General features: G+C 38.0%; 3 protein-coding genes across 6 annotated transcripts; 1 reads left to right on the top strand and 2 right to left on the bottom strand.

Annotated features, from left to right (window-relative positions):
• The first annotated feature begins 20142 nt into the window (after positions 1–20142).
• On the top strand, positions 20143–43785 carry ptk2bb (protein tyrosine kinase 2 beta, b). The gene is made up of 31 exons (XM_058755641.1): positions 20143–20280; positions 25007–25239; positions 25800–25978; positions 26076–26163; positions 26253–26332; positions 26570–26632; positions 27751–27805; positions 28906–29046; positions 29150–29224; positions 29333–29434; positions 29532–29664; positions 29965–30004; positions 30194–30222; positions 30336–30383; positions 30501–30595; positions 30798–30879; positions 31858–31958; positions 32522–32637; positions 34865–34965; positions 35159–35248; positions 37399–37603; positions 37845–37953; positions 38051–38110; positions 38982–39104; positions 39325–39474; positions 39577–39612; positions 39758–39782; positions 39914–39960; positions 40053–40187; positions 41116–41196; positions 41361–43785. Exons 2-31 carry the CDS (start codon positions 25048–25050, stop codon positions 41595–41597), a joined length of 3018 nt encoding a protein of 1005 aa, XP_058611624.1. The 5' UTR covers positions 20143–20280; positions 25007–25047; the 3' UTR covers positions 41598–43785.
• A 197-nt stretch (positions 43786–43982) lies between these two features.
• On the bottom strand, positions 43983–55896 carry chrna2b (cholinergic receptor, nicotinic, alpha 2b (neuronal)). 4 transcript variants are annotated; one of them, XM_058755642.1, is made up of 6 exons: positions 55289–55896; positions 49501–49652; positions 48631–48675; positions 48317–48426; positions 45777–46920; positions 43983–44892 (listed from the first exon to the last, which is right to left on the bottom strand). In XM_058755642.1, the coding sequence occupies exons 1-6, from the start codon at positions 55359–55361 to the stop codon at positions 44767–44769; spliced, it is 1650 nt and encodes a 549-aa protein (XP_058611625.1). In that variant the 5' UTR covers positions 55362–55896; the 3' UTR covers positions 43983–44766. The 4 variants fall into 4 exon arrangements, with proteins under 4 accessions (XP_058611625.1, XP_058611626.1, XP_058611629.1 ...); XM_058755643.1 differs by having other exon boundaries at positions 55298–55896; XM_058755646.1 differs by lacking the exon at positions 55289–55896 and adding an exon at positions 51525–51560 and having other exon boundaries at positions 43985–44892.
• A 1510-nt stretch (positions 55897–57406) lies between these two features.
• si:ch211-142k18.1 (uncharacterized) lies at positions 57407–58860 on the bottom strand. Its single transcript, XM_058755647.1, has 2 exons — positions 58349–58860; positions 57407–57554 (listed from the first exon to the last, which is right to left on the bottom strand). Exons 1-2 carry the CDS (start codon positions 58858–58860, stop codon positions 57407–57409), a joined length of 660 nt encoding a protein of 219 aa, XP_058611630.1.
• Between the last annotated feature and the right edge of the window lie 63036 nt (positions 58861–121896).

Genomic DNA, 121896 nt, shown 5'->3' with positions numbered 1-121896 from the left:
GAAAAGCATTTTGTTTTGTGTCTTTAGGTTTGGTGCTTTAAATGACAGTGTGAATGTGAACCAGGACTAAATGTATCATTTAATTTTTTATTCCGGACAAGAACCAAGAGAACTGAATGACAAGTGTAAACAAATCCTTAGGCTTCCTCGTATATCCAGGTTTTACAAGAAAGCGGGAACCCTGTTTTTTTTTTTTTGTTTTTTTAAGTTGTTGTGGAGGTGAATTAAAATAAGAAATATCTTTAGTTGTTTAAATTTATTTAGATGCTTGTTTTGTATTATTTCAAATAATTTTAAGTCATCCTAAAGGCAAGTTTGCTGAGGCCCCCTAGTGGGCCCCGTCCCTCTGCTTGAGAATCACTGCTATAAATTATTATGCAGTCAGTAAAGACTACTCACTGTAAAAGCACAATGATTGTTCTGTATTCATTTTTTCCCCAAAGCATTTCTAAAACACATACTCTCATGAGCTCTTGTTCCAATTAAACAAATTTAAAAACTCTTTAGTAATTAGGTGCCTTTGGACCTCGAACAGGAAACGCTTGGTTGGTTTTAAAAGCCATTACATTGCTCATAGACAGCTGAGAAGCCAGCTCTTTGAGAGTATACCATCTGCTCATGTGAATCAAAATAACCTTCTCTGTACTTCTGAGCCATTAATGGCTTTTACTGTGTTGTGTAATTGTTCACGACGTGGAACGTAAAAAAAATCTAATTCAAATATATTTCTGAGCTCTTTAGTGCTGTTATACCTATATTCAGTTGACTGGCAGCTCTAAAAATGCCTGGGGCTCTAGGACAAGAAATTTAGCTAAATGTTTAAAATTTCATGGCAGTTTTATTGGTGTGTGGCACTTTTTGTTTCTGCTGAAATGGCCACTTGGTGAGGAGGATTGGAAAAAGAGATTTAGATTTGAGTACCCCAGATTCCCCATCACAGAAAGTGGAGCTGTCAGGAGTCATCACTTTATGAGACTCTATGTGTGTACGTAAATGTGTGTGCATGCATGCATGAATACAAGTGTGTGTATGTGCCTGCAGTATGGGAAAAGGGCTGTTTTTTGTGCAAGGGTTTTTAAATGTTACAGACTTGGCCCCCAGAGGGTTTCCGTGATGCTCCCAGTATCACTGATGTTGTAATACTCGGAAAACAGAGTTTTCTCCTAAACCCATAAGGTTAGCTGAACAGACCTATGTTTTGTTTATTCTGTTTTCTTTTTTTCAGGTTTATGACTTGCTTTCAGACACACTGATGACACACTTTCAGACAACACTAGATGTCACAATACTAGATGTGGGTCAATGTTTGTCTAGTTAGATTGACCCTGTTGGTAGATGTCATAACTGCAGCACTTCTCCACTGACGTTCAAATAATTTTATCAAATAAATAAAAGGCAACAAATATGTGACCCTGGACCACAAAACCAGTCTTAAGTCGCTGGGGTATATTTGTAGCAATAGCCCAGTGTATTGAAATTACACTGTAAAATTATAGATTTTTCTTTTATGCCAAAAATCATTAGTACAGATCATATTCCATGAAGATATTTTGTAAATTTACTACTGTAAATATATCAAAACGTCGTTTTCGATTAGTAATATGCATTGCTAAGAATTCATTTGGACAACTTTAAAGGCGATTTTCTCAATATTTAGATTTTTTTTTTTTGCACCTTCAGATTCCAGATTTTCAAATAGTTGTATCTCGGCCAAATATGGTCCTATCCTAACAAACCACAACAATGGAAAGCTTATTCAGCTTTCAAATGATGTATAAATCTCAATTTCGGAAAAACTGACACTTAAGACTGGTTTTGTGGTCCAGGGTCACATATATTCTTCAAATATTTCCTAAAAGAATGGATGAGTGTCAGACTGTACTGGTATGTGCATGTGTGTGCTGGGATGCTCCTGGTACTAAGAGCTCTATGTGTGGTCTGATTGATGAGGCTTGACTGTGTGGTTCCTCTCTATTTACCTGCTTCAGTAAACAGAGTTCCATCTTTATGGAGCCACTCACCCAGATACAGAAAGGGCTTGCGTGTTCAGCTCCATTAAACGGACTCATCCCTTGAGTCATGTTTATCTGGCCCAGCACAGGAGGGGCACGTGAGTAAACCTCAGTTGGAATGAATGTGCTTGACTTGGAACATATCTGACACCCTCTGGATAAGTCAGCAACTACTGTATGTCACATTACTTCAGTTATAAGATTGGTTCCATTTGGATTTCTGTTTCATTCATTTTGATTCTGATTCATTTGTGTATATTTAGACATAAGGTCTGTTTGCTTACATATAAATGCTGCAAGATGTACAGTGTATTTCTGACTAATTCAAATGGGTCTTTTTCAACTATAAACAGTGATTTGTTTTTGGAATCAGTCCACACTGGTCAAGTATTTATATAATGTGCTTCAGGACTGTTTTATGTTTAAAACTTTTATGCAAATGCACATACAGTAATAATGTTTCTGGTTGATTCACTAAAAATAACCAGCTCTTAAGAGTCATTTCATTGGTAAATCTGAATATTGCGAATCTTGCGATGCAGTTTGTTTTGCGACTATTCCACAAGGGCAACATCAGATTCAAGCTCCTTTAGTTACATTTGTTGAAGGGAATAGTTGACCCAAAAATAAAAATTGTCATTAATTACTCACCCTCATATCCTTCCAAATCCGTAAGACAAATTATGACATTTTTGATGAAATCTTAGAGCTTTCTGACCCTGCATAGACAGCAATGTAACTGAAACATTTTAAGACCCAGAAATGTAGTAAGGACATCGTTAAAATAGTCCATGCAACATCAGTGGTTCAATGTTATAAAGCTACAAGAATATTTTTTGTGCGCAACACAAACAAAATGAACAACTTTATTCAAAGATTTCTTCTCTTCCAGGTTAGTCTCCTCTGCCATTCATGAGAGCGCCATGATGCATGCATCTATTTTAACAATGGACTATTTTAATGATGTCTCTACTATGTTTCTGTGCCATAAAACATTTCAGTTGCGTTGCTGTCTATGCAGATTCAGAAAGCACTCAGATTTAATCAAAAATACCTTAACTGGTGTTCTGAAGATGAACTAAGGTCTTACGGGTTTGGAACCACATGAGGGTAAATAATTAATGACAGAATTCTCATTTTTGGGTGAACTATCTAGTGTTGTCAAATGATTAATCGGGATTAATCACATCCAAAATCAAAGTTTTTGTTTACATAAAATATATGTGTGTACTGTGTATATTTATTATGTATATATAAACACACACACATGCATGTATATATTTTAGAAAAATATTTTGTTTATATATTTAATATATTTATATATAATATAAATTATATAAATATAAACGTAAATACGTGTAAATATTTTCAAAATATATGCTGTAGGTGTGTATTTATATATACATAATAAATATACACAGTACACACACTGTGTATATGAAAACAAAAATTAATCGAGATTAATCATTTGACAGCACTAGAACTGTCCCTTCAAATCTAATGATATCACCTGTCAAATATGTACTCTGTGAGAAAGGTGTATTAAAACAAGCCAAACTATTGTATTTTTACATATTTGTATGGCTGTGTAGAGATATTGAGGCAATGATACAAGATTTAAAGTGGCTACAACATTTATACGAGATGTTTCAAGACATGTTGAATCAACTTGCAAATATATTTATGCAAATATATTTACAGGAATAATGTTTGGTTTTGATTCAATAAAAATATGCCATTTCATTCATAAATCTGAATATCGCAGTGCAAGCTTTGTTGAGGGCAACATCAAAATCAAGCTCCTTAAAGTAATGCAAAATTAATGCTGCATTCACGCCATATCATAATTACTGTAATTTTGACATGACAACACATGACATTCTACTTGGAGCTGTTCGCACCCTTGGACTTGGACCAGGAACTATTGCACTATCAAGTATAGTGCCTAATGAATCTGAGGTGGTCAGGTATTACAATTCGTTGCTCTCGGAAAGCTCCCAGTTCACAAGTTGTAATTACAAGTTCTTCGAGGACGTGAGCGTTTTTTACAAGTTGATATCTCGTAATAACGGTAATAAGAATATGGCGTGAACGCACCTTGGTTAGATTTGTTAAATCTGATGATATCACCTGTCAAACGTGCTTTGTGACAAAGGTGTTTTAAATCGGCCAAACTATGGGCAATGAGGGAGCTCCATGATTAATGCAGATTGAATGCCACTGAACAATTAACTCGTCTCCTCCAACATGATGAAATTTTGATATGCCCAGCTAGCATTAATGATGAACCACAATCCACTGTACCGCATTTTAAAGATCAACACATTTACACTCAACCCATTTTCTGATGACAATGTGTGAGTCACTTAAGAGGCATTTGATGAATTATGAACATCAGCCAGGCACAATATGTTTCTGGGATAGTGCTGAATAGCATGATGAATCCTCTAGAAACAATGGTGACATCTTGAAGGTAAACAGAATGAAGACGGATGGCTCATTACCTGCTGTTCCTTTGGATTTTCATTCCTCTCCAGTCATTATTTTGTTTGAAGTTGCTTACTACGTTGCTAAGTTTTGAAGTGGCAGCTATTTGTTAAATTTTTGGTTGCGCTCAATTCAGCTTTTCAAATTAAATGAACTCTCTGCATTTTCTACATTTTTTATTCATTTGTATGGCTCTGCAGAGATATTCAAGCAATGAAACAATACTTTACAAGAGCTGAAGTGGCCACATTTATAAGAGATGTTTTAGGACTGTTGTTTACAGTAATAATATTTTTCTCATGCTTTTCTCAGAAATAAAAATAATACTACGTCAACATGTTATACATTTCCCTTCAGTTTAGAATATCTAGTCAAGTCAAGACACTATTATTTGTATAGAGCTTTTAACAATGCAAATTATGCTTGATATAAAGCTGGGTGGCTTTACTGTATTTAGACGGGGTATCTATATATCTGAATGTATCTGTATACAAACTATGTTAACTCACAACTAATGACACACTAACCTACAGGATCCAGAGGTTTTGTGCATGTGAAAGCAAAATAAGGATAGAGCTTCTAACCTCATACTATAGTTATACTATCCCATAGATTTACTGTACTTTAACAGTTTATTGGAGTCGGCTTTATTGGAGTTGTTACTTCAAACAGACTGCTATAACATATTAAAAGGTCTCAATCTTTCAGTAACTTTATTATTTTTTGCTTTATGAAATCAGGCATGCTGACTGGTTGCCCTGGCAACAGGGCACCTGGTGCCAACCAATAGTGCTGCATTTCTATAACTAACTTTCTATAACCTCAGTTTCCCAAGGGAATAAGCAAGGGACCTCGGGCTCAGAACATTTGTTGCAGCTATTTTAAGACTATTTGTGGGGAAGAGCTTGATCAATGAAAAGAAAGGAAAAGAAAAGAAAAAAGCAGTAGTCAGTTGCGGCTTTTATCACTTTTAAATCAAGAAATTGCATCAGTTAGCCCATTCCAATTTCCTTAGGTGTCAAGACTTCATAGGGAACATGCAAAGACAGCATGAAAAAGTGGGTAAATTCGCATTAACACACAGGCTGACAGTATTGCATGAGTAAGTGCTGAGGAAAGTACATTAAAATGAAATATTGAATGGCCTTTGCCAATGTTTGTGCAGGGAGAAATGTTTGTGTGGTCATAATGTTGATTTACATGACAACTTGTGAAATCTTGCAAAGCTTGCAGCAAAAAGCATGAGACCCGGGTAAAATGTAGGTGCGTGTTTGCATATGTGTGTTGACAACACAGTCTCATCCCAACTCGTCACATACTGAAGCTTGGTCAGGACCGTTTTGGCATCGCTTTTTGACACTCGAGGTAGCCCTTTAGTGTCACTTTTCGACGTGAAGGGTCCTCCATTGTTTTAAATAGGAAACCCTTAGCGTCAATATGCCGACGCGATACTGGGAACTTTATCATCATAATTAAATGATATATTGGGTAATAACATTGCCATTATTGCATATATAGGGGTGTGATTTTTCAATCACCCTAACCCTAACAGTCAAAAAAGTTTCATTTATATTACATTATTTACACATTTATGAGCACATAAACCAACCCCTGCCCCTAAACCTACCATCTGTCAATAAAACACAAGATATAGCAGGCAGATACAACTACCGTCATAATTTATTTAAAAAGTATTAATATTCCAAGTCTTCCGAAGCAAAACGATTGATGGTCAGTTTTTGCAATAAATACCTGTGACTGCACTTATATTTGCCTGTGTGTGTTTTATATTGTTCAGAGGTGGGTAGGTTTAGGGTAGGGGTGGGTTTAGGTGCTCCAGTGAAAGTAAAAATGTATATAAAATTATTTCTATTTTTTACAAATGCATGCAAACCATTAAATTAAGACAAACAACTGAAAACAATGGAGGACCCTTAACGTCGAAAAGTGACACTAAAGGGGTACCTTCAGCGTCAAAAAGCGACGCCAAAATGGTCCTGACCAAGCTTCAATATGTGACGAGTTGGGAGTGAGACTGGGTTGGTGTTGAACCAAGAAGAATCGGAGGTGTTGCAAATAAACAATATTCACTGCCAAATTGGAAGGAACATATTTCCAGTGTCTTGTCTGTCATATAAACTAACTAATTGCCTAACTGACTAATTCTTCCCTTTAACGAAAAACAAATTAACTGTGTGAGCAGTCTCTAGTTTTACCAAACAACCTATCCAGCGGAAATGGACATTGTTTTTGTTCTCAGCATAACTTGCAGAGGTTCATGCTTTTTAGCCACTTGATATTATTTCCTTTCAGTGACTAATGATTCTGTGTTCTTACTGTTTGCAATAAATAAAATATGGGGGGGGGGGTCACGAATCTGGTCTGCACTTCCGTTCATTCACCACCAGAGGTCACTCGCTCACCACATTGACTTTCACACCACACATCACAATGGACTCCAACTCCCATCACCCATTACTGATCACAGCTGTCACCAATCACTCACTGCACTAATCACACGCACACCCGATCCTACGCACACACTGATCACACACTCTATTTAAACCCTGGACTTTCCTTCCGTTGGGGCCGAGTATTGTATTCTTTATCGCTGCCCTACACAGCCCGTTAGTTTCCCTAGTCTTTCCTTTCCTTGCCTTGCCTTGCCTTGCCTTGCCTTGCCTAGCCTCGCCTTTGTCGGATTGTGTTTTCCCCTGCCTGGACTATCGCTCACGTTTTTGGATTACCTCTCCTGTCTCGCCGCTTTGGATACTGTTTACCGATCGTCGACCCACGCTTGTCTCTGTTTACTATTTGTCTTGCCCATGTTATACCTGTTTGCCACTGTTTGACCCTGCCTGTTGTAACCACGTCTCTTGTCAATAAAAGTCTGCAGATGGATCCGCACGTCTCACGTCTCGTCAGCCCCGTAACAGGGGGTGTACAATTTTGAGCTACATTGTAGTAATTTTTATTTATTTATTTATTTATTTTTCAGAGTCTAAATATTAGTAATGATCACTCACAGTAGCATTTGCTCATTACTCACCAAAGTCCACAATGATAAAGCTTTTTTTTTCTTGCAGATACAGTGATACTGGACAGTAGAAGATCAATATTGTTTCCTCAATTTTTAAAGATGTCTATTCACCTTAAACATTAATGTTGTTTAATTGCAATGGGGGAGTCTGGAAACAGTTGTGTGCGAAAGTAATCATTCTGTTTTGAGTGCTTTCCATTCATTTACCCCTGAGAGCGCAAACAGTAGGCTGGGAAAGGTCAGGGACCATCGCTGAGATCTACGCTAGACCCCGACTGTGTTTTGAATGAATGGAACAGTGGATAAAAGAAAGACAGAGAGAGCAGAATGACAAAGTACTGTAAGTTTTAATGACTTGAGAGAATGAGCAGGGCTCAGTTTGGCTTAGCTTTTGGGTTTGCTCCAAATACTGTCCTGCTGACTTAAGGGCTCCCCTCTGCTCTTGTATCTGCAGTGAAAGAAGAGCTGAAGAAGAAAAAAAACAAGGATAATGTTAAAAGAGACTCCAGTGAGATAAATAACAGACAGATGAAGACCAGAGGTAAATCAGCTTTATCGAAATAAAGTGTAACCAAACAAACTACGCTGCTTTCTTTTGATCAGTGTGGTGAATTCGCTTAATTCATAATACCAATTCATGGGAATGCTAAGAAAAATATTTGTGTCACGATAAGCACACAAGGGAAGTGAGGAGACAAGAGGTAAACTTCAAAATAACAGTCTTTAATTAAATCCAAAAAGGGTAACACAAGGCAGGGAACACAAAACAGGACATCGACGTTAATACCAGCCATGGCGGAGCTGGTTGCTCTGGAGGCCATGGCGGGCGGTCTTCATGGCCATGGCCTCATCCTTCGCCCCGGCCTCTACGACCGGATCCTCTTAGCCCCCCCCAAAAAATAACTTGGGGAGAAATTAGGGCAAAACTCAGGAACAAGAGCCCTCCGCGGGATAAACTCAGGAACAAGAGCCCTCCGCGGGATAAACTCAGGAACAGGAGCCCTCCGCGGGCTAAACTCAGGAACAGGGGCCCTCTCGGGGGCTATCCACAGGAACAGGAGCCCTCCGTGGGCTAGTCTTGGAAGCTGAGGCCCTCTCTGGGCATGACATGAGATCCACAGCCCTCCTTAGGCTGAACGTGGTGACAGGGTTAACTCAGGAACCGCTTCCATGGAAGCAACAGGAGAAGCAGCTTGGGAATGGCCTCCGCGAACATGACTAGAGAAGCCGGCTGGCCCAGACAAGCCTCCATGGACAAGACAAGACCGACAAGACTGATTAAAAATGTTCCTATGGACACGATAAGACTTTAAAATATGGCTTCAGGGGACATGACTTAACTCTGGTCAGGGGCTGGAGCCGACACTGCAGCGAACTTTGGAGCTGAAGTGAGCAACAGCCGGCAGGCTTGACGTCGGAGCGGCCAGCGGGTTTGAGTGAGCCGCGGCCGGTGGAATGGAAAGGGCCGCGACCGGCAGGCTTGACTTCATAGTGGTGAACCTTGCATTTTTCTACTCCCTTTTAAACAGTGTTCTTGTATTCCAGTCATTCTTGAGACTTGGTGACGGGGCCCTCTCAGGGTTAACTCAGGAACCGCTTCAACAAAAAACGACCCTATAGGTCGTTTGTGCAAGCCCTTATTACGACCTATATTTACGTTTTAAAGTTAAGCGCCCTCTAGCACGCGTAAAAATAATGACAGTCTTGTGTTGCGTCTGTCGTCATGAAATGACGTATGACTGTCATTACCAATCAAAATGCCTGTTTATTTAAATGCAATGTGTGGACTTTTTACACCGATCTCACAGTATTCGTACATATTTTACTAGGTGGCTAATTCGTACGAATGACCACACCTAACCCTACCCCTAACAGGAATCATGCAAAATCTTAAAATATTTTAGTGCACATTTTATGAGCGCGTGCGTTCTCTGGGATCGAACCCATGATCGCATAATTACATATCGTCATATAACGCAATGCTCTACCAACCGAGCTACACGAAACCCGAACTGTAGAGCAGATAAAAGGGTACAAAACATTAATATGAAAATGTCCTGTTGCCGATAGGGGCGCAATTGTACTATACGCTCTGATGGGTCGTATTTCAGGGATTTGGACAAACGACCTATATGGGCGTATTGGTTGGAGGACAGGTTGGACTTAACTCTGGTCAAGTAAAAACTCAAAACTAAAAGACCCCCTTGCCACAGTCCTCTGCAGCGTACATCATTGTCAGAAAGGGTCTGATAAGTTTTATAGTTTTAAAATAATTTAAATCCTAATGTTAATATTTCCTGTCACAACCATATATGTCAGCACCATCTTCCAATTTCTGAGGAAATTATTTGAAATATTTAGATAATTTTATTCTCCTGAAGCAGGTTACATTAGCATCTAGCATCAACAGAAAAAAACAAAATGGCTACTACATGAACTCCATTTGTTTTATGAAAGAAATGCCAAATTTGTCAACACCGTCAGATGTCACCAACGTCAGATTTTGTGTTCCAATGATACATCAAAATACTTAAATGTGACCCTTGAATAAAAGCTTTATAAAAACACTAACATACTCACTGTTTGTTGGGTTTGTTTTAATTGATTGATTCAATGTATTTCATTGTTAAAAAGACTACAAATTCAGGTTTTCGTCACCACTGTCAGATGTGTCGGCTCGATCACCTCCATCAGAGGAATATTTTGATAATATTTAATTATGTTATTTTATATGTGTTGTGGAATTGTTGGTCACATGTGAAAGTGCAATCTGTCTGCTAACAAGATAATGTGTTTTGAAATGTTAAAAACATCTTGAATGCTGTTAAATTTAAAGTTGAAATTATATTACACAGTCCAAGGTAAAAAGCACATTTTGTTAAAAAAAGAGAAAATGTGGGAGGTTGTATTAAAGCATAGCTCAGTAGCTTAGTACATATATGATACATAAATGTAGATTAATTTGTCTGAGTACAAGGTTTTATTTTTTCAATTTTACACCCTGTTTTTTCCCACTTCTCAAGAATGACTGATTAAGCACAGTCCACTGCAGCACACGTGCCGATACAGGGACAGCTGTATCGATACTCCTCAAATCTCTGTGACGATACATCATCGTATCGATGAACCGAACACTAATATTTAGTGCCAAGATACACAATCTGAGTTGTGATCCTTTCCCATTACTAAAATGTGAGAAGCCTCAATTAAAAAAATACTTTACATAAATTTACTTTTAAGCCCTCTCAAACATTTTGACTTCCTTAGAGACCTCTTAATTAAAAACTCCTTTTAAATAATACAGAAAAGAAAGAAAGTGGCACAATGGGGCTAGAAACTAAAAAAAAGTCGATGTCTGAAACTTGTCCAAGCTTGATGTAATTACCTTGCGTAATTGCCGTGGTGTTGTCATGGTGGTATTGAATGTCAAGGCAACAAGGAATGAAAGAGATGAACAGGCGTGCTGTCATCATTATCAAGCAATTCAAATTCATCATTCATTATCGTCTTAAGATATAAATGAACAGCTGTCATTTCAGAGGTTTGACATCCTTAAACAAAGACATGATACACAGACATTTGAAAGTGACAAAAAATCTCTAAGTGTAAAAGCTGTGAGACTGTGATGGTACTTCAATAGGGATGTATGGTGTATCTTATGCAAAATGGCACTTTGTTTCAGTAACAAAAGTGAGACTTTGAAGAAGTTTTCAATGATTGCTCTTATTTCTGAAGAATGCTAGTGTGATTTGAAGACATGAAACTAGAGACCCTTTGCAAAGACATGCCCCCTTAGTTACTGTTGCAATGTCCAACAAGCCATGCCGCTCTCATGCCACTCATGTTCTCACATAGTGAAAAATCAACTTGATCTCATGACAATTCAAACATATTTTATGAGGTGGCTAATTCATATGACAAAATTCATGCAATTTTTGCTAAATCATACACATTGCACAATTCGTAGGAATTTGTGCGATTGACACCTAACCCTGCCCCTAAACCCACCCTTCACTGGGGCCTAGACAAATCATACAAAATCGTACCAGTGAGGTCATTCAAATTCATACGAATTAGCCACCTCATAAAATATGTAACGTTATGAATTGGTCATGAGATAGCATTAGAAAAATACATCACGGAGCAAAGAGTAAACTGACAACACACCGACAGACAACACAGAGCTGGTTACTTTAGATATGAAACAAAGTCTCAGCTTTCAAATTGAGTCTTTTTGTAAGAATTTCAAACCATTTTGTGGCTCTTGAATATGTCGTGACAGATAGCGCCTCAGTTCAAGTGGCACATGAACCGGTCGTCTTTATGTATTTACTTAAAGCATGAAATAAACATCAGAACATATTTTATTTCAACCGCGGAAAGATGTCAATACACACAATTTTCAAGTTTAAGTCCACCAAATTTAATCTACTCTACGTCTGTTTTGTTTCTTCGTCAGACAAAATGGCGGATTTGGCATTATGATTGGTCAGATTGTCTTTCAATCAAGCTCTTTGCGAAGGGTCAATATTAACAAGCAGCAGCCCTGTGTTTTGATTTCAATTACAATGTTCTTAAAGACTAAAAATACACACTGTAAATCTGTGAAAAAGCTACGGTAAAAACCTGTTAAATGGGTAACCCTAATATATACGGTGAAAAACCGTAATAGACATTTCAGACAATTTTACGGTGAAATACCGCTTTTGGAAGTGAAAAGAAATGTAAAATTTACAGGGAAAAAACGTAAATTGACGTTCCCAGAATTCCCTGCATTGCATTTCAAATTTTGTTTGAATTTGATGTTTTTTCTTTGAAATTACTAGGTTTCTTCTTAGTTTTTTCTTATCAGTTATGTTTATTAGGGTTGTATGTTACATCTAATGAATGTTTATTGCATATTTCAGTTTAATGAGTCTCACCATGATGGTGTTTAGTGCTTGTGTGAATGACACTGTGCACCTTCTATCTATGTTATTATTTAAAAGCTGCTTGTGATGGGCTTTGGTTCATCATGTGACTCTCATCACCACCTGCATTTGACGGTTATCAGTGTATTTCAAAGGTACAAAACAGATTTCAGTACTTCAATAGGTTGGTATATTAACATTATATCAGTTAATGAAATTACGGTATTTAACTGTAAATTTAAGTTAAAACCGTAAAAACCTAAAATGTTGTTATCGTATATTTTACGGTAGAATTCCGACAACCACAGCTGCTGTTTTTTTACCGTAAATTTTACAGAATTTTTTTAGACAACATTATATTGCTTAAACAGTGAAGTAATTGCTTTGTGAAGTTGTTCAAGAACTGTGCTAATGATCAGGTAGGCTATAGTATAAAATTACTACATACCAATATTTAAATTGTATATAACATCCCGTTGGAATAATCTCAATTAAATGTACAAATCTGTCAACATTTATGAACAACAACACAGAAACAGATTGTTAGCTTGTGCTTGACAAGAAACATTCTCAGTGAAAAAAGTCACATGCTCCCACAGTATAAGGAGTGAAATTCACAGAAGTACACTTTAGTGAGAAGTGCGCCTCCAGACATACACACACTTGGGCCCTTGTGTTTTGGAGGGAGGGGCATTCTAAGCTGATACACATCAGTGCGTTTCAGGTCCCCTGTGTATGTGTGTGTGTCTCAAGGCATGACTGTGACGGGAGTCACTGAGTCTCTCAGCCATTCCCTCTGCAGTCTTTGAGTCCCCTGTCCCAGAAGTCCTACTGTCTAATCCGTCCAGACAGCCACCAGGACATTGAGAAATAAACCCGTTTTATATCTAGAAATTGGCTTGGAAACTTTATCCAGATGTTTGTTTAGCCTTTGTCTTTGTGAAACTGGCTCAGGGCAGTGCAGTTTTTTGCAAGCCTTGCTCCAAATTCAAGTAAGGGCCTGTCTCTTTCTTTCAGTTATGCCTGGTTTCTGAATACTTTCTGCATATAAAATACTTTCAACTGAAGTTTTTACCTTCGCCCTCTGTCTATCTCTGCCTGTCAATCTCTCTCTGTCATTTTCTTTCTCCCACTAGCTGTTGTGCCAAGTGCAGTTGTGTCTCTGTGCAGTGAAGCGATGTCTCTAGAATTACTTTAAATGTGCAAAACAGCAACATACATAAACTGCAATGATCAACAGGGAAAAGGGACTTCAACCTGTACCTCATTTCTGCTAACACTAATGTGGCTTGATGTGCTAAATCAACTATGCTATTTTAGTGTGAACTGTCTGTCCATAGGCATCATTAATAATGGCGACCTGTCAACACCTCTTTTTACCATGACTGGTTTTGCCCCCCACACTTATGGCAAATAGGAAAACTGTTGAGCAGGGTTTTTCTGTTTTGTTTGTGGTTGGTGTAATGAATGGTGAACGTGCTGGAATTCCAGAAACACAGAACCACTCATACTGAAAGAAAAAGAGTTGCTACATGCTTGTTTATAAATGCATTTATCCACTGACCTACAAAATTCCAGGACTAATATTTAAATGTTTTTGCTCACCAAGACCAAGTATTTATTTGATCAAAAATACAGTAAAATGAGTAATATTATAAAATATTATTACAATTAAAAATAAATGTTTCCTCTTTGAATAATATATTTAAATGAAATTTATTTGTGTGATGGCAAAGCTACATTTTCATTAGTCTTTCCATTCATTCCAGTCTTCAGTGTCAAATGATTCTTCAGAAATCATTCCAATCATTCCATTATTATATTCAATGTTGAAAACATTTGTACTGCATAATATCTTTGTGAAAACTGTGATACACAATTATTACACAAGGTATGGGGTAAGTATTTACTTAGTATATATAACTTGTTTTTTTGTTTGCATATCAAGTCAAAATATTATGGTTTACCTTTTAGATTTTCTTCTGGAAATTCTACTGACCTGACCTTGGGTTCGGTACATCACATGGAGTATTTATTTATCAAAACAGTAAAAATATGATCTAATTAATATGAATAATTATTAATATTAACTGTCCTCCTCTAAATTAGGGAGGTTTATACACAACAACACAGATGGCAGATGTGGTTATGCAGCTCTCATTATTCCACTGATGCTTGACTTTTAAGTGCACATGTGTATGTGTGTTTGCTCACAAGCTCAATGTTACTGTAATAAAGTCTAATTTATTTATGAAATAGAAGACCCAGCACAGCCCACTTTGCCCTCATGGTACAGTGGGAAGCAGCAGTAATAGCCGGCCTGCACTCTGATAAGCAGTAAAGCAGTAATTGGGGTGTCATGAGCCACAGGTGTGATGTCCTCCCACATGTTTCTCTGAGCAATGTAGGAAGAGCTACCTGACTCTAATTAAAATGAGCCGCATCAGGAAGAGCTCACTACTTTGGTTGTGAATCAGTACATTTACTTTTACACATACAGTATCTAATGTTCTGTCATGTGTTCATGTCTTTGTACAACATTTTATGTTCTTGATCCCAAAACGGGTAATTATAATGAACTAAAACTAAAACCATTAAAAAAGCTTTCATTATTCGAAATAAAATAAACCTTAACTGAAAAAAACAAAACTTTTTAATTTCACCTATAGTTCCTAATGCAACATTTTTCATTTTGTAGTTTAGTTCAGTTCATATAGTTTAACTTGATATAAAATAAGACTGAAACTGTATAATAAAAACTTTATAAACATATATATATAATTATGACACACAATGAAATTGCTATGCTATTTTACTAAAAACACTATTATACTAACAATAAAAACTGTCTCAAAATACTATAATAAAAACTACAACATTATCTAAATAGTACTAAAATAACACCAATCCTAATCATAGACATTAAGCTGTGAAAACAAATGGCGGGATTTTACAATATTTAACAGTAATATGTAATGATAAAATGAATTTAGGAGTTTACAGTGAAATCAATTCAGGCTAGGTATTTATAATATAATATAATATAATATAATATAATATAATATAATATAATATAATATAATATAATATAATATAATATAATATAATATAATATAATATAATATATAATATAATATAATATAATATAATATAATATAATATAATATAATATAATATAATATGTTGGTATTTGTGGTTTACGGGAACTCTCCATAGGCGTAATGGTTTTTATACTGTACAAACTGTATATGCTATTGCCCTACACCAACCCTACACCTAACCCTACCCCTTACAGCAAACTTTGTGCATTTTTAGATTTTCAAAAAAAAAGAAAACACCATTTAGTATGTTTTTTAGAATCAGAATCAGAATGAGCTTTCATTGCCAGGTATGTTTACACATACCTGTTTTTTGTTTTTGACAGACGCTTCCACAGTGCAACAGAATGACAGCGACAGAACAAAAACCACAGATAATAAAAAGAAGAATTAAAAAATAGAACAAGTAAATAAGGAATAAAAATATACAAATTGACAATTGTATGTACATTTAACACTTTATTTTAAGGTGTCATAATACAGAGTAATTACCTAATTAAGTACTTAGTAGTAGCCGTTGTACTTACATGAAATAAAATGTACTTACCATGTAACTAAGTTATGGAACAGCCTGTAATTACAGTTTGCAATTATGTAGATGTAATAGGCAGCTACTGTTACTCTGTATTATGGACACCTTAAAATAAAGTGTTACCTACAGGGATATAACAATAGACAGTTGTATGCACAGGTATATTATGTGCAAATTGAAATGTATGTGTGTTAGATAAATAACTGTATAAGTGTATAAATAGTGTGTGTTCCACAATTATTGTCAGGCGTTCATGAGATGGATTGCCTGATGGAAGAAACTGTTCCTGTGCTGGTCGTTCTGGTGCTCAGAGCTCTGTAGCGTCGACCAGACGGCATCAGTTCAAAGAGGGAGTGTGCTGGATGTGAGGGGTCCAGAGTGATTTTGCCAGCCCTTTTGCTCACTCTGGATAAGTACAGTTGTTGAAGACTGGGGAGGGTTGTACCAATGTTTCGCTCAGCAGTCCGGACTACCCTCTGTAGTCTTCTGAGGTCAGATTCGGTAGCTGAGCTGAACCAGACAGTTATTGAAGTGCAGAGGACGGATTCAATGATGGCGGAGTAGAACTGTTTCAGCAGCTCCTGTGGCAGGTTGAACTTCCTCAGCTAGCGAAGGAAGTACAACCTCTGCTGGGCCTTTTTAACAATGGAGTCTATGTGAGTGTCCCACTTCAAGTCCTGAGAAATTGTGGTACCCAGGAACCTGAATGACTCCACTGCAGTCCCAGTGCTGTTCATGATGGTGAGTGGGGGGAGAGCAGGGGGCTTTCTCCTGAAGTCCACGATCATCTCCATCTGTTTTGAGCGTGTTCAGCTCAAGGTTGTTAAGACTGCACCAGACAGCCAGCTCCTTAACCCCCTGTCTGTAAGCAGACTCGTCACCGTCCTGAATGAGACCGATTTGTCGTCTGCAAACTTCAGGAGCTTGACAGAGGGGTCTTTAGATGTGGAGTCGTTGGTGTAGCGGGAGAAGAGCAGTGGGGAGAGGACACAACCCTGGGGGGCACCAGTGCTGATCATACGGGTGCTGGATGTGTATTTTCCCAGCCTCACTAGCTGCTGCCTGTCTGTCAGGAAGCTGTTGATCCACTGACAGATGGAAGTGGGCACGAGAGCTGAGTTAATTTGGGCAGGAGGAGGTTTGGAATGATAGTGTTAAAGGCCAAGCTGAAGTCCACAAACAAGATCCTCACATAAGTCCCTGGTCTGTCTAGATGTTGCAGAACATAATGCAGTCCCATGTTGACTGCATCGTCCACAGACCTGTTTGCTCTGTAGGCAAACTGAAGAGGATCCAGTAAGGGTCCAGTAATGTTCTTCAGGTGGGCCAGCACCAGTTTTTCAAAAGACTTCATGACCACAGACGTTAGAGTCACAGGCCTGTAGTCATTTAGACCTGTAATTTTGGATTTCTTTGGGATGGGGATGATGGTGGAGCGTTTGAAGCATGAAGGGACTTCGCACAGCTCCAGTGATCTGTTGAAGATCTGTGTGAAGATGGGGGCCAGCTGGTCAGCACAGGGTTTCAGACAGACTGGTGTAACACAATCTGGGCCTGGTGCTTTTTTCCTTTTCTGCTTCCGGAAGACCTGGAGCATGTCTTCACTGATCTGAATTGCAGGTGTGGGGGAGAGGGGGTTGCTGGAGGTGTTAATGGTTGTGTGGAGAGGTGTTCAGGGCGGGTGTAGGGTGTTTTTTCAAACCTGCAGTAGAACTCATTCAGATCGTCCGCCAGTTGTTGATTCCTTTTGTTTAAGCCTTTTGAATTACAGGGACATAGGCAGAGTCCTCATAAAGCACCTTCAAATTGTAATACCTCTGTCATACCCTTGTCATTAAATAAATTTGTGTCCCCATAAACCACAAATACCAACCAAGTTTTTGTGAAAAGTGGGGACATCCCATAGGTGTAATGGTTTTTATACTGTACAAACTGTATGTGCTATTGCCCTACACCAACCCTACACCTAACCCTACCCCTTACAGGAAACTTTGTGCTATTTTAGATTTTCAATACACTCCATTCTGTGTGATTTATAAGCGTTTTGAAAAGTGGGGACATGGGGTAATGTCCTGAAAAGACACACACACAAAATCAATTGAAAAACTAACACAACACAATGCATGATGCAATGCATAATTCAAAACACCTATGAAAATCTATGCAGAAAATTATTTAATATTAACACAATACATTGGGCCCTACTTATTATTTTTTCTCAAAGTGTGTTCACTATGAAGTTGCTTGTAGTAAACTGTAGAACTATAAAAATATTCTAAATGTATATACTGAAAATCCATGTCATAATTTTTTTTACAGTGTATCACCTTGAGAAAGAGAGTGTTTGCATAGTTAAATGACTGCTTGACCCGTTTCTGCCAGTGTGGTGACAGAATGACAGCAAAAAGAGCAATAGGTGTGACCATCAATATAATGAGCATTTAAATGTGTCCCATTAAAGGTTAACAGTTGGAATTCGTCTTGGTTGAGTTATCTCAGAACAGAACAGGCACTACCTCTGATGCAGGAACAGTTCTAATTTCATATTCATTATATAGTCGGACACAAATCAAATATCCAAGAATGAAACTGACAGATGATAGCCTACTTTTAAAATTTTATGACAAAAATATTGTTCATGTAGAATATAGAACCCTAACTGAAGCAGTAACCTCTGTAATATGTGTCTGCTCTTGATGTGCGTGTCTGCATTGTGATTCTTCTGCACATTAAACAGTCTGATTATTAACGACTGATCAGTGTGACTTCCATCTGCCCACAGCACTGGAGTCCCTCACGCATGCTTCATTCATCCTGAAGGGGTCAAGCTGTCAAAAATAAGTTTAAGGTCCATGCAATGTCTGTGACCAGGAAATCAACCATATTGTCATTTTCTAGACACTGCACAAAGAATTACATTCAGCTGCTTTTTCATCACAGGGGATGTTTTTCCAGTGTTGTTGTGAATATACTGCCATCTACTGAGGCAGACAGTTTAAGGTTCAGTGACTAATTCAAATTTGTTGCAGCGCTTTTGTGGTGTTCTTCACAGACATTAGACAGTAATAAACAAACATATAACCCAAAATAGTTACGGTGCTTTAACCCAATTGGCTGAGCAGCATTCCAACAAGAATGCTGATATAGAGCTGGGCCATGGCAGTGCAGTTTTAGTATTATAAACTATTTATTCATATTTTGAATTAGCTTTCTTTTTTGATTTTTGTTTATTTTATTTATTTTTTTATTTATTTTTTTACTAATTTTGTTTAGTGCTTTTGTAATTTTTATAATTTTTATAAGAGCTATAGCTTTATTTTATTTTTATTTTAATTTTAGTACTTCAACTTAATTATTTCACTTACCTGCCAAGGCAACATTTTCAATTTTTAGAATTTCTGTTTTTTTAAATGTAATTTTTCCAACATAATATTTTATAACTCATTTCAAATAGCAAAAGTAATTTTGAATAGTTTTAGTTTAAACAACACTGTAACAACGGCAGCATTTAAGGGAATATAGATTAATCTGAATGTAACTGTTGTGGGAGGGGAAAAAAAACAATGTTAATTTAACATCAATCAAAGCTAATAATGTTATACAGGCTAAAGTTCATTGTACCTCATTGTCCCTCACTTATTCAAATGTGTTACGTAAAATTGCAATGCACATCACTAATGATGATTTGATTAGGTAACAATTAATGTAAACATCATAAAGTAACATTTCATGACAGATCTAATTAGCCTACTGACTTTTTGTGTTACCTTACAATTAAAGGGCAAAGTCTAAAATAGTTGTTCCTATAGGTGGCCACTAGATGTCAGTCGTGTCTAAAAAACAACGAAAAAATGACAAAGGTGAGTTTTGTTGGAAACGTTTAAAATTGAGGAAAATGAGGTTGACTTTATTATTATTATTATTCCTACCATTTGAGCATTTCCCATGAAATATCTGTTAAAACATATGACTTTTGCAAACTAGACGGAGTTTCTAATCAAATGTGTGTATATGACAGCGTGTTATTATTAGTGATGACCGTTTGCTCTCACCTATAACTGCAGTGCAAGAATAGGAAGTGCACTCAAGCGAAGGGAGTGGTTTCAGCAGCAGTCTCTCTGTCTACCTGTGTCTGAGAGCTGGACTTTGACTGGGAAACTTTAAGGAAATATGAAAAAAACGTAGAGCACAACTTCGCAAGGTTAGTGAGCAATTTAAATGAATACAGGGTTGATGGCGGTGGCCGAGACATCGCACTAACTTATTTTACATGAATAGTCACACCACATTGTTAATAATTCACTCATTAAAATCACAATTTTTTTAATGTATTCAAGAATGATCCAAATGTGTCGTAATCTATGGATATAATATTATTTAAAAGACGTAATTTTATATTAAAGCTCTTTTACCTGCGTTTATATAGGCTATGTAGGCTACATGTGTGTGTTTTGGAGGGCAAGTCTGCGCAGGTACAGTTATGTGCACGCGCATTCCAGTGTCTCCATAGAGCTTGTGGAGAGTCTGTCCACGAAACCTGCTATCGAGGATTTCATAGTGAGGTCTGCCTTTATTTCGTCTTTAGAAGGAGTTTAAGGTTGTCAGCTTCTTAACTAAGTATTTCACCATTTGATTAACGATAACTGCAAGGCAATACAGGACCTCCGTATTCGGCATGTTTTGGGTGAGGAGGATTATGTTCCAGGAAACAACATGCAATTATATAATTAAAAGCTAAGCATTATATAGGTGCATATGTACTTTATTCTCTTAGAGATGATAGTGGGGAAAATCAACAACAACATCAACTTATATAAAACAATATGAACAACAGAACACAAGAGTATCTATCCATACTTATTTATTTATTTGCTTCCTACTCTCAGTCAGGGAACATATGTTTAAAACAACAACAACAACATAGAATTAGGCCTATATATAATTTAATTACTTATGTTAGACACATAAAACTAACTATTAAAAATCTGTTGCAGCTTTGTTGTTTTAGAATCTAACATTGAAATACCCCCCCCCCCCCCCCATTAAATATAAATCTGTTTTCATATGTAGGGCTCCTCCCTTGTGCTGGTCCTGTATTCTCTTTGTGCTCTGTAGCTCGGAGCTGGTGTTAGCTTGCAAAATCTATAGCCTCTAGAGGTCAAATCCCACATACTTGTTATCTTTTCTAGATTAACTATTTCAGAACAAGTCAATTCATTCTGGTTGCTACACTGATGGTTATTTTTTTAAACTAACCAAACTTTAAAAACAATGTCAGCTTTACTCAAGTGTGACACCGGAACTTTAGCCTTGTGTAATCAAATGATTAGGCACTTAAAAAGAAGACTTAAAACCGAAACCAAATAAAACTGAGACATTTATTCTTGGCATTCATGACACATTTTAAAACAGTAACAATAAGGGATTATAATTAATCTCACATTATTTAACACAAAGGTTTTGTCATATGCAGGCATTGCACAAGACTGTTTCAGTAATTTAAAAAAGACATGTAGCCTTACTTCTAGGAATTCATTGCCTCAGGCAAACAACACAGCAAGACAAGCCCTAAAAGGGAATACATACACAGAAACACGCATAAACTATATAAATAGTTATATAGTATACATTCATAAACTAGAATCTTGCTGTGCCTTTAGATTTTATGTCAGACACCATCTAAACAGTATGACACCACACTGCAAATCCATACTGTATCAGCTCTGCATTCCAGTAAATACAATCACATGGGTGTGAGAGACATAATTATTTGAGCACAGAAACACAGCCACTGTGAGCAAACACAGTGTAAACTTTGGTCTAAATGGATGCATTGAAGTAGGTGAATGGTATGTGAAGGCTTTTTAATTTGGTAAGGTTTTAGGTTGTCTAATAGCTATGCAAATTATATGGGTACCATAACATATATTAGAGTTTAGAGTTTTTAAATGTGTTGTATCTATTGATATTGTATATATAATTGTTCATGCTGATTTCTGTGCCATCATCTAACCCTCACTTAAAGTTAATCTTTAAAAACACTAATAATTGTTAAATGTAATCTTTAACAAATCTCAAAATGAATGTCTATTTTCATGCTGTAAATTATAATGTTGTGATGCATAAATGCAGTTTTCTCTTTTAAAATGACTGCTTTTTGTTTTATTTTTAATTTATTTAGACAAAATAGTAGAAGTGTATAAAAGTATTATATACATTGCCATCAGGGCCGGATTATCCATAGACGGATTGGGCGAGTGCCCTGGGGCACCAGCCAATAGGGGGGCACCAAGTGATTACGATAATGACAAGACCTTTAAAATATTTTTTCATGTTTTGTATATATTATTTTGCTGGAAGAGATACAGATGCATAGAAAATGAACAGTTAATGATACAATATACAGAGAGAATATCAAATATATGCACGCATATAAAGAATTGCGATTGGGTCAGGTCCCAGTGTATTTGCCCCCTCCCCCCAGTCAGAGTCGAGCATATTTATTCACAAATGGATAGGCAGCATCGACTTGGCGGTTGTGCGAAACGTAAATTTTTTAAAAAAAGAAGAGAAAATATCATGACACATTGCCAGGGCTATACAGGGCGACTGAAAAGTAGCTACTGTGTGCGACTATCAAAACATATTTAGGAGCACCTGTGCGACTAACCCGATCAGCCAACCCATTCTCACTCCCAAGGCGTCAAAACTGAAGCATGGTCAAACGCCTTTCGCGTCACTATGAAGACGCCAAAAGTGCCCCTAGGCGTCATTATATGACAAAATAGGAACTCCATTGCTTTCAATTGCTTGCTTTATGCGTCAGGTCAAGACGCTTATGGAAAATGACAATACGTTCTCCGCCGTTGTTTTCAGTTGTTTGTCTTAGTTTAATGGTTTGCATGCATTTGTAAAAAATATAAATAATTTTATATACATTTATACTTTTATTGGAGCACCTTACCCACCCCTACCCTAAACCTACCCACTTCTGAACAACATAAAACACGTAACAGTTAACAGGCAAATGTAAGTTAAGTCACCGGTGTTTATTGCAAAAACTGCCCATAAACAAGCAGTATAAAAGCATTACAAACAAGTCGTGCTGCATTCCAGGTCTTCTGAAGCCATACGAAGTCTTTATGAGAAGAAGAGAGCAAAACATAAGGTTTTAATCGCTGAAAATGATCCCGCTCCGTTAACGCTCACATCTCATTCAAAAGATACTCAAGTCCCGTAGCATGACGCAATTGGTCACGAGACACAGAAGAGCCAATAGCCTGTCAGAACAGCAAAACGCAATCGGTCACGAGACACACAAGAGCCAATAGCATTTCACAACCAAGGCTTCTTCTGGCGGCATTTTTGAATTCGCGCACAGACTGCATACGGGATGAGCTTAACGCGCCTACTCCTCTCACAAATCAAATGTTTTGCCTCGAAGACTTGGAATATTAATATTTTTGAATAAATTATGACAGTAGTTGTATCTGCCTGTTATATCTTGTGTTTTATTGACAAATTTAGGGGCAGGGGTTGGGTTATGTGCTCATAATGTGTAAATAATGTAATATAAATAAAACTGTTGTGGCTGTTTACATTGAAAAATCACACCCCAACATATATGCAATAATGGCAATGTTATTACACAATATATAATTTAATTATGACGATAAAATTCCCAGTATGGCGTCGGCATATTGACGCTAAGGGTTTCCTATTTAAAGCAACGGAGGACCCTGCAAGTCGAAAAATGACGCTAAGGGTACCTTGAGCGTCAAAAGCGACGCCAAGTGGTCCTGACCAAGCTTCAATATGTGACGAGTTGGGTGTGAGAATGGGTTGGATCAGCATAGGCTATTTGTGTTTGCGCTGAGAGGAGCTTCAAAGATTTCTACTTGCGTGTTTGTGCAGCGTTGAGTAATGTATCGCAGACATATGTTGATTCCTTGAATGCAATGTTAATCAGAATCCACTCACTGCTCAAAATACTTTTGTTCATTGCTGAGTTATGCACGCTCACAAATGCTCTCGTTATAACAAACAAAGTGTAGATGGTGTAAATAAGAGATTCGTTGTGCAGTGTAGAGAGCTTCATTGATTATAATGGAGTTTTGTGAGATTGCTGAAGTGAGTAACAGCTTTTAAAGATTATTAAAGGTGTTTGTAAATGTGATATTAAATTAATACAACAGCTCAATAAACAATAAGTTATATAAAGTGATGTACATTGTATGACTTTTAACAATATTGCCTGATTTTGCTCTATTTAGTCAAGGAACATAGTTTCAAACAGTCACAGCCGAGCGCTGCGCATCTCCATTCAAACATAGCGGTGTTTCATTTATGAATGAACCTGCGTTTTTAAATGAGTCTAGTGAGTCAGTGATTCAATTACCCACTCATAAAGTGAGTCACTTGCTTCGTTCCTGAATGAATCAGCTGTTCAAACGAATCAGTGATTTACCGCCACCTGTTGGCAGTTTTATTTTTATGTTTAAAGTGTCCTTTCAGTTATTTAAATAATTTCAATCAAACAATAGTTCTATATTCAAAATGTTATATTTAAAACATTAATCTCACAACATTGTTATGAATTTAAAACATCCATGCCACCTCTGAGCCTCTCTAAATGTCTGTAAATTTACCTACATGCCACTTTTGTGTTCTTCTGTGCCACCTTTGTAGTGGAAACTAATTTTGTTAAATGATTTCTTTTGATTAGTAACTTATTCTTCTTATTCTACCTGTTCTTATGGAATTTTTTTTTTATTAAAAAACGGGGGCCACTTCAAATGTGGTCACCCTAGGGCACTACACTGTGTTAATCCGGGCCTGATTGCCATTAATGCAAAATGCACGTGCCAGACATGGTTCAGTTAACTATAAACCCTGTTCTTGTGTTTCCAAACTGGCCTTATTACCAGATGAGATGATTGTGTAATGGTGTGTGGATATCTTTGAGGACATGGCGAGTGATGCAAGCACCCTTTCCTGGAAGGTACCCACCCAGGACTGGGATGGGGGCATCAAAAGCCCTGACCTGGGTCCTGTTGGAGATGGCAGTCCTGTGAAGATCATCAAAGTGTGCTTCAGCAGCAGCAGCAACCTCAGCAAAAACTTCAAACTGGTCAAATGTGACAGCTCATGGCAGATCAAGGTATACATACACTACTGCTCAAAAGTTTTATTTAATGTTTTTGAAAGAAGTGTCTTATTTCACCTAGGCTGCATTTATTTATCAAAAATGCAGTGAAAAAAAGTCATAATGTGAAATATTATTACAACCTAAAGTAACTCTTTTCTATTTTAATATATTTTAAAATGTAATTTATTCCTGTAATGGCAAAGCTGAATTTTCAGCAGTCATTACTCCAGTCTTAAGTGTCACATGGTCTTTCAGAAATCATTCTAATATGCATTTGGTGCTCAATAAACTTTTTGTTTTATTATTATCAATGTTTAACACAGATATGATGCTTAATATTTTTGTGGAGTTCAAAAGAACAACATTTATGTGAATCATTTGTAATATTATAAATGTCTTTGCTGTCATTTTAAATGCGCCCTTGCTGAATAAAAGTGAAAAATCTCACTGCCCCCAAATGTTTGAATGGTAATCTGTATGACTAGAAAAACTGAATTATGGTACTTCTAGTAATATCATGCCAAATGTTGGAATACCATGTCTGAACACTTGGTGTTTTGCTTATCCATCAGACTATCATCCAGTCTATTCTGATCAGTGGGCGTTTGGGCCCAAATGTGCAAAACCCAGGATGCTTTGGGCTGAGGCTCAAACATCTCAAATCTGAAGAGCTCCACTGGCTTCATCCAAACCTGACTGTAGGAGAGGTTGAGCAACGCTACGAGAGCCATCACGCCGAGGCGGAGTGGAGGTGAGGGAGAATGACGGTGGTCATTCTTGACTCATATCACCAATATACTGGCCATTATTTGAACTTTTCATAAATGTGCGTATGTGTTTTATTTCAGATATGATCTTAGGATTCGCTACATTCCCACTGATTTCGTGAAGAGGTTAAAAGAGGACAGGACGTTCCTTTTGTATTTCTATCAACAGGTCAGCAAACTTCTCCAGATTTGCTTCCTGTCTGTGGTTGTATGTGGTTATGTTTTGTTAGTAAGTTCATGTAAATACTGTTCCGGCAGGTGCGTTGTGACTACATGCAGCATCATGCTAGCAAAGTTAGCGACGGCATGGCACTTCAGCTGGGCTGTTTGGAGATCAGGTAACAAAAAGCATAGTTTGCTTTTATTGATATTGTCTGATTATCCAGTGTAACTGCAGGACTTCATGACCAGCAACTGAGTACATATTTCCAATTCCAGAGTTTTCCCAGAACTAAAATGAGCAATTTTCAGTTATTCAATAATTCAATTCACATTACTCTAGGTACAAAATATTATTCAATCGTGAGGTAATTTCAGAGCATTGCATCACATGTATGGTTTGTTCTGTCTTTCAGGAGGTTTTATAAAGACATGAATGCCAAAGGTCTAGAGAAAAAGACCAACTTTGACTTGCTAGAGTAAGTTTGTATTTTTCATTTGTACTTAAAGCTGCAGTCCGTAACTTTGTTTTGGCTAAAAATGATCCGAAATCAATATTTGAGCAAGTACATAACCAGCCAGTGTTCAAAACTATCGCCTTACTTTAGCCCGATTCACAACGGTAAGCTTATAATAATGTTTTCTAATTTGAGTGGTACAGGTAGGTTTTTGCAGGAAATTCGAGCATGGCATTGCATCATTACGTCACGTCTGTAAACATAAAGAAGTTGTCACGGCTAGTAGGCTATCGCATATGAGGATCCTGCAGGTGGCGGATCATTTATAGCCATCGTTTATAACCATCATTTTGATGGTGGATTGTAATCCAGAAAGTATTATGTGTTTATGAAACACATGTGAATGAAATTAAATTATATTCCAGTTTTAAATGTGCTTCTGATTACAAATAGCCTGGGATTACACAAGATTTGTATTTTAAAGAAAACCAGTTCAAAGGGAGCAAAGTTTGCTTTTTGGGTTAAAAGAATTTATTAATATGAAATTCAAATGGTATGACAATTAGATATTAGACTGTACAGAAATTGAAATCTACACACTAATACACACTATACTCGTAGTCACGCAATGCTGATGTTGTTTACATTAATAACTTGAGAATAAAGTGTAACAATAATAATACTTTGCACGGTTTGATATGATATGAGCTAACCGATCTTTAGATTAAATCACTATTGGTAGCGCGATTCATGGTAATGCTTTTTTCCTCAGTTGGTCAGAACAAACGTGGCAGACTTGTTACTTACTTGTTCAGACGGCAATATACGGTGAAAATTCTGATTTGGGTCATATATTCCAAGACATAGGCTAGAATCTGTGATTACGAAGAACAGTAAATATCCACACCAGTGCGGTGACTGACAGCTACACATTCACCTCAAACCATTAGATTCATCCGCGCTGAAGCTGTGCTAGAGCACATCCCACGCAAGCAAGATAATTCCGCACACAGCTGCAGTTCAAGGTTTTCAAACAGAGATGGCGACAAAGAGGCAAAACGTATGGACTGCAGCTTTAATTAATTTTAAAAAGGTGATTTTTTTTTTTATGTTCGCTAATATGGTGCTTTTTTATTTAGAAAAGATGTTGGTCTGGACCTGTTCTTTCCTAAGGGACTTATCGACAGTATGAAGGTTAGATTTGTTTTCCACTTTCCTATGGTGCCATTATTTTGTTAAAGGAGAAGTTAACTTCCAGAATGAAAATTGCCTGATAATTTACTCACCGCCATGTGATTCAAGATGTTAATGTCTTTCTTTCTTCAGTCGAAAAAGAAATTAATTTCAATGGTGAATTGACACTTCAGTGGTGGCCAATGGGTTGAAGGTCTGAATTGCAGTTCAAAGGGCTCTCTACACCATCCCAGCCGAGAAATAAGGGTCTTATCTATCAAAGCAATCGGTCATTTTCTAAAGAAATACAATCTTATATACTTTTTAACCACAAATGCTCGTTACATGCGTGACGTAAGCGGAAGTACCAGCCCAGTGTTTACAAAGCGAACATGCAAATAAAACCTATTATGGTGAAACAAATGTCGGACTATTTTGAAGCTGGAGGAACCCAAGTACACAGATGAAGAACTAACCGTGTATGATGTTTCCAACGTGATTACGTAATGCATGAAGATGTGGACACGCATCGCATAGCTAGTGCAAGACTATAAAGTCTATAAATTGTAATTTTTAAAAGAAAATGACAGATCATTTTGCTAGATAAGACCCTTATTCCTCAGCTGGGATCGTGTAGAGAAATTTGAAGCTGTATTGAAACTGCAATTTGGACCTTCAACCTGTTGGCCTATATTGAAGTCCATTATAGTCCATTATAGTCCTGGAATGTTTTCTCAAAAACTTTTTTCCATGAACATCTTGGATTACATTCGGGTGAGTAAATTATCAGGAAATTTTTATTCTGGAAATGAAATTCTCCTTTAACAGGCCATTTCAAGAGTTAAAATTTAAAATTAAAAAAGTTGTAAGTTGTTTGTGTTCAATGTTTTTTTTTTTTTTCAAGACATTTAAATTCAGCATAAATTCAGATTTGTATGAATATGTAATCTTTTTTAAATGAATGGAGAAAATGCAGAGAAGTAAGGGATAATATGCAGCTAGCCAGTCAAAATAAACCCTAAAATAAATAAATCAAATTGAAAAAATAAACAAGTGGCAGCTTATGAGAGCTTAGCACACTGAAATTCTACATCTAAACTGTAAAACTTTGGTTTTAACAGCCCAAGCAACTCAGAAAGCTCATCCAGCAAACGTTTCAGCAGTATGCATTACTAAAGGAGGACGAGTGTATGATCAAGTTCTTCGAGACCTATGGGGAATTCTCCAACTTTGACGAGGAAATATTTCCTTGTGAGCTAGTGGTAAGTTCTCCAACTTAGGTGTTAAAAAATGTTGGGGTTTATTCAAAGTGGAAGATTAAATGTGCTAAATTGAATTTACTAAAGTCCCTCTTAATCTACACAGCAAGGTTGGAGTTTAGCAGTGGATTTAGTCATTGGTCTCAAAGGCATTCGGCAACGTACCAAAGCAGACTCCACCGTGAGCAACTTCATACTTAATTTCCAATCAAGTATTTGTTCCTTATTTTCATGCTAGTTGTCATTGTCCAAATGTTGTTTCAAGTTCATGCTCGTTTACTCTCCCCAGGCTGTTTGCCTTGCTGAATTTAAACAGATCCGAAATATCAAGTATAACACACAGAGTGATGGCAGAACATTGTTACTTATCGATATTGAGGGTGCCAAACAGGTGAGAATGTTCTCACTTCAGTATTAGGTTGTTAAACTTCATATGCACAATGCCACTCTTGTGGTAAACTAGACATGACCTTTTTTTCAATTTCTAGCCTCTTAACATCAGTGTGGCATCTCTAGCCATTGCGGAGAACATGGCTGATCTGATCGATGGCTACTGTCGGTTGCTTAACCACACAGACTCGTCTTTGATAGATGGTCCAAATAAACGTAAATCTCCTAAAGGTAAACCCCAATTAATGTATGTCTGTGAATGTCAATAGTCATTTTACAAAGAGTCATTTAAAAGAGTTAAAGCTTGTGTGAACTACTTCCAGAGGATTGATCATTATTTATTTTCTAAATTCTTATCATCTGGAAAAAAGCTGAGATAAATGACTAGACGTTTTCTGAAATGCTGAGAGTTTTTGGCAGCACTCTTCTGAACGTTGTGCGTTTGGAATCTTGTCTTTTGTGATTAATGTGGGTTTGGGGATTGCCATATTTCTCTGTATTGCAAACTGAGATTTATCTTCGCTGTCTTAGGTGTGCAGTTGCGCAACTCTCTTCCTGAAATTCCCTCCGGGTGAGTACATCAACATTCCTCTATCTCTGTTTTCTTCTCCTCAGGACTACAACACAGAATAATTGTTAATTGCTATAAATCTAAAGTGATCTCTCATGGAATAATTCACAAAGTGAAATGGAGTTGTACGTACATTTTAAATACTTTATTTCGCTCTCCTTATTGCTATTCACTCTTTCCTGCTGTTAGGAACAAAACAGAAAGCTTCAGATACAGCAGTGAGTATCAGACACTCCTTTAGTTACAATCCAATTCAGATACTCAGCTTGATATTTGCTGTATTATGCTAACAAGTTCAGGACAATGTAATAACATCAAATCTATCTTTCAGACTCTGATATATACTGTGAAATCCCAGATGAAAAGCCACCACCACCTGGTATGTATGGGAATTGTTTTTTTATTTTTTTATGTGTTCAGGGTCAGTATCACTGTAAAATCGTGCACTTTCTCATTATTGTTTGTACTGATGTGCTCTTCATGTGTTTTGCAATAGCAAAGGTTGGACTGTCTAGGAAAGATATTATCCTGAAACGTATGCTGGGTGAAGGCTTCTTTGGCGAGGTTCATGAAGGAGTTTACCAGAAAAAGGCAAGCAGTACTAGACACTGCAGTCATGTGATGATGCAATGAAAACAGTTTTTTGTTGAAAACTGGATTTTCCTTTTACAGTACATATAGCACAATGGTGTTAGATGTCTTACAATAACATTAGCAAATCTCATCATTAGTGACTTAGCTAATATGATTAGTTTCATTTTTTTAATAGAATATTTTTAATTGTCTTGGTTAGAATGGGGAGAAGATTAATGTTGCGGTGAAGACCTGTAAGGAATGTGCACCTGATGTCAGAGAGAAGTTCGTGGGTGAAGCTGGTACGTAAATGAAAACTCAATAGATGTTTCTTCAACTATGGCCACTTTTGTAACTGTGGACTTTTAGATTATAAATTATCACAACATATTAAATTTGTGTATATACAGCGAGTGTGTATACTCATCAATCACCAAAGAATTCTGTCATCGTTTTCTGAAGTGTCAGTTTTTTTTTGTTTTTTCTAGCATATCTCAAATGATGTATTGGGTTTAATAACATTCTGTGGTGGAAATAACATTTGAAATATTTTGGACATCTTTGACTTGCTAAGGCTAAAATTATAGCTGTAATTTTGTGTATTTTACATAAACACAATAAATATGATTGCATAATTTGACTAAATTACAGCTTGATTAGAAATTATGCGCAAGAAAATCAAGATTCCCACTGTATTATATTATATGATATATCAGGAAGCCTAAATTTAAAAGTTTGATTGTTACTTGAAAAAGTGAATGAATAAAATCTGAAAACACCATGGTCATTTTTATAAAGAATATACTTTTTTTTTTTTGTGCAGCTAAAATATTTTATTGTGTAGAAATTGTGAGAAAAAATATTTTAATTTTTTTTATCCTTATCAAATAAATTACACTCACAAATAATAAACTGTTAAATAGAAATGGGATTAAATATAGTTGTGGACAGTTGGTCAAAAAGGTTGCGAACCACTGCTGTTTTCTCTTTTGAAAAACTGACAAAATTGTTAAATTGTTGGCTGTGGTAGAAATGACACAGTAGCAAAAAGTCATAAAAAATGATGCAACAATATACTAATAAATAGTTTTCACATAATACATTTTGAAGTTTTATGTAATACATCAGTTAATTTTTTTATGACGAGTTTTCATATTTTAAGAAAATCTGGGTCCCAGATTTTGAAACAATCTATATTAGACATTTGAAATGTAGCAAAAATAAACAATAAAATATAAAAATATAATAATGAGTAACTGTGTTCTTTTATCTGAATTCAGTTATCATGAAGAACCTGGACCATCCACACATAGTGCGACTAATAGGAGTGATTGAGGAAGACCCAGTATGGATCGTCATGGAGCTGTGTCAGCACGGGGAGGTAAACAACAGCCCAGATGCTGGATGTTATCACTCTTATTTGTATTATGTCAAAACACGTCTTTTGGAAAATTGCAGGACCAATAATGTTGTCACTATGAGTGATTATTTTGGGGAGGGTGGTAATATATTATATGAGATAGAGGGTTTACGTAACTTTTAAATTAAATCAATAAAATTCCCTTTCAATCCATAGTGTAATTCCATTTGCCAGAACTGCTGTGATTGATTGAGCAAACTCAATCAAGTGAATGCCATAGATATGGCTCTATTAACATTTACAGGCTCTGTAAAACCATCATAAACTGTTTATAAACTCACAGGAAGTTCAGTATTGAATGAATCAACAACACTGCGTCTTGTCAAGTACTGAATGACTGGCTTGAGCAGTCAACTAGTGGTGAACTCAAACATGTGCATGATTTAATAAACCAACTCAGGGCAGCGCAAAGCCTAACTGTATTGCCTGTATGTGTAATGCTTCACTTTAATAAAGTGTTTTTTTTGTTTGTTTTTTTGTTTTTTGCTCTGCTAATACTGACAATACTTGTTTTGTGTTCACAGCTGGGGAAGTACTTGACAAAAAGTCAGCAGAGTTTGACCAACGTAACTCTGGTACTCTTCAGCCTACAGATCTGCAAAGCGCTTGTTTACCTACAAGGAATGAACATGGTCCACAGGTGCAACATACACTTCAATATTTTTCATTCTTTATTATCCATGTGGTATATATACTATCAAAATTTTGGGGTCGGTTAATTTTTTTATGTTTTTGAATTTTTTTATTTTTTTATTTTTTTATGTACACCAAGGCTGCGTTTATTTAACCCTCATAAGGATCCCATTTCCTGTTTACTCTAAAGGTCTTTGGGGTCATATTGACCCCAAAGACCTTTAGTGTAATTGTAAAAAAAAGATACATTTTTAATGATACAAATAATATATCATTTTTTTTGTTTACTTCTCATCTATACATTAATGCTGTGTTTTGGGAGATATGAAGTACTTTTGTACCTGTTTACCACAAAAATCCTCAACTACACCATTAGCTTGCATGTGAAATATTAAATTATTATGAATAAATCTCTTAAATGATGATCTAAATTGAATTTAAATCGTTTCTGGATATTGATCTAGGTGTTAGGTATACAATTCTGCCATCTGGTGGTTAGAGAAAAACTTGTAGAAATCACAGTTTTTGAAAGAATAGTGTAATGACCATATATATCCAGCAGAGGCCCATAGAGAGCCATTCGTTTTTCTGAAAGTGGTCAACTGCTCCTCTCACAACTTTTTTGATATATATTTTGTAAGTATATATTGAAACATTATAAAATACATTAAAAACAGTATTTTTGCCAAAGTTTAGAATTAGTTTTTGTGGTTTGATGTATTTTGAAGAGCCCGTTTTTGCAATAATGCCACATAAATTTGCAGAAATGTGTCACAAGTTGTCACTAAAACGTGATTGCAGGTACATATTTATTTCAATCTAAAAAGTAAAATAAAAAAAATTTTTTTTTACATAAATGTAAATAAAACCAAAAAACCCCCCAAAAAAAACCCAAACTAAACTAAAAAACAACAACTCCAATAAGCAGATATGAATGGTGGGTATGTGTGTAAGAGAGAGTGTGTGTGTTCGTGTGTGTGTGTGTGTGTGTGTGTGCGTGTGTGTACGTATGTGAGTGAGTATGCTCGTTCCACATTGCATTTGTGCTCTAGTATCAGGCTTTAATTTTTTTGTATAGACATTTTCAGATTTATGCAGAATTTATTGATTTTATTTGCCAAATTCTATAAAAAATGCTCTTTGTTGCAGTCACACGTGTGTGTTTTTGTGTGTGTGTGTGCGCGTGTGCGTGTGAGTGAGCATGTCTTTTCTACATTGCATTTGTGATCTAGTACCAGGCCTTCATTTCTGTGTGAAAATTTTCAGACTTATGCTGGATTTATTATTATTTTTTGACAAATTAAAAAAATATATATAGGTTTTTTCGCATTTCCCATTCATTTTCAATTGGGGTCATATTGACCCCAAAGACCTTATTAGTAAAAAAAATTACATACCTTCAGAACAACTGAATCAAGCCCTTTTTTTTATGTGAATACAGATAAAAAATGTTGAAAAGTAACAAAATCTTATTCCACTAAGATGAAGGGAAACATATTTTTTAACTAAAGAAAAGTTGATTGGGGTCATACTGACCCCAAAGACCTTATAAGGGTTAATTGTGAAATTTTACTAGAATTTAAATAACTGTTTTCTATTGTAATATATTTTAAAATGTAATTATGGCAAAGCTGAATAATCAGCATCATTACTCCAGTCTTCAGTATCACATGATCCTTCAGAAATCATTCTAATATGCTAATTTGCTGCTCTTGAAACATTTCTTATTATTATCAATGTTGAAAACAGTTTGTGGAATCATTGATACATTTTTTCAGGATTCTTTGAATAGAAAGTTCAAGAGAATGGCATTAAATTGAAATTTCGTAACATTAAAAATTTCTTTACTGTAACTTTTGATCAATTGAATAAATGTATTCATTTGTTTAAAAATAAAATCTTACTGACCCCAAATGTTTTAATGGTTAGTGTGTGTATCGTAACGTTTTTACATTTTTAACACAGAGCATTCTTGGAAATCAACCAAATTGTTTACAGTACATGCATACAGTGGGCGGAAATTTTATTTAAAAATTAAAGATACATTTTTATGATTTTTTTTTTTCAATTATATTTTTTTCAAAAATGAACCACCTTTTCACTCACATTGTTATGCTGATAATATAAATTTAATATTGACAAAGCTACAAAACAGAATCATTTTCACTAGTGATCTAATGGATTTAAAATTTCACTATTGTCACTTGTGTGTGTTGGTGTGATCTGCTTGACAGAGACATAGCTGTACGAAATGTGCTTGTTGCCACACCTGAGTCGGTGAAGCTGGGTGACTTTGGCCTTTCCAGATATATAGAGGATGAAGAATATTACAAAGGTTACCTCAGCTGTTTTACACACTCATAAAAGTTATGATTTGTTTAATCATTTTGTGATTCATCATTACATTCTCTGTTGCAACTATAATCATCTTAACTCCTCTGTCACGTTATAAAATTTTCTTTGTTGGGTTTTTTATATTCCGTTTAACAAGCATAGCAATTTCTCATTACCTTGCATTATGTCTGCAGCATCTGTTACTCGTTTACCGATCAAATGGATGGCTCCTGAATCTATTAACTTCAGACGCTTCACCGTGGCCAGTGATGTGTGGATGTTCGGTGAGTGAATAGAAGAAAATCGACAGATTTCGACATGTCCATTGTACCAAAAAAATGACACTGTAACATTAATTTAGAAAGACACACGCTTGTTTGATTAATTATTATTGCAAAAATTTTGAGCATTTATATTTTATATATATTTTAAGTCTGAAATGGTGTTCAGAAACCAGTATTTCTAAAATTGCCTTCGTGCCTCTATATTAGTCATCGTAAAATTCTCACAGGGTATATAATTCATTTTTATGAATTCAATTTCCAGTTTTGGCATGCTTAACCGTCCTGTGCTTACAAACATTATTCAGCACTCCAGGGCCACCATTAAACTTAATTTATACAAATTGTCATACAATAACTGACTTTCATTTCTGTCACAACTTTTTACAATTTGCCAATTCATTTTAATCTAATTTCTTGGTGCAAGAATTATGCTGATATAAAACACAACTGTAAAAGTTTCTGTACTGCAATTTATATTTGTTTTCAATTAATATTATTCTTAATACTAGGGTTGAGACATCAACAGATTTTAGTTCTGAAGCCCCTCACTAAAAGACTGCTTAAATAACACATGACTAGACAGACAGAGAGCCCTCTGTTTCTGGAGCTCAGCTGCCATCTTCTGTGAGTCTTGAGCTTTCACTCAGTTTCTCTGATTGATGGCTTCACATTAGGGATGTAACAATTACCGGTTTGACGATAAATCATGATAAAATTCCCCACGGTTAGTATTACCGCTTCATATTTTAATTATCATTATAACCGTATTCGAATACCGTGATTTGAGGATACTGAGGATAAATAAATACTGTCCAGCATAAAGCACAGTTTTAAGTAACAGCCTCACGTGCGCACAGCACGCAGAGTAGTTTAGTTTTGTGTGAAAACATGACGGAAAGCTGGGAGGTTTTGCTAAGGGAATTATACAAATGAATATATGAATGAATGAATTATATGAATGTACCTCTGAAGGTTCTGGCTGTCTTCAGAAAAGATTTGATGGCATTTTGTTTTCATCTTCGCTCCATGTAATACCCAATAAAGTAGTGTTCTTAATCGCAATGCTGGTTTATCCACGGTGATTACGGGAAACAGCTGTAATTCTGCTGTTCAGTAAGCGCCCCCTGATGTCAGAGAGCGGATTTACAGAGACTTACATTTACATTCAGCCTGTGTGCAGCAGTTTATGTCTGTCCAAAAAACGGACCCAATTTGCATGCCCTGCTGTAAATTTTGACCGATTGATGAAAAACAAGCTTAGTTGGATTCTACACATTTAAACAATTCGAATAAGTTAGCTAGAATTATTTATGGAGCAGATAAAATACATATAATCATTTATTAATCAGTTATTAATTTTGATAACCCTTTTCTTTATTTAAAGGCTGAAATGTGAGGTTTACCTTTTTATGAAACTTTTTCAAAGCTTTATTTGAACATTTCGAAAATACTATTAAACTGTTGTCAGTGTTGCCATTTAAAATCTGAACATCATTGGTAATCTTATTGTTTTAGTGATTATGCAAACAAAGTAATTTTATTTGTTTTGTTGATTGTAAATATAAAACTTGGTGAAACGATTTGTGCCAGTACTTTTTGAACATTTCCAGCACATTTTAACAATACCGTGATAATACTGATAATCGTGATAATTTTGGTCACTATAATCATGAAAAGAAATCTTCATACCGTTACATGCATAAGAGTGCTGCCCCTCCAGATGCACCATCATCAGTACTGAAGCAAGGAGAAAGTCATGGACAGATGATCCCAACACTTTTTTCAGAAAAGAGCAACTAAAGTATAATTCACCCTCATGTCATTCCAAACCTGTATGACTTTCTTTCTTCTGTGGAAAATAAAAGATATTTTGAAGAATGGTACAGACCAAAAACATAGAGTGGGAAACTCTTTGACCTTTTGTGTTCCACAGAAGAAAGAAATGCAAACAGGTTTGAAATGACCTGAAGGTGAGTACATGATGACAATTTGCATTTTTGGTTGAACTATCCTTTTAACATTTACTTATCTGTATATGATCATATGATATTCCTAAACACCAGAGGTATAAAATGCACAAAAGTCTGTCAAACCTTCCATGTAATTTCCCCCTCACTTCCATTTTATCCTCTCTTGTTGCTCCCATATAGCTGTGTGCGTGTGGGAGATTATGAGCCGAGGTAAACAGCCGTTCCACTGGCTGGACAACCGTGATGTGATTAACCAGCTGGAACAGGGCAACAGGCTGCCCAAACCTGAGCAGTGCCCTCCTGCCCTGTACTCTCTCATGACCTGCTGCTGGAGCTACGACCCCCGCGAGAGACCCACCTTCACCGAACTAGCCTGCAACATTAGGTTTCTCCCTTCATGGCCTGTGATAATGTAGCCCTGTATCTTGTGCATTTGGAAAAAAAGCCTAATATTACCTACTGTAATTTGATGATCCTGAGTTAAAAATCACACAGTGGTGTAATCAATGTTTTTAACATGCAATCTTTTTTTTTCTTCTAAAATATTCATGAGCTGACTGCAGTGACTGAAATTTTATTTCTTTGGTCAAAAAGATACATTTTAACCAACACGCTCTTTTTAACAGTGATGTCCACCAAATGGAGAAGGAGTTAGAGGTGGAGAGAGAGAGAGACAAAGCCCGTAACACCCGGATCCTGGAGCCCAAGCTTAACATTAATGAACCTCCACCAAAAGTAGCTGTCAGCTTTCATACGCTGTTTGTTTGCTCTTACACTCAGTTACAACAGCACATTCGGCCTAACAGTCAATGTATTTTGTTTACACCTCCAGCCTTCCAGAGTCAATACTAGCCGTTTCGGAAATACCCTTGGTGTCGGCCTACATCTTCAGGTAGTGTGTTCATTTTGTTTAAATATTAAGACACTAAGCACTAAATTGTTCTTGTAAATATAGAATCCTTGAATACTGGTATTTAATTGTATATTCACTTATAAATATGTTTTCTAAATAGAATTTAATAAATAATATACATAATAATTAATGAAAGTCATTATATTTTACATATACTGTATGTTGTAGGGCTGGGCGATATGAGCAAAAATTTGCGGTATTTGCGGTATACTGTATATATCTTGGTATTTTGGATTAAACAAATACAGTGAATGTAAGCATGTAGTTATATATTATGTGCAAAAAAGGGGTAAAATCCCATTACATTCTATCATTGCAATCTAAAAAGAAAATAATGCTTTTAAAGCAGAAGTTAAATTTACTAAACTAAAAATGAAAATAATAAAAAGCACAGACAAACAGAGTAAAAAGGCTATTTTGATTACCCCATTACACTTTACAGTTAGTCTGTGAAGTTTAGCGGAGCAGGGCCATCCTTTGGGTGGTGCAACTGGTGCAACCCCGCGCTCTGAGGGGGCATATCCCCCCGGAACGCGATCGCGAAACTATAAACTATAGGCTACTATACTGTATCTTACGAGTTTTTTTGAACCCTTCATATAAAGCTTGTCACATGTTTAGAACAAATTGTATTATGCACTTTCTCCGCAGCAGTTCAGTCTGTGTCCTCCCTAGATATTTTTTTCAGATGTGCTCGTATCAAACTACTGTACAGTGTATCGCTATTAACGGTATTGCTTCATACCGTATCGCTTATAAAAAATATATCGAGATGTCGTACAAACTCGATATACCGTCCAGCCTTAATATGTTATAGTAATTTGATATGTTCTGCTTTTATTTTCACCAGCTTAATGAGGCTTTATGTGCCAGTTCACCAGACCTGGCCAGCCCGTGTGATTACCAGTCACCTGTGGACTCAACTAACATCCTCACCATAACCACATCCCCACCCCGTCGCCGCAGTCTTGGGGTAAAATTAGGCCTATTATCAAATTTTCTGCTTTCACTATTAATTTATTATTTTTATGTATTTTCATTATTTAATATTTTTATTATTTATTTGATTTTAGTTTTAATTTTATTTTAAAATGATAAAATAATTGGCTTTCACAGGAGGTTTTTTAAATTGTTTTAAGAATTAATAATATTTAATTAGAAGCTATCTAAGTTTCTGTGTGTGCATGGGGTAGGAGGGTGAGTTCACTTTCGGGCCGACCAGTAAGGAAGATGCTCAGCGGCTGTGGCAGGCAGAGAAGGAGCGCATGCAAGATACTTTGAAGATGCAGAAAGAACAGATGGAGGAGGACACAAAATGGTTAAAGAAGGAGGAGAAGCTTCTGGTAAGACGGAAAGACTGTTTACCAATCTCTTATGTATGATAATATAGCTTTGCCATTAATATTAGTTATAATACACATTTTACGTTTGCTGTTCTTTCTCAGGACCCAATGGTTCATGAAGACACAAGTATTCCTGAGGTTTGTATTTTTATTACATACATTTCATCAGTAACATTTTCATTTCAGATATCTAATGTATTTTTAAAAAAATTGTAAAAAAAAAAAAGTAATGGTCAGATACAACCCCAATAATGTTTTATTTTTTTAATTTATTTATTATCAGACACCTGAACCACCACTTAGTTATGGTAAGTCTTCTGTATTCTACAGGTGATAATTTTAACAAATTTTAAAGAATTAATTGCATTTTAACATTTGTTAAATTCTTGTGCCATATTATGTTTCCTGCTTTACTGACTGTATCCTGTATCACTTAAAGCTGAACTCCGTCAACCTCCTTCAAAACCACCCAGAACTGTAGTGCAGGTAAGGACTCATTTTACACTATGCAGGTTGTACATGTTAAATATTTGACTCTACAATGATAGGAAGCATAATTCAGTTTCATGTGTCTTTAGCCTACACCTACAGCCGAGCTGGACCGCTCAGAAGACAGTGTGTACCAGTGTGTCATGGACGTAGTGAAAGTGGTAGTGCAGCTGAAAAATGACATCAATACACTGCTGTCTACTGATTACATTTCTCCAGTCAAGGTGACAAAAACAAAAGCCTTTATTTAAATCTGATTCTGTTTATGAGCAATATTTCCATTAATAGCTTCACATACTGTCATTTTAAAGGGGTCATCGGATGCTAAATTCACTTTTACATGTTGTTTGAACATAAATGTGTGTTGGCAGTGTGTGTACACATCTGCCCTATAATGATAAAAATCCAACCAGTGGTTTTTATTTAATCCCTAAAAATAATATCCCCTTTTTCAAATCAGGCCATTCTCAGCTTCTTGTCTGTGTGATATCACACAGACGAAGGCCGCTCCCACGATAGTTGATTGACAAGGCCGTCTTACCTTAGACTCGCCCTAAGTGAGCAGTAACAGTCTGACCACCATTGTTTCGATGCTGGAGCAGGAATGTAGACAAGAATGTCTCCATAGCAATTGAGGTGTTTTGTTGTTGGATGTAATAATGAACATAGCAGTCGTCATTTACTCCCGACATCTGAGCCGCTGAAGACACTGGATTACTTTTGTTTGTGAAGGTAATGTGGTAATCTACCTAAATGCGTTTATGTTCACGTGAATCATTCGTGATCCAGCTTAATTTACAGCAGAAGTGAGTATAAGGTTTTTTTTTATGAATCTTTGCAATCGCTATTCCTAATAACGTGCTAGTTAGCAAGTTTCGCAGCTAAAGTAAACAGTCTCTCGGAGCATGGCTCGTCACCCCACAGAAGAGAGGGGCGGGGTGAGCAGAGCTCATTATCATTTAAAGCAACATGCAAAAAACGGGTTGATTTCTGCAGAGCTGATTTTGAAAAGGTAAAAAGGGTGTTGTTTTACACTACCATTGAGAAATTTTACCCAAAGTATGTTATAGACTTTTCATTAAGACCCTAAAGAATCATATCAACTTGTGGAAAATGGGCATCTGATGACCCCTTTAACGTTTTTGTCTACAGACTGTCGGACTCTCGTTAAGAAATCTGATCAACAGTGTGGATGATATACTACCAACTCTGCATGTTTCCTGTAGAACAGAGGTAGTATTTGCCTTGTTTGAAACTGTTTCATGTAATGTCTGTAAGTTTTTGTACAACTTGAAATACTTGGTTCAAATCAGTGCAGTGAAATGTGGGGCTAAAAGTGAGATTAATCTTCTCCATTCCAGCTGAGATTTTAATAAGAGTATAAATGTTTCTCTCAGATCGAAGGCACACAGAAGTTGTTGAATAAGGACTTGGCTGAGCTCATCAGTAAGATGCGTCTGGCCCAGCAGAACGCCATCACCTCTCTGAAGGAAGAGTGCAAGAAACAAATGCTGGCAGCGGCCCACAATTTGGCCATGGATGCCAAGAACCTGTTAGATGCTGTAGACCAGGCCAGAGTGCGCTCAAACCTGGCCAAACCCAGACCTGAGGATCCAAATTCACCAACAGACTAGAAGAGCAGCTTGGGACATGCTGACTCACAGCTTGAGTACAGGACAGACTGATTCATTTGTATAAGATTGCAATGCAGTAACAGGGCAAAACCAACACCAGTGTGGGACATGAAACAGCCAATAGAAATTCAGGCAGCTGATGTACTGCTGTCATATCATGTTAAGTGCTTCTTGTAAACATTTATGATTTAGAAAACCAAGCAAGACAGAGGGGTATTCTAGAAAGCAGGGTTAACTTACTGTCACATATACCCAGAACTGGTTGATTAACCCAAAGAAATATGTTCCAAAAATGCATCTGCTATCTTTAAATATATTTAATCAGCATTTTCTTATTACTGTGAACAAAAATTTGTATATGTAAGATTGATTGAACAAAAACTTAATTGTGCTTGCAGTTTTCTTTTAGCCATTTTCTTTCAGTGTTTGGTGTATGTGTGGCATTTTTATAATAAAAATAAATTATAAAAATGTGCTGTAGAAAAAGAAAACACATTTTGAATGCATATTCACAATGTGTGGGATGGGAATAAATTTGAGTAAAATAAAATAAATGTTGCTTTATGTTATAATAGTGCTTTAAAACGTTTGTCACTGGAGCCTCATCAATAGTGAACTTAAGTGCTGAATACCTCTGAAATAATAAACTTACATTATATAATTATATAATAAGCTCCACAGAGAATGTTCAGAGAATTTGTTGTTATAGCTACTTACATAACCTGAAAGTTACCTCGTTTTGGAACTGAAAGTTGAGATTATTCACGTATCCATGAACTATACTTAACCTACTTTCTTATTATTTAACATTCATTTCTAAGGTATTGGAATAAATTGTGCTGGATCAACTTCAACATTTTCTGACAAGTAATTGTATTTATGAGGTTTTTCAATCTGGTTTTAAGTCTGTTCACAGCACTGAGTCTGCCCTCCTGAGAGTGTTAAACAATATCTCTCCACTGATTCTGGAGACTGTGGTTCTTATTCTTTTAGATTTATCAGCTGCTTTTGATACCGTAGACCACTCCACACTATTATCCAGACTAGAGTCCTGGGTGGGTCTAAAAGCTACCGTGCTAAATTGGTTTCAGTCATACCTGTCGGACAGAAAGTTTTTAGTGAAGCTGGGTAATTTTACCTCTTCCCCTGCACCTTTATGCTGTGGTTCTGCAAGGCTCTATTTTCTCTCTACCTGCTACCTCTGAGCTCTATTTTACAAAAACATGGTGTGTCTTTTCATTTCTGTGCAGATGATACTCAAATCTATCTACCAATCAAAAGAAACAATTCTGCAGCAATTACCTCTCTTCTGCAATGCTTAGGCGAGGTTAAATCATGGCTCACCCCAAAATTTCCTCTTCCTAAATGAAGACAAGACCGAAGTAATTGTTTTTGGTCCTAATGAGAATTCTCAGTATATACGCCCCGATTTGGACAGTTAATCTGTTTTTAGAGCATCACAGGTGTGAAACCTAGGTGTTCTTGTCGACCAGCATTTAAAATTCGATAAACATCTCTCTTCCGTTATCAGTTCCAGTTTCTATCAACTTTGTCTGCTGTCTGAAATCAGAGACTTTCTCACTCCCAAAACTCTAGAAATGGCTGTTCATGCATTTGTTACATCTCGGCTAGATTACTGCAATTCCTTATATTGCGGTATATCTAAATCTCAAATTGCGTGCCTTCAACTAGTCCAAAACGCTGCAGCCAGACTTCTTCTGAAGTGCCGCACATCACTCCTATTCTCAGATCTCTACATTGGTTGCCGGTTCATCAGAGAATAGACTTCAAAATTCTACTCTTTGTTTATAAATCTTTACATAACCTATCTCCTGTCTACCTCTCTGAACTCCTTCATTGATACACTCCATCTAAGATCTTGCGACCAGGCTTTGTTGGTAGTTCCACATGTTAGACTTTTGCATTTGCGGTGGCCGGGCCACGACTTTGGAATACCCTGCCTTTAGAGATTAGAATGGCAACCTTCTCTGTCTGTTTTTAAGTCCCTGCTAAAAACCTATTTGTTTTCCTTAGTGTATTGATTACTGTTATACTGTAACTTTAAAACGGGTTGTTCTTTTTTTTAATCTGGTTTGCTTTCCGTGTATGTTTTTATAATTTTCTCTTCTGTAAAGCACTTTGGTCAGCCTAGTGGCTGTTGTAAATGTGCTATACAAATAAAATGAATTTGGAACTTGAACTTCTGGAAGACTCCCCAAGCATACTTGTTTGCTTTGATTCTAGATTTTTTTTCGAGAAAAGTCTTGTACAAATGTTAATAACATAGCTTGCTGAATCCTCTACACCACCCAACATTCATCTGGACATCTTGTCTTATTAAATATGTGTTTATATTGTAGACCAAAACAATGTAAGAGATTCACATAATGCACAAATATGCTTTTTATGCTTGCAAACAACATTAAAAGGTGTTGTTACTTGTAAACGTGACTTCCAAATACACAACAGAACAGGTGAGACATAAGATAACGGATATAAGTCTTTATGCGTCTGTATTAAAGGTATTTTTTTTTTGGTTTTGGTGACTTCCACTGTATGAAAAAAAAACATTTCTGAAAATATCTTGTTCAGGTTTTGCAGAAGACAGACATGCATACCATTCTGTAAAAACATGAATATGTACTGTAAATGACAGAAATTAAATTTTTGGTAAAACATCTCTTTAAATTATATCAGGAGGTTGGTACCAAGACAGACTCAACACACACACATAACCACAAACCACTTTGTCTCATCTCTTTAGTGTGCACTCTTTGATATGAAGAGTAACAAGACATGAGAAATAACAACCTCAGTGCTTTTATTTATGTAATCAGTTAAATTTGTGTAGTTCCTTCCAGTTGGCACTTTAAATTTTTACAGTAATATTTAAGGTTATACATTCAAATACAAGCGTTTTCATAGACAAGCTTCTTTAATTTGTGGCTTTCCTCTCAATATCTGACCTAAGTAAATGTCAGGTATTTGATGCCACAATCCTGATGTCAAACATGCATCTGGGAAATCTCAGCACGCAATCTCATGCGTGATGCTCCCTGCTAGAAGGGGCGTTGTGTCCCCATGCTGGTTCTTCCTGTGGAAGCCTATACATTAGAAGTCCTTATTGTCCTTATTGTTAGTGAGTATAATATACTCACTAATGTGTTTTCTAGATCATGCCTGCGAGCCAGGGCGGGAGAAAGAGTCCGATTGTGCCCAGCAAACAAACTATGATGAACATCCATAGGAAGATTCTGTCTATTACCATAGCAACATACTTCCAGTCCTCTTTTACCTGTGTGAAGAGATAAGAGAATCAAGTGGATTATTATAGCAGTAACACAACATGTAACTAGAAAAGTAAAGTTTATAACAAAACTATCCCTTTAAGTCATATCAGAAGGGTGGTACCAAGACAGACTCAAATATATACCCACAAACCACTTTATCTTTATCTCTTTAGTGTGCACTTTTTATTATGGTTTTGTGTAGTCAGTTACAGAAAGTTACCGTGTCTCTTATCCAGTTGGCACTTTTAATTTTCGCAATAATATTTATAGTTATACATTCAAATACAAGTGTTTTCATAGACAAACTTCTTTTGTTTGTGGCTCTCTTCTTAGATTTTAATAAAAGTTTGTCATAAACTTTGACATTGACTTGACAAATCATTGCTCGAAAGTTGAAAATTGATCTGAACAGGCTGTAGTTCTGTGCCGAATTTGAGCTTAAAAGCCATAGGTTACAATTATTTTATAAATAAATAGTAAATCAAAAAATAAATATTAAATATAAAAATATTTACATTAAAATGTTATATAATATTGTTTAAAAGTTTGGAGTCAATATGTTTTTCTTTTTTAAAGTAATTAACACTTATTTAGCAAATTCGCATTAAATTGATTAAAAATGTCAGTAAAGACGTTTGGAATATTACAAAGGATTTCTATTTCAAATAACTTATATTCATCAAAGATTCCTGAAAAATGTTTCACATCTGTTTCCAGCTTTGATAATAAATATGTTTCTTGAGCATTTAGATGAGCATATTAGAATGATTTCTGAAGGATCATGTGACACTGGAGACTGGAGTAATGACTAAACTTCTGAACAGTAGTGTAAATACAGTACTTTTTTAAAAATGTATTTTTCATGTTAGAGAATTTGAAAGAAACTTACACTAAAGTCAGCATCTTCTGCTCTCAGGTGGTCTGCTATGTAGTGAACCCCCTCCAGAGCTTGCAGGACACTGGGGGACAGAGGGAACCCTGGGTTGTCTGGCATCATGTTGTCAGGCCGCTTTGTGACATTAACTCTTCCACCAAGCTGCCTGGAAGCCAGGCCCAACTCCAGTCTAGAGGAGGGGGCAAATTTCTGTAGAGGAGGTGGAGTCGAGGCGAGAGGGCAGGGCGACGGGGTTTGGAGTGAAAGCGAGATCGCCGAGGACAGCGTTCCCAGTTCTAAGTCCTTATAACAGAAGCGTCTGCGGGACTCGTCCTCCCCTCTGAACCAGCTGGTAGATGTACTGAGGGTTGCGTTCGCTGGTCCAAGCACCCGTGACGTCATTCCTTGGCCCTGCCGCTGCAGGAGGAGGAGTTTCTGCCTGCGACGGCTGTCCGGTGCAGGTCTACGCATAAACAACCACCGTGGGATCAAATCCAAGAAGACTGAGTGAACCCAGCGGGGCATCTTATGAGTGCTGGGCGAGCGGTGGTGGACGTTAAGCACGAAGACGGTGATGACGATGGACAAGGTGACGAAGATCATAGTGAAGAGGAGGTATTCGCCAATGAGTGGGATCACGAGCGAGGTGGAGGGGATGATTTCTGTGATGAGCAGCAGGAAGACGGTGAGCGAGAGGAGGACCGAGATACACAGCGTGATCTTCTCACCACAATCGGACGGGAGGTAAAAGACCAGAACGGTCAGACAGGAGATGAGCAGGCAGGGGATGATGAGGTTTATGGTGTAGAAGAGCGGCAGACGGCGGATGATGAAGAAGTAGGTGATGTCTGGGTAGATCTCATGGCAGCAGTCGTACTTCTTGGTGTTGTAGGTGCCAACAGCATTGATGATGGCCCACTCGCCGCTCTCCCAGTAATCTTTCAAGTCGACCGTGTTCTCGATGCGCTCCAGGTCGATCTTGGCTTTGTCGTAAGTCCACGAGCCGAATTTCATCTTGCAGTTCTGCTGGTCAAAGGGGAAGAAGGTGACATCGATGCTGCATGAGCTCTTGTAGATGGCAGGTGGAACCCAGCGCACTTTACCTGTGTGGAAGAGGTGGGCTTTGGTCATGTGGGTCACCGCAAACTCCCCGTCTGCACTGAAGTGGACAACAACATTCATTTGATCAGATGCAATTTTACTACTGGAAAAGCAGTGAAATGGTTTCATGCATCATACAATTCAGCAAAATTAATTTTCACACATTTTAAAATTTGCTTCAAAGCAATTAAAACTTGCATGTTTGCTGTTACAATGACTTGTTTTATTACTATTTTCATGTATTTTATATTATATATTTTAATATTACATTAAATGAGCACATTTTGAATATACACAAAACATAAAAAAAATGTATTAATAAAGCCTTAGAGTGGGCAGTATGACCAAAATCATTTTATTTCACGCTAACAAAATATATCACAAACAATTTAGTTATTTTTGCTTTAAATAAGGTCATGATATCAAAATATTTGATACCATTGAAATTTCAAAATTCTTTTCACCAGTGTCAATATCACAAATAAAGCACCAGGAATATTAGACTGCTGTCACTTTAAGAGCTGCCTGGATCCAATATACTGTTACACGTATTTTCTTTCTCAGCTGTTTGCTTTCACTTAAGAGTTCAGGAGGATACTTGCAAAGATGGCATTTGACACATACAAGTGTTTTTAAACCACAATACTTCAAAACGTGCGCAAACTATACATTTTCATGTCCACGTAGCACAAGCAACGCCACGTGAAGGTGTAACTGCGATAGAGGTGATAGTCCAAAATCTATACCGGTTGACAACTTTCTACCAGTTAATTGTGTCTACAGGTATATCGCCCACACCCTACTTATAAAAAAAATAAAACCAATCACATAAACAAACAATTATTATTATTATGTTCCAAACCATTTTACACATGCACACAGTTTGGTTGTAGGACTTTGGTTAGTGGGTTATTTTAGTTATATGACATAAATAAATAATTGGATTAATGAAGTATTAAAAAAATAAAATAAATAAACTAACTAACAAATAAATAAATACATGAGTGGTAGATAAGATCGATAAGTGGTTAATTATTTATAAGCTGTTATCATTATTAAATGATGCCTTTTACATGGAGTTTCTTGACTATTTTAAGTCTTTCAGACAGGACAGATTTGTTTTAATAATGATTCAGTAGTTAAACAGTGCATGAACTGCCTATGGAGAGTTTGAATCTAGGCTGGTGTAGCGCCACATTCAAACAGTGGGTGGCAGTCTAAAGAAGTGTATGAGTTCATTTCAGTTCATTTCAGTGCAACTCCAATGGCATGGTATTGCATACAGTACACCTTATAGATCATGTCACTGCTTGTGCGCTTCTGAGAACCAACTCGGCTTTGAAAACAGTCTACACAGCATTACACGGTTAACATATACGCTCTGGCTTGATTTCTTTGCATTTAACTTGTGGGGATTTATGAGTGTTGTTTAGCTCAGATAAATTGTTACTTACTTGTTGTACAAAACTATATCCGGGACCCAGATTAGTTCTGACGGAACCCTGATAGAAGTCACATTGTCGTAGTCTGAAGGCTTCCAGCGTAGTTTATAGTCATTCCACTCCTGAGTGAGAGGCCACAAATGTTCAGGAAATTAATAACTAAATCACTACAAAAAGTCTGCCACCATTATACTTATCTGCCAATTTTATTTTGATTATTATTATTGAATCATTTTACTATTTAGCCAACTTTGCTCTAATTTACAGTGCCAGATCATTACAATTCTCTTCTCCATTCCACATATTAGCTTTCCTGCTGCACACACCTGCTTTAGCCAGACATTTGTTGTCATCATCTGATTCTTCTCGTCCTGTGGAGGAGAAAAAGAAAGAAGGACAGTGGGTATTAGATGAGTCAGGATGCTGGGCTTGCTCCAGCAGAAAGCTTTTGGTTCAGAAAGGTCACAAAGACCTTATCATTTTAATCTTCTGATGGACTTGCAGCCTTCAATGTCCATGTACCCTAATTCATCAAGATTCTAAGGTTTTAGGGCCCTTAATCTGGCAATATACAGTAGGATGTTGGCATTACTGCCTTATGAAATGAATATTTCAGCACATCTGTAAATAAAACTTTAAAAATAATTACTGGCATTTGTTATTTATTTTTATTGTAAGTATGCTAAGCTTTAGATAACCTTGGGCCAAAACAGACTGTTGCTCTGGATGCCTGTGAAGTTTAGGCTCAATCTGGTTCATTTTTTTTTTTTTTTTTTTTTAAGGTTTGAAATTAATAGCAGTCTGAATGTGTGTAACCTAACAGGAGAAAGGGACATTTGTTTTTGAAGTTTCTTGCAATTATCTCCACTGCAATCTGACAAAGTATTAGTTTTATAACAGCAAGAGAATAATAAACTGTAATATGTTTACTACCATTTAAAAGTTTGTGGTCAGCAAGATTTTAAAATAAATTATTAAAGGATGTTTCCACTAAAAATATTAAGCAGCACAACTGTTTTCAACATTGATAATAATAATATAAATGTTTCTTGAGCAGCAAATCAGCATATTAGGATGATTTCTGAAGGATCATGTGACACTGAAGACTGGAGTATGCTGAAAATTTTGCTTTGCCATCACAGGAATAAATTACATTTTAAAATATATTCAAATCGAAAATAGTTAATTTAACTTACCACATCAATCAGCTGGGCAATAGATAAACCGAACTTGACAATGACAACATCGGAGGTGTTTGGTACAGGCCTTGACCACTTGTTGTAGCCATCAAAGAGCTTTTTGAAGAGTTCATCTTCAGCGTGTGAATGAGTCTTCTCGCAACAAGAGACTGCAAGTGGAAAAGAAGACATTAAATTTGAACAGCTAATACTTGTAGCCTACTAGATTTGATAAAATGTTTCAAAAGAAAATGTAATATATATAATAAGATATCTTATTACAAACCTAGTAAGATTTTTAATGATCTTATGCTACTACTGTTTGGTGAACACAGCCTATTTTATATGCTTAGACTTAGCATATACAGAAAGAATTTTACATCCTGTATATACAGTCTATTTCGACTTCTATAAAGCTCTTTTCACATTAAAACATATGACAATGAGAAAGTGGAGGCATTTTGAATTACTGTCCTGTCCACAACTTGGCATATAAATGGCAGTCACAAAGCAAATTACATTATCTTACAGTGAACTTGGTTCATACTGAAGTGCCAAACATTCAGATTGCTAGAGAAGCTATGAGCGGTTTTGCACGCTCAGCTTATTTGGAAAGTTTTCTTATAGATTTGAGTGTAGCATGACAGATTATTACGCAAGTGTGTGAATTTACAGAGCTAGAGTTTAAATACATAAATGAACTAACGGGAAAGAGAGCCTATTAATTTATCTAGGGCTCACTGACCGCACTATTTGCATGTTAAATAACTAAAACATATAGTATTAAAGCGCTTCATCAGGGGATTAACTCCCATTCATTTTTTTTAATCATATATAATTACACGCATCATCACTTCTCATCTGTCGACTGTAATGGATTTGCTCAAAAATGTTTCCAGGCAAATTATTCTACACGGTTAAACTTCAGCAATATCACGTGAGAAGAGTGCTGTGTTGCCAAAAACGGAGTGTCTATTTACACTTAGCAAATAGCCGCCTTCCAAAAAATCAGCTGTGTAGGCCTACAGTATCTACAGTATCTGCCGACTGACAACTGCCTCAGTAATCACAGCCGAAAAACAGCATAATTTGTGAGTGTGATATTGCTTATACACAACAGTTTAAGAAGTTAATTTTGATTAACTCATGTTTTAAGCAACAATTTTGCCTGTTAAGTTGTCTGTTATTGATCTGACAGCGAAAATGCTTACAAAAAAAAAAAAAAAAAGAACTGTTGCGCCTGCGCGTCTCAGAGCAAGCACGTGTTTTCTAGCATGATTGAATCAGTAGGTGTGTTCGACTTCATGCGGCGCCGCACAGACCTATCGGCGAGAGTAGCCGCTTGCAGTCGGGGGCGGAATTGAAAGCGGAGACTTGAAGTCGGACTCTTTCTGCTCGGGGTAGTGATGCTCTCGCGGTGTTTGGATACTCTTATCACAGATGAAGTGAATAACATGCAATATTTGTCAAATGCACAGATGTTTCAGAAATGTTTTCATGAGCAACAGAAACACTTTTTATATACTGCTTAATACAGGGCCATCTGTTCAAGAATAAAGTTCAACATAAACGTGTACTATTTAAATACCAATAAGCCTTTATCAGTGTTTTTTTATTATTATTATTAAATGTGACTCATTATAACATTGTGACTATACAGTAAAAAAAGCTTTTACTGTTCTAAAAACAGATTTGTGGGCAGTATTTTTTTATTATTATTATGCAAATATTATACAAAGGTTTGTACAAGCATACAACTCACAAGAAGTACAAAAACAAATAAACATTCATAAGAATATTTAAAGTGAAACTATTCATGCCAGGGGTAAAATAACAACAATTTAAAGTAACAAAAAGCTTCATAGGTCTTTCTTGCTTTTTTGTTCTTAATTTTATCTAATGTAGTAGTACCATTTGTTTAATCTCTTTTATAAAATGTTCAAAGTTTGGCTTAGCTTCCATTTTTTTCACACGATTGTGATATTTTCCTAGTAAAATAATATTTGTGAGCTGTACTGAAATTGAAGATGTTAGAAACACACGTCATTGTTGTCATGTGGTGAATTTGGCCAATCGTGAAACAGCTGTGTGGTCATCAGCGCTCCCGCAGTAGCTCTGGAGAAACTGCGCCGGCTGAGGGTCGCCGTGATTTTGCCAAGTAAGACATGTTCCTGGATCAACATCTTTTGTTGATCCTGGATCAACATTATTGTCCAAAAATATAGACTTAACCCAATCTCTACCCCTAAACCTAACCCTACCCATAATTTATTCCTAAAATCAGTGAGAAATGATAGCTGATTAACAAGGGTGTCGAAGCACCTAACCCTGATCATAAGCCTAAAACTTACATTTCCTGAAAAGTTATCCCTCAATTCTGATTGGTTGATTGGAATGACGTTCCAGGATCAACAAAGATGTTGATCCAGGAACATGTTGTACTTGGTGAAATCACGCTCACCCCGGCTGAGTCAGCTCTGAGTCAGTCTCGAAACGCTCTCGCGGTACTTTGATGCCACACGTGACAGTGACGTGGCGTCGGCGCCGGTTCAAGTCGGACAAATTTTCTAACCGGCATGCACTTCTTCAAGTCAGCCGCCGATCGGTTTTCATGGCGCCGCATGAAGTCGAACACACCTAGTGTGTTTGAACGAATCAGTTGTAAATGAGTCGCTGAATTTGAAATATCACACTTACTAAAAACATAGGCATATTACTCTTACTCTTATATCCCATAAAAAAAAATATATAGCTCACACAGAAAATATTTTTTGTATTCCATGCCTTGCTTTTCAATTGTTTTTCTAAACATGCGCTCTTGTAGGATACATGACACTGTGGTGCTCAAAGCTACATTACTTATCTTTTTATACAAAATAACAAAATGATGTTAATGTGAGAGTGCAAAAGGAGAGTAGCTATACCTGGGTAATGTGAAGCTGAAAGGGATATTTTATGTGTTATTTATATGCAGAAACGGGGGTATTTTATGTGTTATTTATATGCAGAAACTGACTGTGCATATGATACGCACGTGTTTGACGTGCATATAATACGCAGTTTTTGCGTGCATATGATACGCGCTTGGTTGGCGTCCATATAATACGCATTTTTGGCGTACATATAATACGTACCTACCCCACACCCCTAAACCTACCAATTGCGTTTCATATGCACGCCAAAGCCCATTTTTGCGTATAAATAGGTCGCCAAATTGAAACAGAAAATCGTGCCATTGAAAAGCACATTCATGAGGTCGGGTTAGAGCATATTTTCTTTTGGCATACTGTTTTTCGTATATATTGAATGGAAGTAGGCATATTCAGAATCAGTGAGTACTAGTATGTCCGAAATCACGTGACAGTGACCACGTGGTGAATATAGTACGTTTGATTTTTATTAATACTACTTATAATGTTCTCTATTTAAATGTTCATTTGGACCTACCTGTATATACTGAGGGAAAAATGCTCTCAAGAACATTGCTTCAAAACACCTGATATGTGTGAAGCCAACAATTTTTAATGATACGTGGGCCAGTGTGGCTAACTGAATGATGACTGATTCTCTTCTTATTCCAAGAGGAGATGTCCTGTAATCTCTGCACCTTTGGTTGACACCTATGCAGGACAGAGGCTAGACACCATTAAGCTGACCCACTCAGGTCTCATCTCTGAGCTGAAGGGGCATTAACACAGAACCCTGAGGACAGTGTTTGCACATAGTATGTGTCAGGCCTGCTATTTGAGTGCTGTAGCGTGGCTGGAGTTGCTCTCTGAGAGCAGTCATTTGCTGTGTGGAGAACTGAGCTCCCTTGGGTCATGCTGGCACAATGAGTCACACTCTGGGCAAGTGACAACATGTCATTAACAAGTCAGATTTAGGGTCTGTACCACAGGGCATTAGCACAGTGGGACATGATATGAAACCCAAGCACAGCACCGACTACAGTCAGCGGAGGAAAATATTTTCTCACCTCTGGCACATTTCTTGCTTTTTAAGCATGTTATGGACAGGCCATTCAGTTCAAAGTTATTATTACTCTGAGGCTAGGAATTTGGTATTTTTAGAAGGACAAGAAAACCTCTATAGTAGTGATGATGTAATATATAGTAATTTATACCTTAAAAAAAAGAAAAAGAAAAAGTGTTCATTAACCAACAGGCAATATGGTTTAATTAGAGAAAATTCTTCACAATAGATTTGTGTTATTATTAATAATATTTTATTTTATTAAGTAAACTTTTCACTTGAATAAAATGTTTAACAAAACATCAAATTAAAAAATAATTTAGATGAAAAAAACAAAAACAAATTTTTAACTGGTGCAATGTGGAGTTTTCTTAAAGAGCTAGTATATTATTATTAATATTATTATCATTAATCTTTTATTTTAAATAAATAACTGAATGGATTTATGGATATATTTATTTATTGTTTTCACTAAAACAAGGTGAGCAGTGTTGTCTTGGTATTTTCATCTTTGTCAAAAAATAAACAAAATGATGGAAGGTTGATAAACCTTTTACACTGCAAAAATGTTTTAAGGTGACTGTGTAATTGGTTTCATTGGTAATTAAATTTAAAGCGCAGCGAACTTATAGATATAATTATTTCACCACAAATTTACTTTAAAACATTATTTTATATAATAAAAGTTTTATTCTAAAACTTTTTGTTTACATGTATAACAAAGTTGTATGCTATATTTTAATTCATATTAATTACAGTGATTTTTCTCAAGTAGCAATAACTGTAGTATAGGCTACTACAGAAACTGTGGTTTCCGTGATCATTTTTGTATATAATGTAAAAGAACATCAGAATTCTAGGCTCGTTCTCGGTTCCAGTTTGGAACGGTGAAGTCTGCGTCAGTTCTGCAGCCGCTCAAACAGCGATAACAGCGCATCTGTTCTCCAGTCTGAGAGGAGCAGAGCAGGTGGACGGATTTCACGATACAGACTTTTAGGCTGATTCAAAGCATCAGACCTGAAATTGCATGGCGACCTTCGTCTTGTATCTCCGTTCAACTCTGGAAACTTTCCAGAGCTCGGGATGTTCTTAAGCAATTCCGATGCAAATAGCGGCGGTAAAGTGCATCCAGCTGCAAGCTGGTCAGATGCCCGCAGTGATATTCATTCATCAGGAGTCCAGCGGCTGCTGACAGCGAGCGGACACATAAATGAAGAGACGCTCGTGGAGAGTGCGAGCGTAAACGCAGAGTGATGAGCAAGCCCAATAAATCTGCCTTGATTTAAGCGCCAGCTTGGCCGTGGAGAGGACATTTCATTTTACTGGCAATCGTGCGTGCCATTCTAATGCCTATATACACATCTCTGACTGTGGATGAAAGCATCTGCATCTTAAACCAGCTCGTGGTGGATGGCTGGTTTAAGATAAACTGGTCTCCCATTGTGGCCAGCTAAAAACCAGATTAAGCTGGATGTTTTGAGATATTTAAGCAGATGCAGTTTAACTGACAATGAATCAAATTGATCAAATTAATCAATGCACGTTGGAAAACAATCAAATATAAACCCTGTCTTATTTTTAAGGCTCCTTTCTAGAAAAGATTCTGGTTTAGGGTGGCCAGAGCTGATTCAAGTTGACAGACCAACTTAGACCAGCATCAAAGCTGCTATTATAACCAGAATAAGGTGGTCAGTGTGGTTTTTGGAAATGAGCAGTCAAAACCAGTTTATACAATTAATAGTCAGTTTGGACTAAACCAGCTCCCATGTTCCATGGTTTCTTTTCTTAAGCAATATTTGTGAGAAAATGTGAAAAAATCAGAAGTGAAACTTACTTGACTCACATAGGATAGTGCAGAGAAGAGAAATCCTCAGGAAGAACCGCTGATTCGGAAAGCGCTCCATCATACAGCCAATTACTTGCGATACATTTCTATATTTTCATCAGCATTCCACGCGACAGTTTCTTTATAATTCAGTGGCTTCTGTGTTTTCTGTTGTGGTGTCATACTCTGCATCTTCTGCTGGTTGTATTTAGGGTTAGATGTTCTCGTCAAGTTTTTTTTAATTTTTTTTTTTTTATAAATCACATGTATTCTAGCCTAAGTGTTGGCAAAAATCAGTTTTTCGTTTCGAATTAAGTAACATAAATCCAGTGTTTATCCATATTTATCCAACCCTGAAGTTTCTTTCTCTCTACGTGAAAAAGAACGATGGGCTTAAGTTTTGCGCACCTGTTCAGCGGAAGATCAGATTCAGTGCTGCAAAAGTATTATTAATCTCCATAAGCATCCAAAAACAAGGATTTTTAGAAGCAGATATTTCCCAGAGTAACTCCATTTGTGTCACACAGTGTATAGATGCACTCATGACCTGGCTCCTGCTGTTTCCAGGGTTTACTCCAGACTGAGCATCTCTCTCTCAGTCCGCCTACCCACTTTCATGTCAGACAGAAAGGGAGGGAGGGAGGGAACACATCACAAGTTCACGAGCTTGACCACATTCCAAATTGCCCGATGTCTGTTTTCAACAAATCTGAATGAATTTGCTTTTTCAAATAAAAACAACATAATTAACTCACGCTTAATAGATACGTTCGCCAAAGTCGTATGGAGACAATCCTTGTCAAATCAGATTGAATTGTTATTGCAGTTAATCTCCGCTAGAGGTCAGGGTAGCTGAATAAATGCTGAAGGAGAGCGAGAGCTCAGTCAGAAGGTGAAACTGAAATGCAGGTTTTTACTGTGGATAAGTTTAGAGACAGAGACATCTATTATTAATCATTCTTATGCTGATTAAACACACAAGACCGTAGAAGAAGGCAGTAATTATGTCGCATTGCTATTTTTACATAGATGTTACCAATACATGCACCATAAAAATAAAAATTCATTATAAATTAAAAAATTATTTGCATTTCAGGGTTCCCACCTTTTGACCGATGCAGTCGTTTGTGGGGCTTTTATTTTTAATCAATTTAAAGAGTTCACACTCTCAATGAGCAATTTCTAGCAGAGAAATGATTTGAAAAAATACCTTCTCTAATTGTAGCTACTTATTTACGTTTTGTGAATATCATATTCAGCAACACCACATAAAGAGTGATTATAACCCACCATCAACAGTATATAAATACAGAATACTCAATATAGTATTTAGTTGATGTCACTAAAATTCATTATTTCACACAAGCTGTATCTATGAGCATAATAACTGCCAGCATACACACAGAAATACACTTACAAGTGACCACAACTGACTAGAGTAATACACTTATATTTTAATAGTATACTTACAGTATATTTAATCATACTCGAGTAATTACAACATATTTTAAAATAACATTCTTCATTCTCAAAGATTTCGGATTCTTTCTTCTGATTCTTTTAGATTCTGGCTCCAAGCTGCCAAGTCACGTTTTTTTTATTTATTTCTCAGTGACATCACTGCCATGTTTTTTTTCTTTTTTCTTTTCCATCTTGCTCTCTCTCTCCAACGTATAAGAGTTCATGCTTGCTGATTTCCAGACCCTCATACAGTCTTTTCACCATCTGCTCCCTAGCGCCAAGACAGCCAGACCATAGCTGCAGGGTTGTCTGTTCTTGGAAAGAGAGTATTCTTTTAAGATGTCACCTCACTGCCAACATCATTTTTAAAATTTCCTTGTACACAAAGCCATTATGTTTTCATTATGGCTCACAAATGAACACATCGAACAAGAGAGAAAAATATTGTTTGTGTTTCAGTCTATTCTCTGACAATAGTGCTTTTCAAAAACATAGTAGGCAAGGGAGATAAAATATTAAAAAATGCAGTCAAATGGTCCACATATGGACTGTTTAAGGTGACAACATTGCTTTGCTGTTATTAAAACATTGTGGATAAATATAGATGTGTGACATGCCATATAACACTTTTATCTGTTTTTCCAGGTTGGACGGCTTCCCACTGAATCATTTAGTTTTGCGCGGCCGTCTCATGTTCTTCCTCAGCTGTTCGATCATCTCCACATGCAGGGTTCGTGAGGAGCTCTCCAGTCGAGTGGCGATGTCCGTCGCGGTACGCAGCATTTCTTCAAACGCAAGGGACTCCTCTTTTATTCTTAGATAAAGACATAAAGTAGACACAACATCAGAAATACTCTGAGAGAGAAAGAGAGAGAGAGAGAAGCAAAGAAGGAAATGAACAGGGGCCTCCTTAGGGCCTCAGCTTAGTTTTTCTTGAACCAGGGGCCTCAAAGGGGCTGAAATTCACATTCCTTCCAACTGTCCAGGCTGGTGATGGAAAACCCAGAGACCAGAATCAAAGTTGCGTCATTGTGGTTAGTCTGAGGCTCTACGAGCTACAAGCTTTTTTTTACACTCATCACTGTGTTTATAAGCATGTATTTCTTGTTTAGGATCATTTTAACTGAGAATTTTATTTGGTTGTAATTTATTTACTATCTTTTGCCTTGAAAGTGTTACTTTATGTATGCAGCCTTGAAACACTCTTGAGCTGGCAATTTCAAATATTAAGGTCTATAAATGAACTCACTATTGGGAAATAAAAATAAAATAAATAAAATATCACAGGAATAAATTACATTTTAAAATATATTCAAATAGAACAGAACAGTTATTTTAAATTGTAATATTACAGTTTTTACTGTATTTTTCTGTAGTATTATTATTTGGGATGCACAGTATACCTATATATTTAGAAAGAAATATAGACATTTTCACCTCTGATCTTCCATCACCATTTCTCATGTGTAAACAGCAAATTATACAATTTTGACACTAAATATTTTGCACGTGTATTAGACTTTCCTCTCTCCTCTTTATCATTCAGGTTTATTGCCTTAGCATCTTAAATTGTTAAAAGGTTTTGCCTCAAGATTCAGCTCATCTCACTTCTGAATTCCAGCCAAAGTGGCTTGAGCGTCTCCCTCCAGCTGACTCTCCAACTCCTCTGCTGCTTTTGTCACCACGCTCTCACAGCTCACGTGATCCTCCCTGATTCCAACAATGTTCTCTTGGATCACCTCCTCGTAGCGTTGATCTCCCATCTCTGCTCCTACAAACTGGACCAGATTCTCCATCACTGCCTGATTCCCATGTTGAAGGGCCTTGAGATAAGCAACTTCCTCTCTGAAAGCTCGTAACCGCCTTGACATGACTTGGCTGGTGTGAAAGTTGACATAACAGTCGCCGCCTTCTGTCTCTGGCAGGCTCTGAAAAACTGGCCTGGTCCTGTCTGGCTCGTCCCCGACTGCATGGATGACTGAAGCGGAGGAGTTGCCAGTGACCGCAGTCCCAGAGACGTCACCTGATCCCCACTCCCCATCATCACCACTTTGGCAGTACACTGGCATCACTAGAAGTGTGAAGAGCCAAGTGCCCAGAGTAGAGCGAAGCCTCATCATGACCCAGAAGATGACCCAGGACTTGCTTGACAGAGTGATGGATGAGAACCCAAGCGATGACAAATGTAAGGTCCCTCTTGAAATCACCACTGTTGCAAAGCTCTGACCTCATCTGTGAAGAAATAAACAGATGCTTAAGTAATGTTTTGCTTTGAGAACAGCCCAAAACTTTTCTTCAATAGAAACTATTCAGTATTGTTCAAAAATTTAGAGTCTGTACATTTTTTTAATGTTTTTGAAAGGCTCTCATGCTCACCGAGGTTACATGTATTTGATCAAAAATACAGTAAAATTACAATTTATTTGAATATATTTGACAAATCTGAATTATCAGCAGCCATTAAGCCTTTCAGAAATCGATCTAATATGCTGATTTGGTGCTCAAGAAACATTTCTTTTTATTATCAATGTTGAAAGCTATGTTAGCCTGTTTCTGCTACAGACTACACTCTTAAAAAATAAAGGTTCTTCAAGTGATGCCATAGAAGAACCATTTTTGGTTCCACAAAGAACCATTCAGTCAAAGGTTCTTTAAAGAACCATCTCTTTCTTACCTTTTTATAATCTGAAGAACCTTCTTTCACCACAAAGAACCTTTTGTGAAACAGAAAGTTTCTTCAGATGTTAAAGGTTCTTTCTGGAACCATTGAGACAAAAAGGTTCTTCTATAGCATCGTAAACTAGCACCTTTATTTTTAAGAGTGTACAAAAACGTGAGATATAAACTTGCAAAATAAACACTGACTTTGAGTTTTTCCCTCAGGATTTTCAAGTTTACATCTTGCAATTCTCTTTTATTTCCACCATTTTTTATCTCACAGTTCTGAAATAGTTCTTGCAATTGCTACTTTATATAGCAGAATTTAGACTTTTCTTTTCAGAAGTGTGAATATATCACAATTGGGACTTTTCTTCACAGAACTGTGAGTTATATCTCACAATTCTGAGAAAAATAAATTTGAATGATCAGATATAAACACAGAATTGTGAGGAGAAAAAAAGTCAGAATTACCTTTATTTATTTATTTTTATTCCATGGTGGAAACAAGCTTCCTTATAAAATGTTTGTGCAGCTTAAAAGTGGGGAAAAAATGTATAGAGTTGAAGAAAAGCTAAAGAACAGCACTTATTTGAAATAGCATTTTGTAACATGTAAAATTATTGTCACATTAAATCCATTTAATATGTCCTTGCTGAATAAAATGTTTTTTAGAACTGTATGTGTGTATTATTATATAATATTATATTATATTATTACAGATCGTCTATAGATTTGAAACAGACTAAAAACTAGTCAAGAAAAACACATATCTTACCATAATTTTCTGAAACTTATCTTAAAACTAGATAATGAGAGGTCAGAAGAAGTTGCTGTATTTCTGAAACTATAATGTCTGCCAACTGCACTGTGAATGCTAAATGAAGCAGTAGACTTTTACAGGGTTTTCCGGAGCATGTGGAGGCGGGCTTCCTGCTGGTGTGTGTAGCGAACACATTCATTTATGTGAGGGCCCTGAGGTGTAGCACATGACCTCTCTGGAAGGGGAGGCTGTGTGTTTAGTCTTCCATGTACGAGGATGAGTGCCCTCTACCCCTCTCTCGCTCTCTCTTTTTTCACCCTTTCAAAGAAAAATTGTGAGCCCCATCTTAAATAATACGATCACACAGGCTTAAAACTCTTTCCTTTTTACAGTTTCTGCATAGTGCACTTGGGGTCAATCTTGGATTATTCTTGGACGTTCCTGAGTGTTTTAATTGGTGTTATACATTTAAAAAGTTTGTTTTTTTAGTTTTTGACAATTTGAGTTTTTCCCATTTTATGCATAACAAAATGTAGAGAGGTTTGTGTTTTCTTAAAAAAAAAGCAAGGAATTTTATTTTTCAATGGGCAAAGAAAAAATAATTAATTTTGCATCATAGGTTGCTTTAAGGATGTTTTAATAAAAGTTTTGCTCTCTGATGCAGAGAGGGCTCATCACCTCATATCTCATGTCTCCAGATGTGACTGAACTCACAACTCACACAATCTCTTTCAATGTCCTGTCTTACTCCAGGGCGTCCCAACACTCCTCTCAACATCTGGAAATGTGTGAAATGCGATATCTGTCTTCGAGGGAAGACGGCTCTCTTTTCCACAGTGTGAGCACTTTTGGATTCTGCGGTAGTTCAGCACGCTTTGCCTAAAAAAAAATCTTCCTGTGCATGTTCTGGGCACCATGAAAATTTCATTTTTCTGCTTATGTATTTATATTTTCCGCATTAGTGTAGTAAAATATCAAATCTGTTTTTAAAGGTTTGATCTGTGGAGTTGCATTCAGTATGTAGTTACCTGTCAAATCTGTTAGTATTTTTTTCAATTTTAAAAAGCAAAGACACTATCAATCACTATCAAGCTCTTTTAGTAAAGAACAATTTAAAGGAGTACCATCAAGAGCATCCCTGCTTCTCTACAGCAGTAATTTGTTGTTCATGCTTGCTGATTGACATTTGTGCTTCATGGAGGAAGGATAATATCTGTTACTCAACAGACCGACACAGCCTGTAATGAACTTCTGCTCTGCTATGCATGCAATGATGAAAAGCAGTGATTTATTTCTCACTTAGTCCTGAAGCACTTTGAGAAAATGAATGAATCTCTTTTATTAATATTTTTTTCACAGTTAAAATTAAATACTGAAATGTTTTTGCAAGGTGTTTTATTTTTTAATTAAGTCTGAAAGTGTCAAATGTATTGAGATGAGAAAAATAAATATTGAAACTGTTTTTCATGTCTTGGAATGATGCATATTGTTCCTTAACCAAGCAGAGCAAAAGGCCGTCATATGCAAACATTATTTTTAGATTTACTGATCAACATTGTAAAAGAACAATGGCACAAAAGTCTTGATTTGATTAGTCGCTTCGTTTTGATCCCACACAACTGCTCGCACTGCCAATCCAGAGCTCGTAATGTTTTACAATGGAGAAAACAATTAAACCTTTTAGACACTTAAATGATATTATTGGAACCATAAAAGCCTATTCAAACAGCACTATTGACCTTTACGTTTCCTCAGGGCACTTTTTTAGTAGCATTGTGTAATTTCTAAAAATACATGCCAAACCAGTTCAAAGCTGAGGAAATGCAGTATCTTTTTTTATGATTATAAAGTCTGCCTATAGTCCAAATAAAAAGTCACGATTAACCTTCAGTAATAATGCCAAGTGTCTGGAAGTTGTCATGTTCACTCTTGTGCTGAAACTCAACCTTCAGAACACATTTGCAATATTGGAAGACTATGCAAATAGGCCACAAGACTTTTCCAGTTTTGGGTTTAGTTTAGTCTTACATTAAAGAGAATTTCACGTGCAGCAAAAAAGAAAGTGTAGTTGTTTAAAGGTCGAGTGTGGTGTGTCTTAAACCTTATACTATCACTGCATATTTATGAAATGTAAGGCGATATTCCCATAATTAAAAGAATGTCATAGAGATATATTTACGCCATTCACTAATGAGTCATGCACTCAAATCAGTGGTCAGTTTAGACCATGAATGCAGACAAAATGCATTAAATTGCTCTGCCATATTAATCAAGACAAGTTTTTTTTTTCAAAGTAGAAACATGAATAAAATAAGACGCACAAGCCAAAAAAAAAAAAAAAACTGACAGAACTCACCAGAATCTTCTGCCATATCACAAGGTAGAGCCTTGTGTCTGGTCAAAATGTTCAAAGTGCTGTTCTTTGCTTTGCCATTCAGAGGCAGAGAAGTGGAGCACACATAATCAGCCTGCCTTAGACTTCTTTTCACTTCTTCCAACAAAGTTTGGGAACCTGAAAGTCTGTGTCCCTATTTGGAGACTACTGGAAGGGGAGGGAGTGTTTATAAAAAAAAGGGAGAAACTCAATGATTTCTTTCTTTTGTGGTCAGGAGAGTGAGGGAGAGAGAGAGAGAGAGAGAGAGCAGGAGAAGAATATTAGGGGGAGCGTGGGGTAATCTAGTTCACATCTGTGCCCTGATGTCTGATAATGTATGAGAGTTTCGCAGAAAAGGGTCTTTTCATGACCATACCAGATTTTCACTCAGCCATTCATTTTAATAGATGCTTCACGATATGAATGAATGAAGCGAAAGAAAGCTGTTAAAGCAAACCAAAGCTCTGAAATGTGCAAAAAAAAATTTTTTATATATAGCTGATGAAACATCACATGAGCTTTTCAAACCTAAATTTTATCCATCATTAACTGTCAAAAGATATGAACATAAATCTGTCTTTGCAACAAAACCACGATGTAGGGATTCCACACTTATTCAGGTGTTAGTCAGATGTTATACCACCATGAAATTAAATGCGTTTAAACCTAAAATCCCGATCACTTCGATTCACTTGAATATTTAGTTTTATGTTATTTATAAAGTAAAAGTGACATAATGCAAATTCCAGTAAGTAGCTCCTAAAAACTCACCATGCATTTTCCCAGTTTGTATCTGATTCTTCCACTCTCACAGCTTGGACTGGACACAGGACCCATATAAAGAGCTTATTCATGAAAAACAAGAAAACAGACTGGATGAAAATGAAGTGTCTTGTGGATGTATTATATTATTCCAGGCATAGATTTCACTCAGTAGAATCAGCAGAGCTGTTCAGTTATGATGTCAATTTCAATTTTTTTTTTTTTTTTTTGCCTTTTGATTTATGAGTAAAATACGAAATAAGAAGTTAAAATCTTTATTCCACAAAGATGCATTAAACTGATCGAAATTGACATTAAAATGTTCTTTTGAACATCTTTCTTTTTTAAAACTTTCTATTCATTAAAGAATCCTGAAAGAATAATCATGGTTTCTACAAAAATATTACATAGCACAACTCTTTTCAACATTGATAATAATAAGAGGTGTTTCTAGGTGTTTTGAATACGAGGTGTTTGAGCCAGATGGTCCTCACTGCAGAACATCAAAATCTAGGGGGTGTGGTTGGATCTAGATCCAACTCCTCCCACCTTACATTTACCTAAACCTACCCGTCTCCACCCCCTGATCCCTAAACCCACCCATCCCCACCCCTAAACCTACCAATCTCCACCCCCTGGATGTGGATCCAACCCCGCCCCCTGGATCTTTTGTTCCGCGGTGAGGGGCTACTGGGGGTTTGAGCAGCAAATCAGCATATCAGAATGATTTCTGAAGCCCAGTGTCATGAAAATGCGTATAAATAGTACGCCAAATAAAAACGACAACTCGTGGTATTGATAGGCAAGAATGAACTTTGGCGTACATATGATACGCACGTGTTTGGCAAACATATAATACGCAGTTTTCGCGTACATATGATACGAAACTTGTTGGCGTGCATATGATACGCAGTTTTCACGTACATATGATATGCATCTACCACACAACCCTGATCCTACCCATCGCGTAGCATATACACGCCAAAGTCCATGTTTGCGTATCAGTACGACGAGTTTTCGTTTTTATTTGGCGTGCTATTTATACGCACTTTCATGAGATCGGGTTGGAAGGATTATGTGACACTGAAGACTGGAGTTATGATGCTGAAAATTCAGCGTTGTCATCACAGGAATAAATGACAGTTTAAAAAGTATTAAAATTAAAAGCTTCTATTTTAAATTGTAAAAATATTTCACAATATTATTGTTTTTACTCTATTTTTTGATCAAATAAATACAGTCTTAGTTCTTATGCTCACTAAGACTGTATTTATTTGAGCATAAGAGACTTCTTTCAAAGAGATTAAAAAAAACAACAACTTACAAACTGAAAACTTTTGATTGATATTGTGTAATTTTCTGTATAAGGATCATAACAACTTAATTCACTTCTAAATCAAAAACTGCAATTTTTTTTTAAAGACATTTGAAATACCCAAGTGACTGTGTAGTGGTGTTTACTGCCAAACACAATGACAGACCTGCCACATCTATCTGCACACAAAAAGAACAAACAAATATGACAGTCCATTAAAATAATTGATTTCCTTTGATGAACTACCTTGCTGGCCTATGAAGAATGGGAACAGGACAGCATCATGTTCTTCTCCTCATGGTTTATATTTTGTCGTCAGTCTGATTGCAAAGTTGTTCTGGCAGTTTCAGAAGTACACTGTTTATTCATTGTGTAAACTTGCCAGTGTGCTTTAGATTTGGATGAGAACTACATATGAATGTCATTAAATACAGTAATGTTCTCAGTGCAGAGAATTAAACAAATGAAACTATATTATATAAACTACATTCTTTCAACACAGTTAATGCAGGTCAAAAACAGGACACCTGTTAGATGAATGAGAACACAGGGAACATTTATTTTCCAACACACACTTAAAAGTTTGACTGTAAACTGTAACTGTTTAAAAAATGTAACAAATCATTTGTAGTTCTGATGAAAGGTGAGGATTTTTTTTTTTCAACAGACTGACAAAGACTGCAGAGATGAAGCAATAACAATGGCTAAAAGTTTAAATTATAGTATAGTCAAACTTCAGTGAACAGCAATAAACATTGCTCAAAACAAATAAATATATCATGTTTGGCAGATACTATTATCCAAGAGTTGACATATAGTGACTCAAGTTGCTTCAGGTTGTATTTTGTATGTTTAACTGGTTGACTTCCACTGTATTTGTTTATTGGTGTAACCTGGAAGGACACAAAAATACACATATTTTTGATGTACACATTCAATGTTTTCCACAAGTGTGGACCTCTAATCATCTCTGGAGAGCAAATAAAAAAAGTGACCTGGTCTCATGAGATCAGGTTGCATAAACCATATCCTTAAACATGAATATATTTACTGTGAAGCTTAAAAACTAAATCTTAATTGAGGAGGGGTGTCTTTGACCTAAATTATGTTGCTTAAAGGTATTTTTAAAGAAAAACAAGGCAAAAAAACCCAAAAAATATTTTGCAAGTATCTTTTATGACAACACAAAAATCTCACAATGAATATGTACCCAGATGTACCCAGCAGTTACTATTGTCTCTAATATGTACCTATACAGGTGCATCTCAATAAATTAGAATGTCGTGAAAAAGTAGATTTTTTCTTGTAAGTTATTTCAAAAAGTGAAACTTTCATATATTTTAGATTCATTGCATGTAAAGTAAAACATTTAAAAAAATGTTTTTGTTGTAATTTTGATGATTAGAGCTTACAGCTCACGAAAGTCAAAAATCAGTATCTCAAAATATTAGAATATTTACATTTGAGTTTCGATTAATGACAATCCCTACAGTATAAATTCCGGGTATCTCTTGTTCTTTGAAACCACAATAATGGAGAAGACTGCTGACTTGGCAATGATCCAGAAGACGAACATTATCACCCTCCATAAAGAGGGTAAGTCACAGAGGGTCATTACTGAAAGGTATGGCTGTTTACAGAATGCTGTATCAAAGCATATTAAATGCAAAGTTGACTGGAAGGAAGAATTTGGGTAGGAAAAGTTGCACAAGCAACAGGGATGACCGCAAGCTTGAGAATACTGTCAAGCAAAGCCAATTCAAACACTTGGGAGAGCTTCACAAGGAGTGAACTGAAGCTGGAGTCAGTGCATCAAGAGTCACCACGCTCAGACGTCTTCAGGAAAAGGGCTACCAAGCCACTTCTGAACCAGGGACAACGTCAGAAGCATCTTACTTGGGCTGTGGAGAAAAAGAACTGGACTGTTGCTCAGTGGTCCAAAGTCCTCTTTTCAGATGAAAGTAAATTTTGCATTTCATTTGGAAATCAAGGTCCCAGAGTCTGGAGGAAGACTGGAGAGGCACAGAATCCAAGCTGCTTGAAGTCCAGTGTGAAGTTTCCACAGTCTGTGATGATTTGGGCTGCCATGTCATCTGCTGGTGTTGGTCCACGGTTTTTCTGAAGTCCACAGTCAACGCAGCCATCTACCAGGAAATTTTAGAGCACTTCATGCTTCCTTCTGCTGACAAGATTAATGGAGATGCTGATTTCATTTTCCAGCAGGACTTGGCACCTGCCCACACTGCCAAAGGTACCAAAAGTTGGTTAAATTACCATGGTGGTACTGTGCTTGATTTGGCCAGCAAACTCGCCTGACCTGAACCCCATAGAGAATCTATGGGGTATTGTCAAGAGGAAGATAAGAGACACCAGACCCAACAATACAGATGAGCTGAAGGTTGCTATCAAAGAAACCTGGGCTTCCATACCACTTCAGAAGTGCCACAAACTGATCACCTCCATGCCACGCCGAATTGAGGCAGTAATTAAAGCAAAAGGAGCCCTTACCAAGTATTGAGTACATATACAGTAAATGAACATACTTTCCAACAATTCACTAAAAATGTGAAAGTATTCTAATTTGTTGAGATAGTGAATTGGTGGGTTTTTGTTAAATGTGAACCTAAATCATCACAATTAAAAGAACCAAAGACTTAAACTACTTCAGTCTGTGTGCATTGAATTTATTTAATACACGAGTTTCACAATTTGAGTTGAATTACTGAAATAAATGAACTTTTCCACGACATTCTAATTTATTGAGATGCACCTGTAGCTATTACGATGATATTCTATATATATATATATATATATATATATATACACTGGACAAAATTATAAAACACAACACTTTTGTTTTTGCCCCCATTTTTCATGAGCTGAACTCAAAGATCTAAGACTTTTTCTATGTACACAAAAGGCCTATTTCTCTCAAATATTGTTCACAAATCTGTCAAAATCTGTGTTAGTGAGCACTTCTCCTTTGCCGAGATAATCCATCCACCTCACAGTTGTGGCATATCAAGATGCAGATTAGACAGCATGATTATTGCACAGGTGTGCTTTAGGCTGGCCTCAATAAAAGGCCACTCTAAAATGTGCAATTTTATCACACAGCACAATGACACAAATGTCGCATGTTTTGAGGGAGCGTGCAATTGGCATGCTGACTGCAGGAATGTCCACCAGAGCTGTTGCCCGTGAATTGAATGTTCATTTCTCTACCATAAGCCATCTCCAAAGGCGTTTCAGAGAATTTGGCAGTACATCCAACTGGCCTCACAACCGCAGACCACGTGTAACCACACCAGCCCAGGACCTCCAAATCCAGCATCTTCACCTCCAAGATCGTCTGAGACCAGTCTCAGGGAAGCTCATCTGCATGCTCGTCGTCCTCATCGGGGTCTCGACCTGACTGCAGTTTGTCATCATAACCGACTTGAGTGGGCAAATGCTCACATTCGATGGGGTCTTGCACTTTGGAGAGGTGTTCTCTTCACGGATGAATCCCGGTTTTCACTGTACAGGGCAGATGGCAGACAGTAGACAGCAGACAGCAGACAGCGTGTATGGCGTCGTGTGGGTGAGCGGTTTGCTGATGTCAGCGTTGTGGATCGAGTGGCCCATGGTGGCGGTGGGGTTATGGTATGTGCAGGCGTATGTTATGGACAACGAACACAGGTGCATTTTATTGATGGCATTTTGAATGCACAGAGATACCGTGACGAGATCCTGAGGCCCATTGTTGTGCCATTCATCCACGACCATCACCTCATGCACGGCCCCATGTTGCAAGGATCTGTACACAATTCCTTGAAGCTGAAAACATCCCAGTTCTTGCATGGCCAGCATACCCACCCAATGAGCATGTTTGGGATGCTCTGGATCGGCGTATACAACAGCGTGTTCCAGTTCCTGCCAATATCCAGCAACTTCGCACAGCCATTGAAGAGGAGTGGACCAACATTCCACTGCATGAGGCAAATGGTGGTCACACCAGATACTGACTAGTTTTCGTAATCTGAATATATAAATGTAAATTGTGAATATATAGTTATAAGTCTGAATATATTGTTATGTCTGAATATATACATGTAAATCTGAATATATAGTTATAATTCTGAATATATAAATGCAAATCTGAATATATAGTTGTAAGTCTGAATATATAGACGTAAATCTGAATATATAGTTATAATTCTGAATATATAAATGCAAATCTGAATATATAGTTGTAAGTCTGAATATATAGACGTAAATCTGAATATATAGTTATAATTCTGAATATATAAATGTAAATCTGAATATATAGTTATAAGCCTGAATAATATAGAAGCAAATCTGAATATATAGTTATAAACCTGAATATATAAATATAAATTGTGAATATATAGAAGTAAATCTGAATATATATTTATAATTCTGAATATAGAAATGTAAATCTGAATATATAGTTATAATTCTGAATATATAAGTGTAAATTGTGAATATATAGAAGTGAATCTGAATATATAGTTAGAATTGTAAATAATTAATTATATAAATCTGAATATATAAATGTAAATCATTGATATAAATGCATATCATGAAATCTGAAAATATGTATAAATCTTGAATATACTGTATAAATGCAAATATGTATATATATTGTCTACATCTCAATATAACTATATGTTTGTTATAAGGCATACAGTATCAATATACTTTTTATTAAACCTGTACATCCTGTATATAGTTATCAAATTAAATATTTCACTATATTAATTATTGTAAGTGCATCTCACTAATCTAAACCAAAAGGATTATTTTCCACATATATTCAGATTTTACTTCTATATATTCAGACCTATAAGCATATATTCAGATTTACATTGTAGCATTTGGACCAATCAGACACACAATTTTTCATTTGATTTAACAAATCAAATTAGTGATTAGATTAACAAATAGACACAGACCCCTCACCCAATACAAATACTGGGTGCCAGTATGTCTGTGAATGACTCCAGGCCCCCTTTTACCATGACAACCAGAACATTTTCCTCACATGTTTCAGTTCTCCTCGTTTGATTCCCCTGTATTCTTAAGCCTTGGTTTTCCCTGTGTCTGATGTCCAGTATTGTTTGTCTTTCCTCCGTGCTCCATGTTTCCCTGTGTTTGTGCATCATTAAAAGAAGGTTTGATTGTGCTCGTCGACTCCTGTGTTCTCCTTGCTCCAGCGTAGATGTGACAATATATGAATTGAATATACTTAATTTAAGTGACAGAATTTATTCTAGTAACTGTGGTATTTTAGTAACTGTGGTGCTTATTATTCTTATACAGACATACTCCATTGTATGTTTCTTGGTTTCTTTTATTCAGGAGCCAGTCCTTCTGCCCCTTGTTATCTAAATTCAATTTTAAAACTCAGTGTAAATCAGTTTTATATTGAATTTACTTACCATTTGCCTCAGAGGGGTGCAACTAGCAGAACCAGAGTACACAAACCAGATGTTTTCTGATTTGAAGATCCATTTCAGGATGCATTACGTCAAATAATTGTCATTACCCCTAAATTTAGCCAAATAGATGTATATCAGAGCAGCTTTGTGATTCTAATTCTGTCATGAGTGTATCAGTTCCTAGTCTTTTTGAAATAAAAGAGATCATTTTGACAGTCATTTGGAACAGAAGGGTTTTGGAATTGGTCAAAAAAAAAAAAAAAAAATGATTTAATCTAGTCAGTCTCCAAATTCAATTTGAAAGCCACATATATTTCAGTTGGGAGCACTGTTCTCTGTCTGGGAAATAATAGTTTGGCCCACTAAGCAGCCAAGCGCCCAGTGGAGAATTATAATTGGCAGGTGGTCCTGACTGCTCCGAGCATGTATGACTCATCATATCTTCTCCATCTAGAAACCGTACCATCAAATCTATCTATAACCATTACTTATGTTTATTTCCTACTGATTTAAAAGTCTGTGCCCATGATTTCCATCTACCAAATACTCAAACCAGGGGTGTCAAACTCAATTCTTGGAGGGCTGGAGCCCTGCAGAGTTTAGCTCCGACCCTAATTAAACACACCTGATCCAGCTACTCACGTCCTTCAGGCTTATTTGAAAAATACATGGTTTGTTTGTTGGAGCAGGGTTGGAACTAAACTCTGCAGGGCTGCGGCCCTCCAGGAACTGAGTTTGACACCCCTGACTTAAACTATACTTCTCACCTGCAGTGTAGTGTCTTGTAGTGGCTGGAATAACTGTGATTAATCTGAAACAAATAAAATATAGTAAAAGTAATATATAGTAAAATAACACATTAATAGAAAAATACGGATGTGAATTAAAATGAATTTAAAAATAGACTAGATGTTTCTTCATCAGAACAGATTTGGAGAAATTTAGCTTTACATCACTTGTTCACCAGTGGATCCTCTGCAGAGTCCATAATCCATAATAACACTTCCTCCAGTGTAAGTTCTTCCTTTTACATCAAAGTCCATAGATATATTTGTTTTCTTTTGGACTGTTTTGGCTTCTAAACGATGCATGATCACTGTATATTTCTCTCTTGATTGAGACAAGATGACTTTTGCACTAGAGAAATCAATATTTATAGACAGAGGACTTGTATCTTAGTTACAAAACATCTTGATGGATTTGTTTATTATAAACATGCAGCTTTTTGATTCACAAGATGTTCACTGATTGACTGGAGTTGTGTGGATTATTGTTATGTTGATGATCAGCTGTTTGGACTCTCATTCCGGCGGCACCCATTCACTGCAGAGGATTCAACATTGAGCAAGTGATGCAATGCTAAATTTCTCCAAATCTCTTCAGATGAAGAAACAAACTCATCTACATCTTGAATGGGCCGAGGAAAAGTACATTTTCAGCAAATTTTCATTGTTGGGAGAACTATTTCTTGATGTTTTGTTCTACAGTGAATCTCTCATGCAGCTGATGCCATCAGGTGATGATAACATGTCTCTTAAGACTCAATTATAAATAGACAGCTCACCCCAAAATAGTACATATGCCTGCTCTGGTGTGTAAAAAATCCAGTGGGTCAGCATTGTTCCATGCACACATATGGGTGTCACATCCCCAGCTGTCAAAGTCAAAGGGCGTCACAGTCAGCATCCTCTCCTCTAATGCTGAGGTCAGGGGGGTGGAACATAAGCCAGACAGGATCTAATAAAGTCCTGCGTCAGATATGATTCACATTTGTCTTATGAAACTGAGACAGGTTGTTTTTTTAAAATCACATGTTCACTATTCAATTGTCCTTGTCTGCACTCTTAAATGAAAAAGCATTTAATTTTATTTGGTTATTTAATTATAAATTTAAAACAAACAAACAAACAAACTTAAAATAAGTTTAATCATTCAAATGGTAATGAAATCACTTAAACTAGGGCTTGTCAACCCCAGTGAAAAATAAATATACTAAAATGTATTTGAAATATGTTTATTTCATGGTAAGTATACTACAAATACAGTACATTTACATATTTATGTGCTTAATAAAAATACCCTGCAATTGTATTTTTAGTATACTAAACTGGTATACTTAAGGTCTGCTAAATTGGAACCACTAATTTTGTACTTAATGCACTTTAATTGTGTGTAAGTATAGTGCTGAAGTTCAACTAAATGTATACTGAAGGATATTTGATTGTGCTAAAGTGGAACTATTACAAGTAAACTTCAGGTACACTTTAAATATCTTAAAGACTGATATTATTCAAAGATCATACAATCCTCATCAATAGTGACATTAAAACACATTTTTGGCTTAAATATTAAAAAATGTGCATTGTGCACAAGTACTCCAAATAAAGTTTAATTATAATTTTATATCAGTAATTCTCGAGTGATATGTCAGTAAATGTTAATAGATTTGAACTATACTTAGTATGCAATAAATGTATTTTAAATATATTACTTTTTTACTAGGGAAATGAAATTAAGTGTAAGAATAATGAATGAATGGATGAATAAATAAATAAATAAATATTAAAATATTTGGTCACACTTTATATTAGGTGGCCTTAACTACTATGTACTTACATCAAAAAATAAGTACAATGTACTTATTGTGTTCATATTGTATTTCAAAACACTTTTGCTGCTATTGAGGTGGGATACGGGTAAGGTTAGGGACAGGTTTGGTGGTATGGGTCAACAGTGTAATTATAAATGTAATTACATAAATTATTTACAGATGTAATTACATATAGGTATTTTTAAAAATATAAGTACAATGTAAAAACATGTATGTACACAATAAGTGCATTGTACCAAATTATTAATTCAAATGTAAGTACTTAAATCTTGATCTTAAAAACGAACAAAAAAAAAGCATTTTAAAAATACAATTTAATTGAATTTATTACATAAAATACTTTGATTAATTAATTAATAATTTTTTGGTTTCGATTAATTAGCCTAAATAAATCCCATATATGTATGCTCCCAAATGAAAATAATTCTACAACATTATGTTATGACAGCAGGGCGAAAGCATTGAACAGACATTAAAAATGTGCTTTTGTTTTATTTCCATATCATCGAATATAAACCTGCAGTCCACAGCAATCCATCCATTTAATTCAATTAACACATTAAATTGACGGTCCTAAATCAAACACACAGGTTCTCAGTGACAGCTAACAAGCAGCAGAAAATATGACCAAACCAAGCATGTACGTTGACGTGATACACTATTGAACGCAATTATGCTGCAAACCAGCACCCCAAATCCCTTAAAGCAAAGAGTTGGCTGCTTAAATGCAGTGTAAGAACTTCATATCTAATTGCTGGCATGCTAATTGTGTCCCACTTCATTGCGCAGAGTGCTAAAATCCCACAGGGCTCATAAAGCACAAGAGATTGAATGGGCTGATTGGCTTCTGTTCATGATTTCATGGCTGCTTCTCTCTAACCATTAAGAATAATTTTATTTATTTATTTTCCTTTCAATCTGTTTTTACGTGACTCTCCTCTTAAGACTCCCAGACTGAGGAGGCCCACGATACCACTTCAACCTGAAATTCAGTACCATTGAAAACAAGCGCGTTGTGGGCAAAATTGAATAGGAGCTTGATTGTGCAAACAGTTAGGTAATCCCATCTCATTTTGTAAACACAAATTAATTGCGTTTACCCTTGGCCCCTCGCTGTTCAGGATCAAAGATGTTTAAAAGACAAGAAAATCATTTAAAATCCCCAAGTGCTGTTGGAAGGAGTCCTCCAAGCTAAATCTTTTACTTGGAACAAAATCTTTGGATCACTAAATGGCAGAATATCCCAAAGAGTGCCGCTGACATGTTGCCGCGTTATGTTATTCACATGACGAAACAGCTGCATATGGCAGAAAAAAAAGTCTGCCAATAGAAATAAAACTTATTAGGCAGTGATTTATGTCCTCCCTAAATCAGTGCTGGAGGTGAAAGATGCTGTGTAACATTTGTAACATGAAAAGACCAGTGAAAAACAGGCTACCTTATGACTCTTATAAACCACTAAACCGCTTTGCTTCTGTCAGTCTTCTCCTCAAGGACAACTAGTTGCCTTTGGCTAGCAGTAAAACCTTTTGCTGAGATTGGAAACATTTTATAGTACATTCTACATCCAGTATTGGTCAACGGATTATATAGCTGAACATCTAATATATCTTCTGCACACCAAACACAAGAGACTAGTAGTAAAGAATGTCAAATGCGAGCAATCTCACGTGTCTCTTCAAGCATTTTGGACATCTTGACAACATCAGGTCTACAACATTTAGTCTATTTCAGCACCATCAACGGAAATATTTCACTAGTCAGTCACATATCAGGACCCACTAGTGTAAGGTAACATGCAGAAAGTGTCGATGAAAAGTAAAAAAAAAACAAAGTTTGTGCAAAGTCTCTGTGTTGTAGGATAACTTTGAACACATAATTCTCCCAATTTTGACTTGAAGAACCACTGGAACTGGCGGTACAGCTCAGTCAGGTCACTGCCAGTCCAGCCAAGCTGGTCCACCAGCACCACCAAACTTGGGCAGACCTTGAAGACCAATTTTACAAACTAGTGAGGACTGAGGGAGACAGTAAATCAATATGTTGTGCCGACTGGTTAATTTAAAGTAGGTTTGCTCTAATTTTACTGTAAGTTTGTTTCTTTATCACAACAGAATTGAAGAAATTTAGCATTACATCACTTGCTTACCAATAGATCCTCTATAGTGAATGGGTGCCGTCAGAGTGAGAGTCCAAACAGCTGATAAAAACATCACAATCCACAAGTAATCCACATGACTCCAGTCCATCAATTAATATCGTGCGAAGTGAAAAACTGCATGTTTGCAATAAACAAATCCCTCATTAAGATGCTTTTAACTTAAAACATCTTTAGTCCATCTATAATATTGCTTTCTCCAGTGAAAAAATCATCTCATCTGAATCAAGAGAGATATATGCACAGATCCAGCATTGTTTACAAGTGAAAATAGTCCAAAACGGCTCTAAACATTTATGCTGGTGGGTTTTGATGTGAGAGGGTAAAAGATGTGGACTCTTTTTGGGTCACTTACTGGTATTTTGGCCAGAAGCAATGGTTAAAATTCCTTAAGGATGGACTCTCAGCTGTTATTTTATTTTACACACATTTGTCTTGTTTTGTCCTTGAGCTCTTCTTCCAAATGTTTACATATCGACACTTGTGGAACACTTTTGTTTAGTATGCAATGGAGGTTCAAATCATATTATATTATATTATATTATACTATACATTTAGCAGCCAAAAAAAAAAAAAACACGCTCTTTAAATTACTTATATTTGTAGTGTTAAAATGAGTTTAGTTTAAAAATACTTAAAAATCCCTCTACTTGGGATCCAACTCAGTGGATTTGTGATATTAATTGTGTTAAAGTGCCATGGCAACTGTTCGGAATATTGACTTCATAAGCACAGAGGAGCAGCTGCTCAGCTTGAACAGAACATCTTCATGGTTTCCTCTCAGCGGATCAACTCTATCATAAAAGGGAGGATTCCCAGAATCAGAGATGGTCAACATTTTGAATGGTTCTGTCTTGTGTCGGCTATAACACATTCTGGCTTACAGAGCTGCAAGTCCACTTCCCCTCCAGTGTATATTCTACAGTGCTGTCACAGCAAACAGACCTTGTCCTCTACTTTCTGTGTTTAGCATTTTGTCTGCAGTGTCAATGGAGTAAATGTCCAGACAGTGTCCTTGTTCACCTTGTGGTCTGCTCAGCCATTATCAGACTGCACTTGCTCTTAAATTAAAGGTATTGTGGGTTCAGTAGAGAACAGTGCTGTCTATAGAAGTATCTCACATTACTGTGCTTGGACGCTAAATTAGCTGATGGCAGCGATCTGCTCACAGTCTAATAACTATAGCCATATCACATTTAATACAACTGGAAGGATAAAACGGGGACATTTTTAACCTCCCTCAACACTTCTTTGAGCTAGAGAGCTGGGCGTGATATTTCTTAATTCATGTAATTTCCTCAAAAGCCATTTTGCATAAACACAATTAGAATGGAAATCAAGATGGCTTCACTTTGCACCTGGCGTCAGAACATTTAAAACACAAGATACACATTGAGAGAAACTAGCTTTTAGATATTTTACATTATGAATACTGGATGCCCTTTACAAAATAAAAATTACATGGGAATATACTAGAAAATATCATGTGATATATTAAATAATACATTTCCATAAATAGAAAACTAGTGCTTATATTTTTCATTATACTGCAATATACGCATAGAACATGTATGTATATTGATGCATATAAAACATATCAATGAAGACCAAATCTGCACTACATTTTTACATGTTTTACAAATTGAAACAAAATTTAAAACATGGGTTTACATATGAACACATATTCATAAACACATTTCATATATAAAAATGTGTGTGGCAGTATAAAACAAAAAATGTTTACTGAAAAAATATTTAAACTGTAGGATTTTTATTTGTGTTTATTTATTACAATTGGATGTCCTAGTCATGGCAATATGGTAGGTGTTAAATTAGATTTTTTACATTTATAACTGACATTGAGTACTATATATATAATACATAGTGCATATGTACAAATATGAATTATGAAGTTTATTGAATATAAGGTTACATATATTATGGGTTGCATTATGATGTATGTAGGCTACTGTAAATATATTGTCACATATTTTTCAATAAATGAAAAATGGCAATTTCTCATGAATTATTCAATATATTTTAATCATTGTGTTTATGCAGTATTCTGTATATTTTCAATATGTTGCATTTAAATGTATACTATTCAATTTAATGTATTGATATTGTATGTATTTTCTTTGTGTAAGGGTACAAATATAGTGAACCTGCTTTTAGGAGAGTAGACAGATTAATCATATAGTTAGACGGAAGGAGAACTCAACCTAACCTGTTTTTCTAGAAATGTCTGCATAGAACAATCTCTTGATGATGATAGATTCTGGTCGTTCATGTTAATGAGGGGTGTTTCACTTTGGGAGATTGCTGAGCAAATGCTTCAGTGAGAAGGCTTTGTGCGCTGGACACACTTGAGTACATTAGGCTGATTGCCGCTCCTCCGTTTATACGGGACGCTGGCAAAGGCAACAAAATGCCGTCCCAAACATGTACACTGAAAACTACCACTATGAATTTAATATCTTGTGCAGGAAGCTATAATGTGTATTTTTGTTGCTTTATTTTTATGACATTGTTCTGTCTAAAATGTGTTTTATTCAGTTGTTGGTTGTTGATGGATGACCATGATTTGATTGACACAGCTGGGTTCAATCACTCATTGCTTTGGTTTATTAGAACGTCAATACAATCAATCCTCACCAAAGTCAGCCAATCTGTAACATTGCTGCCTTAAAAGGTGTTATATAATGCAGTAGCTCTCATTTAGTTTTATATTGATTTTCTTTGTATATCCTCCGTTATATAGGATCAACAGATTGTTTGTTCCATTTTCGCCTGAAACCACTCTTAACATCAGACATATGTGTCACAGAGGATAAGTTTGAAATTTGTCACCATCTTATTGTGTGCTGTGGTAACCTTACAGAGCCCACAGGTTTAAAAAGCTTTAGATGGTTATCTGGGCTTGCCAATTGGAAAGACAGACTACAAACAAGGCTTTATCACGGGGCCGTACATTGTTTAAATCTGTGGCCGTTTATTGAGTGGCACTAAGACTGATGGATAGAAGGGATCTTTTATGTTCAGACACACCTTTTTATTGCCAGACAATGGAGTCCAAGATTAATGGTGTAGGCAGGCTGATGCTCATGAGCGTTAGACCACTGCCATTTGGCATCCAGCCCTGACAGAGAGCTATCGCTTATGCAAACAGTCAAACAAGCCATCTTGTTTGTGACAATTGTAAAAATGTGTTTTTGTGCTAATGTGTAATTTTAAGGGTTAGTTCACCCAAAAATTCTGTCATAAATGACTCAACCTCATTTTTGTATTCTTCGTGCACAAAAATGTATTTTAGTAGCTTAAAATGACAGTTGAACCACTGATTTCACATGGACGATTTTAATGATGTCCTTACTACACTGTAAAAAATAAGGAGTTGAGAAAACGTCTCGGGTTACGACTGTAACCCTTGTTCCCCAAGAAAGGGAACCCCCTCAGCGTAGCGCGTCTGAAGCATGAATGAAACTATTCCAATCCTGATTGGTGTTGCATCATGGCGTAACATGTGACGACATACACGGAAGCTACAAAGGGACACCGGCACACAACAGAGTCAGCTTTTGCGATGAAGCAAGCCGTTCCCAGGCATGGAGAGGTGTGGCAAAGAGACGCAGTGTCTTGTTCCCTTTCTCGGGGAACAAGGGTTACAGTCGTAACCCGAGACATTCCCCCTCGAGGGAACTCACACTGCGACGGTAATGACACTTTGGAGAACGGATACCCACTATGCCACACCGAAACATGCCTGTCCTAGTGTGAAGCTGAACCAGGCACAACTTAGGACGAGAGCACTCGTGCACCCTGCGTGGAGGGAAGGTTCAGGGTATAAAACCTGATGAAAGACCCAGCCGCATTGCAGATCTCCTGCAACGGAACTACTGAAAGGAGGGCCCTAGAGGACGCCATGCTTCTAGTAGAGTGGGCCCTCAAGGCCACATGTGAAGGCAAACCGCGCACCTAATAGGTCAATTACTAAATGTCTGCTTGGAAACAGGAAGTCCCTTCTTGGGTGATCCAAAGCACACCAACAACTGTTCTGACCTCCAATGAGAGGACTTATGAATAAAGATGTTCAATGCTCTGACAGGGCAGAGCAGATGAAGCCTCTCTTCTTCCACCGACACATGAGGATGGAAGGCCTGAAGAACCACCGGCCATGCTACATTAGATGGGACCTTGGGCACATAGCCAGGCCTAGGGTGAAAAATGGCCTTAACTCCTCCAGGGGAAAACTCCAGGCAAGTTGGCGAGATAGCCAAGGCCTGGAAATCCCCCACTCTCTTGAGTGAAGTAATTGCTAGGAGAAAGACCATCTTAAAGGTCAGGTTCTTTGACGTAGCCGACTCGAGAGGTTCAAAGGGGGCAAGTGACAGCCCTTCAAGAACCACAGCCAGATCCCAAGTTGGGACTCTGGAACGAGTCGCGGGCCTCATCCTCCATGCACCACGGAGGAAACGCACGACCAGCTGGTGCCTCCCCAGATGCCCAGCACCTAAAGGAGCATGGAAAGTCGCAACGGCAGCCACGTACACCTTTAATGTGGATGGGGTAAAACTATCAGAGAAGCGATCCTGGAGGAACTCCAGCACTGAAGCCACCGGGCAGTTAACTGGATCCAACCCACGCTCTCTACACCATGTCTAAAACACATTCAACATTCAAGATATAAAAATTTATTTAAAAATAATTTAAAACAGTTAAGAATAGAAAATGATTATACATAGTGCAATCAGTTCGGACGTAGCACAGTGCTCATTTGACAAATGCACAGAAAATCTGATCTCATCTGGAAGCTGGTTCCAACTGCGGGCGGCATAATAGCTAAAAGCGCACTCCCCTTGTTTTTGTGAACCCTTGGTATTTCTAACTAACTCGACCCTAATGAACTGAGTGGTCTGTTAGGTTTATATTCAGTGAGCATATCTGCAATGTATTTAAGTCCTAGGCCATTGAGTGATTTGTAAATGAGTGAAAGTTCTTTAAAATCAATCCTAAATGTAACTGGAAGCCAGTGTAAGGACCTGAGGACTGGTGTGATATGCTCAGATTTTCTGATTCTAGTCAGAATCCTGGCAGCAGCGTTCTGGATGAGCTGCAGCTGTCCAATGGTCTTCTTCGGAAGGCCGGTGAGGAGACCATTACAATAATCCACCCTGCTGGTGATAAAGGCATGAACACATTTCTCCAAGTATTGACTGGACACAAAACATCTAATTCTTGTAATGTTTTTGAGATGATAGTATGCTGATTTAGTTACTGCTTTGACATGACTACTAAAACTAAGGTCTGTCTCCAGAATCACCCCAAGATTTTTGACTTGATTTTTAGTTGTTTGACCCCTAGAGTCAAGGTATGCATTCACCTTGAGAACTTCATCTTTGTTTCCAAATGCAATGACTTCAGTTTTCTCCTTGTTTAACTGAAGAAAGTTCTTGCACATCCAACAGTTTATTTCATCAATGCATTGGTAGAGGGAGTCAATGGGGCGATAGTCATTTGGAGATAAGGCTAGGTAAATCTGGGTATCATCAGCATAGCTGTGATAGGCAATTTGGTTCTTTCTCATTATTTGACTTAGTGGGAGTATATACAGGCTAAACAAGAGTGGTGCAAGAATTGAGCCTTGTGGGACTCCGCGTGTCATGGATGTCCACTTAGACTTATGCTCTCCTATACTCACATAATAACCTCTCCCTTCTAAGTATGACCTGAACCATTTGAGTACCATCCCAGAAAGCCCGACCCGGTTTTCCAGTCTCTCTAGAAGTATGTTATGATCAACAGTGTCAAACGCAGCACTAAGATCTAGTAGTACCAGCACTGATATTTTGCCAGAATCAGAATTGAAGCGAATATCATTTATTATCTTAATAAGCGCCGTCTCTGTAATGTGATGCGCTCGGAAACCAGATTGAAAATTGTCCAGGTATCCATTTGAGTTTAAGTAGTTGTTCAGCTGATTAAAAACTACCTTTTCAATAATCTTACCTATGAAAGGAAGATTTGATATTGGTCTATAGTTGTTCAACATTGTGTTATCAAGATTGCGCTTTTACAGAAGGGGCTTAACAACTGCAGTTTTCAGGGAGTTTGGAAAAGTCCCATGAAGAAGTGAGGCGTTCACCACTTCTAAGAGATCTGCTTCTAAACAGTTAAGCACAGAATCTGACTTGGGGGTTGTTAGTCTCTCAACAGTAGCAAAAAGAGTGCGAGCGTTGTTTAAGTTACTGTTTATGAGGTTTGAGAAGAAGGTCTGTCTAGCTGTGGCTAGTTCCACATTGAAAGCATGAATGTAGCCGAGGCCCACGCCCTCGACTAATGCTGGACCCTGAACCCCAGAAGCCGTCCTGACCCATCAGAAAGGAAGAGGAAAGTGTCAGTTCTCGCCTCGGCTGGAACTCCCTCAAAAACAGCTTGCTTTCAGCCTCCATCCCTCCGAACACCTCTGAGCGATGGAGTTTTGGTTCCCAAGGATCACACCCTGCACGTGCAGCGCATGCCTGAATGTTTTACCACTGTGATAGTGGACCCACATACTCAAGAGAGCAAATTTCCTCTTCCCACACTTGCACATACCTTGCGGCAAGCTTTCATTCGCAAAATTTGATGCACTTGCATCCCGGTTCAAGGCCTGGGCAGCCATACCGGTCATGTCAAGCTGGGTTCTAAAAGCAATTCAATGAGGCTACTCGCTTCAGTTTGCTCACAGGCCACCTTGTTTCAAAGGTATTATTCACACTTCGGTTCAGGACAACGAACACGTTCTACGACACGAAGTGCAAACACTGGTTGCAAAAGGGGTTATAGAAATATTACCTCCAGCGAACAGCGAGTCAGGCTTTTACAGCCGCTACTTCCTCGTTCCCAAAAAAGATGGTGAGCTGAGACCAATTCTGGATCTCAGACATCTGAATCACTCGCTTATGCGCCGGCTGTTCAAGATGTTAACTATCAAACAGATCCTTGCGCACATTTGCCTCGAGGACTGGTTTTTAACTGTGGACCTGAAAGATGCTTACTTTCACAACCACATAGCCCCCCATCACAGGCCGTTCTTGAGATTCGCGTTCGAGGGAGTGGCCTACCGGTACACAGTCCCACCATTTGGACTGTCTCTGACCCCTCGCACTTTTACAAAGTGCATAGATGCGGCTCTTTCCCCTCTGAGGCAGATGGGAATCAGCATACTCAACTACCTCAACGACTGGCTGATCCTGGCCAGATGAGAACGGGAATTAGTCACTCACAGAGAGCTGTTACTCAGCCACTTGGAGCGCCTCGGGTTGAACATGTGTTATTTGCTCCCCAGATAGCGAGTGGTTTTCCTGGGAATGATTTCAGACTCTTCCCAGATGCGTGCAATTCCCTTGGGCCTGTTTCACATGCGGCCACTCCAATTTTGGCTCAAAGCCAGAGTCCTGTCCCATGCTTGGCGCCTGGGCCACTTTTATATCAAGGTAAACCATTGCTGTATCAAAGCTGTGGCCCCTTGGACAACTTCACGCCTCTTTCACGCCCATTCCCTTTACAGGTTGTCTCGACGCCTCCTATTCTGGGCAGAGAACGAACTCCTTTCTCTAAAAGCGATTCACGTGCCAGTAAGTCTGAACCATGGCGCAGACATGCTGTCCAGAGGCAATGTAGCTCCAAGAGAATGGACTCTACATCTTCGGGAAGGCAGAGGTAGACCTCTTCGCCTCAGAAGACAGCTCGTCCTAAGAAGGTCATCAAACGGGTCAGGGAGACAAAATGCTCAGTTCTCTCGCTGGCCCCACTATGGAGGAACCAGGCTTGGTTCCCCAAGTTAGTGCAGCTCTCAGTAGCAGACCCGTGGCCAATACCACTGAAATGAGATCTTCTCTCGCAGGCGAAAGGCATGATTTGGCATCCCCGGGCCAGAGCTGTGGAGCCTTCATGTATGGAGCCTTGACGGGAGCCTACGCAGCTCCCAGCAAGAGTGAATGATACCATTTTAGAGGCTAGAGCACCATCTACAAGACGCCTTTACACCCTTAAATGGTCAGTCTTTCATGAATGGTGTACTGCACAAAGCCTGGACCCAGTATCTTGTGACGTGTCCCACGTGCTATCCTTTCTACAAGAGTTGCTGGACAACAGGCACGCCCCTTCCACACTCAAAGTTTACGTGCCAGCTATCGCAGCGAATAATTCCCTCGAAGCTGGCCATTCGATCAGCAAAAATGATCTGATCGCTAAGTTCTTGAAGGGTGCCCAGAGATTAAATCCTCCTCGTCCTCAGGTTTTACAGATCTGGGACTTGTCAATAGTCCTTAGGGCCCTACGGGGCCCCCCCCTTCGAGCCGCTACATTCAGCCGAACTATGCCCTTTGTCACTGAAAACCGCTCTGCTACTGGCTCTAGCATTGGTCAAGAGAGTGGGTGACTTACAAGCATTGTCAATCGGTCCTTCCTGTCTGGAGTTTGGGCCTAGTGACTGTAAAGTCGTCCTCAAGCCTAGACATGGATTCATTCCGAAGGTGCTCTCAACTCCGTTCAGAGCCCAGGTTATTACCCTTCTGGAGCTCCCCGCTGCAGATGGTGAGCAGGGTCTTAATGTTCTCTGCCCTGTCAGGGCCCTGGGAATATATCTTGAACGCCCCAGCCTGTTCAGACAGTCGGAGCAGCTTTTTGTTTGCTTTGGAGGGCACTCTAAGGGGCTGCCGTTACCAAAAACTGTCCCTCTGGATAATTAACGCTATAGCCTTGGCTTAGAGTCGGAGCGGAGCTCCTGTCGGACAACATCTCCAGGACGTTACGCTCCATATGACTAATAAGCAAATTCTCAAATAACTGCTATGATGACTTTTGTTCTACTCACTTAACATTCATGTTGATAATACAAATGATAAGTTAGTACTTGGTACAACAGTTATACCCAGTCTCTCAAAAAAGAAACACGTAATCTTGAGTGCAAATGGAGAAAAACTAACTTGGAAGTTTTTAGAATTGCGTTGGAAGGCTTTAAAAGCTGCCAGGGCAGAGCATATCCGCAAACTCATAGAAAATACCAAAACAATACAAGGTTTTTATTTAGCACAGTGGCTAGATTAACAAATAACCAGATGCCACCCAATCTAAATATTCCCTCACAGTTTAATAGTAATGACTTTATGAATTTCTTCATTGATAAAATAGATAAAATCAGAAATACAAATGACAAATGTAGATTCTACGGCGTCTAGTACTTCAGCTTCATTCATCGCACCCAAAGAAAAACTGCAGTGCTTTACAACTATAGGACAGGAAGAGCTAAATAAACTTTACCAAATTACCAAATTTTGCCATAAGTTAAATATATTAAGTTTCTACAATATGTAGAAGATTTCTACAAAATGCCACATAGGTGTGAGGATCCACTCCACTAGAAGAATGGCCTTCTCCTGGGCTTGGTCCAGCGGAATCTCTATTGGTGAGATATGTGCGGCCGCCGGCTGGTTGTCGCCGTCCATGTTTGCCAGATTTTACAGCCTAGATGTCACTGCTCTCCAGGCACGGATTTTATTGGCTTAAACTGCTTATTTCTCCCTCCGGTGGAAATAGCTATGTCCAAAAGTCATCAGCTATGCTCGGGACTCAGTTGGCTTCTCTACGTTCTCTAGGGGCCCTTAACTTAAGTGCTCCAGAACTGGGCTTGCAGAGCAGCTTAGTCTGTGTTACTGTCTATGCAGGGTCAGAAAGCTCTCGGATTTCATCAAAAATATCAGAATTTGTGTACGAAGTTGAACGAAAGAACGACATGAGGGTGAGTAATTTATAATTTTTTGGTGAATTACCCCTTTAACTGTTTTTGTCCCCAAAATTAGGGATATAAAAATATGCTTTAACATCTAAATGTATAAATTAAGTATATAAATAATAAGTTAAGTATATAAATAAATATCAAATAAAACACCAAAAAATTGTAAATGTTAAAAGTGTAAGTATCTAAGCATCACAACATTATATATGTTGTGTATGAAAAATGAAGATTTATTTAGAGATATATATCTATTTCAAGCTGAGTATATTATTTAACAGAAAATGGTTGTTACAGAGTGAACAGACTGAGAGATGTATGGATCCATTTGCAGGCAAATGGTCTTTAACAGGCACTGGTCAAAATTAAAGCAGACAGATATGAACCGGGCAAGATGAAAGAATGTTCCAAAGACCGGCGTGAGTCAGCACAGAGGCGAACAGTATCCAGAGGGCTAGGCGAGAGAATAATCCAAACACTGGCTAGAGTCCTGGCGAAGGCCAAACAATATCCAAAACGGCAAGATAAGAGGGTAATCCAAAATAAGGGAGCTGATCGAGACACAGGAAGGAAAAGCAATGACGGGACTAGGCTAGACTTAGATACAGGTAACCAGGAAACAGGCTCCGTAATGTAGCTATCAACAAACCAGTGATATGTGCTAAACAATACTCCGCGACCAGAAAGGGGAAGTGCACGGCTTATAAGGAGTGTCTGATGGGTTACATCTGTGTGTGATCAGCAGAGGTGGGTAGTAACGAGTTACATTTACTTCGTTACATTTACTTGAGTAAATTTTTTGGGTAACTAATACTTTTAGAGTATATTTAAAAATGGGTACTTTTACTCTTACTCAAGTACATTTTTAGTGAAAAAACGGTACTTTTACTTCGTTACTGTGGGCGACGCTCCTCTCGTTACTTTATCTTAATGCATACAAGTTAAAAATCCTTCAGTTTATTCCAAGCGCGCCATCTACTTTTTTTCTGGGCAAGGAGCGATGCCCGTTCGCGAATGATTCATTCTTTTGAGTCAATTCTGTTCGAAGGCTTGATCAAACCAGTTGGCAGACCAATTAATCGGTTCGCGAATCAGTTTGAATGATTCGTTCAGTTCCCTGCTGCACGCGCTGAGTCGTCTGAAGCGGTTCTTCTCACTCAGAGTTGTAACATCAAGAGCGCTGAAGACGTGGCTTTGGATCTACAGTCAGTTGAAAGCGAATCTGCAAAGGCAATGGTTTGCTAGCTATGAAGATCTTTATTAGATGAACGCGTGTGCTGTCGGTTCCACAGGTATAGATTCGATTACAATACACGATACCACTACGACATTACCAGTTTGTTGTACATGTACCTTACACATTAAATACAATGTATAATTGATTCATTAAATAAGCTGTTACAGAGTATGAAATAAACACCCGCCAAACCCGCGTTAGTTCCAGGAGGAATGCCTTGCCTAGACACAATTAATATTGATATTTTCACAATATTTACGCTTTCAGAAATAAAGGCTACATTTGTTTACATTTTGTAGAACAGACGGAAGAAGATCCGTCAATGTGCATTTGTTTCGTTATGTTCAGATGTTCTGTAGCGGTCATGTGAGGAGTTTTCACTCTTCTCCGTGTCAGAGGTTAAATACATTTATAATACATAATTAAACTTAAAAATATAATTTAATTTAACTCAGTGATGCAAATCAGAATTTGTATCAGCTGTTACTCCAGTTTTCGGTGTAATATGATCCTTCAGAAATCATTCAAATATATTGTTTTATTACCAGTGTTTTTGAAAAAAAAAAACAGCATATGCTGGTTAGGTATGTTTTGAAGCTGGGATGCTGGTCTTGAGCTGGTCGGACCAGCTTAGGACAAGCAAAGGACCAGCTTAAATCAGTTCAAACCAGCATCCCATGCTTCAAAACATACCATACCAGCATATGCTGTTTTGCTGTTTAATATTTTTTGGAACCTGTGACAGTTTGTTCAGGGTTCTTTTATGAATAGAAAGCTAAAAAAGAACAGCATTGATAATAAATCAGGCTGATAAAAATTCTGATTTGCATCACTGAAATAAATTACATTAAAAAAAATTAAAGGTATTTTGAACGGCAGTGTGTCTGTGTGTGTGTGTGTGTGTGTGTGTGTGTGTGTATAAAAATGTATCTAAATATCTATATATCTAAATAAAAATAGACTATATTCAGTATATGATCCAAAGTAACTAGTAACTAACTACTTGAGTAGTTTTTTTATCCGATACTTTTTTACTCTTACTGAAGTAACTATTCAGACTATTACTTTTACTTGAGTAAATATTTCTTCAAGTACTTTTACTTTTACTTGAGTACAGTTTTTGGGTACTCTACCCACCTCTGGTGATCAGTGCAATAGATGATGGGAAATGTAGTCCGGGGTGTAGTGTGATGGTATATAAAGTGTGAGAGTCCTTGTGGTGATGAATGACCTCTGGTGGTGGCTGAAATGGGCAGGATTCGTGACAGAGCACCCCCCCAAGGAGCGGCTTCCAGACGCTCCAAACACTATACAATCCAGGAGGGCGGTGGAGTGGAGGTGGAACAGGGGGAGGGAAGTGGAGTAAAAGGGGACTGAGGAAGAGCCGGCAGAGCAGGGAGCCAGGACAGAGAAGAAGACCACCACGCCGGAGCAGAAGACCACCAGGGCAGGACAGAAGACCACCACGGTGGAGCAGTCGGGGTTGGCAGAGTAGGAGACCACCAGAGCAGAGCAAAAGACCACCAGAGCAGAGCAAAAGACCACCAGGGCAGGACAGAAGACCACCATGGTGGAGCAGGTGGAGCTGGAGACCACCAGAGCAAAAGCGAAGACCACCATGGCGGGACAGGAGGAGCTGAAGACCACGGCAGGGCCTGGGACCTAGGGATCACTGAGACACACGAGACAGTCGGAGCATTTATGGCCCCAAGGGCCAATAAAGGCAACTTAAGAAGTTCTGTGACAGTCTTCATGGTTATGACAGATTGGGCTGACAGTTTATAATTACAGGTATAGATAGAAGCTGGATCGGCATACAGTTCATACATTAATCCACTGACGTAAAATGCCAAGACAGATAGTTCACAATCAGATTCAGGAAATTGTGTTGACAGACCTTTCACCATTAATTTCACTGACTAGAACTGGTGACACAGACACTTTGAAACACACTTGGCAAGACTAAACAGACAGATGATTCAACATTAGACTCACTGACCAGTCAAAGATGGTAGTGCATCACTGGGAGCTACCACTCGCGCAAGGAGCTGAAGCGAGTGCCGCCGCCTAAAGAGGTTCTGCAGCATGCGCCGCCACCTCTGGAGAAACTGCAGTGGGCACCATTGCCTCTGGGGACACAGCAGCGTGCATCACAACCTTGGGAGATTCTGCAACATCAGCTGCCACCTCTGGAGATGTCGTAGCAGACGCCGCCGCCTCTAGAGTCTCGGCGGTGGTGTATGCGACCCAGATCCACCATAAAGCAAGTCCCATTATGGGAAGCGCTGCAGACAGGGGAATAAATTCAGGGACAGGAAGGTTACAGTAACCTGGTTTGGAGATACCAGCCGCACCTACTGACACCAGTGGGGGATCCTCCACACTGGGTGCCAGTCTGGGATACCGACGAACTGATTTTGGAAATCTGGATCCAACAGACAGGAAGTGATCAGACTCTGGACGATCAGCTGTGATGTGACGAGACTCTGGATGATCAGTTGTGACGTGACAAGATTCTGGACGATCAGCTGTGATGTGACGAGACTCTGGATGATCAGTTGTGACGTGACGTGACTGTGGACAATCAGCTGTGATATAACGAGACTCTGGACGATCAGCGGTGACTGGACTTGACTCTGGAAGATCAGCTGTGACTTGACTTGACTCAGGAATATCAGCTGTGACTTGTCTTGACTCAGGAAGAACAGCTGTGACTGGACTTGACTCTGGAAGATCAGCTGTGACTTGACTTGACTCAGGAAGATCAGACGAGGCACGCACAGGCTCAGAGGCAGCTGCCGCGATGTTAACGGGCTCTGATGCGGCGTGAATGGAGTCTGTAACAACAGCCTTGACATAGTTAGGCTCATGACAGGGCTCTTTTCCAGCAGCAGTGACATGACTAGGCTCAGGAGCAGCAGCAGTATCATACCGGGGCTTTGTTGTCGCCGCCATCTTGTGAGTGTGCTCCGGTGCGGCTGCCATTACACACGTGTGCGGTGTCGCATTCCTCCACGACACCCACAATGAACATTGAACCAATAGTCCACAAAACATAATCAAAAAACTACTCAGTGACGAACGAGGACCCTCATGAATCATTCTTGACTTTAAATTCTGGTTAAGGCCATCACAGAAAAAGTCTATCAGCATACAGTCCGGTAATTCTGAGCCATTAGCCAAAGCCAAATATTCCTCAATGTAACCCTCAAGTGATCGCGTGCCCTGCTTGAGAGCTAGTAGCAGAATCGCTGTGTTCATATCTGGCCAGTGTCCTTTGGTAAAGCCGCTGGATCCTTGTTGGGCAGAGTATTCTGTTACGGAGTGAACGGATCCACGGATCCATTTGCAGGAATTTAATTCAACAAATTTGGTCATTAACAGGCATAGGTCAAAATTACAGCAGACAGATATGAACCGGGCAAGATGAACGAATGTTCCAAAGATGGGTGTGAGTCAGCACAGCGGCAAACATTATCCAGAGGGCTAGGCGAGAGAATAATCTAAACACTGGCTAGAGTCCTGGCGAGGGGCAAACAATATCCAAAACGGCAAGACAAGAGGGTAATCCAAAAAACGGGCGCTGTTCGAGACACAGGAAGGAAAAGCAATGACGGGACTAGGCTAGACTTAGATACAGGTAACCAGGAAACAGGTTCCGTAATGTAGCTATCAACAAACCAGTGATATGTGCTAACAATACTCCGCGACCAGAAAGGGGAAGTGCATGGCTTATAAGAAGTGTCTGATGGGTTACAGCTGTGTGTGATCAGTGCAATGGATGATGGGAAATGTAGTCCGGGGTGTAGTGTGACGGTATGTAAAGTGTGAGAGTCCTTGTGGTGATGAATGACCTCTGGTGGTGACTGAAAGGAAGTTCCTGGGCAGGATTCGTGACAGTGGTACATTTTAGGTGATAAAATAGTTCCTTAAATGTAACATTTTTACACAGTGTACGTGTCCTAATGACCATTGGTTGACAGGCCCCATTGACTGAGAGTTGGATGAGTTCTGGGTCAAGGACCTCGTGAATTTCACCATTTGATCATATTAATCCTGACCCTGAAATTTAACTTAATTTTGAAATTGATTTATTGACACTAGAAAACAGCACACACAATGTGATGACGCAGACAGTCTGCTTTACAGATGTACTGCAGATGTTGTGTCATTTGTGTTTCAGACTGGCTAATTGCTTTATGCTACATGCTGTTAAGGTGCCATTGATTTCACACATCCAAGCATGCCTTTAATCCATCCTCATCACAGAAAGTGATAGAATGAAGACGTTTTACTGTCCCTGTGTGGGAAAATTAATGAGGAATCCAGGATGATTTATATTGACCTCTCAACTCCCTGATTGCATGTGACATGACTTTTACAACTGCGATTAAAGTAATTCTCTCCTCTTCCAACAGTGAGAGCCACAATACTCAATGCTTTCTGGTACCTCCATTTTCACTTATCACATTTCAAGGGCAGTTTCAGAGTTTTCAGTAATTTTTACCGTTCATCTTTTGAGCGTCAGTACAGATACAAGGTTTTATAGAGTACTCTATCTCAGTTTGTGTCAGAATCAGGGTCAAAATCATCAACGAAATCTAATGAGTGTGTCAAGAAAAGCATAAATCTGTTGTAAATGAGATGTGTCCTTTACTGTAAAAGAGAATAAAAGGAACTCAACTTAAATGCAGTTTAATGCCAAAAGTTATTGTTTTAGGCATTATTTTTTATTGCATGTTTTGTGTGTTTGCTTACACTGGGGATTCAATTGTTTCTCAGTTCACTCACATGTATACATATAATATACACACACTACTGTTGTAATTTAAGTTTTTTTTCCAACGGGGTTGAAGATATTTGTTAAAATTGACTACACTGCGTTTCGGCTTTCCTCTAAAAACAATGACTTTTCTGTCTGCTTAATCAGGCTCTACCTAGGGAAAGCTCTCCACCGTAATGTGAGAAATGGCTCTATTAGGATCTAATTAAGTCCAGATTTAGGTGATTGGGCTGGGTGACAGAGTGAAGAATTGTTCCTGTGTTAAAGGGACACAGGGGGTGAGAGGAATCATGTTGTCAGGATTTGAGGTGGTTCAATTGTTGACAGGCTCGTGGTGCAATGGAATTCACTCAAGAGCTCAGTGGGTGATGAAAAATATGGACAGTAGGAGTCAACAGGAGACAAATGTCTTTTCATCAGAATCGGATTGATGGGATACTGAATTTTTGTTCACTAGATTGCTGTTTTTTAGTAGCTCTGTCTCTGTGAGCCAAGGTTAATTACTGGGAAATGCTTAATTCCCTTTTACATCAAGAACAATAACTATAAAAATAATTGTGTCCACACTAACATACAATATAATTTTGTCGATTAAAAGCATGCTCTATCATTTTGTCGTCTGCCACTTTAATGTTTGTGCTTTTAGTCAGGTGGATTCGGTCATATTATTCATTAGCTCGAAAAAAAATTTATCTGAATTTTATTCCAACAATAGTGTTCCTCTCTGTCATTATCATTATAGCTGTGATTTTGACTTTTCTATAGAGAAGAAGAACCATTTTGGGTTCTCCAGTGAAAACTTTTTTTTTCCAATAAAAAGAACCTTTTGTTAAAGGGTTGAAAAGGTTCCAGGTACTGTATATTAAAGTTCTTCATGGAACCATCAATGCCTTTATAACTTTATATTTTATAACATTTTATTTTATGTTTTTGAATATTTCTTGATGTAAATCTTTATTTCAGGCACACACTGTCTTTTTAAGCCATTAGACTTTGCACAGTACTCCGAGATTCTTCTAAAATTAAATCTTAACCTCTGGACATGAATTAATTTGAATAATGAAATTAAAATGCCACCCTGCTTATACTAGGCATTTTAGGTCTGCTATGCTTTTGAAGTTAAATCTCTCATAATAAAAAGTCGCAAGTACAATGAAACTCCATATGGCATACAAAAACAGGTCTCTTGAGATCTTGACAATTTAGTTTCTTTTTAATGCATGTTTGCATGTATTGAGAGAATAATAATGTCAGAAATGACACCCCCTTTTTGCTTCCACAAGGTAAAACTTGTGTTACTGATTGTGTAGATTTACAGAGCATCCTGTCCTAGTTGTCTGTATGGTGTAATGTTAGAGTATTACACTGGTCATGTTTGGTCATTTTGGGTTTTGCAGGTTTTACAAAGTGCCATGATCAAGGAGAAAGATCAAAGGGGACATGAGCCTGTGCTCAGGGCAGTATTCCAGTGCTTTGGCTATCTACACTGTGTACGTCTGCCTTCATCACCCTCGGCACCTCATTACCTTGTCTGAGCAATGGATTTTCCATCAAGTGCGCCTCTTCCAATGCCACACTTTTTCACACTCTCTAGCCTAATCACACTTTAAAGCAACTATACGATTAGTTCCCATGTTATTTGGCAATTACAACTAGATTGACTAGTGACAATGGACAACTTAAAATATGCATTTACTGAGTGGAAGTGCTTGGAACTGCAGAACATTATTGTTATTGTTAGTGTGCTTATTATATTACCACCATGTAAAGTAACATAGACACATGGATGGGACATGGATACAGGATTTTTCACATTTAACACATTTAATGGCTATTTCGCCCCCAAAAAGAAATGAGACAGGAGACTAATATAAACAAACTAAAAATCCACGAAAACATAACTGTGACAACATAAACTGACATGAACTGAAATTGTTTAATAATTGATGAACTTTACAGCATTAAAGTTTATATGTTTACCCAAACATAAAAATTTGCTAAAAAAAAAAAAAGTAACTTTAAAAAAAGCCATTTTAACTTTAAACTTTTGCTTGAAACTGGCCAAAATAGGAGTCCATAATAAACAATAACACTTCCATCATAAAGTATATCCTCATTGTCCTCACACATCAAAATCCACCAACATATTTGTTTGCAACTGTTTCGGACTGTTTTTGCTTGTACAACAACTTTGGATCTGTGCATATAGTGCTTTTACCAGCTGTCTGGACTCTCATTCTGGCACCACCAATTCACTGCAAGATAACATTAAGTAAATTACAGTTAATATTGCCAGCTACTTTGTCTAGATTTGCTCGCCAACGAAAACAATTCCGAAATATAGCTGCAAGCAGCAATTAAGGGGCCAAACACTTACAGAGGCAAAATGAGGAGCTAAGCATGGCATGGAACATCAGACCAACTGCAACAAAGCAAGTTTAGGATGATTTGAAGCAAAATCGCTGAAAAATCATAAACACAACTTCTGGTAATATGATTTAATGACCAATAGGTGGCGCTGTTATCAAATTGATCTGGTGTGATCTGTGTGAGCTGACAATGGCACACACAAAGTTTGGTGTCATTATTTCAAAGCTTTGCAGAAATACAGCCTCAGACATAATCTGGCATTATGCTTCAAATTCAACCTGGTCTCATAAAAATACGTACCTCTGCGCACTTTTTGTGCGACACCGTTTTATGTACCTTGCTGCACGTTTCGCCGCAGTTTCAAATAGAAATGTCCACTGAGTGGCGCTAAAACACAGGTTCAATATGTGAACCCTGGCACGTTTTTATTACGTAGATATTGGTACTTATTGCTGTTTTTTTATTATGTTGCTTCAGATACGTATTGTGGCGGTTCAGAATTCAAATATCCGGGGACTGTCGCTAAAGGTTAATGCTCTATCGTGTTGGAAATGTGCCCTACACCAAATCCAGCCCTAAACCTACCCGATAGTGTTAACAAATGCAAAACTGATATAAAAACGTACTAGCTGATGCAACTGTGCCATTTGAACGTCCTTTTACACAGATTTGAACTGCTTTGTCGTACCGTAGTTACACGGGATTCAAACCGGTGCTTCTCGTCTCCTAAGTCCGTCTCCGTACTCCGTGAGCTACCGAACAAACTTTTCATGTATGGAAACCCATAGATATGAAGCTGGATGTGTGTGATGTTAACGTTCAAAAGCATCAGTTTTCAAATCTCCCAGCATATTAATATTAAGTCATAGCATGATATTCTTCAAGTAATTATGCGAAAATTACGCTTTATTAATTGCAACTCTGTAAATTTGTGTGAAAGTGTTCATTTATTTTGGAAACTGCAGTGATATGTACTTATTGGTACGTATTTCATGTCACGCAAAAAAGTGCACCCAGGTACGTAAATGCCATGAGACCAGGTAGTTCAAATTTGTTGTGGCGCTATACAAAAATGGTTTTGTCTATCAACACAAAATCTGTAACTTTTTGTCAGCATGTTCTGAAGATCTGATTCGGTTTTGGTGAAAATTGTCAGACCAACAGTCCAGGAGGAGTTCAAAAAGTAGGTTTTCAACATAAATCAAAATGGCTAACAGGAAGTTTGGCCCACAATGGCATAATTGGTATCTATGTTGTCGGCATGACCCAAGGAATATTTTGAGACCAGTTTCATTATAATAGGCTAATGCAATCAAAAATGATTAGCACTTTTGAAAAGTTCATAATTAATGATTAATGAATGGTTTACTACTCATGACCAATAGGTGGCGCTGTTGCCAAAATGATGTGGCCTGGTCAGTGTGATGTGACAATGGCACATAAAAAGTTTTGTGTAAATATGTCAAAGCTTTGCAGAGATACAGCCACAGATGCAATTTGGCATTTTTCCAGCAAATTCGTTGATGCGCTAAATGAAAACCGTTTCGTATATCGTCACAAAATCCATACCTTTTTGTCAGCTTGGTCTGAAGATGATCCGAGTCAAATTTGGTGAAAATTGGACTAACGGTCTAGTAGAAGTTTAAAAAAGTAGGTTTTCAACATGAATCAAAATGGCGGACAGAAAGTTCAGGCAATTATGGCAATATTGGTATCGATGTTCTTGGCATAATCCAATCTATCAACATTAGTCTCATTATAATAGGCTAATGTAAGCAAAAGTTATTAGCATTTTTAGAAATGTCATTATAACTTTTGACAACAAGGTGGAGCTGCCCCCAACCTTTTTGAGTGCCATCAGGGCATGGTGCTGAAGACACATACCGAGTTTTGTAACAATATGTTAATGCGTTCGTAAAATATAGCATTTTACGACAACATTCAAAATGGCCGTCGGCCAAAATAGCTGACATAGGAAAATTGGTTCGACTCGGCATGCTCCACCGAATCTAAAGAGAGCAGTTTTATGATTTTTGGCCAAACCATTCAGAAGTTATAAGCAAAAATAGCCATTTATCATATCTCCTGACCACTAGGTGGCACTGTGCTGAAACACTGCAGGTAGCCTCAGGTCTTGCTTGTTATAACACGCACCAAGTTTGGTCTCAATACGCCAAACCTTTGCGGAGATATAGGCTCACATCCATTTTTGCGTGCTTTTCATAGAATTCGTTCGCACGTTATTCAAGAACGGTTTGACAAATCAACTTTAATTGCATAACTTTTTGCCAGCATGGTTTGAAGATGATCTGAGCCAATTTTGGTGAAAATCGCACTAAATCACACTAGGACAAGTTCGAAAAAGTAGGTTTTCAAACAATTAAAAATAGCGAAAAAACTAAACCTTACGATTTTTACATTTTGGAGTTCATTCGACTCGGCATGAGCCAAGGATTCATAGGAAAAATTTTCCTTCTTTACCTTACGGTTCAAAAGTTGAGTGAAACTCTATCAGTGTGCCAAATTTCATAACTTTCCCGCAAGCGGTTCTATGGTGGTATCCAGAGTGGAAGAATAATAATAATAATAGGAAATCTAACGGATACAATAGGTGCCATCGCACCTTCGGTGCTTGGCCTCTAATAAAGTCAAAGCAGAATCAAATGTTGCATGTCATCAAGTTTTGCACCCTGAATAACAAATAACAAATCAGTTGAGTGAATTCAGTGATTCACTCATTTATACAACTGCATGTTTTGTTTCTGAATGAATCAATGTTTTTGAACAAATTGGTGACTCCATGACTTAGTTAAATCCCAGTGCTGTTGAATTAGAGCTCTTGGAAAGTCACCTGACTGTCTCTTACCTAACTTTTCTCTTTTTATAAGTAGACAGAAGGTTATCTAATAGGATCATTCACATCACAGCATCAGATTCAAACTGTGACTGAATCTCAAGGGGCACATGTTTCACAAACCATTTCTTTGAGGGCATATGTTACGGTCATCTGATACTTGAGTCAATACTTCCATCGTTTTTTGTTTTTTTTGCTGACAAGATAAAAAGCAGCTTTTTGTCCTGCAGCTATTTTAGTACTTAAGACCATTATCAAACAGCTTCTGTCCATGTGCCTTTTTTTGTATCGATAGGGCTGTATTGATAGGTAAGTGAGATATGCTGAAAAACATTCCTGTGTATATTGAACAAAGGATTAGAGACACGTTGCTGTGAGATACACAGCTAACCATGACTGCAAAACCAATTTCATTAACATTGCAATGCATCATTTATAGTGTCTATTTTACACAAACATCAATACGAAGTCATCGCCCACACACCTCAGGTTAGAAACGCTCCAGTTGGCTTTATTGCTGCTCAGATGAAATGTGCATATGCAATGCAGACCCCTAGGCCAATATAATTCACAAATGGAGAAATGAAATTGACATATGACCAGAAAGCAACTTCTAGAGAATGACCAGTGCTGATATTGATAACCATGTTTAATAATGGAGTTCATGCTAGATGTGCTGAAAGTGATGCAGGCTAATGCCATGCATTCCATGTGGTTTATTTATTCAATGCTAAACCAGCAGAGTTGAAAAATGTCATTATATAATAGAAATGTAGAGTGAATATAAATAATAGAATATAAAAAGGGTCTGTGCTGGTGACAGCCTATAACGTGACACCAAATCTGTGCCTCAAGCAAAGAAAATGGAGAAAACACACTTCTTATTAGTTAGCGGCTTGTGCGATGTTGACAGAATGAAAATAATAATAAAAGGAAAACAGATTAAATTTAATTATGAATAAGATAACCTTGCGCCTGCCATTGTCCTTCATATTAGTTTCATATCTCATATTTGCAGCCGTGGCTTACTCTGCTTTTTCACTTGTGAACTTGCAATCAATCATAACTTTGTAATTATTTTATTCACAACACTGTTCAGAATGTGTTTATTTCAGTGTAGTGAAATTACTGACTACATACAATCATATGTTTATACGAATGATGATGCAGAAGTTGCTTTACTTCGGATTGAGAATAAATGTTCACACAATATGAGCACAAGGCTTTGTTTCCCCATGGATCCCCAGGAGTATTCGTTAACCTTGACTCTGTGTTCTGTACATCCATAGTGCTTTTGGTGCCATGAAATCTGATTTCAGAGTAGATTTCTTTGTTGTATGGTAATAAATGGTTTAGTTCTTCATGAGTTACACATTAACTCATCATTATCTGTGCATTTGTTAAGCATGAATTAATGCATATTAGTGTCACCGTATTGTAAAGTGTTACCGATATTCTTTATAAAAGTTTAGACTTGTCCACACCCTCCTAAAATGCCTCGTTTAAACACGCCCCCACATGTCTACGTCACAGTGTGGGAAGATTTGCATAACACCACCCAAATTTACAAAGTATACTGTAATATTGTTGCTGCCGCCGGTGCCATGTCCTGGAGATGCTGTGTTTCGTTGTGAAAGCGAAAGTACTTTGTTTCAGCTTCCAAAAGAGGACACAACTAGAAATCAGTGGTTACGTTGTATTTACAACACTGTTCCAGAACAGTTCAACCCAAATATTAGAGCGTGTGCAGCGCATTTTACTGAGGACTATTTCCTGAACCTGGGAGTGGCCTGCCAGCTGTACTCAAAGACTGTTTCTATAAAGTGGGGCAATTCCAACGTCGCAAGGACTGGCCCTTCCTGTAAGTATGTTTTCATATTTAAAGAATTTGCCACTGACTATTCAAACGCAAGTTTTGAGCTGTGTAGAGTAGCTGGCCAATCAGAGCACACCTCGCTTCTCAGAACGATGAGCTTTGCAAAAATCTGCACGTTTCAGAAAGGCGGAGCATAGAGGAGCAACAATAATGTACAGTATGTGGAAAATACCGGTAATGTGTTTTTTTAACCTTAAACCACATAAACACATTGCATTACACCAAATACACAAAATAAAGTTATTTTTAGTAACATCATATGACCCCTTTGAGATTTAACTTGGTTTGACTGGATGGTTTCCAACCAAGTTTTATTTGCTTAAGTTAATGAAACAGTCATTCCTCAGGAGATCCGAGTATAAGTGTGACTGAAGACACGCATGCTGCAGAATCCTAACTGACACTTTAGTCTATATTATCGACATTAAAAAGCATGTCTTGGATTTATATTTAGAAAATGACCGTATAACCGCCTCTCTACTCAGCTCAAGCTATTTATTACAAATGGCTGTCAGTAAGACTTTTGGTGAAATTGGCTGGCAGAGGAGAAAGGAATCATCCGCTAAAGAAGTAAAGGTGAGATTGAGTGGTCGTAAATCATCTCATAAATCCTTTGATTTAAGGTAAAAGAAAATAAGATGAGCTCCGAGGGCTGTTTGTCAGGTCGAGGCCGCATGGCACAGTTTTCAGTTGCTGTTCCAGATTTATGGTTATCGGTGTCAATTTCCCTGCAATGTCTTGTAAGTAAACAGGAGTGGTCTGCAATATGTGTTTTTTTAACAACTTAAAACCCATGTCTGTGGGTTTCCTTGCATAATTTATTTTCTTTTCTGGCAGGGCACATGATTAGAAGCACTCCAATGGAAACTGTTTTCTGTCAGCTGCCTGGACTTGAGGCGGCTCGTGCGTCCTCTGTTTTGACAGGGTCCTGACATCGAAACTGCTGTGATTACAATTAGAGGTAATTGAGATTTTTAAGTAGATGCGGGATGCAGCAGTATTGATTAGCATGTGTTTCATCTCAGGGCACATCGCAGCAGTCAACGAGACAGATGGTGGCGTGGATTGAATCCACACTATGCAGTGAAGGATGCTAGAAACATTTCCCTGCTGAGGACACTTTGGCAAAGGTGAAATGTGAGCTGTCAGATACGCAGATGACAGGAGGAAATGGAGTTCATGTTGGTTCATTCAGAGACAGTAATCCTTACACTGTTTGACATGTTCTTTTCCCCTCTGCTACTTAAAATTCTTTTGTTAGATATTTATTTTCATTTTTGTGCGCACTAGAATTTTATTTTGTAAACTATATCATTGTGAGTTTCTTAGTTCCTGTTGTCACACTATAGAAGGAAAAAAAGTATTCTGTAAAGCTTTTTTTCTTTTTGTTCACAGTTTTTGATTGAGAATCGTCACAGCAGTCACACAGTTATAAATCAATTTCTTGTTCTATAAAAACCTTTCGATATGGTGGAGTTTAACTCAAAGCTCTTCAACTTTGTCAGGCCAGGACACGATTTCATGAAAAAGAAAGCATGCAGTTCCATTCTCTAAACATAATTGCCACCGGGCGATAAGCAGCATGAAAATACAAATTCAAACTAATATGCCACCAATTCACCAAAACGTAAAATATTTATGAATTGCCATGAGACTGTGTTGCAATATGACATTTATTCTTTTCGTGGGTCATATAATTTTACTTATGCAACTGTTAATTATTGAATTACCAGTTAGTTATACAGTTAACTGTATGATTAAATAGAATTAACAGTTATCGTTTCTCAGTTTAAAAAAATCTAAATCTAAAATAAACTCAAATTAACCATTTGAACATGCACAAAGTCTCTAATGTGATTTGGGGCTGATGAAATAAAAACTAGTTTTATGGAGCTTAAAATATGGCAAAATATTTGAATTTGAATAGTGTAAATTTGAACAAATCATTTAACAAAATTGAATATTACGTGGCATTATATTTTAAGTTCCATATACAGTTTGAACTGGAAAACAATATAAAAATTATATAATGTATGAGTTTAGCATTATTTTTTGTAAACCCTTTCAAAAATGTACCTCGGTAACACTGCCCTTACCAAAAAGTAGTATACTTCAAGTTTATTTTATTAAGTATATTTAAGGAAAGTTCAAGTACATTTTTAAGTATACTTTATGTAGTAAGTATACAAATATCAGTGTACTAGTAGTATACTTGTCAATGTACTATTTCAATACTCCTTGGGACTAAATTGGCCAAAGTTTCTAGTATATAAAAGTATACTTTTAAGAATACTTTAAGCATAAAAGTAGCAAACTTTGAGTACACAACTAGTTTACATCAATGTTTTTAGTTTGTACTGCAACTATACTAAAAACAAACTTATAGGTAGGTATACTGATAGTTTAATACGTGTAGCATTTTTAGTACACTTTGAAGTATAGTCTCAGTAAACCACTAGTTTAGTAGTTTTATACTGCAAGTATACTCGTAAGTTTTCTTTAAGTGAACTTTACATCATACTTTAAGTATACTACATAGTATATGTTAAGTATATATCCCTATTAAGGTATTAATTTGTATATATTTTGTTATATGAATATCTGAACATACAAAACATCCAAAGAAAGAACAGGGAATTGCTTGTAAACAAAAACATTTTATTCTAGCTTCATGCATTCTTTTTTTAAACGCTTGAATGTGGGTAAGTCTCATAAATAAAGAAATAAACAACATTTTGAACAAAAAGCTGAAAAAAAGACTATGAATTGGATTCAGAATGATAATAAAAAATGTAGATGGAGTCGATCAACACCCCAAGGCTTGACAGTCATTATTACCTCTTCATTGGTCGACATTTTATTCCATAACGTTACACAGTTTTGATGCTGTTTTATGTCAGATGATTGTGTTAGATTACATGTGGAAGCATCTGTTGTTTCTTTTTCTTCTTCACTTGTGTTTTTTGGAAATTCTGTACAGTAGATGTATACTAGTGCCCCCTACCGTATAACAATAAAAACACGGATTCTAGGAGCACAAGTATAGACTTTTTTCTAAGTACAAGTCAAGTATACTTAAATGTAATTTTAAGTATTTCTGAGAAGTACATAAAGCCCATTTCTGAGAAGTACATAAAAAGTAAACTAAAAGTATACTTTCCCATTTTTTTTATTTAAAAGAAGTATACTAATAGCACACTTGAATAAACTTCTTTTTCGTAAGGGTGATTCTCCAAAATTGCCATACTTTTTAGATACTGCAGTTGTCCTAAAACAGGGTTTTATGGTAGTCTTAGCAATAATAATTGCAGTAACTGTGGTGTCTTGCCAGAAACTATGTTAAGTGTAAAATGGGGTCTAAAGAAATAAAACACCTATATTGGTTATCTAAATTGAATCTGTATTATTAAATTAAGACCTTTTATCCAGCTGAACCTTTTCCATTGACATTATATGTTAATATAATAATCCAAGCTTGATTAAGACGATGTGGAAAAATCGATTATCCATTAGGAAATGTGTGGCTAGCTCTAGCAGAACCACTGGTGACCTTTTAATCAAGTGAAAGTCATTTGTGACAGTGTGTAATTAGCACAACGATGAACTTGATTAGTGTTTCTGCTAGGCAATAATCAATGATAAGAAGAAAGACGACATCTGTTCTGGGACAGATTTTATACTGCATACACATGCACACCCGCTCTTTGGCCTCCAGAGTGACATATGACCCAGATCATTGTCCAGAACAGTACTGTCGAGTTGAAAAGCATTTAAACTTTGTGTCCTGAACATCTGCTGGTATTTGAGTTTTCTTGTTTTCTGTTTCCTTTTTTCTGTTTAAAGTTGTCTTTTCAGTCATTGTGGCATTACTAACAGTCAAAGACCTGGATGGCCCTGTAAACAGGCCTGAGGGATGTTGGCAACCATCACTGGATTGCTTTATAGTTCCATCCATATTCTCAACTGGCTTTTCACTGGATTCACACCAGATCTAATTGAATAAGAGCCGTGCAGCTGTAACCTTGCCAAAGGCAAAGAGCTTATTAACCTAAGAAGCAGCTTCTTTAAATCTGTCTAATACAATCAGAGGAAGGATGTGGCTTTTTATTTTCATCATGCACTTCAAATACAAGTTAAAGAGAAGGAAGATTTCAAGCATGTTTTCCTCTCAGCCTGTGGTGCATTTGGATCAGTGGCATTAGAATGTATATCTATTAATTTATTTTAAAAATATGTGAAATATAAAATTCATACATACAACGACTTATACTGTACTGCCATTTTATGACTCTTTTAGTATGTTTTTCACAGTATTTAATTTCAACTTCATGTGGTGCAAACTAACATGCAGAAAAAACAGAAAACATGAAATGATATCATTTAGGACCCCAGCAGACCCTAATGGTTGTGCATGAAGGTCAGAAAGTCTCCTATGTATGTATGTATGTATGTATGAATATAACATAATACAACTACAAAGATTGTTTCTAAGAACTTGCATTTTAAACCTGTAATGGCATATTCTGGTAATACAGCAAAAAGCAGCAAAAAGGTGTTTCCACCATTCTTCTATATTGCTTCCTAGTCTAAACTCATTACACTGAAGGGGATAAGAGACACTTCAAATGTGCAGTTTTGATGTATTCAGCTAGCATGAATAATAAATTATGAAACAGGCTGGATTTTATCCCATGACATTATATCTGTTTACACTTGAGAACAAATATGTAGTTCATGATGAAATGTGTATGAGTGATTCTGTTGATTTATTTGTGATGTGAAGAATATTATTGTGACAACAGCATAATATCCAATCCATAGAGATTTGCTCTCTTCTCTGTCAAGATTTGAGTATGACATGAGAAATACCTGCATCTATTTCCTACATAAGATTTGACGCTGGCAAAGCGAAGCAAAGCACATCTATCATGAAAGTTGTGCATTCGTCACAAACAATCTTATCAGCAGCTGCCGTCCACAAAGCAGTGATTATGTGTGAAATATGATTAGGTGGAACCGCAAGTGACTACCTGCCACTGATAATAATAGAGAACCTTTGAATATAATTTACATGTTGTTGAATAATATCAGTTCATCGCTTTCTCTGTTCTTTTTCAGGAAACATCAGCACAGTTTATTCAAATATAATTTACTCATATGATTGCCTGTTTGTACTGAGCTTCTGACATCTTCAAATTAATGATTGCTTGATATATTTTAACACTTTATATTCATACCTTATTGCGGTACACACTGTGTTATCATGGTAAAGATAATGAGGAAATTATATTGTCCTCCCTTTCTCCCTTTGCCAAGTGGGTTCCAAACGGCTACATTATGACATGCACGTGCCATGCTCTATCCAAAGGCCCCACTTGGCTTCCATGATTGTTCTTCCTTCTGTGCCCTTTGTAGTCATTATTTGTGCCATTTGAAACGCACTGTAACTTGAAAACGCCTGCTCAGCTCTGCTCATTCCAAGCCATACGGTTAATGTTTTCAAGACATGCAAGTCAGGCGAAATGCAGAATGCTTGACTCACCAAACTATCACAGCTAAAGCACCTCTTCTTTCCAAAATTGATTCATATTTTCATAGGTCAAAGAAATTGCACCTTACAATTATCCCATTAGAGATCTCTGCCATTATGAGATTGCCTCTGGCACATTCACTGGAATCAGCTGTTATACACAGAAAGCCAAAGACAGCAGGAAGTCCGTTTTTCATTGGCACTCATCAGAAGTTGCATTGATTCTCCACCACCCTACTTTTCAAAGTTCACTGTGCTTTGCACTTGTGTTAATTAGTCAGCAAACCCTGCAAAGTATGAGCGATAAATTATTTTACATTACTCTGTGGCTCCATGTAGCTGATAATTTCCAAAAAATGAAATTCTTTTTGAACTGTGCAGAGCTTAGTCAACACCTGTAGATGACGTCTTGATGTATCTGGGTCCATTTCTAATCTTTATATTGGAAGGATATCTTGTATGTCATTGATTTTTTTCTTCATCTTAATTGACACATTTACTTGTTAACGGTTCACTGGCGTGAACTGTGCTTGTGAAAGCTGTTTTTCTGAAACTAACTTTTTTGAAAATATCTGGTGAAAGATAGTAAATCAATCATAAACCAGCCCATATGTCGTGGTCTCCAGGCCGTCTGTGAAATTTATGTTAAACATGAAATACTTGACATTGATGGAAGACCTTGTTGTGTTCAAAGGCTCATTTCTGATGCATTGCATTCAAGTGGACACTCCTGCATCACAAGCTAGAACTGCAGTTAAGGTCATGTCTGAATTTCCTGTTACTTTGTATTATAGTAAATTAGATATAGTAATTAAATTCTTTCACTTTGAGATTGCAAGAACATATAACCTGTGATTGTTACCTAAAGGAGCTATTTTAATCTGCTGTACAGTATTTAGTGTTGCTGGTGCAAAACAATGCATTTGGGTTTATAGGTGATGTTAAATATTGCTTTTAACTTGAATAAAATCAAGTTTTAGTTTCCACATAAAGCACATTTTAGGTAAATTTTTTTGGTCTACAAATAAATTCAGTTAATTTACTTGTTTCTTATTTTTGCATTTTGAAGAATCTGAATTCACTCTGAAGCCACAATAAATGGACTGAGAAGCAGTTTCATTTTACTCTTAATCAAATTTGAAACAAACAAACAAACAAAAAAGGTGTGTTCTACTACACAAACCACATCCAGTTCAATTTTTGCATCTCTGCCCTGGTTAGAATGCTGAGGTTTAATTTCAGTCATCATTGCCTGAGCTGAGGAAAACAGGAATAAATAAACATATTCAAGGTGACAACCAGGTGTCATCTCACTGAATGCAGCGAGCGTGCATGGAATGAATTGTTGAGAGGAACAAATGAGATTGGTGATGGAGGAAAAGCAGAGCCTGTGATTGGATGACAGATGAGGATGGTTCGCTGGTTTCCTGTCTGGCTTTTGGACTGTGATGGATGGCAAAACCAGGTGTCACCTGGGATTGCCTTTTCCTTACCTCCACTCACGCCCTTCTGCAAATTTGCTCTGTCTCGCTCTCTTAATCTCACACAAACAACCCTCACACACACATACACACACACACACACACACACACACACACACACTATCCGCCTCTTTTTTCTCACCATTTGTGTTCCAACTTGTTTGTACTGCAATATAAGGAAAAGCTAAAAATGTAATATTGCACCAAATAAGAGGAAAGATATGAAATCTGTCTAACAGTTCTCTGCTCAATATAACAGTTCTCTGTTCAAAATATATGAATGTCAATTCAAAGCATGAATTCTATCCTCTTGTGATGCCAAAACAAGTCATGAGAAATATGATGCTTGTAGCCATGTTAACAGACAAAAATAATATGCTCTAGTAAAATAGATTTTAACAGTTCATAGCTCTATGAATATTTGTACAAGCATTTTTTTTTTTTTTTTACCCTTTATTCTATTATTATAAAAAAAATGTATTTATTTATTTATTTATTTGGACATTAAAAACAACACTCTCTCTCATTTTGAAATCCTTTAGAAAGCTATATAGTACGGTGGCCCAGTAGTGCACAACACTAAAAAGCAAACATAAGTTCACAACACAACGCAATTAAAAAAAGCAAATATAAGCTCAGAACACAACAAAATTCAAAAAGCAAACATCAGCTCACAACACAACAAAATTCAAAAAGCAAACATCAGCTCACAACACAACAAAATTCAGAAAGCAAACATAAGTTCACAACACAACAAAATTCAAAAAGCAAACATCAGCTCACAACACAACAAAATTCAGAAAGCAAACATAAGCTCACAACACAACGAACTTAAGCAACAACACAATGGAAATGCTCCCGACCACTAGGGGACAGTTGGTTATGGAGCGAATTTTGTGCCATTATTCATCAAACAAATCCAGTGTTTTGCAAATAAACACAATCTGCTTTGCAAAGAAAAACTCGACTTTCAAACAAACGCAAAGTGATTTGCAAATACAAAACTCTATTTGAGAGAAAATGAGACTCATTTGCCTTTTTATGAGGAAATTTGGTTTGATTTTCTCACAAATGCAACTGAGCAACTTCCTTTTCCAAAAACAGCAGATGGCGGTGTCGGTCAATTTACGCTAGTCTCCCGAGACCCAAAACACCTGTTCACTAGGGGTGTAATGATTAGGGTTGTAACGATATACCGGTATGACGGTCTATCGCGGTTTGAACATGCACGGTTATCATACCGTAAACAATTGCATATCTACGGTTTAAAAAAAAAATAAAATAATGAAAAAAAAAAAGAAATCTCACCCGCGCATATGCAATTTATTTCGGCTGCTTCACTCTGCATTCACGTGGCTGCTTACACGCACTTGCAGCAGAGGAAATGGCAGAGACAGAGATTATATCTAATCTTCATCCCCCGCCGAAAAAAAGTTTAAATCTGCAGTATGGGAATACTTCAGATATATAAAAAAAAAAACACGAACGCGGGGTTGTCCTTGAGGACAGATCCAATTGGCAAAAAATGTGGACGCAAAGTGGCTGCAAAAGCAGGCAATACATCCAACATGTGCGCTCATATTCGAGGACACCATCCCTCCGTGCAAATAAAGGTATGTCGCATTTATAACAAGTTAAAAGGCCGTATAATTTACGGGATGCAGAGGGAATCCTGGTGCAGTCGTGAACATGGGATTTACAGTATAACGTTAACAAGGTTGGATCTGATGGATGGATAAATCAAAAAATATGAGTGGCGCCGTTTTATCTACTACATATAGAAGTATGCATGCATGACACTAATGGTGTCTACATAAACATGAACATCAGCAGAGCTGCTCTGAGAGAAAACTTAAATAAACATTTCCCAGTTTTATTTGAGACAAACCATAAACCACTTTGCCAAAAATAAAAGTTGTTAAATTTTAATTTGATAACATTTTAAAACATTAATTAAAATGTTACAGTGTGATTATAGATATACATAAGGCTTATAGCTTTATTTAAAAAAAAAGAAATTCACAAGGGAGACTTCCTTTCATTAAAATGGTTTCAAGTTTGTTGTAATAAAGGATTTGTTCACTCAAATAACTTATTCTTATTCTTTTAAGTCATTGTTACTGATAAGAATTATTGTTTAATATATACCATGAAACCGTGATAGTTTCTGAGACGATTATCATACCGTGAAAATCTCATACCGTTAAAACCCTAGTAACGATAAATCGATTAATCGGTCCCTCCAGGATTTCATGATTTTTTTGTGTGATTTTTGCGATCAAAATGACTGATTTTGTGGTGGTAATTTCCATAAATGTGTGACAAATTTGCGATTTTTTTTTTTTTCTTTTAAATTATGATATCACATTTACCAAATTAACTCAAGTGAAGTCACCTTTATTTATATAGTGCTTTTAACAATACAGATTGTGTCAAAGCATCTTTTTTTGTTGTGCACTACTAGGCCAGATTTTACATATGTTTTCATTTTAATAGTAAAAAAAAAAGCGTTGTTTGGCAAAATTTGGTACTTCATAAAATGATCATTTTAAAGGTGCCTGCGGAAGTGCGTCAGCTTCTGCCAGAACAAACAGTTCTCTTTCAAAATCTGTTTGGAATATATGTGAGATTTAAAGGCCAAGACCGATTATTATAATGAACTGAAACTAAAATTAAAACCATAAAAACATTTTTGTTGCTTAAAATAAAATACATTAACAGAAATAAAGTATTTTTTTAAAGTAAACTTTTATTTCAGCTACATAGCCAACATTTCTCATTTTCATTTAATGTAGCTTGATGTACTAAAATAACTAAAAGTAAAATTCATAAAAAAGTAATAAAAACTTACTAAAATTACAAAACTCACCAAAAAAAATAAAACAATAATAATAATAATTTACAATATTAATAAAAACTATAAAAGTATCTCAATGATACTAAAATAACACTGGGTCAAGACAAGATAAAAGGACCAAATTACTGTAACCTATCATCAGTGCTATAAAATAATGCAGTTTAATTGGTTTGGTAAACAACATACCCACTGAGCACAGAGAAGTGAATTATTTAGATGCTAAATGCAACATTCCACTGAAAACTGAAAACAGTCATTGGCACAAACCTGTCATTTCCGTGACAGCAGCATTAGTCCACATGCTGCCATCACATTCCATTTCAAATGGATAAATATTTCAGCATCACTTTTGGGTTCCATGACTGATATGAGAAAAGGGCCATTTTTTGCCTCGTTTTCCAGGTCTGTGGTTGCATGGATTACTGATTGTTTGCCTAAAGCTTCTGATTGCTGGGACAGCAGATGCATCTTTATAATGCTGCAATATTATGTGAGTGAGCTTTATTTTCTTGGAAATTCCTGGTGGACTAATGCTGATCTACTCACTGTGATGAAAAGTGAATATTGTCACATTGATAATGACATCAATGCTTTTGGTTCTGAGTTAATGTAATCACAATTTGTATAATAGCTGGTTAGACTAATTACTGTTTTCATTTATCAAGCATACCCAAGAATGAAAATAAATCCTATCTCAATTTTCTACAGGCCACTAACTTTCACACGTGAGGGGCCTTTTTCAATGACCTTTATATATCAAAGGCCTCATTAGAATGATATATCTCAAGCATTCTGAAAGAAAACAGGCCTTTGACAATGTCTAATGATAAGATGAATGCATGCTATATTTCACAAGAATTTAATCATGTGTGTGAATATGTATACAATCACAAATGGGAATTTTCTTTCATAATCTTTCCTTTTTATCTTCCGATAACCTTTCTTGTTCTTCTGGCGTGCCTTTAGCCCTCAGAAATGATGGCGTTAGAAGAGAGACTGTGTTTGGTGTCTTTCTCAGATAATTTGTCTGGTGTGTCAGCTTCAGTAGGAGTGTGTGGAGAGACTGATATCCACAAGGCACTGGGCTTGTCACACTCTGTTAGGGCCGGCTGATGTGTTAAATGCCAGGTGATGTGCGCAGAGTGGCAGCTTCTCACACACCCCCTCTACAATGATGACACTCTGACATCTGTTACGCTCAAAGTCATCTCATTTCTTTCATCTCGCTCTCCCTCCTATCTCCACGTTTCCTCTTCCCTTTTCTACTGGATTTGGCATTAAAATCAAGAAAATATACTAAATTGCACAATAGCAAATTGTACAAATGGCTTACAGCTTAATATTAATATAATTTTAATTTTAAAATAGTCATAGTGACAGAACATTGAAATTGCTTGAACTGAAAAAACTAATTTGGGAGTCCCCTAATATTTGTGAGTTTCTTGTAATTATGACTTTATCACTATTGCAATTTTATTTAAAGCTGCAGTCTGTACGTTTTTTCCTCTTTGTCACCATCTCTGTTTGAAAACCTGGAATTGCAGCTCTGTACGGAATTATCTTCCGTCCATGGGGTTGTGCACGGCAAGGCTCCAGCGCGGATGAATCTAATGTTTTGAGGAGTATGTGTGTCAGTCTGTCAGTCACAGCACCGGTGTGGATACTGTACTTAGGAATCACAGATTCTAGCCTACGTCTTGGAATATATGACCCAAATAAGAATTTTCACCGTATATTGCCATCTGAACAAGTAACAAGTCTGCCACATTTGTTCTGACCAACTGAGGAAAAAAGCATTACAATAAATAGCGCTACCAATGGTAATTAAATCTAATGATCGTTTAGCTCATATCACATCTAACCGTGCAAATTATTATTATTGTTATAATTTATTCTCAAATGATTCATGTTAACAACATCAGCATTGCGTGACAATGAGTATAGTGTGTATTAGCGTGTAGATTTCAATTTATGTACAGTCTAATCTAATTGTCACGCCATTCAAATCTCATATTAAGAAATTCTTTTAACCCAAAAAGCAAACTATGCTCCCTTCGAACTGGTTGTCTTTAAAATACAAATCTTGTAATCAGAAGCACATTTAAAACTGGAATAAAATTTAATTTCATTCACATGTGTTTCATAAACACATAATCCTTTCTGGATTACAATCCGCCATCAAAATGATACATTTAATTATTCCAGCTGCTTTGAGAAAAGGCAATAAACGATCTGCCACCTGCAGGATCCTCATATGCGATAGCCTACTAGCCAGGACAACTTCTTTATGTTTACAGACGTGACGTAATGATGCAGTGTCATGCTCGAATTTCCCACGAAAACCTACCCGTACCACTCAAATTAGAAAACATTATTATAAGCTAACCGTTGTGAATCGGGCTAAAGTAAGGCGATAGTTTTGAACACTGGCTGGTTATGTACTTGCTCAAATATTGATTTCGGATCATTTTTAACCCAAAAAAGGACTGCAGCTTTAAACCATTGATGTCCATGTTCTTCATTGCAGAACTCATACCAATTTTCAACCTGATCTCACAGAATTCTGTGTAATGTTCACGGACTTAATTAACCTCCGAATCTGTGATGGGCTCACAGAAGGCATCAGCCGTGGTCCATGCACAGATTCACTGGTTCAACACCAGCGCTGCATCGGACCACGTAAAAAGAGTGACTCCGATGCAGTTATACTTTCACTGGAGTACCTGACCCCACCCCTACCCTAAACCTACCCAGTTCTGAACAATAATGATGACGATAAATTTCCCAGTATCGCGTCGGCATATTGATGCTAAGGGTTTCCGTGCGTGGAGCACGGCTGATGCCTGTCACTGACTTACATTGGTATCACTTCTGTGAGCCCATCACGGACTTTTTTCTGTGAGCCCATCACGGAATTTTCGGCGATTCTGTGATGCCACCACAGATTCGGAGGTTAATTAAGTCCGTGAACATTACACGGAATTCTGTGAGATCATGTTGCAATTTTAGATTTGTCTGATTTGGAGAGTCATCATTCTTGGTCTTCCTTTCTTAAAGGAATAGTTCACACAAAAATCATTTACTCTCCCTCATGTCATTCCAAACCTATAGACTTTTGTCTGTTTCGGAACACAAATGAAGATATTTTTAATTTTCTCTCATCATTTTTTTGTTAATCCATTGAAAGTCTAGATAATCAATATTTTCAAGCTTCAGAAATACAGAGTTATTGTAGAAGAAATCCATGCCAATATTTATATATGAATAAATCTTAAATTATATCATAGCAATCATGTCTGTTCAGAAGAAAATGTTGGTCTCCCAGACTTGCAATGGAGGACAAGTTAGGAGAATATTAAATATATTTATTTGTGTTCCAAATATTAGCAGAATTAGTATGGGTTTGGAACAACATGGGGGAGAGTAAATTGTGACCGTTTTCATTTTTTGGTGAACTAACCCTTTAAAGAGCAGCCCTCCAAGTTCATGAAAATTTGTGAGGTATGTTTAGCTTTCTGAAAGCAATATATTTATTTAAACAATATGAAATGCCTTCACACTGGTCCTGCCATTGTGCCTGTAAGAGCCATTTAAGTATTTGTTTATTTATATAGATGTAAAATAAGTTATTGCTTGGATTAAGCAACTGTTAAATAATTGCATTTAAATAATTTAATATGTTTCATATAAAGATTGAAAATGATGCTGATGTCATTTCCGGCAAGGACCGTTAGAATTTGTTCATGCAAGAATGGAGCGCTACAGTTTTTTGACCGTGTAACATTTCCAGTTAATTTTTGTTATTAAACTTGCAGAAAAGGAAATTACTGGACTTTTTGGATGTTATTCGAGTTCAATACACGCTCACACACGTAGGAGTAGCAACAGAAATCACAAATTGGATGGATTGCTATCACATCGTTTAGTCAAAAAACTTGCTCTGAGGAGATGGAAAGTGAAACTAAAAGTGTGTGGATGCAGCGCTTGTGACAAGGACATCACCGACAGAGGATCGTCTGTGAATGAACACGGAAACGTTTAATGATCGCGGATTATAAATAGCGGACATTGCTTTATTCTCCGGTGGATTAAAAACTGCGTCACAAAGAAGAACGTCGCCGCTCATGAAGTTTTGTTCTGCGAACAAGGTAACGGACTTTGAATAGGCTATAAGAAGATTCAGTGCATGTTTGAAGAAGCTGAAATGCATACGTTTGATGCAGAAAAGTATTACGTGTACTTTTAAACATCTGCAAGCAGTTTGTGCATTGGTGGAAATATGATGGCTGAGGGAGGAGAGGATGACGTTGCAGTTTTTGAACACAAGAGAGTGTGTAAACCCACCGAAAGAGCATTAGAAGAACAACTTCACAGATGCATTAGTTTGAGAAGAGCGAAATTATCTGCTCTTACCAGTAAGATCAAAACCATTGAAGGGTTAATGATTGATGATGGAAATCTACAGAATGTATAAGATCTGATGCAACGTGAATTTGCACAGTTGATAACTGAGTTCACTGATTTAAATGTGCAAGTTAACGATCTTCTGCCTGAAGATGAAAAGACTGCAGATCAAACAAACTGGTTTGAACCTAAAATGGGTTCCTTGAGACTTTTTATAAAGAAAACTAAAGATTGGATGGCTGCTGTTGGTGATAAAGGCCAAAATGACAATGTTGAGATGGAGGATGATGTTACTCCTCAAGACAGTGCCTCGCAGATATCTGTGAACAGAAGTGAATCAAAACAGAAGCGTGATTCAGATATTGACAGTGGGTCAATTTCCTCCTCAGTATTGTCTGCATGTGCACAAGAAGAATCAAAACGTGCAGCTTTGCTAGCAAGAGCAGCAGCTTTAAAGAAAAAAGCTGCTGGAGAAGGCGATTAGTCACCAGAATTAGTCACCAGAAGAGACAGACGGCAGTGCGTAAGTGTTTTAATACTCATTCTTAGCTCTGTTGTTTAAATTAATTCCTTGCTGCTAGGAAAGAATAGTTCGTTTCCTACCTATTTCTATTCTGCTTTTTCGTTGTGGTTTATATTTTTGATTGCACTTACTGATCATTATAATAACTGCCCTTTAGCTTAAACTCCTTTCCTGCACTTAAGTGCGAAGTGTTAGTTTCGATTTGAGCCATTGCCCTGCGATTGCTCAGCTGTCGTGTTCAGCCTCCTCGTGTGAAGACCGAGGAGTGTAAAGACCTGACTTTTTCCTGTGCGACTTGAACCGAGCAACGACACGAGCTACACACTTAAGTATCTTTTTCCTTCCTCACTCTGCTCTCCTATCCTCTTTCCTTCTACCTCTATCATGTGTCTCCAAAACATTCCGGTTCTCTCTCAGCCACGCTCTAACATCACTCGCAGACGGCAACGTAATCCTGCTAACCTACGCCCCTATCTCTACATCTTCCACTACACCTCTGGCTTTCTCTGTGGGTCTCTGGAATTGTCAGTCAGCCGTCAACAAAGCTGACTTCATTTCTGCCTTTTCTTTAAAATCCACTCTCAGCATCTTGGGCTTGACTGAGACCTGGTTTCGTCCAGAAGACTCAGCAACCCCAGCTGCTCTCTACTAATTTCTCTTTCTCTCATACTTGGCGTCAAGTTGGTCGGGGTGGGGTACTGGCCTGCTCGTTTCACACAATTGGAAATACTCAACCCACTCTACCCTTTGCAATTACAACTCATTTGAATGTCATGCCATTACTGTATCAGCTCCGATAAAACTCCAGCATTATTCAGGTTATGCAGAAACAACATGACTTGACGGAATTGCTTGTGAAACAGCAACGACAAATTCATCTTCCTTGTAAAGACATCCAAGTGTTTACTGGGGATCCGTTAACCTACAAATCCTTCATCAGGTCCTTTGAGCATACCATTGAACGTAAAACAGACAATGAAAAGGACAAGCTATATTATCTAGAACAATACACTGCAGGAGAACCACAAGAGCTCGTCAGGAGCTGTGAATACATGCCGTCAAGCAGAGGTTTCAAAGAAGCAAAACGACTTCTCCAAAGGCATTATGGAGATGAGCTGATCATAGCAAGGGCTTATATCGATAAAGCTTTAAAGTGGCCTCAGATCAAGTCTGATGATGGTAAAGCCTTGAGTGCATATTCTCTGTTCCTGATTGGTTGTCGTAATACATTGGAAGATGGAGAGTCTAGGGAGGAAATGGACAATCCTACCAATATGAGAGCTGTAATCTCAAAGTTGCCATACAAAATGAAAGAAAGGTGGCGATCAGAAGCTTTTGACATCAAAGAACGACAAGGAGTAAGAGCCAGATTTACTCACTTAGTTGACTTTATTGATCGTCAAGCAAAAGTGGCCATGGACCCACTCTTTGGAGACATACTGGACAACCGCAAGGTTGTAGCAGTGAAGGAGAACCAGAAAGAGAAGTATCCTAAGAAAGGAATAAGTAAGAGCAGCTTTGCAACCAACATTTGCATGGAAGAAAGAAGGCCACCGGATGTGTCAAGAAAACAGGTCAGTCCATCCAAGATCATCAACGCCTTTGAGAAACCATGTATGTTTTGCTCCAAAGGTCATGCTCTCGAGTCATGCAGTGAAATCAAAGAGCAGCCACATAAGGTACGTGTGGAGTTCCTGAAGTCCAAGGGCTTATGCTTTGGATGCTTAACTAAAGGCCATCTTAGCAAGATGTGTAAAAAGAGAATGTAATGTAATGAATGCTCCCAAAAACACCCAGACATTCTACACATTATGGAGGACCACAAAGGTACAAAAGATGTTGAATCATCAGACAAAAAGATCTCTTGTGCCCAGGTCTCTCTTAACCATCAATCAAGCAACTTCTCATATTCTGCAGGAGATAACTGTGTGTTGTCAATAGTGCCAGTAAAAGTCAAGTCAGGTAAAAGCAACAGATATGTGGAGACATATGCTTTCCTGGACGCAGGGACATTGTTCTTTATTAATGGGGAAGTCAAGAGTTAGCCCACTCAAACAAATCACAATTCCCAGACTCGAATTGACAGCAGCAGCAGTAGCCGTCAAAATGGATAAAGTTCTAAGATAAGAACTTCAAATCCCACTACGGCAGTCTGTTTTCTGGACAGACAGCACTACAGTGCTCAACTACATTGGTAATGAGGGTGCTCGCTTCAAAACCTTTGTAGCAAACAGGGTTTCACAAATACGAGATGCTACTACTCCATTGCAGTGGAGGTTTGTCAAGTCATCACAGAATCCTGCAGATCAAGCTACTAGAGGTCTTAAAGCAAAAGATTTTGTGCAAGCAGAAACATGGATGAAAGGGCCTACATTTTTGTCGAAACCAGAAGAAGAATGGCCACAAAGACCAGATCAAATGAGTCAAGTTCCAGAACAAGACCCTGAAATCAAAAATGAAATCAAAGTCAATGTTCTCAATATCAGTGAAAGCAGTGACATTATGAGCAAGTTAACTGATTACTATTCAGGCTGGTTTCAGTTGAAAAGGGCAACAGCGTGGATGCTAAGATTCAAAGAAATACTGTTTCAATTATGCAAAGCAAGGAAACAACTCCAATCATCCACTGCACAATCGGAGAAAGACCCAGAAAAACAAGCAGCCTTTCTACAGGATCAAATGCAAAAATACAGATCAACAGTGAGAGGAAAGCCGTTGAGCCTGGAAGACCTAATTCAAGCAGAAATTCAACTCATTCAATACAGTCAGAAACAGCACTTCTCAGAAGAAATTGAGGCTTTGAGAAAGAATGTTCCTGTTAAGAAAAGAAGTCAACTATACAAGCTTGACCCTGTGCTTCAGGATGGAATATTAAGAGTGGGTGGTAGGTTCAACATGGTGGCCATGCCAGAAGAATCTAAACATCCCGTGATTCTTTCTAAGCACTCCAGAATTTCCACTCTCATTCTGAAAGTGACATTCATCAAAGATATGGGCACTGTGGTCGAAACTACCTGTTATCTAAGCTATTCGGAAGCTGATATACAAGTGCTCAGTTTGTCGCAGACTCAATGGAAGAGTTGGAGAGCAAAAAATGGCATGCCTGCCAAAAGACCGCTTGCTACCTGATAAACCCCCATTTACAAACGTGGGTGTCGATTACTTCGGACCCTTTGATGTTAAACGGGGCCGGAGTACTGTGAAAAGGTATGGAGTGTTGTTCACTTGCCTAACAATTAGAGCAGTGCACATTGAGGTAGCTGATAGCTTGGACACTGACTCGTGCATAAACGCTTTGACGAGATTTATAAGTAGAAGAGGACAGGTGTCAGTCATGCGCTCAGACAATGGCACAAATTTTGTTGCCGCTGAAAGAGAGTTGCGAGAAGCACTGAGCAACCTGAACCACAGCAAAATTGAAAATGTCATGCTGCAGAAAGGCATTAAATGGATCTTCAACAGTCCAGCTGCTTCCCATCAGGGTGGAGTTTGGGAGCGTCAAATCGGTACAGTAAGGAGGATACTTGGTGCTCTCTTAAAAGAACAGTCAATCAACGATGACAGTCTTCACACCATCATGTGCGAGGTGGAAAGCATCATTAGCAACAGACCAATAACTAGTGCATCAGACAATCTGAATGACCTTGAGCCACTGACGCCTAACCATTTACTGTTGTTGAAAACTCAACCCAACTTACCACCAGGTCTCTTCAAAAAAGAGGATCAATATGCAAGAAAACGCTGGAAACAAGTCCAATATCTTGCTGATTTGTTTTGGAAAAGATGGACTCACGAGTACCTACCCATTCTACAAGAGCGCAGTAAATGGGTAAGACCTAAAAGGAACTTTGAGCCAGGCGATGTGGTGTTGGTGGTGGACAGTTCTTCCCCACGTAATTCATGGATAATGGGAAGAGTAATAGAAACCTTGCCAGACTCCAGTGGAGCTGTACGCTGAGTGAAACTACAAACCAAGACAAATATATTAGAGAGACCTGTAAACAAATTGTGTCATGAATCCGGGTCCACGACGCTCCCTCTCACCACCAGAGGTCACTGTCTCCCGGATTCAATTCCCCAAACTCCACTCACCTCATTATTGTTTAATTTGCCCCAGCTGTGTTCCTGATTGCTGTCCCTTCTTAAGCTCCCTGTGTTTTCTGTTCTGCTCTCGTTCGTCTCACTTTTGTGCCAGGTATGCCTGTTATTTACGTCTGCCCTGTGCCTCGTGTATGTCTTGTTTTCAGTACTTGTGTTTGCTCTGGCTTTTTCCCCTTCGGGGTGGTTTCAGTTGTGTTTTGTTTATTTTATAATTTGTTAATAAAGAAGATTCCTTTTGCCAGCACTTGAGTCTTCGTTCCTCCCAACCCGTGACAGTACGAACGAGACATTTGAAGACTCAGCGGCAATGGGAATCTTCTTGTACCCAGCTCCTGGTCGACAGAGGAATCAGGCCCCAGCCAGTGGGCCACATCCTTGCCCACAAGACAATCGCCCTTTTGGGTATTACGCCGAAGACCTCTTCGAGGTAGGCCAGGAGCTGGGGATTAGAGGGAGCAACCTCATCCAGCTGTTTTTAGCGGGCCTGGATGAGCCTGTCAACCGGGAGGAGCTGGGGAGATAGATCGTGGTCCTATTGGGAGATGGTCGACCACGTCATCTACTTGAAGGAGGTGGAGCTGCGGGAGGGTGCCCCCCTCCCAATCTGGGCTGTTGCTCCAAGACCTCCTCGGATCGTGCCAGCCACTTCCAGTGTCTCGGGGTCTTTCTTTGGCCGACCGGGCCGAGGCAGCGTGGAGGATCCTCCGCTGATGTCGGTGAGGGCGGCGGCACCACTCACAAGGCTCCCGCGCCCGCTCACAAAGCTACCGGCGGGGATATCCGCGAGCTTTTCTCTGAGGGCAGGGCTCATCTCAGGCCTTCTCGGCGGTGCCCGCTCACAAGGCTCTCGGCGGCGGTGCCCGCACACAAAGCTCCCAGCGGCGGTGCCCGCTCACAGTTCCTCAGGCGGCGGTTCCCACTCACGAACCTCTCGGCGGCGGTGCCCGCTCGCGAACCTCGGCGGCGGTGCCCGCTCACAAAAGCTCAGGCGGCGGTGCCCGCTCGCGAACCTCTCGGCGGCGGTGCCCGCTCGCGAACCTCTCGGCGGCGGTGCCCGCTCGCGAACCTCTCGGCGGCGGTGCCCGCTCGCGAACCTCTCGAGGCGGCGGTGCCCGCTCGCGAACCTCTCGGCGGTGCCCGCTCACAAAAGCTCAGGCGGCGGTGCCCGCTCACAGTTCCTCCGAGGCTGCGGTGTCCGCACACAAGGTTCCAGGCGGTAGCCGTTCACGATCGTCCAGCGGCGTTGGCCGTTCACGATCGTCGGCGGCGGTAACGCTCACGATCCTCACAGGATCCCGGCGGCGGTGTCCGCACACAAGGTTCAGCGGCGGTGTCCGCACACAGGGTTCAGTGGCGGTGTCCGCACAAGGTTCCAGGCGGCGGTGCCGCTCACGAACCTCTCGGTGGCGGTGCCCGCTCACAAAAGCTCAGGCGGCGGTGCCGCTCACGATCCTCGGCGGCGGTGCCCGCTCACAGTTCCTCGAGGCTGCGGTGTCCGCACACAAGGTTCAGCGGCGGTGTCCGCACACAAGGTTCCAGCGGCGGTAGCCGTTCACGGTGTCCCAGCGGCGTTGGCGTTCACGATCGTCGGCGGCGGTAACGCTCACGATCTCACAGGATCCCGGCGGCGGTGTCCGCACACAGGGTTCCTGAGGCGGCGGTGTCCGCTCGCGGTCCTCAGCGGCGGTGTCCGCTCGCGGTCCTCAGCGGCGGTGTCCGCTCGCGGTCCTCAGCGGCGGTGTCCGCACACAGGGTTCCTGAGGCGGCGGTGTCCGCACTCAAAACTCCAGCGGCGGTGTCCGCACAAGGTTCAGCGGCGGTGTCCGCACACAAAAGGTTCAGCGGCGGTGTCCGCACACAAGTTCAGCGGCGGTGTCCGCACACAAGGTTCCAGCGGCGGTGTCCGCACACAGGGTTCCTGAGGCGGCGGTGTCCGCTCGCGGTCCTCAGCGGCGGTGTCCGCACACAAGGTTCAGCGGCGGTGTCCGCACACAAAAGGTTCAGCGGCGGTGCCCGCACACAAGGTTCCAGCGGCGGTGTCCGCTCGCGGTCCTCTCGGCGGCGCCCGCTCATGATCCTCCAGGCGGCGCCCGTTCACAAGGCTCCCGAGCAGCGGAGCCAGCCATTGCCCGTTTCAGGGTGGCAGCTCCGCTGCGCTGCTGTGGTGGCGCTGGTTCTGCCCTGGGTCCCCATCCGCCCGGCGCTGCCTCAGTCTCCAGGTCCCCACCAGCACATGGATGAAAGAACATCACCTCCAGCTCAACCTGGCAAAGACTGAGCTTCTTGTCTTTCCTGCCGCTCCAACTCTACAGCATGACATCACGATCCAGTTAGGTTCATCAACAATTACCCCATCAACTTCGGTCAGAAATCTTGGTGTAATCTTTGATGACCAGCTGACCTTCAAAGACCACATTGCAAAGACTGCTCGATCTTGCAGGTTTGCACTACACAACATCAGAAAGATCAGGCCCTTTCTGACGGAGCATGCTGCACAACTTCTTGTCCAGGCCCTTGTCATTTCTAGGCTGGACTACTGCAATGCTCTTCTGGCTGGACTTCCATCAAACACAGTCAAACCTCTACAAATGATTCAGAATGCGGCGGCACGACTGGTCTTCAAGGAACCCAAAAGAGCCCATGTTACACCTCTCTTTATCTCATTGCATTGGCTACCAATCGCAGCTCGCATCAAGTTCAAGACACTGATGCTTGCTCATAGAACAACCACAGGCTCAGCACCCGCCTACATGCACTCACTATTAAGAATCTACATCCCTCCAGAAGCCTGAGATCTGCTAGTGAGCGACGCCTCGTGGTACCATCACAAAGAGGCTCAAAATCACTCTCCAGAACATTCTCGTTCACCATTCCTGGCTGGTGGAATGATCTTCCCACCCATATTCGGAGTACTGGATCCCTGTCAATCTTCAAGCAACAGCTGAAAACTCATCTCTTTCGACACTACTTGACTTCAACCTACACATAAAAAAAAAAAAAATCTTTCTCCTTACTTATTCCTTCCCTTGCTAGCTTGTATTTATTTAAACAATGCCTGAGACTTGGTGTTACAAGCACTTCCTTTGTCGGATTGCCTCTTCAAGATGAATCGCTTCATGTGTTCCCCAAATTGTAAGTCGCTTTGGATAAAAGCGTCTGCAAAATGACTAAATGTAAATGTAAATGTAAATGAAAAAACAACAACTTGAGATTGAAAAGATGCAGCTCAGAGCAAAAATGGAGGAACTTGAAATTGAAACAGCGCTTGCAGAAAGTAATGCTAAGTTAAAGGTACTAAAAGAGTATGAGCGTTCAGAGGATGGCAGAAGCAGCGTACAATCTAAGCAAAGAAAAGGAACCCATCTGAAGCAATCCGAACTGAAAACAGAGCAAAGAGACTATTCACCTTGTCATTCAGCTGTGGTGAAAAGTAGAACAAAGGCCATCTCGAATCCAGTGTCACTTGCAGCACCCCAATTAGGCCAATCAGAAGTCACTGGCCACAGTGCTAATCGTCAAGCAAACGACAGCATTATTCAGGTTATGCAGAAACAACATGACTTGACGGAATTGCTTGTGAAACAGCAACGACAAATTCATCTTCCTTGTAAAGACATCCAAGTGTTTACTGGGGATCCGTTAACCTACAAATCCTTCATCAGGTCCTTTGAGCATACCATTGAACGTAAAACAGACAATGAAAAGGACAAGCTATATTATCTAGAACAATACACTGCAGGAGAACCACAAGAGCTTGTTAGGAGCTGTGAATACATGCCATCAAGCAGAGGTTTCAAAGAAGCAAAACGACTTCTCCAAAGGCATTATGGAGATGAGCTGATCATAGCAAGGGCTTATATCGATAAAGCTTTAAAGTGGCCTCAGATCAAGTCTGATGATGGTAAAGCCTTGAGTGCATATTCTCTGTTCCTGATTGGTTGTCGTAATACATTGGAAGATGGAGAGTCTAGGGAGGAAATGGACAATCCTACCAATATGAGAGCTGTAATCTCAAAGTTGCCATACAAAATGAAAGAAAGGTGGCGATCAGAAGCTTTTGACATCAAAGAACGACAAGGAGTAAGAGCCAGATTTACTCACTTAGTTGACTTTATTGATCGTCAAGCAAAAGTGGCCATGGACCCACTCTTTGGAGACATACTGGACAACCGCAAGGTTGTAGCAGTGAAGGAGAACCAGAAAGAGAAGTATCCTAAGAAAGGAATAAGTAAGAGCAGCTTTGCAACCAACATTTGCATGGAAGAAAGAAGGCCACCGGATGTGTCAAGAAAACAGGTCAGTCCATCCAAGATCATCAACGCCATTGAGAAACCATGTATGTTTTGCTCCAAAGGTCATGCTCTCGAGTCATGCAGTTAAATTAAAAAGCAGCCACATAAGGTACGTGTGGAGTTCCTGAAGTCCAAGGGCTTATGCTTTGGATGCTTAACTAAAGGCCATCTTAGCAAGATGTGTAAAAAGAGAATGGAATGTAAGGAATGCTCCCAAAAACACCCAGACATTCTACACATTATGGAGGACCACAAAGGTACAAAAGATGTTGAATCATCAGACAAAAAGATCTCTTGTGCCCAGGTCTCTCTTAACCATCAATCAAGCAACTTCTCAGATTCTGCAGGAGATAACTGTGTGTTGTCAATAGTGCCAGTAAAAGTCAAGTCAGGTAAAAGCAACAGATATGTGGAGACATATGCTTTCCTGGACGCAGGAAGTACAGCTACTTTTTGTACTGAAGAGCTGCGAAAGAAACTGAACCTGAAAGGGAAGCCAACTCAGATTCTACTGAGGACTATGTGTCAAGATGAGCCAGGAGAGCAGAAGCTAGTAAGCAGTTTTATCCTTACAGATGTGGAGGTGTGTGCGTTGGAAGACACAGAGTACTTTGAGCTTCCTAAAGTCTTTACACACTGCAGCATTCCTGTTCAAAACGAGAACATTCCTAAACAAGAAGATATCAGCAAATGGCCCTACTTGAGGGAAGTAAGCATACCTAGCATTAATGCAAATGTGGATCTTCTAATTGGAGCCAACAATCCAAAGACAATGGAGCCGTGGCACATCATAAATAGCCAACAAGATGGACCATATGCTGTGAAGACTGCACTGGGTTGGGTGGTGAGTGGAACCATTAAGAAAGAAAGCAACACTGCAGAAAGGTCTAAAGTGCTGCACCATACAGTTAATCGTCTCTCAGTGGTGGAAATAGAGCAATTGTTGATTCAACAGTATAACTCAGACTTTCCTGAACGCCACAATGAA

The sequence above is a fragment of the Onychostoma macrolepis genome, chromosome 20 (assembly GCF_012432095.1).
Source record: "Onychostoma macrolepis isolate SWU-2019 chromosome 20, ASM1243209v1, whole genome shotgun sequence".
NCBI classification, from domain to species: Eukaryota; Metazoa; Chordata; class Actinopteri; order Cypriniformes; family Cyprinidae; genus Onychostoma; species Onychostoma macrolepis.
The sequence above is the reverse complement of the archived record's forward strand: the minus strand, read 5'-3'. Positions and strand labels throughout refer to the sequence as shown.

Excerpts from the sequence above, each read along its gene's own strand:
- si:ch211-142k18.1 (XM_058755647.1), bottom strand. The coding sequence starts at position 58,860 with ATGATGAGGCTTCGCTCTACTCTGGGCACTTGGCTCTTCACACTTCTA. Across the intron at positions 57,555-58,348 it reads ACTTTGGCTGGAATTCAGAA|AATAAAAGAGGAGTCCCTTG; the intron begins GTGAGATGAGCT and ends TCTTTATCTAAG.
- chrna2b (XM_058755642.1), bottom strand. The coding sequence starts at position 55,361 with ATGATGGAGCGCTTTCCGAATCAGCGGTTCTTCCTGAGGATTTCTCTT. Across the intron at positions 48,427-48,630 it reads CAAATGTCTGGCTAAAGCAG|GAGTGGAATGACTATAAACT; the intron begins GTGTGTGCAGCA and ends CCTCTCACTCAG. Across the intron at positions 44,893-45,776 it reads CAGAAGATGCTGACTTTAGT|GTAAAAGAGGACTGGAAGTA; the intron begins GTAAGTTTCTTT and ends CTCTTCACACAG.
- ptk2bb (XM_058755641.1), top strand. The coding sequence starts at position 25,048 with ATGGCGAGTGATGCAAGCACCCTTTCCTGGAAGGTACCCACCCAGGAC. Across the intron at positions 30,223-30,335 it reads AGAAAGCTTCAGATACAGCA|ACTCTGATATATACTGTGAA; the intron begins GTGAGTATCAGA and ends TCTATCTTTCAG. Across the intron at positions 34,966-35,158 it reads GGATGAAGAATATTACAAAG|CATCTGTTACTCGTTTACCG; the intron begins GTTACCTCAGCT and ends TTATGTCTGCAG.